The 133215-nt window shown below is 38.3% G+C and overlaps 1 protein-coding gene across 1 annotated transcript; it reads left to right on the top strand.

Annotated features, from left to right (window-relative positions):
- The first annotated feature begins 69525 nt into the window (after positions 1–69525).
- On the top strand, positions 69526–125848 carry SLC5A8 (solute carrier family 5 member 8). Its single transcript, XM_047743238.1, has 15 exons — positions 69526–70007; positions 75171–75236; positions 76700–76751; positions 83167–83234; positions 84291–84445; positions 86812–86952; positions 90103–90232; positions 93614–93702; positions 94585–94697; positions 99328–99395; positions 108564–108650; positions 111675–111880; positions 118525–118628; positions 121908–121987; positions 122238–125848. Exons 1-15 carry the CDS (start codon positions 69657–69659, stop codon positions 122361–122363), a joined length of 1836 nt encoding a protein of 611 aa, XP_047599194.1. The 5' UTR covers positions 69526–69656; the 3' UTR covers positions 122364–125848.
- Positions 125849–133215: the final 7367 nt, after the last annotated feature.

Genomic DNA, 133215 nt, shown 5'->3' with positions numbered 1-133215 from the left:
ATACAGTCTAATATTAGTTCCAAGTACACAATATAGTGATTCAACACTTCCCTACAACACTCTTTTTTTTTAAAAGATTTTATTTATTTATTTGTCAGAGAGAGAGAGGGAGAGAGAGCGAACACAGGCAGACAGAGTGGCAGGCAGAGGCAGAGGGAGAAGCAGGCCTCCTGCTGAGCAAGGAGCCGGATGTGGGACTCAATCCCAGGACGCTGGGATCATGTGGGACTCAATCCCAGGACGCTGGGATCATGACCTAAGCCAAAGGCAGCTGCTTAACCAACTGAGCCACCCAGGCGTCCCTCCCTACAACACTCTTAATCCCCATCACTTGTTTCATCTATCCCACCATCCACCTCCCCTCTGGTAACCATCAGTGTGTTCTCTAACGTTAAGAGTTTGTTTCTTGGTTGGTCTCTCTCTATCTTTTTCCCTTTGCTCATTTGTTTTGCTTCCTAAATTCTGCGTATGAGTGAAATCACACAGTATTTGTCTTTCTCTGACTTATTTCACTTAGCATCATACTTTCTAGTTCCACTCATATCATTGCAAATGGCAAGATTTTTTCTCATTCACCTGGATCACTTTATTGTGATCCTTGTATTATTGTGATGGTCTGGAACTGAACCTGCAATGTCTCTGAGGTATGCCTGTATTGATAACTTTGGTTGAACAACCTCTTTATATAACGTGATGGTTAAGAGCATGAATGCTGGGAACAGATTACCTGTGTTTATGTCCTAGCTCTGTCATTTGTTAGTGGTACGACCTTTGGGGAAGTTACTTACCCTATCTGAGCATGATTTCCTTAAATGTAAAATGGAGTTAACAAAAGCACCTATTTCACAGGGGGCTGTTGTGCAGAATAAATAAGCTAATGGATGAATGGCACTTAGGATGGTGTCAGTATACCATAACTGCAACCTTTGATTAATTACTTAATCTATCCGAGACATAGCTTTCTGATTTATTAAATGGAGATGATAGTAATACCAATCTTACAAGTCATTGTGTTGGCACATAGCAAATGGAATAAATTTTTGCTGAGTGGATAAATAAGTAAACATTTATTCTAGGTACCGAACAAGTTCTTTTAGGGCAGGAATCATGTACTTTTTCAACTCTGCACCACCAACATATCTCTTAAACTTAAGAATTGTTTAGTGAATGTCTGTTGAGTTACTAAAACATTTAATACTTTATTTAACCCTGAAAACTTAAAGTGTAGTGTAACTCCTGCATTGGATGTGGGTTATACCATGTGATTTTTAAGTCTCTCCCAAAGCTAAGTTTCTGAGGTTCTATGTTCTAAGTTTCTGAAGCAGCCATAGGAAACATCTCTGTTTACTTATGATTATCTCCTTGCCCCCAGCTTTATTTCCTCTGTGCCAAAGCCTGGAATACCCCCATGCCATCCTCTGTTTTCCCCCACTGTTGTTCTGCCTGATCCATTTATTCCAGTCAGGAAATTTACAGTTCCTGCCTTCCTTCCTTCTTAAGCTTGTTGGGGAATTCTTGGAAGTTTTACCTTTAAACTTTGTTTCCTTATTACCCAGTACACTATAACTTCAAGCCCATGGAACTATATGATTACATCAGTTTATGGAAGTGGAATCCAGAGAAGACTTCTGGGTTGAGGTGACATCTAAGCTCAGACCCAGGAGATAAATAGAAGTTAGCCAGGCAAAGGAGGAACACAGACATGAATGATGTTATCTAGGTAAAGGGAAAAGTATAAAAGGAAGGGAATAGTATATGAAAAGGTTCAAAATGGTTGGGTATACATTTGGTTATTTCTAATTCCTCATCCTAAGCCACACCCTGTCAAGTTAGCACTGGGCACTGGCATTATCCTTATCATCCTTGGGATAATGGAAGGAAAATATAAGGGACACAGTGAAACTGAGAGATGGGGAGAGCCTCAGTTTCCTGATCTATAAAGTGGGGACAACAGTCATACAAAGCTACTGAAAGATGAGCTAAGATATTATAGGTGATGGGTCTCTATAGGGGGTGAGTCTGTCTGGTAGCATGGTCTTGTCTAGAAAGGGGCTCAAGGGGTGGAATATGTCAAATCAGAGATGATCTCAACCCAACAAGGGACTAAGGAAGTGAAGTCTCAAATGAATAGAGACAAGTGAAGTGAAAGAGAAGAAAGAGTGGACCAAGGAGGATCTTTTAATTACTTGTAAGTAGCAGGGCAAGCTGATCCAGAAGTCATCCTGTTCTTGAGAGAACTATGTACTGTTCACAGCTGTGTGGAAATCAGAAGGCATCAAGAGCATGGAGGTTAGATCCAGAAGAACAGTTGGGATTTTCCATATTTAGCTGATAAGTGGACTAGTGACTTAACCACTCAGCCTTAGTTTCCTTATGTTTATTTTTCTTTTTTTTTTTAGATTTTATTTATTTATTTGACAGAGAGAGATCACAAGCAGGCAGAGAGGCAGGCAGAGAGAGAGGAGGAAGCAGGCTCCTCGCTGAGCAGAGAGCCCGACGAGGGGCTCGATCCCAGGACCCTGAGATCACGACCTGAGCCGAAGGCAGCGGCTTAACCCACTGAGCCACCCAGGCGCCCCTAGTTTCCTTATGTTTAAAAAAAGCGTAGGGGCGCCTGGGTGGCTCAGTGGGTTAAGCCTCTGCCTTTGGCTCAGGTCATGATCCCAGGATCCTGGGATCGAGCCCCGCGTTGGGCTCTCTGCTCCGCAGGGAGCCTGCTTCCTCCTCTCTCTCTCTCTCTGCCTGCCTCTCTGTCTACTTGTGATATCTCTCTGTCAAAAAAAAAAAAAAAAAAAAAAAAAAAAGCGTAATTACCCAACCTGCCTTTTTACTTCCTGGTTGGTAAGGAGATCCTTTGTTGTAAAGTAGGTCAAAGTCTCCTATAACTTAAGAGAGTTATTTAATCATTAGTTATTACTATTTTTATAGTTGTCTTTCTCAAATATGTGAACCACATTTTAGCATGGGACCGCTGAGCTTCTGTTTTCCTTTCCTTTGTTTAAAGTGCAGGCATCAGAGATATCAGATCAGAAATTACAGGTTGTTGGGTTTCGCAAGCCCAGTGGTATGTTTTGTTTACAATATTTTTAAAAAATATTTTACTTATTTATTTCAGAGAAAGAGAAAGCACAAGCAGGGGGGGGTGAGTGGGGTGGGCAGAGGGAGAGGGAGAAGTGGACTCTGCTGAGCAGGGAGCCCAATGTGGGGCTCAATCCCAGGACTCTGGGATCATGACCTGAGCTAAAGGCAGATGCTTAACCTACCAAGCCACCCAGGCGACTCTGTTTATAATATTCTTAAAATATTTTAATTTGTCAAAAATCTGGGAATTTCAGGTGAAAATCCAGAATTCCTGCTTCTCTTACAAAAATCTGTGAAACTCACCTATATTTGGAAAAGCAACAATCAAGGCACTTGAGTGGCTGTCAGTTAAGTGTATCCAACTCTTGATTTCACCTCAGGTCATGATCTCTGGGTCCTGAGAAGGAGCCCTGCATTGGGCTCCCCATTGAGCATGGAGCCTGCTTAAGATTCCCTTTCGCACTCTGCCCAACCTGCCCCCTACCTCATGCTGCACTTGCTCTCTCTCTCTCTCTAAAGAAAAAAAAAAAAAAGAAAGAAAAAAAAGGAAAAGCAGCAGTCAGCTGGAATTGAATAGTGGCAGCCCCCTTGTCCCTGTCCCCACGACTCCCTGAGGTCCTTCACTGGCCCATACATTGGTTTAAGGTATCCACCTAGCCCTGTAGGGTTTTCAGTTTGCAGCCTCTGCATTAGACTCTTCCAAGTGAAAGGCTGTTATCTTTGATTTTAAGCATACCTCTTGCAAATAGGTTGCTGCCGCTGCTTTTCTTGTTGAATACAGTGAGTGACTCAACTATTTACAGGGGAGTTGATGTGGTTCTCAGTCAGATGTTAAAATATTTGTAATCCCCTTCCCCATCCTCCAAAACACACACACACGTGCACCCACATGCACATGCATATACGTGCACATGTGCACTCATGTGTACACACCATTGTCTTCTATGTTCAACTTGTTTTCCTTCCTCATTTCTACTCACCATTTACATTTCTGTCATGAACGTTAAATTCCTTCTTTTCTTTTTTTTTTCTTTTTTATAAACATATATTTTTATCCCCAGGGGTACAGGTCTGTGAATCGCCAGGTTTACACACTTCACAGCATTCACCATAACACATGCCCTCCCCAATGTCCATAACCTCACCCCCCTTCTCCCAACCCCCCTCCCCCAGCAACCCTCAGTTTGTTTTGTGAAATTGAGTCACTTATGGTTTGTCTCCCTCCCAATCTCATCTTGTTTCATTTATTCTTCTCCTACCCCCTTAACCCCCCATGTGGCATCTCCACTTCCTCATATCAGGGAGATCATATGATAGTTGTCTTTCTCCAATTGACTTATTTCGCTAAGCATAATACCCTCTAGTTCCATCCACATCGTTGCAAATGGCAAGATTTCATTTCTTTTGATGGCTGCATAGTATTCCATTGTGTATATATACCACATCTTCTTTATCCATTCATCTGTTGATGGACATCTAGGTTCTTTCCATAGTTTGGCTATTGTAGACATTGCTGCTATAAACATTCGGGTGCATGTGCCCCTTCGGATCACTACGTTCGTATCTTTAGGGTAAATACCCAGTAGTGCAATTGCTGGGTCATAGGGTAGTTTTATTTTCAACATTTTGAGGAACCTCCATGCTGTTTTCCAGAGTGGTTGCACCAGCTTGCATTCCCACCAACAGTGTAGGAGGGTTCCCCTTTCTCCGCATCCTCGCCAGCATCTGTCATTTCCTGACTTGTTAATTTTAGCCATTCTGACTGGTGTGAGGTGATATCTCACTGTGGTTTTGATTTCTATTTCCCTGATGCCGAGTGACATGGAACACTTTTTCATGTGTCTGTTGGCCATCTGGATGTCTTCTTTCAGAAATGTCTGTTCATGTCCTCTGCCCATTTCTTGATTGGATTATTTGTTCTTTGGGTGTTGAGTTTGCTAAGTTCTTTATAGATTTTGGACACTAGCCCTCTATCTGATATGTCATTTGCAAATATCTTCTCCCATTCTGTCAGTTGTCTTTTGGTTTTGTTAACTTTCCTTTGCTGTCCAAAAGCTTTTGATCTTGATAAAATCCCAATAGTTCATTTTTGCCCTTGCTTCCCTTGCCTTTGGCAATGTTCCTAGGAAGATGTTGCTGCGGCTGACGTCGAAGAGGTTGCTGCCTGTGTTCTCCTCAAGGATTTTGATGGATTCCTTTCTCACATTGAGGTCTTTCATCCATTTTGAGTCTATTTTCGTGTGTGGTGTAAGGAAATGATCCAATTTCATTTTTCTGCATGTGGCTGTCCAATTTTCCCAACACCATTTATTGAAGAGGCCGTCTTTTTTCCATTGGACATTCTTTCCTGCTTTGTCGAAGATTAGTTGACCATAGAGTTGAGGGTCTATTTCTGGGCTCTCTATTCTGTTCCATTGATCTATGTGTCTGTTTTTGTGCCAGTACCATGCTATCTTGATGATGACAGCTTTGTAATAGAGCTTGAAGTCCGGAATTGTGATGCCACCAACTTTGGCTTTCTTTTTCAATATTCCTTTGGCTATTCGAGGTCTTTTCTGGTTCCATATAAATTTTAGGATTATTTGTTCCATTTCTTTGGAAAAAATGGATGGTATTTTGATACGAATTGCATTAAATGTGTAGATTGCTTTAGGTAGCATAGACATTTTCACAATATTTATTCTTCCAATCCAGGAGCATGGAACATTTTTCCATTTCTTTGTGTCTTCCTCAATTTCTTTCATGAGTACTTTATAGTTTTCTGAGTATAGATTCTTTGCCTCTTTGGTTAGGTTTATTCCTAGGTATCTTATAGTTTTGGGTGCAATTGTAAATGGGATTAACTCCTTAATTTCTCTTTCTTCTGTCTTGTTGTTGGTGTAGAGAAATGCAACTGATTTCTGTGCATTGATTTTATATCCTGACACTTTACTGAATTCCTGTACAAGTTCTAGCAGATTTGGAGTGGAGTCTTTTGGGTTTTCCACATATAGTATCATATCATCTGCGAAGAGTGATAGTTTGACTTCTTTGCCGATTTGGATGCCTTTAATTTCTTTTTGTTGTCTGATTGCTGAGGCTAGGACTTCTAGTACTATGTTGAACAGCAGTGGTGATAACGGACATCTTGCCGTGTTCCTGACCTTAGTGGAAAAGCTCTCAGTTTTTCTCCATTGTGACTCTTGATTTCAATTCAGGTCATGATCTCAGGATTGTGAGATCAAGCCCTGTGTTGGGCCACATCCTGAGCGTGGAGCCTGCTTAGGGTTCTCTCTTTCCCTCTATCCCTCCTCCCTCCCTAAAAATCAAAAGAAGACAAAAAGAAACAACAACAACAACAATACTGCTCTAAGAGAAAAGCCCATTAATTTTCTAAAAATCACACTTCCTCTTAACTTCTCCTTCTAAACCTGAAGTCCTCTGGAGAACAATATGGCTATCTGAGATGGGATCTAGAAGGACAACACCTGCTTTTAAATCCCAATCTCGTGTTTTAGCTGGTAATGTGGCCATACATTTCCTTCACTCCATTTTGCTCCTGGATATACTGTGACCAAGGTCAGTCCAGTGGATTATGAGGGGAGGCGTTTCATGTAACTTGCAGGTCATGTGCTGAAGGATAAAGGCACTTACCTTGGAAACTTTCTTTTTCCTTCCCACTGGCTGGTAAATGGCATTGACTAAACCATCCTTGGAAGCCAAGTGTGGAAGGTGGCAGAGCCTCCAGGTTTAGATTGTTCAACTCTTTACTGTTGCATGAGAAGGAAATAAACATATATTTAATATGAGCCACTTCATTTTTTGATCTCTTGGTTATTACAGCTTAGCTGGTACCTAATTCAGAGAGCACCAGAGAAAAGAGGGGAGAGTTTACTATGTTATATAAAGTGGTTAGGGAAGCAGAAAACTGAAGGAAGGGACTGGGGGAGGGAGCCATGGGTCTATTTGGTGATGATAATTTTAGGCAGAAGGACAGCAAGTACAAATGCCCTGAGGCAGGATTAAGCTCTGGTCTGGTCCTGGACTAGCCAGGAGCCCAACTTGTCTGGTATACTGTGAGTAAGGAGGAGAGGAAGTCAGGGTTGGTATTGGGGAGCAGATTGCATAGGGCCTATATGCTATAGTAGGGAATTGCTAAAACACTATCTGAGAAAGACCTGAGAGTCTCAAGGCAAGGAGAATGGAAGAGTCTCCATGGAAGAGGACATTGCCCAATGCCTTGTAGGTTAGAAGAAAGGAAGACTGCCATCCTCTATTGGAGCTTTTATAAGTTGATCTGTGCTTATATACATGTGGTCATTGTGGTGTCAACATATACTCTTAGATGTATTCTGTTAATCAAATATTATATTTATGGTAAAATGCCATCTGGAAAGATGTATTTTCCAGAGATTCAATGGTGATTTAGCTGAAATGATGGGTAATACTCTACCTGGAAGTGATCAGAACCCTCTGTCCAAAGAGCCATGCAGTCACAGTACTGCAAGCTTTCCTCATTTTATAGACTGGAGCAGCCCAGAGAAATGCAATGATTCACCCAAGATGACACATTAAGTTAAGCACAGAACTGGGAACGAGAATCCAGATGTCCTGACCCCTAATTTAATAGCTTCCATTACAATTAACTTCATGCTAGGTATCAATGTGGTGGTAGGTATTTTAGATCACAAAATAATCCTGATGACTTTTGACTTTAGTTTGGTTGGGGAATCCATTATTTTATTTCAGCAGCAGATTTTCTTTCCTAATGATTCCTTACTCAGAGCAGTGTGGAATGGAAAACTTACCTGCTAGTTCATGAATCAGATCATCTGGATGGCAGTGATGAATATTAATAAAGGACTTGAAGTTTTCAAAGCAGTCAGAACCCATAATCTCTGATCCTGTGGTAGGCCTGTGAGGTAAGCAGAGTAGATCTAATTTCTATCCTACTGTAAATGAAGAAACAAAATAATTTCAGAAACAAGTGACTCAGCCAAGGTGACACATCTTTGATTTATTGTGCCACACTTTCTTACCCCAGATTCAAAAGACTTGTTGCCACATGCATCCTCCAGATGATTAATAGCTGACACTTTATAGCTCTTATTACCACATACCAGATACTGTTCCAAGGGCTTTGCACATAATGATTCATTTTCTCTTCCTACAAGGTAATTCTATAATCTCCATATACTGATGGGAAAACAGGCCCACAAAGACTAAGGAATTTCCCCCCAGGTCACATAGTGTCATAAAGCAGGCAGAGATGGGACCCAAATATAACAGACTGTATTCAGAGTCTGTCCTCTTAGCCACTGCACTATGCTACCTCTCCATTTAGGACTTGGAAACAATTTTATTTTATTTAAAAAAAATTTTTTTTAATTTTTTATTTTTTTATTAATCTTTTTTTAAATTTATTTTCAGCATAACAGTATTCATTGTTTTTGTACCACACCTAGTGCTCCATGCAGTCTGTGCCCTCTAATACCCACCACCTGGTTCCCCCAACCTCCCACCCCCCCACCTCTTCAAACCCTTCAGATTGTTTTTCAGAGTCCGTAGTCTCTCATTGTTCACCTCCCCTTCCAATTTCCCCCAACTGCCTTCTCCTAACTCCCCATGTCCTCCATGCTATTTGTTATGCTCCACAAATAAGTGAAACCATATGATAATTGACTCTCTCTGCTTGACTTATTTCACTCAGCATAATCTCTTCCAGTCCTATCCATGTTGCTATAAAAGTTGGATATTCATCCTTTCTGATGGAGGCATAATACTCCATAGTGTATATGGACCACATCTTCCTTATCCATTCGTCTGTTGAAGGGCATCTTGGTTCTTTCCACAGTTTGGCGACCGTGGCCATTGCTGCTATAAACATTGGGGTACAGATGGCCCTTCTTTGCACTACATCTGTATCTTTGGGGTAAATACCCAGTAGTGCAATGGCAGGGTCATAGGGAAGCTCTATTTTTAATTTCTTGAGGAATCTCCACACTGTTCTCCAAAGTGACTGCACCAACTTGCATTCCCACCAACAGTGTAAGAGGGTTCCCCTTTCTCCACATCCCCTCCAACACATGTTGTTTCCAACACGTGTTGTTTCCTCCAACACACATTAACACATGCTAATTTTGGCCATTCTAACTGGGGTAAGGTGATATCTCAATGTGGTTTTAATTTGAATCTCCCTGATGGCTAGTGATGATGAACATTTTTTCATGTGTCTGATAGCCATTTGTATGTCTTCACTGGAGAAAGCATTTGACAAAATCCATTCCTGATTAAAACACTTCAAAGTATAGGGATAGAGGGAACATTCCTGAACTTCATCAAATCTATCTATGAAAAACCCACAGCAAATATCATCCTCAATGGGAAAAAGCTTAGCCTTCCCATTGAGATCAGGAACACGACAAGGATGCCCACTCTCACCACTCTTGTTCAACATAGTATTAGAAGTCCTAGCAACAGCATTCAGACAACAAAGAGAAATAAAAGGTATCCAAATTGGCAATGAAGAAGTCAAACTCTCTCTCTTCGCAGATGACATGATTCTTTATATGGAAAACCCAAAAGACTCCACCCCCAAACTACTAGAACTCATACAGCAATTCAGTAACGTGGCAGGATACGAAGTTAATGTACAGAAATCAGTGGCTTTCTTATACACTAACAATGAAAATACAGAAAGGGAAATTAGAGAATCGATTCCATTTACTATAGCACCAAGAACCATAAGATACCTGGGAATAAACCTAACCAAAGAGGTAAAGGATCTGTACTCGAGGAACTACAGAACACTCATGAAAGAAATTGAAGAAGACACAAAAAGATGGAAGACCATTCCATGCTCTTGGATCGGAAGAATAAACATTGTTAAAATGTCTACATTGCCTAGAGCAATCTATACTTTTTTTTTTTAAGATTTTATTTATTTATTTGACAGACAGAGATCACAAGCAGGCAGAGAGGCAGGCAGAGAGAGAGGGGGAAGCAGGCTCCCCTCTGAGCAGAGAGCCTGATGCGGGGCTTGATCCCAGGACTCTGGGACCATGACCTGAGCCGAAGGCAGAGGCTTTAACCCACTGAGCCACCCAGACGCCCCCAATCTATACTTTTAATGCCATTCCAATCAAAATTCCACAGGTATTCTTCAAAGAGCTGGAGCAAATAATCCAAGAATTTGTATGGAACCAGAAGAGACCCCGAATCGCTAAGGAAATATTGAAAAACAAACATAAAATAAAACAAAAATAAAACTGGGGCATCACGTTACCTGATCTCAAGCTTTACTACAAAGCTGTGATCACCAAGACAGCATGGTACTGGCATAAAAACAGACACGTAGACCAGTGGAACAGAGTAAAGAGCCCAGATATGGACCCTCAACTCTATGGTCAGTTAATCTTCGACAAAACGGGGAAAAACATAAAGTGGAAAAAAGACAGTCTCTTCAATAAATGGTGCTGGGAAAACTGGGTAGCTATATGTATAAGAATGAAACTCGACCATTCTCTTACACCGTACACAAAGATAAACTCAAAATGGATAAAAGACCTCAACGTGAGACAGGAATCCATCAGAATCCTAGAGGAGAACATAGGCAGTAATCTCTTCGATATCAGCCACAGCAACTTCTTTCAAGATATGTCTCCAAAGGCAAAGGAAACAAAAGCCAAATAAACTTTTGGGGACTTCATCAAAATCAAAAGCTTCTGCACAGCAAAGGAAACAATCAAGAAAACAAAGAGGCAACCCACGGAATGGGAGAAGATATTTGCAAATGACAGTACAGACAAAAGATTGATATCCAGGATCTATAAAGAACTCCTCAAACTCAACACACACAAAACAGATAATCATATCAAAAAATGGGCAGAAGATATGAACAGACACTTCTCCAATGGAAACAATTTTATGATTCAGGTGGCTTATGGGCACACTTCAAGAGTCTTTGATATCAAGTTCGGATACCTGATAGCTGCTATGGCTGTCACAAACACTTCCTTTGGTGTGATTGGCCACTTGATCTTATTATCTGCTTACATGATAGATGTGATCAAAATCTGATTTTTAGACAATTTGTCTGAGTGGGGTGGAAGAAGCATTGTACATGTAAGTAGCTACTTTGACATTAATGTTGAGAAGTTTTTATGGGTAGGAGTGAACCACTTACTGTTATGCAGAAGAATCAATGTTAAGAAGTCATCACTTCACTCTCATTTTCTTTATTTCATTAGTAATACTGAAGAGTAAAGAAGTCATATGTTGTTTTCATCTACTGTCCATTCTTTTTTTTTTAAAGATTTTATTATTTATTTATTTATTTGACAGAGAGAGAGATCACAAGTAGGCAGAGAGGCAGGCAGAGAGAGAGGAAGGGAAGCAGGCTCCCTGCTGAACAGAGAGCCCGATGCGGGGCTCCATCCCAGGACCCTGAGATCATGACCTGAGCCGAAGGCAGCGGCTTAACCCACTGAACCACCCAGGTGCCCCATCTACTGTCCATTCTTTTGGTAGCACTAATTCAATTTTCCTTTAGGGAACCCCCCTTTTGTTTATTCTTTTTTTTTTTTTTTTTTAGATTTTTTTATTTATTTCACATAGAGAGATCACTAGTAGACAGAGAGGTAGGCAGAGAGAGGGGGGGAAGCAGGCTCCCTGTTGAGCCAGAGAGCCTGATGTGGGGCTTGATCCTAGAATCCTGCGATCATGACCTGAGCCAAAGGCAGAGGCTTTAACCCACTGAGCCACTCCGTTGCCCCCCTTTTGTTTATTCTTAGTCTGTGTGGTTTCAATACCAATACATCCCCTTTCTCCTGGGTTGGATGCATGACCCAAGCCTAGACCCAGGATATATACCTCCTCCAAAAAACAGGAGTAGGTATGTGATCCTAGTTGGTCCAGTGAAACTTGTCCCTGGGACTTCTACTTGAATTATGGGGAAGCAGAAATCCTCTTTTTACTTAATGATGAATACAACAGAGTATAAGTTGAAAACTGTGGGTGGCCATCTTATCCAATGAGGGATAAGCATGCATGAGCATGAAACTAAGACAGACAAAGGTAGAACAAAGAGATGGAGGGAATCAAGTGCCCGGTGACAAATTTGGTGCATCTAGAGCTAGCTGTGTCTACCCTAGGACTTTTTAATAACATAATCCAATAAATTTCCTTGTGTGCTTAAGCAAGTCTGGGTCAGATTTCTGTCACTTGCAACCTAGATTAATTTTCCTGATGAATTATTCTGATTAACACAGGCATAGTTCATTTGCTATATTTTCTGCTTTGCCTGAAAGTTAACCATCTCAGTTGTCTATTGGCACAATAAACCTTCAGGAGCAACCCAGAACATACAACATTGTATTCTGCTGAGCAAAGCAAGTGACAAAAGCAGCCCATATTCAAGGGGTGGGGAATTAATTTCCATCTCTTAATGAGAAGAGCTACAAATTTCCATTGCAAACAGCATTAGCTACAGGGAAGAGTGGAGAGGTAGAGCTGTTTTTGTAATCAGTCTACGACACTCATCTTTGTTTCCTTTATACAAATGCAGTGGTAAGGAGGTAACATAAGCAGATGGACACTGCAACTTAACCAGATGCTCACCAAGGGAAACAGATTCCTTCAGTGTATCAAGCAGGGTATGATGCTACCCTATCCTTATTTCAGTCACTTAACATGAGTGATTTTTCTTTAACTTGGAAATACAGAAACCCTGTTCTGAAAGGCCATCTGGCCCACCTCTACATTTTTCAGAAGAAACCTGACCCCAAATTAGGGCCATCATTCCATTCTCTGTTTCTGTCATCACATTACCTTCCCAACTAGAGACACACAGAGGCAAGCCTGGACCTTTACACTAGGATTTCCAGCCGGCCCTCCATCATCTAGTACTGTTCTCTTCCCACACCAAGGCAGTACAGAGTGAAGACTACATATTCAAACTCTGGAGTCAGCCAACCTGGTTCTAATTCTTTCTTTATCACTTATGAGCTACAAGACCTTAGAGCAATTATTTATCTCCTCTGGGCATGATGATAGTAGTGGGTACCTCATAAGGCTGTTGCAGGGATTAAATGAAAGAAGTAAATAAAGCACATGGTAAATATTCAAATAATTTTACCTATCATTGTTTCTTAAAGTACAACTTTTCTATTTGACTTATTCCTGCCTACATTATGTCTGGCTTTAGGAGTTTAGGGGAACTGAAAATATCATAACTCCTAATATTTGGATGTCAGACAGTAAAAAAACTTTTAAAAAAATTATGCGGGAGTACAATTCCATGTTTCTTATGAGAAGAGATGCTTATAGCCTAGTTCACATGTTTCTTTCCTAATGAATATTTACTGAGGGTGTCCTCAGAGTCAGGCACTGCATGTTTGCTATTAATGCAGCATATTACCACAAACATGTACCAGTATATGTTCTGGAGTCCAGAAGTCTAAAATGGGTCAGCCAGGGGTGTCTGACTGGCTTAGTCAATTAAGTGTCCAACTCTTGATTCTGGCTCAGGTCTTGAGATCAAGCCCTGCATCAGGCTCTGCACTGAGCATCGAGCCTGCTTGAGATTCTCTCCCTCCCTTTCCCTCTGCACTTCCCCTGCCCACCTCCCCACTTGCCCACATACTCTCTTTCTAAAAATAAATAATAAAATAATCTATGATAAATAATTAAAAAAAAAAAAGAACAGTTAAAAAAATTAAATAGTCAGCCAGGCTGTGTTGGAGGCTCTAGTGAGACAGTCTACTTTTTTTTTTTTTTGCCACAGCTTTTTGAGGCTGCCAGCATTCCTTGGCTCACCCCAGCACGTCTCCTTTTCTTCCTCTGTTTCCATGGGCTCATTGCCTTCTATGACCTTCCTGCCTCCTCTTGTAAACCTCTCCCTGTGGCTTGTGCTTGCATACAGCATGGTGGCCTAGAGTAGTCAGACTTCTTACATGGCAGCTCAGGGCTCCTAGAATGATTATTCTTGGTAAGCAAGACAGGAGTCTTCAATGCCTTCTATGCACTAATCTTAGATAGCTTCATTTCCACCATATTAGGCTGGTTGAAGCAGTATTTTTTTTAAGATTTTATTTATTTATTTGACAGAGGTGGGGAGAGAGAGAGAGAGAGAGCACGTGTGCGCACACACATGAGCAGGGGCAGAGGAAGAGGAAGAGGAAGAGGAAGAAGCAGACTCTGTTGAGCAAGGAGCCTGATGTGGGACTGGATCCCAGGACCCTGAGATCATGACCTGGGCTGAACTGACTGAGTCATCCAGGTGCTGAGCAAGAAGCAAGGAGCCTGATGTGGGACTTGATCTCAGGACCTTGGGATCATGACCTGGGCTCAACTGACTGAGCCACCCAGGCGTCCCTGGTTGGAGCAGTCTTAAGCCTACTCTATTTGTAAGGGAATGGACATACATCACATGTATTGAGGGAAAAAGTTACAAAGAATTTGTAGTTAGATTTTAAAAACACCCAAATGGACTTCCCGAATGTGGTATTTTTTTTTTTTTTCAGTCACTACATTTCTCTGCCATTTCACCTGCTCTGGGACTGTGGAGGTATCTGAAGTTGTCAGTGGTTTCCTGAAGGCTTTTGAGTTGGGTGGCAACTCGGCTTTTCTTGGGTGGCTGTTCTCTGGCTCTGAGGCAACAGAGCAGAAAGCTAATGGGGATATCCCTGAATTTAGCTTTGGAAGTCTTTCTGCCAGTTCTAGCACCTATTTCCTTTATTAAGTACTCTTCTACTTGAAATACATACTTAGAGTGTTATCTGTTTTCTTTACAGCATGACTGATATAAGCTCCAAAGTCTGCTCTCTTTTCTTAATATAGATTCAATTAGCCAACATACACATTAGTACTATATAGTACTCATAGTGTCAGATGCAGAGTTCAGTAATTCATCAGTTGCATATAATACGCAGCACTCATCACATCACATGCCCTCCTTAATGCCCATCACCCAGTTACTCCATCCCCCTGTCCTCCTCCCTTCCAGCAACCCTCAGTTTGTTTTTTAGAGTTAAGAGTCTCTTGTGGCTTTTGTCCCTCTCTGATGACTTCCCATTCAGATTTCTCTCCCTTCCCCTATGATCCTCTGCACTGTTTCTTATATTCTACCTGTGAGTGAAACTATATGATAATTGTCTTTCTCTGATTGACTTATTTCACTTAGCATAATACCCTCCATTTCCATCCATGTTGATTTAAATGGTAAGTATTCATCCTTTCTGATAGTTGAGTAATATTCCATTGTACATACATACCACATCTTCTTTATCCATTCATCTGTTGATGGACATATCAGCTCTTTCCACAATTTGGCTATTGTGGACCTTGCTGCTATGAACACTGGGGTGCAGGTTCCCCTTCATATCACTACACTTGTATCCTTGAGGTAAATATCTAGTAGTGAAATTGCTGGGTCATAGGGTAGCTCTATTTTAACTTCTTGAGGAACCTCCATACTGTTTTCCAGAGTGGCTGCATCATCTTGCATTCCCACCAGTAGTGTAGGAGGGTTCCCCTTTCAAATTTTCATCCTTGCCAACATCTGTCATTTCCTGTGTTGTTAATTTTAGCCATTCTGACTGGTGTGAGGTGGTATCTCTTTGTGGTTTTGATTTGTATTTCTCTGATGCCGAGTGATGTTGAGCACTTTTTCTTATGTCTGTTGGCCATTTGTATGTCTTCTTTGGAAAAATGTCTGTTTATGTCTTCTGCCCATTTCTTGTCTGGATTATTTGTTTCTTGGGTGTTGAGTTTGATAAGTTCTTTATAGATCTTATATACTAGCTCTTTATCTGATATGTCATTTGCAAATACCTTCTCCCATTCTGTCAGTTGTCTTTGGTTTTTTCAACTGTTTCCTTTGCTGTGCAGAGCTTTTTATCTTGATGAAGTTCCAATAGTTTGTTTTTGCTTGTATTTCTCTTGCGTTTGGAGACGTGTCTATCAAGAAGTTGCTGTGGCTGAGGTCGAAGAGGTTGCAGCCAGAGTTCTCCTCTAGGATTTTGATGGATTCTTGTCTCACATTTAGGTCTTTGATCCCTTTTGAGTTTATCTTTGTGATGGTGTAAGAAAATGGTCTCTTTTCACTCTTCTGCATGTGGCTGTCCAATTTTCCCATCACCACTTGTTGAAGAGATTGTCCTTTTTCCATTGGATGTCTTTCCTCTTTGTCGAAGCTTAGTTGATTATAGAGTTGAGGGTCCATTTCTGGGTTCTCTATTATATTGATATATATGTGTGTGTGTTTGTGCCAGTACCATACTGTCTTGATGATTTCAGCTTTATTATAGAGGTTGAAGTCAGGCATTGTGAAGCCCCAAGGCTTGGTTTTCCTTTTCAACATTCCTCTGGCTACTCGGCATCTTTTCTCATTCCATACAAATTTTAGGATTATTTGTTCTAGCTCTGTGAAAAAAAGTTGATGTTATTTTGATGGGGATTGCATTGAATGTGTACATTGCTCTGGGTAGCATAGCCATTTTTACAGTATTTATTATTCTAATCTAAGAGCGTGAACTGTTTTTCCATCTCTTTTTGTCTTCCCCAATTTCTTTCATAAGTGTTCTATCATTTTGAGAGTACAGACCCTTTACTGCTTTGGTTAGATTTATTAGTATGTATCTTATGGTTTTTGGTACAATTGTAAATGGGATTGATTCCTTAATTTCTCTGTCTTCAGTCTCATTGTTAGTGTGTAGAAATGCACTTGCTTTCTGTGCATTGATTTTGCATCCTGCCACATTGCTGAATTCCTGTATGAGTTCTAGCAATTTTGGGGTAGAGTCTTTTGGGTTTCCACATAGAAGATCATGTCATCTGCGAAGAGTCAGAGTTTGACGACTTCTTTGCCAGATTGAATGCCTTTGATTTCTTTTTGTTGTCTGATTGCTGAGGCTAGGACTTCTAGTACTGTGTTGAACAATAGTGGTTAGAGTGGGCATCGCTGTCATGTTCCTGAGCTTAGGGAAAAAGCTTTCATTTATTCCCTATTGAGAATGATATTCACTGTGAGCTTTTCTTGGATGGCTTTTATGATTTTGAGGTATATTCCCTTTATTCCTACACTGTGGAGAGTTTTAATCAAGAAAGGATACTATATTTTTTATTAAATTTATTTATTTATTTTAATAAACATATAATGTATTTTTATCCCCAGGGGTACAGGTCTGTGAATCGCCAGGTTTACACATTTTACAGCACTCATCATAGCACATACCCTTCCCAATGTCCATATCCCCACCACCCTCTCCCGTCGCCCTCCCCCCAGCAACCCTCAGTCTGTTTTTTGAGATTGAGTCTTTTATGGTTTGTCTTCCTCCCAATCCCATCTTCTTTCATTTTTTCTTTTCCTACCCCCCAACTCCCCCACATTGCATCTCCACTTTTTCATATCAGGGAGATCATATGACAATTGTCTTTCTCCAATTGACTTATTTCGCTAAGCATGATACCCTCTAGTTCCATCAACGTCGTCGCAAATGACAAGATTTCATTTCTTTTGATGGCTGCATAGTATTCCATTGTGTATATATACCACATCTTCTTTATCCATTCATCTGTTGATGGACATCTAGGTTCTTTCCATAATTTGGCTATTGTGGACATTGCTGCTATAAACATTCGGGTGCACATGCCCCTTCGGAGCACCACGTTTGTATCTTTAGGATATATACCCAGTAGTGCAATCACGGGGTCATAGGGTAGCTCTATTTTCAGTTTTTGGAGGAACCTCCACACTGTTTTCCAGAGTGGTTGCACCAGCTTGCATTCCCACCAACAGTGTACGAGGGTTCCCCTTTCTCCACATCCTCGCCAGCATCTGTCATTTCCTGACTTGTTAATTTTAGCCATTCTGACTGGTGTGAGGTGGTATCTCATTGTGGTTTTGATTTGTATTTCCCTGATGCCGAGTGATATGGAGCAATTTTTCATGTGTCTGTTGGCCATCTGGATGTCTTCTTTGCAGAAATGTCTGTTCATGTCCTCTGCCCATTTCTTGATTGGATTATTTGTTCTTTGGGCGTTGAGTTTGCTAAGCTCTTTATAGATTTTGGATACTAGCCAAAAGGATACTATATTTTGTAAATTGTTTTTTTTCTTCATCAACTGAGAAGATCATAAGGTTCTTGTCCTTTCTTTTATAAATGTGATGTATCACATTGTTTGATTTGCAAGTGTTGAACTACTCTTGCGGCCTAGGAATTAAATTCCACTTGGTCATGGTGAATAATCCTTTAAATGTACTGTTGGATCCTATTGGCTAGTATCTTGGTGAGAATTTTGGTATCCATGTTTATCAGGGATATTGGCCTGTAATTCTCCTTTTTGGTGGGGTGTTTGTCTGGTTTTAGGATCAAGGTAATTTTGGCCTCATAGAACAAGTTTGGAAGTTTTCCTTCCCTTTCTGTTTTTTGAAACAGCTTCAGAAGAATAGGTATTAGTTCTTCTTTAAATGTTCGGTAGAATTCCCCTGGGAAGACATCCAGCCCTGGACTCTTGTTTGTTGGGAGATTTTTGATTACTGGCTCAATTTCCTTGGTGGTTATGGGTCTGTTCAGGTGTTCTTTTTCTTCCTGTTTTAGTTTTAGTATTTATAAGTTTCCAGGAATGCATCCATTTCTTCCAAATTCCCTAATTTGTTTGCTAATAGTGCTCATAATATGTTCTTTTTTTTTTTTTTCAAAAGATTTTATTTATTTATTTGACAGGGAGAGTGAGAGAGAGGGAGAGATAGGGAAAGAAAGAGAGAGTGCACACAAGTAGGGGGAGTGGCAGGCAGAAGGAGAGGGAGAAGCAGGGAGCCAGATGTGGAGCTCAATCCCAAAACATGGGATAATGACCTGAGCCAAAGGCAGATGCTTAAACGACTGAGCCACCCAGGTGCCCCGCCCATAATATGTTCTTAAAATTGTTTGTATTTCCTTGGTGTTGGTATGATCTCTCCTCTTTTATTCATGATTTTGTTAATTTGAGTCCTTTCTCTTTCCTTTTTGATAAGTCTGGCTAGGGGGTTATCGATCTTATTAGTTCTTTTGAAGAACCAGCTTCTAGTTTCCTTGATCTGTTCTACTGTTCTTTTGGTTTCTATATCATTAATTTCTGATCTAATCTTTATTATTTCTCTTCATTTGCTTGGCTTGAGCTTTATTTGCTGTTCTTTCTCCAGCCCTTTTCTTTAGGTGTAAGGTAGCTTCTGTATTCGAGGCTTTTCTAATTTTTTTAAAAAGATTTTATTTATTTATTTGACAGAGAGAGAGAGAGATCACAAATAGGCAGAGCAGCAGGCAGAGAGAGGGGGAAGCAGACTCCCTGCTGAGCAGAGAGTGCAATGTGGGGCTCCATCCCAGAACACTGGGATCATGATCTGAGCCAAAGGCAGAGGCTTGACCCACTGAGACACTCAGGCATCCCGTGGCCTTTCTAATTTTTTGAGAAAGGCTTGTATTGCTATGTAATTCACTGTTAGGACTGTCTTTGCTGTACCCCCAAAGGTTTTGAACAGTTATGTTTTCATTTTCATTTTCTGTTTGTTTCCATGAATTTTTAAAATTCTTCTTTAATTTCTGGTTGATCCATTCATTCTGTAGTAGGATCCTCATTAACTTCCAAGTGTTTCAGTCCCTTCCAGATTTCCTTTTGTGATTGAGTTCAAGTTTCAAAGCATAGTGGTCTGAAAATATCAGGAAATAATCCCTTCTTTTGGTACTGGGTAAGACCTGATTTGTGACCCAGTATGTGATCAATTCTGGAGAATGTTTCATGTGCACTTGAGAAGAATGTGTATTCTGTTGCTTTAGGATGGAACGTTCTGTCTGGTCCAGTGTGTCATTCAAAGCCCTTGTTTACTTGTTTATCTTCTGCTTAGATGATCCTTCCGTTGCTGTGAGTGGGGTGTTGAAGTCCCTACTATTATTGTATGATTATCAATGTGTTTCTGTAGTTTGATATTAATTGGCTTATACAATTGGCTGCTTTCCAGTTAGGAGCGTAAATATTTATAATTGTTAGATCTTCTTGTTGGATAGACCCTTTAAGTATATAGTGTCCCTCTTCATCCCTTACTACAGTCTCTGGTTTAAAATCTAATTTGTCTGATAAGAGGATTGCTACCCCAGCTTTCTTTTGATGTCCACTAGTGTGATAAATGATTCTTTACCAACTTTCAATCTGGAGGTGTCTTTAGGTCTAAAATGAGTCTGTTGTAGATAGCATATGGATGGGTCTTGCTTTTTTATCCAATCTGATACCCTGTCTTTTGATTGGAGCATTTAGCCCATTTACATTCAGAGTAACTATTGAAAGATAGGAATTTAGTGCCATTGTATTACCTGTAAGTCCCTGTTTCTGTAGATTGTCTCTGTTTCTTTCTGGTCTATGTTACTTTTGGGCTCTCTCTTCACGTAAAGGATCCCCCTTAATATTTCTTACAGGGCTATGGTTTAAATGGCCACATATTCTTTTAGTTTCTGTTTATCCTGGCAGCTCTTTATCTGTCCTTCCATTCTGAATGACAGCCTTGTGGATAAAGTATTCTTGGCTGCATGTTTTTCTCATTTAGTACCCTGAGTATATCATGCCAGCCCTTTCTGGCCTGCCGGGTCTCTGTGGATAGGTCTGTTTCCAGTCTAACGTTTCTACCATTGTAGGTTAAGGAGCTCTTGCCTCGAGCTACTCTCAGGACTTTTTTTTAATCTCTGAAATTTGCAAGCTTCACTATTATATTTTGGTCATTTTTATTGATTTTGAGTAGGGGTTCTCTACCTCTAGGACTTGAATACCTGTTTCCTTCCCCAGGTTATAGAAGTTCTCAGTTATGATTTGCTCAAATATACCTTCTGTCCCTCCTTCTCTTTTTTCTTCATCTGAGATCCCAATAATTCTAATATTGTTTCACTTTATGGTATTGCTGATTTCTTGAATCCTCCCTTGTCTATCTTGTCTTCTATGTCACTGGCTCTCTCTTCTTCCTCATTTACCCTAGATGTTAGAGCATCCAATTTAGATTGCATCCCAGTTAAAACATTTTTAATTTTGACCTGATTAGATTTATTTCTGCACTAAGAAATTCTCTAGTGTCTTTTAATGCTTTTTTTCAAGCTGATCTAGTAACTTTATAATCATCATCCTGAATTCCAGCTTGGATATTTTACTTATATCCATATCAGTTAGATCTGTGGCAGACAGTATTACCTCTGGTTTTTTCTTTTGTTGTGAATTCATCCTACTAGTCATTTTTCTCAGAGAAGAATGGATGAACAAGAGAGTAAAATAAAAAATAGCAACCATGACCCAAGTGAAATACACACTAGACAAATCTGAAGAGGTCAGGAACCAAAAAAGAAAAAAAAAAAAAAAAAGGAAAAAAAGAAGAGACTATACTATCCCAGGTGGACAAAACAGGGTGATACACTCAGTCCTGGGTATGTTTTAGTCTATTTGTCAAAAGACACTAAATCCCAAAATTGTAAAGAAAGCAAAACTTCTATATATACAAAAATAAATTTGAGTACAGTGAAATGAAGCCAAAATTGTGAAATATATCTATAGAATATAAAAGTAAAAATGAAAGCTTAAAAAAGACTTAAAAACAAAGAGTTGATAAAATAAGAAACTACTTGAAAAGGAAAAAAAGCAAACAGAAAAGGAAATTTTTAAACTGAAAGACAAAAGAATCATGAGGAAAAAAATAACCCTCAAATTCTATATACTATTTTCCTTGTAGCACTGGAGTTTTTTGCAGTTCTGTGTGCTTGGTAAACTTGGTGTTCACATGTTGTTCCAGCTGGCCTTCTGGAGGACGGGCCTGCTGTGCTGATTCTCAGGTGTCTTTGCCTGGGCGGATTGCATCACCCCTTGCCAGGGGGCCAGGCTCAGTGTAAACTGCTTCAGGTTCTTCTATGTGGCTTTTGTTCCCTGAAGTTCTGTGCCACCTTAGAGGATGAAAATAAAAATGGTCTTCCCTGATCTCCAGCCCCAGAGCTGATAGATTAAGGTCCCCCTCTCTTCAGTTAACCCTCAGGGAATAGCGTTCTTCACTTTTGTGTGCGCCCAACTCTGCAGACTCCTGTGGTGCAAACAGGCACCAGTCCTCTTGGGGGAGGGAAGAGGGTTGCTTGCCACAGGACTGCCACTAGCAGAGCCCCTGCATGGAGAATGGTGGTCAGGTCTTGCCCCAGGTCATGGTTTATGGCAAACCTAGCTGAGAGTCCACTCCACGGTTTGCTGACCATACAATGCTTGGGAACTCTGCTGGCTCAGGCACCCCCATTTTTTCTGTGACTCTAGGGATCCTGAGACTACATTCTCCCACTTAGCATTCTGCTCCATTTTGCCACCTGAGCACCTTTCAGGCAGGGATGTCCCTCATTGGAACAGACTTCTAAAAGTTCTGATTTTGCACTCTGGGGCTGTATCACTTTCCGGCAGCCGCCTTATGGAGACTCTCTACTCCCACTGTTTATCTTCCAATATATCCCCTCTGATTCACTTCTTCACACCTCCTACCTTGTAAGAAGTGGTCACTTTTCCATTTGTAGAATTCCAGCAATTCTTTTTTTTTTTTTAAGGATTAAAAAAAAAGATTTCATTTATTTATTTGACACAGAGAGAGAGATCACAAGTAGGCAGAGAGGCAGGCAGAAAGAGAGGAGGAAACAGGCTCCATGCTGAGCAGAGAGCCCGATGTGGGTCTCGATCCCAGGACCCTGAGATCATGACCTGAGCCGAAGGCAGAGGCTTAAACCACCGAGCCACCCAGGTGCTCCCCAGCAATTCTTTTCTTACATCTCAGGTTGAATTCATAGGTGTTCTGAATGATTTGATAGTAGTCTAGCCAAATTCAAAGGACCAGATGAAACAAGGTCCCCACTCTTCTATTATCTTGCTTCCCTCTCTCCAAAGTCTGTTTTCTTAACTGCTGCATATCGCCTTATTAGTCTTTGCCACCTTTCTCAGGCTCCCAGCCTGTTCTCTCACAACCCAACCCACAGCTGCACAACCAGCATGCTCTCTGGAAGATGACTCTGCTTCATATTACTCAGAAAAAAAGAGTACATTGTATATGACCTCTGTCAACTATCCTCTTTTCCCAACTGGATCTATATCTACCCTTTTATTTTCAACTATCCTCTTTTCCCAACTGGATCTATATCTACCCTTTTATTTTCAACTATGCTCTTTTCCCAACTGGATCTATATCTACCCTTTTATTTTCAACTATCCTCTTTTCCCAACTGGATCTATATCTACCCTTTTATTTTCTTCTGCTCCATCTTAAAATAATTATTCTATACTTCTGGGAGAAAAAAGGGTAAGACATTTTTATGTTATACAGGACACTATTTATCTTCTCAACCCTATTTTCTGCCACTTTCTCATATGTGCCAATGTTGCAGTAGACTAACTGCATTAATAAAGAGATTCATAAAATAGGTGGAATTGTTGCTGTTAACAAAAAGACCAAAAGATACATAATGCCTCAAACACCATGAAATTTATTTCTTGTTCAAGTAACAGTGCTGGACAGGTGAAGAGTCAGTGGGGCAAGAGCATCTCTATTTAGGGACATAGACTGATGGAGATTGGACCATTTTCCACATGTGCTTTCCAAGTTCACTCTTTCTAGACATCCAGAAGGGAGAAAGCATATGGAGGATATATATGGGAGGTTTTTATTGCTCAGGCCTGAAATGGTACATGTCTTTTAGTTAGAATTCAGTTATGTGGCTATACCTCACTGCAAAAGGAGGCTTGGCAATGTAATCTAGCTGAGTGCCCTTGAAGATGAGAAAATGGGTTTTGATGAATAGCTATCAGTGTGTGCTATTGTGCCTAAAATCTTGGAAATCTTACTTATCAATACTTCAGCTTTATCATTTTTTTTTAATTTTTAAAATTTCTAAAAAGATCTTATTTATTTGCTAGAAAGAGAGAGAGAGAGGAAGCACAAGTAGGCAGAGCAGCAGGCAGAGGGAGTGTGAGAAGCAGGCTCCCTGCTGAGCAGAGAGCCCAATGTGGTGTTCAGTCCCAGGACCCTGGGATCATGACTTGAGTTGAAGGCAGACACTAAACCAACTGAGCCACCCAGGCACCCCAGGTTCATCATTTCTAAATTGAGGATAATTGTTGTACCTCCTTCCTAGGGCAGTTGTAAGGATGAAATGTGTTGGTGCTGGAAAGACTTTAGAACATTTTCTGGCACAGAGTCAGCATCCTATTGAAGTTATCTGCCATTATTATAATCCTTAGATGTTACTTCCTGTGTTAAGCTTTTCTTCTCACTTTTTCCTCTTGCCCATTTCCTTTTTTTAAAAAAGATTTTATTTATTCATTTATTTTAGTGGGGGAAGGGGCCAAGGGGAGAGGAGAGGGACAAACAGATTTCACGGTGACCATGGAGCCGGACATGGGGCTCAATCCCACAACCCCAAAATCACGACCTGAGTCAAAACCAAGAGTCAGACACTCAACCAGTTGAGTCACCCAGGTGCCTCACCTCTTGCCCATTTTTCTACCAGAGTTGTATTGTATTGTAACTACCTGTTTTATGATTGGTGGTTCTTATTGAGGGTTCTTATTAAGGGCAAGGTTTGTGTTTAGTTATTTTTATATCTATAGTACCTGGTAGTCCCTGGGATATAGGTACTCACTAAATATTTATTGACAGAGGGAAAGAGAAAGTGAGAAAGGAAAGAAGGAGGGCAGCAGGAAGGAAGGAAGGAAGGAAGGATGGATTGGTGGAAAAGGAAAGGAAAGGAAAGGAAGGAAGACCATGTAAAGATCAATATCTTATCATGGGTAGGTTCATGAAAGGTCAGTCTAGTAAGCTGCAGAGCAACTGTAGTAGTCACTGTATCCCAGGGCCTGGAGGGTCACTTGATAACTTCTGCCAGCTCAGGACCAAGGCTGTTTGCATCACCTTCATGCCTTACATTGGATGCCCCTTGTACACTGCCTCCCATCCTCTCAGCTTAGCTTTACTCCAGCCAGTGGTGCAGCATCCAGCTACCAGAGGTGTGAACCTACAGTCCCTTACCTCAGATGCACTGCATCTCATTCTGCCCCAGGGTTGTTCTTACTCTCCTTTGGACACCTGCATAAATGTATTTTGGCTTCCACATATGCAAACATGCAAGTGCAAGGGAGTTGGCATCTATGTCACAGGGCAACTTAACCAGTGAAGAATGGGAGCTAGTGAATAAATGTTCCCATCTTCTGACTCTTGGGCAAACAATTCTAATAGGATGACAAACTCATCTTGGTTGTCCCAGGACTGACTTTGTTTTGTTTGTTTGTTTGTTTGTTTTTGTACTGAAAGTCCATGTTGCAAGAATCCCCTGACTCTGAAAGGCATTCTTTTTTTTTTTTAAGATTTTATTTATTTATTTGACAGACAGAGATCACAAGTAGGCAGAGAGGTGGCAGGCAGAGAGAGAGGAAGGGAAGCAGGCTCCTCGCTGAGCAGAGAGTCCGATGTGGGGCTCAATCCCAGGACTCTGGGATCATGACCTGAGCTGAAGGCAGAGGCTTTAATCCACTGAGCCACCAGGTACCCCTGAAAGACATTCTTTAAGGTTCCTTGTAGGGTCCCAGTGAGGTCAAGTCCACTGAGGTCAAATCCCAGTTGCCCAGATCTTAATAACACACCTTTATTGCTCTTCCCTGCTTTCCCAGATTACAGCCCCAAATAAACTATCTCCACGCAAGCCCCTTCTCAGGTTCCGGTTGCTGTTGGCCTGTGAATTGAATAGCCCTGAGCTTAACTATACAGTGAAGAGTGTTTTCAGCTCTAGAAAATTAAAAAATGCAGAGGCAGAGGAAATGAGTCAGGGCCCCAAACAGCCAAATTATCACTTTCCTGATGTTGCCACAAAATTAATCTAGAAGATATGGTGTGGTTCAAAGATACTATCATGAAATGTTTATTATAAGGTTTAATTGTTTCAACAGCAAGGTATTAGAAAGAACTGCAGACAGGCAGAACACTTAGTTTTAGTCTCCCTAAAAGTATTTAAAATTCTGTATGACTCCTACCACTTTTCTTCTCCTTGGGTCTCAGTTTCCTATCTGTAAAATAGGAGGTTGAGTTGGTCACTTTTACCTTTACCAGTGGTCCTATCCTTGGCTCTTTTAGTTATTCCTGGGGTGGAGGGAGGGCAGAGGCCTGAAGGGGGTCAATAGGCCTGGTGGCTAAGGTGGGACAGAGGCTGAGGGTTCATACCCATATCAATAGTTGAGTACATGTGGCAGAAAGATTTTTCTAAATGGGTCCCTGTGGACTGTGAAGAACTTCTAACTCATTTCTCTAACATTCTTGAGATTTAGATATCTCAAGTCCTCTGTCCACAGTGCCAAAGAGATAAGATTTCAGGGCCAATAATATTTGCCTCTTAGGGTTTTTTAAATTATTATTTTATTTATTCTGGGTGAGGGGGAGGAACAGAGGGAGAGGGACAAACAGACTCTGTGGTGAACATGGAGCCAGATGTGGGGTTCCATCTCAGGACCCTGATCATGACCTGAGCCAAAACCAAGATGCTTAACCAGAGGAGCTACCCAGGCATCCCTTGCCTCTAAGTTTTAAGAAAGGTCTTTATAATACCCAAAGGACTGGAGTCCATAACCATTACAGTGCTGGAATGGTTGTGCTGGACTGACTTATACCTGCCTGGAAGAGCTGATTGCTGAATATTCAAAACTTTTGTGAGCCAGTCAACCCCTAGTAGCTTGAGACCAATCGTGGTAGGAGTGTTGACACCATAGAAATTGGAAAACACTACAAATAGATTGGGGCTTCTTTGACCCCTTGAGATGGTTCACCAGCACATCATTAGATCCAGTTTTGAACACTAATAGCTTCTTATCCAGGACTGTGGATAAATTAAATATGTATGTCTTAAAAGGAACTTTTTCCCCCCATGCTGTTTGGTTTGTGGATATAATGAACAGAGTTATTAAAACCTGTCTTTCCCTCTCCCTCAGCAATGGCTTTACAGATTCTGTAAATCTAACAGATGCAAATCCCTGCAGAAACCAGGCAAGTTTCCACAACTCCAAGCCCTGCAGGTTCTGACAGGGGCTGGGCCCTGCCGGGAAACTCTCAGAGCCACATCAAGGTGTTGTGCTGCTGTTTCAGGGGAGTTTCATGAATTGTTGATTTGGTGGCTTTGAGTAATTCTTTCAGGATTTTGGAAGCCTGGTTAGAATACTTGCTCTGCCACTTGGGAGCTTATGATGGGGTTATGTTTAACCTCGTTGAGCTTCCTCATACACAGAATGGATAGTACATACTTGAGAGGGTTTATGGGTTTACCACGAAGCTAAGAAAGTTTGAGCATCAAAGAACCTCATTTGTATGGACCCCTCCTAGGGAGTCTTTAAGCATGTTGTATTTTGAATTTTATAATCGAAAAGACCCCCACCCCAAAGTGTGTGAGCTTCAGAGCCTCACACAACTTGGATCAGCTCCTGGTTATGGGAATGAATCACACAACACATGTAAAACACTTAGCCCAGGGTCCAGCCCATTATGAGAGCTTCATAAATAATCTTTGTTGTAACACGGGTATTTTCCCTCCATCATCACACATCCCACTCCCTAAGTGTCACCACTCAGTCACATTCTGTTCATAGTTTGCCTTTATTACATCTATAACGTTGGTTTTTGCCAATCACTTGCCACTTGGCTAAACATATTCCATGAAGTGCAACATTCAGCATGCTACTATGTTCATTTTAATGATGGGAAAACAATGATTAGCAATTATGCTCTTCACAGAAGTGATGTGACAGCAAGGAGAGATAATAAAAAAATTGCCCAAAGTTCCTTGTGTGATGGGAAACCAAAGTCATATTAATGCTTAACAAAACATCCAACAGGACAGGGAACAAAGGGCAGTTGAGGCAATACTGTGATGTTTTGCCAGTTGTTAAAGAGGCCAATTGTCCGTCAAGCATGATGTAGAGACGCTTCCCTTAAGAGCACGTGTATCTCGGAATTATCAAAGGGCTAAGTCACCCTAATAATGGGCTTTTACCACAAGCAGAGAGAATGAAAGCCATATTTAGTCTTAAAAGATGCAGCACTTTGCACTGCAGTTGTAATAAGATTCTCACAGCCATTTGTCTTTACTCAGGTGAGTAAAGGGGTGAGTGGATGCCTCTGAGCCTCACATGGTTCTTCTGCCCTGAGCTGTAAGAAAGGAACTCGACTCAGATGCCCCTTAGGTGCAGCCATTATCAACTGCCTGTTGTATACAAGGTGCCGTGAGTGGTGATGAGTAAAACTGGGTCTCTCTGGTGTTTTCTATCATGCAGTGCTGGAAGCTGTCAGGTCAAGTGGAGAGAGTGTGGCCGTTGGGATTAGATGAATCTGGTTTAATTCTGGTTTTGCTTTGTACCAGTATGTAATGTAAATTATTTATGTAACCTTGAACCTCATGTTTCCTCTTCTGTAAAATGGGAATAATACCACTCATCTTGCAGGATTGCTAAAACATAGCAAGTATTCAGTAAAAGTTTCCTTACCTCCTTCCAAAAGCCATAGAATATAAGTAGGTTTTCTGAATCTTGTATTATTTTAGTAGTTGAAACATTTTTTTCATATTACAAAAGGAGTACATTTTTGTGGCATAAGAATTTAGAATAAGTAAACAAAAAGGAAAAATTGAAAATTACACACAATTCCGTATGTAGCTAAAACTTCTATTAACGCCCTTGGGTATATCCTTCCAGAACACTTTTTATACCTATAAATATGCATGTTACTGAAGATATAACAATACAATACATGTAATTTCATAACCTGCTTTTCTCAATACAATAGGTCATGGGAAATCCTTGGGAAAATCCCTCTCATGACAAGGCCACGTAACAATTTTTCCTTATCAGGGGAAGCAGTTGAGATTAACACACTATGACAATTGTCTAGAAAAGTTATACCACAATTTTTGGCATCCCTTTCCCAGAGAAAGGCTGTATAGCTACTATAAGGAAAGAAAGCAAGTAACATCTACAAATCCCATCTTAAAGCCCCTTTACAGGGACACCTGGGTGGCTCAGTTGGTTAAGCCACTGCTTTTGGCTCAGGTCATGATCCCAGGGTCCTAGACTGGAGTCCCACATTGGGCTACTTGCTCAGCAGGGAGCCTGCTTCTCTCTCTGCCTCTGCCTGCCACTCTGCCCGCTTGTGCGCATGTGCGGATGTGCAGAGCACGTGCACTCTCTCTGACAAATAAATAAATAAATAAAATCTTTAAAGCCCCTTTACTTAGAAACCATGCTTGTTATCTTTTAACAGTTTTATAACTAGAAAGAAACTTATCTTGTATTTAAAACAAAGCAAAAGGAAACTTATGATTGGATATTGTTTTAGCTTGGGCTGCTGTAACAAAATACCATAGACTAGGCAGTGTAACAGTAGACACTTATTTTCTCACACTTCTGGACAACTGAAATTGAGACAGGAATGCCATCAGATTTGGTTCCTGGTAAGAATTCTGTTCCTGGTTTGCAGATGGCCACCTTCTAGTTGTGTCCTTACATGGTGGCAAGAGGGAGCTCTGGTTTCTTCTTCTTATAAGGACATTAATCCCACCATGAGGGCTCAACCCTCATGACCTCATCCTAATTACCTCCAGAGGCCCACCTTCTAATACTATTATATTGGGGATTAAGGCTTCAACATATAAATTTCAGGGGGATCCAACCATTCAGATCATAACAGATGTTGTTATAAACCCATAACTTCTGCCCTTGAGAAGATATTAAGAGGGGGCAAAATACCTTTATGATCCATCTTGTTAGGAAAAAATTACTGATTGATTCAAATAGGCAACCAGTCTACTGCTCAGATGGTTGGGGAATCTTACCTCTGACTAAGAGATGGAAGCAGTACTAACATCGGTATAAAACTTAGTAGAGCATTTTATATGGAACCAAGGTAGAATGACACTATTTGTCCCTCTGATATCTCTTGTGTCCATAATATCCTTCTCACTAAAAGGAAAAAAAGGAATCAAAATAAAGTCTTGTTATAAAAGGAGGTGTTTCCCTAGTATGGGCAAGTTTTAGACTAATCCTACCTTCCCATACAGTACATTAAAAGTTTGCACATTATGCAATTTTATAGATTTTTCCTCAGTTTCTCATGAAGAGAGGGATTAAGAGAATGATCCAACTATTTACAAAAAGACTACCCTCCAGGGATTGCCTCTTACTGTCATTCCAGCAAGTACTAGGAGCCCCTACTCCATGCCCTGCTTTCTGTGCTGGGACTACCATGGTAAACAAGACAGGCAATGTTTCTCTCCCCGTGCAAATTACATCCTGGTATTTGTTGAAATAAAGTATGATAAAATAAACTTATTGCTGAAGGTTTCCACTTAGTGATGCATTAGAAGCAAGGGAACCACAACATAAACAGAGATTTTTGTGAAATGTTGATTTCACTTGAGAATTTAAGAGGCAAGGACATAACTTCTTAAAATTAAAACAAAAATTTTATGGAGTTGAAGCCTAAATTTTTAATGAAATTATACAGGAAACGAGGCCACACCAATATTTCTTATTTGCAGCTTCTGCTCACAGCTATACCCCTAGATCACATGAGATGAGAGCTGGCTCTCCTCTGCATGTTGAGCGCATCTTGGTGGTATTGTTTGAGAAGAATCGCTCTTGAGTTTATATCCCATTCATAGTGTGAAAGATATTTTTGTGAGAATAGATGAGATGACCAGTGTAAAACCCCTCACACTGGACTGGCACATAGAAAATGCTCCATACATGTTAGATCCCTATCCTGCCCCTATTCCACAGAACACTGTGAAATATCCATGGGCTTTGGAGTCAAACAGACCAGGGTTTGAACCCTGGCTTATCACTTATTTGCTGGGGTATCTCTGAGTGTCATTTTATGTATCAGGATGTCCATTCCTGGGGTGAGGTGCCTGTGTATTCCTCATTGAGGGTTCTTTCCCATACCAAACTAAGATTTAGGAAAGGGAAGAGAGAAAGCATCTTTGTTACAAAGAGGAGGAAAAAATTCAGACTGTTTGCCTACCAAGCATTTGATTTATATTATGGGAGATGGCCAACATGAGCAGGTAATTGGATTGTCTTGTGAATGTTCACTCAGAGGCTGGGAATAAAAGGGCTGTTTTCTTCAACCCCTTCACCTAAGCACAGCACTTAAAGCCTCTTCTCTCCTGCATCCAAAGACCACTCTGGCTCCACCAAGGGAAATGTTGGTGACCCCAATTAACTAATCACCTGAGGCATAGTCTAGAAAAATAAGCAGGGCGTTAGGGTAGGACAGAGGGCCAAGAAGAATGATGAGGACTTGAAAGAAAGAAAGAAAGAAAGAAAGAGAGAGGAGAGAAGGCATCCAGAGGGAAGGGATTGCCCAGTAGCTGAGAATGTGGTATGGACTTAGAATGCTGCTCAAGGGAAAATCTCTATTCATACTTGATAGAAGAACATTCTTCCCTCCAGTGTTCAAATAGACACAGTGAGGAGGTCATGTATTGGATGGTAATACTACTACCCTCTTTCTCCACACTCTTCTCCTTTAAACTCTGAAATTTAAGATCTAAACACTGAGAATACTATGATGCCACTCTACCCACGCAGCCACCAACCACTTCTGTTGTAATTGTGGTTGGTTTACTGAATGAGTTAAATTTGGTGGTATAAAACTTAATCTGGCCAATTCCATGTTCTAGTAAATATAATAATAATTATGATTGCCCTGACCACACTGAAAATGCTTCCCTCTACCTAGAATGTTTTCTTATCTTCCTTCCCTTATCTTATCCTTCCAAAGTCAGATCAGGCATCATATCCAGGAGACATTCCTTGATCCTACCTGGAGCTTCCATAAGACATCTCTACCCTGTGACTATGTAATTATGTTAGAGTATCTGCTGGTAGACACATTCATCTTTTTATCCCTTTTTATCTAGTCTAGGCCCTGCCAAATAAATATTTGCTGCATGATGATTGTATTTATTGTCCTTCTTATCTTTGGTAAAAAATGACAGTGCAGGCATCTCCAGTTATGCATATTTGCGTATGCATATGCAATCAGATTCCCTGGCAAGCAGACTCTGAAATGGAGTTTTGTGTGCAGGAAATTAATTGGGGAGAGCTGTCAGGATCAATATCTCTGGAGTAATGAACAAAGCAAGAATGTGGCAGAGGAAGAAGTTGGGAGAATGAAGGTTGACACAGCAGAGGCCTAAGCTAATCCCTTTGGAGCAGAAATAGCCCAGCAGACTTGTCCTGAGTTGTCATGAATTGGAGCTAGAGACCAAGCCTTCTCACCAAGACTTTTCAGTCAAAATGTGCAGACTGCACTGAAAAGGGGCATAATCTTGAATGCAGAGGCTGTCTTTAGCTAAGGATTGTATCAACCATTAGCCATCATAGTTTTTGCAGTGAGGGAATGCCAAGGGGGAGGGAGATGGGAAGGTCTACACCTGTGTCTATCATAGCCCACATCTGGTGCTACTTGAGTCCACCTGCTTCCAATAAAGGGGCTTTTTAAAAAAATATTTTATTTATTTTTTGACAGAGAGAAAGAGAGAGAGAGATCACAAGTAGGCAGAGAGGCAGGCAGAGGGGGGGGGGAGCAGGATTCCTGCTGAGCAGAGAGCCCCACGCAGGGCTCAATCCCAGGACCCTGAGATTATGACCTGAGCCGAAAGCAGAGGCTTAACCCACTGAGCCACCCAGGCACCCCACGGGGCTTTTGTGAATAGCAGACATGAGTGCACTCTTCCATGAAAGGTCTATACCCAAACATGGGTGAATACCTTGACATTCTATTTTATACATTAGTCTTAGGACTGCTATAACAAACTACTACAAACTGGGTGGCTTAAAACAGCAGAAATTTACTTTCTTATAGTTCTAGAGGCTTGAAGTCCAAGATCAAGGTGTCATGCTCTCTTTGAAGGCCTTAAGGAAGAATTCTTCCTTACCTCTTCCTAGCTTCTGGTGGAAACTAACAATCCTTGGCATTCTTTGGTTTGTAGCTATATCACTCCAGTCTCTGCCTGCGTTTTTACATGGTGTTCTCCTCTCTGTCTCTGTGTTCAAACTTCCCTCTTTTTATAAGGATATCAGTCATTGTATTAGGACCCACCCTAATCCAGTATGATGTCATCTTAACTTATTATATTTGCAAAGACCCTAGTTGCAAATAAGACCCTAGTTGAAATACTAGACAGTTGTGCAAAGAGTAAAGAAGCGTCTATGTTCTGATATGGAGGAATCTCAAAGACATGCTTTTTTTGTTTGTTTGTTTTTAAAGATTTTATTTATTATTTGACAGAGAGCGAGATCACAAGTAGGCAGAGAGTCAGGCGGGGGGGGGGGGGGAAGCAGGCTCCCCGCTGAGCAGAGAGCCTGATTCAGGGCTCGATCCCAGGCCCCTGGGACCATGACCTGAGCTGAAGGCAGAGGCTCAACCCACTGAGCCACCCAGGCACCCAAACCATGCTGTTTTTAAGTGAAGAAAGAAAGGTACAGGGGACATCTGTCATATGCTGTGAGTATAAGAAGGGAGGGAAGAGGGGAGATAGATACTGATATTCACTTGTATATAAAGAAAAGCAATCTCTGGAATGAGACACAAGGAGCTAGTATGAGTGGCCATTTATTGGGGGGAAGGTAGGAACTAGTTAGATGAGAGGGCAGGGGTGCCTTACTTGGTTAAGCATCTGCTTTTGGCTCAGGTCTTGATCCCAGGGTCCCTGTGTCCAGCTCCCTGCTCAGTGGGGAGTCTGCTTCTCCCATTCCATCTGTGTGCTCTCTCTCTTTCAAATAAATAAATAAATAAATATTAAAAAAACTAAAAGATGGGGGGGTAGAGGTGGGACAGAAAATTTTGACTGTAATCATTTTTAGACTCTTAGAATCTTTGATTAGGTGAACATAAAATGATACATAATCTATTTGAAATGTTAAATAAATTGAAGGAAAGAAGGATGGACAAAAGAGGGAGGGAAAGATGAAAGGAAGGGACCTGTTTAGATTCCACCAAGGTCTACCATGGGGTACTAGGAAGGCCATTTGGCTCAAGACACTTAAGAAGGGTCTCAAAATCACATCTCCAAATGAAATTCTACCACATTCACCAAGATTCCATTTATCAGCAACTTTAAATTTGTATCCCATTATCAAGTATATTTTGAAGTAATGTTTTTATAAATACTTTAGTTGCCCTTTAAATAGCACAATTTGTACACCATATTATGTTTTGTTTAAAAATTAACTTGTTAGGGGTGCTTGGATAGTTTAGTCAGTTAAGCATCCAACTCTTGATTTTGGCACAGGTCATGATCTCTGGGTTGTGAGATCAAGCACTGCATTAGGCTCTGTGCTTGGAGTGGAACCTGCTTGAGATTCTCTCTCTCTCTCTTCCCCTCTACCCTTCCCCACTGCTCATGCTCTCTCTCTCTCCTAACCCCTCTCCCTCTAAAAAAAAAAAAAAAAAAAAAAGCTAAAAGAAAAAGTAATAAAAATTAACTTGTTATATTATTAACTTGTAAATATTTAAGAAAATTGCATATCGAGTAGCCATGTGTTTGCATTTCTTTATGTTATAGAGTTGGGAGTTTTCAGAATAATAATGGCCTGGACTTCTATGTCTTCCAGCATCAGACCTGACCTGTTTGAGTTAATGGCTGCACTCAGGAAAGCAGTCCTGGGTCTTCTGTAACTTAAATATGATTATTTTTCATAGTAGGATCTCAAACCAAACCTGGCTCATTAATTTTTAATGACTGGGTTGTTATGTAAAAGTGTGTATTTGCAAACTGTTGCTTAGTTCGAACTGTAAGGTTTTTCTTCCTAATCCAATTGAAAGGGACTGTATATATTTAAGTACTGGATCCTCACTAGATAGAAGAGAGTTCAGGATTTCAGATTGTGCTGCTTCCACAGGATATAGGTATATATTTATTAAAACACACATGACCATAGGTTCAAGCATCTCTTTGTAAGAAGGGTCCAGTATAAGTGGAAACTTTGCTTTTACTATTCTTATGAGGCAGTATTCCTTAGTAGTTAGGGCCACTGACTTCAGAACCAGACTGGGCTAAATTCAATCAGCTGCTTCAACTATAACCTGGCAATCTGAGACAAGTTATTTAATTGTTTTGAGTCTCTATATTCCCATCTGTAGAGTGGATATAATAATAGTTGTTCCTATTGTTTTACCTACCTCATAGGACTATTTCAAGGGTAAAAAAAAGGAAAAAAAATGTAACTTCAAGCATTTAGAACAGGGTCTGGCGGGTAACAGAAACTATGTAAGTGTTGGCATTATCATTCTTTTAGAGTCCTAACAGGACTGGCAGTTTGCTAAGTGACATGTTGGTTCGTTTATTATTCAAACAACATGTGTTATCCCGGATGCCTAGATGTATCAGGTACAATGCCAGCCTTTGGGCAATAACAAAACACAATACCCATTTTCCGTTTCCTAAGAAACAAAAACCCAACCTAACCATACAAACCTAAAAACCGTTATGGCTGGTGTTGTAGAGGTCCCTTTATTTAAAGCAGAAATCCTAGAAGTATGACCATGTCTATAACTTACCTGCAAAGAACACTGTCACTTTGTGGGATGCCTGGGTGGTTCAGTTGGTTGGACGACTGCCTTTGGCTCAGGTCATGATCCTGGAGTCCCAGGATCGAGTCCTGCATCGGGCTCCCAGCTCCACGGGGAGTCTGCTTCTCCCTCTGACCTTCTCCTCGCTCATGTTCTATCACACTGCCTCTCTCTCAATAAATAAATAAATATCTTAAAAAAAAAGAACACTGTCACTTTGTAAGAATGAACAATATGGGGTGTGTATTGAGGTCCTCGATGCCAGCTCTTGCTGAATATGCATTTGTGCAGCAGTCCACACTGCCAGCATTGGCAGTGTATGGTGACATCAGGGCTGGGCTTGGGGTGGGGACATACAGTTCCTGGAATTTGCCCTATTGGCCTTCCATGGGGTGGCCTCTGTCCTGCTTTCTAAAAATTTTCCTCCAGCTAGTTTAAAGGTGAGATAATGAGGCTACAAATTATTTACTTCAAAAATTTGGACTCTATTCTAGTTAAATCTTTTGTACATGTTGTTAAGTCACTCGTATTATTAGAAGGGCCAAGGGGATCCTACAGCACATTCCTTTTCTCTTTTATTTAAAAGGAATACATGGGGCTTTTTCACTTCGCATGAAGGATGAGAATGTGGAAGGAGGAAAGTGGGGTAAGAGAATTAACATTTATTTAGCATTTCAATTTAATGTGTCTGATAGAGATTTTCTTATTAAAAGCACACTGACCACAATGTCTTGTCCTTCCTTTACCTCTTAACCTTCTTGAGGTTCAGTGGGGATAAGGGACCAATGGCCTATCATAGTTATAACATCAATTATTGTTTTTGGAGGGTGTCTTTTTTCATAGAAGCATCTACCATCACTTGCGAGGAAGGCCATAATGATTAGATTGACCTGTCTCAAACATTGGCTCTAAAGCTGATGATGTTTTTGGACTTAAGAGTTCTTCCTAGAGGTCTTCCAGGCTATTATCTGTAGCTGTCAGTACAGTATCCAAATAGGTCCTAGTTCTCCTTGAAGCACTGCAGATCTCATTTCTCCTGCAGTTCATAGATACTTCAAGTCAAAGGCTGCAGAAATTTACTTGATAAAGGACTACAGATTAACAGCAACCACTTGCTAATAGTGGAGTGTATTAAATGCACATTTAACTTGCATGAGAGTACAAATTGGAAGCATGCCCAAATTGCCATGGTTGGTCTCTCTCATGGCTTCTTATGAGGCTGCCCTCAGTTCTGTTACCTCTGGACATCTTGGGGGCTTTAAAAAGTTACAATTATATCCTTTCTCCTCTTAAGTTTCATAGAGTGGTCAGTTTGTTAGGGGTGTGTGTGTGTGTCTGTCATGAATTATTCCCCAAGTGGGGTGAGTTGAACCTTATTCCAACTCCATTGTTTTACTATCATCAGAATCCTGATGGGAGGTCTCCATTCCTGAATGAAATAAAACTCTTCCAGTGCTGGCAATGCTGGCCACTCTACATATTATCCAGTTTATTACCATGAAAGAATATAAATGCACATTCTTATAAAATGTTATGTATCTATACCTGAGCTCATAAAAAATGACATCTAGGAATCAGAAATTTTGTTTTTCTTAAATGAGCTTATAAGTGCATTGGGAATGTATCATATTCTAAGCAAATGCTTTCTAGATGCGATTTTAGATATCAAGAATGGATTTCCTTTCATGTGCAAAAATTAAAGTATTGATTACACACTAGAAGAAATAATGAAAGCTCTTTATTTATCACTCAGAAAGCACTTATATGTCCTAGACACTGTTCTAAATTTTGTTATAGTAACTCATTTCAACTTTATCACAACCTAACGAGCACCTACTATGTGACTGTAAAGCACTATACTTTATTACATTATTTCTTATTCTCACAATAATCCTTGATGGTACTTGATATTATTCCCAATGTTGTGACCACTCCTCAGAAACAAGGGGAAACCCAACCCCAAATTGGGTTATGTGCATGTTAAGACTGATAATGGCACATATATACCAAGAGGGTATGAAAAAGTTTATTCCATAATGAGGCTTTCTGGGGAAAGCAGGGTGGCTCCCAAGGAGATGGCTTGAGAGAGAGCTTGGAAAGGGGACTGGCTTGGGTGTTTTGTTTTGGTAGTTAGGGAGTTGGGCCAGGGTGAGGGTTAGGGAATTTTGAACTTCCCATCAACATCAAAAGAGGGAGCATCTTGGCTCTCTTACCAGTTTTCCCAGATGTAGGGAAGAAGGGTGAGGCTTAAAAGCTCTTTGAAAAAATGGCATCAGATTATGTATTATTTCAGGTTTACTAATGAAGAAACTACAATTCTATGATACTATGTTTTGAATTAAGCATGACCTTATTTATTTATTTTTATTATGTTATGTTTGTCACCATAAAATACATCATTAGTTTTTGATGCAGTGTTCCAAGATTCATTGTTTATGCACAGCACCCAGTGCTCCGTGCAATATGTGCCCTCCTTAATACCCACCACCAGGCTCACCCATCCCTCCACTCCCCTCCCCTCTAAAACCCTCAGTTTGTTTCTTGGAGTCCACAGTCTCTTGTGGTTTGTCTCCACCTCTGAACACCCCTCCTGCTTCATTTTTCCTTTTCTTCTCCTAATGTCCTCCATATTATTCCTTAAGTTCCATGAATAAGTGAAACCATATGATAGTTGACTTTCTTTTCTTGACTTATTTCACTCAGCATAATCTCCTCCAGTCCCATCCATGTTGATGCAAAAATTGGGTATTCATCATTTCTGATGGGGGCATAATATTCCATTGTATATATGAATCACATCTTCTTTATCCATTCATCTCTCGAAGGGCATCTCAGCTCTTTCCACAGTTTGGCTATGAACATTGCTATGAACTTTGGCATACATATGGCCCTTCTTTTCACTACATCTTTATCTTTGGAGTAAATACTCAGTTGTGCAATTGCTGGGTCATAGGGTAGCTCTGTTTTAATTTTTTGGGAATCTCTGCATTGTTTTCCAAAGTGGCTGCACCAACTTGCATTCCCACCAAGAGTGTAGGAGGATTCCCCTTTCTCCACATCCTCTCCAAAATTTGTTCTTTCTTGCCTTGTTAATCTTTGCAATTCTAACTGCGTAAGGTGGTATCTCAGTATGGTTTTTTTTTTTAAAGATTTTATTTATTTATTTGACAGAGAGATCACAAGTAGATGGAGAGGCAGGCAGAGAGAGAGAGAGAGAGAGGGAAGCAGGCTCCCTGCTGAGCAGAGAGCCCGATGCGGGACTCGATCCCAGGACCCTGAGATCATGACCTGAGCCGAAGGCAGCAGCTTAACCCACTGAGCCACCCAGGCGCCCCTCAGTATGGTTTTGATTTGAATTTCCCTGATGGCTAATGATGATGAACATTTTTTCATGTGTCTGTTAGCCATTTGTATGTCTTCTTTGGAGAAGTGCCTGTTCATGTCTTCTGCCCATTTTTTGACATGACAATCTGTTTTTTGGGGTGTTGAGTTTGAGAAGTTCTTTATAGATCTTGGATATCAGTCCTTTGTAGTGTTATTTGTAAATATATTCTCCCATTCCGTGGGTGGCCTCTTTGTTTTGTTGACTCTTTCCTTTGCTGTGCAGAAGCTTTTGATCTTGATGAAGTCCCAAAAGTTCATTTTCGCTTTTGTTTCCTTTACCTTTGGAGACATGTCTTGAGAGAAGTTGCTGTGGCCAAGGTTGAAGAGGTTACTGCCTATGTTCTCCTCTAGGATTTTGATGGATTCCTATTTCACATTGAGGTCTTTCATCCATTTTGAGTTTATCTTTGTGTATGGTATAAGAGAATGGTAGAGTTTCATGACCTTAGATCAATCTTTATGTATAATTTAGTCCACACCATTCTGTGATCACATACTTGAAAACACACCCCTGATCATTGAAGGGGAGTGAGAGACATGGAAAAGCCAAACACCGTTGGAAATCTATCTATATCAGAGAGACTGGAAAATTTAGCTTGGCATGGTGGAAGGAGCATGGACTTTTCAATTAGATTATCGTTTGGCTTTGATTTGCTTTGCTTTGGATTTGTTTGCTTTGCTGAGTCCTAATGATACAGAATATCTCCGGTGACATGGAACTTTATGATGTATCCCATTCCATTTTGGGAGTTTTGCTGGAAATTTCTTTCTTATGTAATGGTATTTTGCTACATTAAGTTTGGCCTGTATATACATTCTTTGAACACTGGCATATCAAGACAGGTTGTCAGGAATTCTAAAGTGTGAACATAATTAGCCATCTGGAGAAAATATTAAAGAAGACTTCAGGTAGTAGAGAGTAAAGGTAGGGACAGTAAGATCAAGCTCAACACAGGTAACAGGAAGGCCATTCTCAGCCTTTCAGAAATCCAAAAGACATTGGAAACTACCCCAAGTGAGGAGAAAGTTGCAGTACCTAGGACATTCATTGATTACTAGCAATAGTTTTGGTACAACACATTTGCTATTCAAATGTTGCTTCAGCCCTATCCTGGGAGAGCTTAATTCTCAGACTGGCTCTATATCCTACAATTTTACAAGCCCAAAAATACATGTCCCTTTTATAATTGTTCTGGCAAAAGTCCCAAGACTGATTCTCATTGATCCAAATTGGGTCATGTGCCTACATACCTGTCCATGAACCAACCACTATTTTTTTTTTAAAGATTTTATTTATTTATTTGACAGACAGAGATCACAAGTAGGCAGAGAGGTAGGCAGAGAGAGAGGAGGAAGCAGGCTCCCCGCTGAGCAGAGAGCCCGATGTGGGACTCGATCCCAGGACCCTGGGATCATGACCTGAGCTGAAGGCAGAGGCTTAACCCACTGAGCCACCCAGGCGCCCCCCCAACCACTATTTTTAATCACAAAACACTTTTTTTTAAATTTTATTTTTTATAAACATATATTTTTATCCCCAGGGGTACAGGTCTGTGAATCGCCAGGTTTACACACTTCACAGCACTCACCATAGCACATACCCTCCCCAGTGTCCATAATCCCACCCCCCTCCCAACCCCCCTCCCCTCATCAACCCTCAGTTTGTTTTCACAAAACACTCCTATCTGTTAGGCCTGAGTGACTGATTTATACACTCCTGGTGTGTTGTGGTCAGCTTACCTGAATTGCATCAATTTAGAGCACGGGAAGTAGATACCCATGAAAACTGAACTGTTCCCCAAACAGTGAGAGAGTGATGCTGGGCAGGCACAACAGCAGATGCACATGACATGTCTGCAAAGAGTGACCTGACTCAGTTTTCATGTGTTTCTAACTGTGAGAACCCAGCATCTTCTTCAAAGGTACCATTCACTTGGGCTATGATGCGAATGGAGACCCTGGATTTTTTGCAGTGCTTTGCTCTTCTTCCTCTCTCCCTGCTACCACTATTTCTTTAGCTTCTGTTCTTAATAGATTTAAATATACAGAAGGGAGATAGCACTCAAAGCACAGGCTTCCATAGAGATACTGATCCTGGGAGTTCAGATAAGTCATACTATTAATGAGTCCCAATGCCTACAACCTAGTGCCAAGGTCTTCATGCTGTTGATTGAGACCTTCCAGCACATATACAAACTTTCTCTATGACAGAGAAAACTGCTGCTAACTATATCTTCAGAATTGTTTCATATTTATCATAGGTCTTGTATGCCTCTGATAATAATAGTAGTTGTCATTTAATGAATGCTTACAAATGAGTTTTTGGAACATTGCCACTTCATGAGCTGGAAATTTCCTGTGAATTTGGAAATGTGTGCCAGCATTAACCTGACTAGACATGCTATTTTGTTTTAAAGATTTTTATTTATTTGACACACAGAGAGAGAAATCACAAGTAAGCAGAGAGGCAGGCAGAGAGAGAGGAGGAAGCAGGCTCCCTGCTGAGCAGAGAGCCCAATGCGGGACTCGATCCCAGGACCCTGAGATCATGACCTGAGCCGAAGGCAGAGGCTTAACCCACTGAGCCACCCAGGCACCCTAGACATGCTATTTTGGTCATAAACCAAAAGGGTATTCTTTTCTTTTTAAAGATTTTATTAATTTATTTGACAGAGAAAGAGATTTTCAGAGAGGGAACACAAGCAGGAGGAGTCGGAGAGGGAGAAGCAGGCTTCTCACTGAGCAGAGAGCCCAATGTGGGGCTTGATCCCAGGACCCTGGGATTATGACCTGAGCTGAGCCACCCAGGTGCCCCCTGGGTTTTATTTTCTTATCCCTGTCTTTGACTGACATAAATTCCTTTGCTCTAAATCATTCAACTATAGATACAGAAGTCTTCTTTCTCTGTTCCTTCATATAACCTCAAAAGGGTAACATTTGAACTGGAGGAAAAATGGAGATAAAGGTAGAATTTATAAGCTAAGAGGAAAAATTCCATGTTTTGTTTATCATATGGTATATAATGTACTATATGTACTATATAATATATAAAACCTCACACACATTATGATATATAATTTTTCCTTTCTTTCCAAGTTTTAACTTTGTGGTGTATCTCTGATTTTAACCAATTTATCTTGCTTTCTCTGATATATGTCTTAAGAACTTATAGGGGAATCCAAACAGATGACAAGTTTAAAATCAGTTTAAAGTGCTTAATGGAAAAAAATAAAGTACTTGACTGTCAGCATTCTTATAGCAAAATTTTCATAAGGTTTATGATATTTCTTTGATTTCTCAAGGTTTCAGAAGTACAGAGGTATCATTACAGAGGTATAATTACAAGGTATTAAAACCAAGTTTTCCACTTTGGCTTAGAGATTTGTTTTAATTTACTATGCATCATTTCTAGGCTCCTTGACCTTGTAGACCCCCTACCTAGACCATTCTTTCTTTTTTTAATTTAAATTCAATTAGGCAACATATAGTATATCATTAGTTTCAGATATAGTGTTCTGTAATTTATCAGTTGGGTATAGCACCCAGTGCTCATCACATCACTTGCCCTCCTTAATGCCCATCACCCAGTTATCCCATTCCCACACCCACCTCCCCTTCAGGAATCCTCAGTTTGTTTCCCAGAGTCTCTCATGGTTTGTCTCCCTTTCTGATTTCTTCCTATTCAATTTTCTCTTCCTTCCCTTATGATCTTCTGCACTGTTTCTTATATTTCACATATGAGTGAAACTATTTGATAATTTTCTTTCTCTGATTGACTTATTTCACTAATACCCTCCAGTTCCACCCACATTGACGTAAATGATAGGTATTCATCCTTTCTGGTGGATGAGTAATATTCTATTGTGTATGTGTGTATGTGTGTGTGTGTGTGTGTGTGTGTATATCTCACATCTTCTTTATCCATTCATCTGTCAAAGGACATTTCGGCTTCTTCCACAGTTTGGCTATTGTGGACCTTGTTGGTATGAACATTGGGGTGCAGGTGCCCCTTCATTTCACTACATCTGTATTTGGGGGGTAAATGCCTAGTAGTGGAATTGCTTGATCATAGGGTTGCTCTATTTTAACTTCTTGAGGAATCTTCCTACTGTTTTCCAGAGTGATTATACCAGCTTGCATTCCCACCAACAGTGTAAGAAGAGGGTTCCTCTTTCTCCACATCCTTGCCAACATTTGTTGTTTCCTGTGTTGTTAATTTTAGCCATTCTGACCTGGTGTGAGGTGATATCTCATTGTGGTTTTGATCTGTATTTCCCTGATGCGGAATGATGTGGAGCATTTTTTCATGTGTCTGTTGCCATTTGTATGTCTTCTTTGGGGAAATATCTGTTCATGTCTTCTGCCCATTTCCTGACTGGATTATTTGTTTTTTGGGTGTTGACTTTGATAAGTTCTTTATAGATTTTGGATACCAGCCCTTTATCTGATACGTCATTTGCAAATACCTTCTCCCATTCTGTAAGTTGTCTTTGGTTTTGTCGACTGTTTCCTTTGCTGTGCAGAAGCTTTTTATCTTGATGAAGTCCCAATAGTTTGTTTTTGCTTGTATTTCCCTTGCCTTTGGAGACGTGTCTAGCAAGAAGTTGCTATGGCCAAGGTCAAAGAGGTTGCTGCCTGTGTTCTCCTCTAGGATTTTGATGGATTCCTGTCTCACTTTTAGGTCTTTCATCCCTTTTGAGTTTATCTTTGTGATGGTGTAAGAAAATGGTCTCAATTAATTCTTCTGCATGTGGCTGTCCAATTTTCCCATTGCCATTTGTTGAAGAGACTGTCCTTTTTCCATTGGATATCTTTCCTGCTTTGTTGAAGTTTAATTGACCATAGAGTTGAAGGTCCATTTTTGGGTTCTCTATTCTGTTCCATTGATTGATCTACATGTCTGTTTTTGTGCCAGTACCATACTGTCCTGATGGTTACAGCTTTGCAATAGAGCTTAAAGTCAGGCATTGTGATGTCCCCAGTCTTGGTTTTCCTTTTCAACATTCCTCTGGCTATTTGGGGTCCTTTCTGGTTCCATACAGATTTTAGGATTATTTGTTCCAGCTCTGTGAAAAAAGTGGATGGTATTTTGATAGGGATTGCATTGAATGTGTACATTGCTCTGGGTAACACAGACATTTTAACAATATTCATTCTTACAATCTATAAGCATGGAATATTTTTCAGTCTCTGTGTCTTCCTCAATTTCTTTCTTAAGCGTTCTACAGTTTTAAGAGTAAAAATCTTTTACCACCTTGGTTAGGCTTATGTAGGTATCTTATGGTTTTTGGTACAACTGTAAATGGGATCAATTCCTTAATTTCTCTTTCTTCAGTCTCATTGTTAGTGTGTAGAAATGCACTTGCTTTCTGTGCATTGATTTTGTATCATGCCACATTGCTGAATTCCTGTATGAATTCTAGCACTTTTGGGGTAGAGTCTTTTGAGTTTTCCACATAGAGGATCATGTCATCTGTGAAGAGTGAGAGTTTAACTTCTTCTTTGCCAGTTTGAATGCCTTTGATTTTTGTTGTTATTGTTGTCTGGTTGCTGAGGCTAGGACTTCTAGTACTGTGTTGAACAATAGTGGTGAGAGTGGGCATCCCTGTCATGTTCCTGAGCTTAGGGGAAAGGCTTTCAGTTTTTCTCCATTGAGAATGATATTCTCTGTGGGCTTTGTTTAGATGACTTTTATGATATTGAGTTATGTTCCCTCCATCCCTACACTGTGGAGAGTTTCAACCAAGAAAGGATGCTGTGTTTTGTCAAATGTTTTTTCTACATCAATTGAGAGGATTCTTTTTTTTTTTTTAAGATTTTATTTATTTATTTGACAGAGAGAGAGATCACAAGTAGGCAGAGAGGAAGGCAGAGAGAGGGGGGGAAGCAGGCTTCTTGCTGACCAGAGAGCCCAATGCAGGGCTTGATCCCAGGACCCCAGGATCATGACCTGGGCAGAAGGCAGAGGCTTTAACCCACTGAGCCACCCAGGCACCCCAATTGAGAGGATTCTTTTTTTTTAAAGATTTTATTTATTTATTTGACAGAGAGAGAGAGATCACAAGCAGGCAGAGAGGCAGGCAGAGAGAGAGGTGGAAGCAGGCTCCCCGCTGAGCAGAGAGCCTGACACAGGGCTTGATCCCAGGACCCTGAGACCATGAGACCATGACCCGAGCCGAAGGCAGAGGCTTAAACCCGCTGAGCCACCCAGGTGCCCCCAGTTGAGAGGATTCTTAATGAATACTTATCCTAGCCATGAATACATAACAGGGCAAACAGAGAGTGCAGGCAAGCTAATATTTCAGTGCCCCTTCAAACTGATATTATTTAAATATGTATTCAATTCCCCAGTCAAGCTTTCAGAGAATACCTCAACACTGGCTGATACTTGATTGCAGCCTTGTGGGAAATCATAAGGCAGAGTACCAAGTTAAGCCATGTCTGGATTCCTGACTCACAGAAACAGGGAGATAATAAACGTGCTATTTTAAGCCACTACTTTTGTGGCAATTTGTTGCACAGCAATAGATTAATAAAGTAGTGATCGGAAAGGATTGCCTATACCTAGCCAAAACCTCCAGTGTTAACTAGAACCACCCTCCTTAAAAGGTAGTTGAACAATCAACTGTGTGAACTGAACATATCCTTCAGAGACCTTACCTTTTACACTTGTCAGAACTCTTTGGGCTGCAAGCAACAGAAACCTATTCTAACTAGCTTATGTAAGAATGAGACTTATTAGCTTATATACCTGAATGTCAAAGGGTATACCAAGCACCCTCAACCTTAAATCTACAGAGGACTATAATTGACTCTTTTTGGGATATATGCCAATATTGGACCAATCCTGTGTCTAGATGGATAGGGTACTCTAAGTAGGTGGCTTGAGTTGCATGTGTATGCTTGTAGTGGGGAAGTGTTGGGAAGGGACATCGCATCTGAAGACCTCTTCATGTAATAATAGATAGTTATCCAAAGGAAAATTGAAATTTCATTTCTAGAAGAGCAAGAAGGTGTATAGGGGCAGGCAAAAGAGCACCTTTTTCTACCATACTACCTTCCACCCAGCATGTTATGAAAATACTGCTTCCAAATACATGCAAACATTTCTAAGAGAAATTATGGTAAATATGGAATATTAGAACTTTATAGTTTCAGTGATTTTTTAAAAAAAACTATTATTTTTTTAATTTTTTAAAATTTTTAGTTATTTTTTAAATTTCTTTTCAGTGTTCCAGCATTCATTGTTTATGCACCACACCTAGTGCTCCATGTAATACGTGCCCTCCATAATACCCACCACTAGGCTGAACTATTGTAATATGCACATATCATAAGAGGACAGATGGGTGAATTTTCATAACCTGAGTGTACCCTTATAACCAGCACCCTATCTAGAAATACTACCATCACCACAAAAGCCTTGCTGCATGTTTCTTTTTCAATCAGTATTCACATTCACCTTCCTCTGTCAAGAATAACCACTGTCCAGGGGTGCCGGGGGGCTCTGTTGGTTGAGCAACTGACTTTTGGTTTTGGCTCAGGTCATGATCTCATGGGTCACATGATAGAGCCCCACGTGGATCTCCATGTCAAACCTCACTCCACTTGAATTCTGCTTGGGATTCTTTCCCTCTTCTTCTCCCTCTCCTTCTGTCCTCCCAACCACCCTGCTCACATGTGTGTGCTCTTTCTCTCTCAAACAAATAAATAAATCTTTAAAAAAAGAACCACCGTCCACTTCTAACAGCATTGATTAGTTTTGCCCATTTTACTATTTTATGTAAAAGAAACAATAGTACGTGCTCTCTTTTGTGTTTGGCTTCTTTGCCCAACATTTTTTCCTAAGATTCATCCATATTGCTATTATAATTCAAAATTACTCATTCCTATTTAGATATAGAATTCCATTGTGTGACTAAATTACAGTTTATCCATTCTACTATTGATGGGCACTTGGAAAATTTCCATTTTGGGGCTACTATTTAGAGTGCTGCTATAGACATGCTAGTGTATGTCTTTTGGTGAACACATGTATGAATTTTGGTTAGGTATATAAATAGTACAATTGCATACATTAATATTAGTGCCAGACAGTTTTCTGAGAGGTTGTATCAATTTACATGCCCAGTACTGGTGTATGTGGATTCTGGTTGCTGCAAATCTTTGCCAAGTCTTGGTATTTTTCATCTTTTTCATTTTAGTCATTCTGGTGAGTTAGGTGTAATATCACATTATGGTTTTAATTTCCAATTCCCTGATGATTTGTGAAGATGAACGCTTTTTAATGCGCTTATTAGCTATTTGGATATCTTTTTTTTTTTTAAAAGTCTCTGGTTATTGTCCTATTGTCTTTTTCTTAATAATTTGTGGTTCTTTATATATTCTCCATATGTCATTTATCAAATATAATTATTGCAAATATCTTCTCCAACTTTATGGTTGCTTTTTCATTCTTAACCATGTCTTTTGATGAATAGAATACTCAATTTTAACATAATAATTTATCAAGTTTTTCCTTTTGTGTTTAGTGGGTATTATGTTCTATTTAAGAAATTTTTCCAAACTTAATCGCAGCAATGTTTTGTCATATCTCAGTGATATTTTAGGAACCACAAATTTAGTGACTTCTCATTAATGATAGCCATCAATTTAGGTTGAAATTTCAGTTACTTTGGAAAGACACTGAGCTTTTTGTTTCTGGGTAAAGCCTAATTTAGCCAACAAATGTATTTTCAGAATGTTACATTTCAGTAGAATATTATCTTCACCTTATATTTTAGAAGGTTCTCTTTTTTAGTTTTCAGATTAGAAAGAAAATGCAAAATGTTGTTTACTTAACTTTATGACAGCTTGGCCTAAAGAAAAAAGCACCCATTTACTACAATGAGCTTTTGTCAGATGCTTTATGGTAGCAGATCATTCACTGTCTCTGAGCCACAGTAACCTCTTCTGCAGATGTTGGGGAATAATTCCCACTATGTCAATATCATAGTGTTGTTATGAAAATAACAGCAGCAATGGTAACAATAAAATATATGATAAAATGCAATGTACCAATTTCTTATGAAGTAACGACCATGGGGAGACACACTGACAAGATGTTTGGCAAATAAGAGTAAGTATGACATAGAATCGGAGGTTTACTGCTCACCAGAAGTGACAGGAAAGTATCAAAACTGATTGCAATTATGGGGAAAAGATGGTCTCTTCCATAAATTGTGCTGGTAAAACTGGACAACTACATGCAAAGAAATGAAACTAGACCATTTTCTTATGCCCTACTCAAAAATAAAGTAAAAATGGATGAAAGACCTAAATGTGATACCTAAAACCATAAAATTTCTAGAAGAAAACTTAGGCAGTTTTTTTTTTGACATTGAGCAATGAAACATATTTATAGATATGCCTCCTCAGACAAGGGAAACAAAAGCAAAAATAAACTACTGGACTAAACCAAAATAAAAAAGCTTTTGCACAGTAAAGGAAACCATCAACAAAACAAAAAGGCAGCCTATTGAGTGAAAGAAGATATTTACAAGTGATATATCTAGTAAGAGGTTAAATCCAAAATATATAAAAAAATTATACAAGTCAATGACCCCCCCCTGCTAAAATAATCTGATTAAAAATGGTCAGAGGTTTTGATTTGTATTTCCCTGATGCCGAGTGATGTGGAGCACTTTTTCATGTGTCTGTTGGCCATCTGGATGTCTTCTTTGCAGAAATGTCTGTTCATGTCCTCTGCCCATTTCTTGATTGGATTATTTGTTCTTTGGGTGTTGAGTTTGCTAAGTTCTTTATAGATTTTGGACACTAGCCCTTTATCTGTTATGTCATTTGCAAATATCTTCTCCCACCCTGGGGATAAAAATATATTATATGTTTATAAAAAATAAAATTAATAAAAATTAAAAAAAAATGGTCAGAGGTGGCGATTCACAGACCTGTACCCCTGGGGCTAATAATACATTATATGTTTCCAAAAAAAAAAAAAATGGTCAGAGGACCTGAATACATTTTTCCAAAGAAGATGTACAGATGACCAATAGACACATAAAAAGATGCTCAACATCAGTATCATTATGGAAATACAAAAGTATCATATGGTTTCACTCATATGTAGAATAAAAGAAACAGCACAGAGGATCATAAGGGAAGGGAAGAATGAATGGTAAGTGATTAGAAAGAGAGAAAAACCATAAGAGACTCTTAACTATAGGAAACAAACTGAGGGTTATTGGAGGGGAGGTGAGAGTGGGGTTGGGGTGACTGGGTGACCTTTAAGGAAGGTACATGATAGGATGAGCACTGGGTGTTGTATGCAACTGATGAATTATTGAACTCTATACCTGAAACTAATGATGTACTATATGTTGGCTAATTGAATTTAAATTTTAAAAAAAGGTAAGAAATAACAAATGTTGGCAGAGGACAAAAAGGAACTGTCATGTACTTTTAGTAGGAATGCAAATTGGTACAACCACTGTGGAAAATAGTATGGAGGTTCCTCAAAAAATTCAAAATAGAATTACCATACAATCCAGTAATTCCACTACTGGATACTTACCCAAATATAACAAAAACACTAATTTGAAAAGATAAATGTAACATCATTTATAATAGACAAGATATGGAAGCATTCCAAGTGACCATCCATGGATGAATGAATAAAGAAGATGTAGTGTATTATATGGAATGGAGTTTTTTAAAAGATTTTATTTATTTATATGACAGAGATCACAAGTAGGCAGAGAGCCCAATGCGGGCTTGATCCCAGGACCCTGGGATCACAACCTGAGCCGAAGGCAGAGGCTTTAACCCACTGAGCCACCCAGGCACCCCTGAAATGGAAATTTTAAAAAGGCATATAAAAAGCCATTAAAAAAAGCATGAAATCTTGAAAAAAAAGGGGGGGAAGCATTTGCAACAAATGGCTGGATCTAGAGGGTAAAGTGCTAAGTGAAATATATCAGTCAGAGAAAGAGACATACCGTATGATTTCACTCATGTGGAATTGAAGAAACAAGACAAATGAACAAAGAAAAAGACAAACAAATATAAAACCAGGGTTTTAAATATGCAGAACAAACTGGTGGCTGCCAGAAGGGAGGTAGGTGGGGGTGGGTGGATGAAATAGATCAAGGGGATTAAACTTATTTCGATGAACACTGGGCAATATATAGAATTGTTGAATAATTATATTGCACACTTGAAACTAATATAAATTGTAAATTATGCTTCAATAATAAAAAAATATATTTTTAAGAAAAGGAAGTAGGGTCAATAATTTTGTTGTTTTGCTTGCCAGCAGCCTTCACTATTCTGTTGAGGTCTGTTCAGATATCTCCTTATTTCAATAAACCTGAGCTTTTTCAGGAAGAAAGATGATTGCGTTTTTTTCGTGTAGAAAGTTAATTTACCAGGGAGTAAACTCATTTGTGTAAGACTGATGATTCACAGACCTGTACCAAAAAATTTTTTTTGATTCCCAGTTAAATTTGAATTTAAGATAAATAACAAATACTTTTTAATATAAGTGTGTTCTGTGCTTATACTAAATTCATATCTAACTGGGCATCTTATAATTTATCTGTGATCCCTACCAAATTGTTGAAGATAATTCAAAGAAAAGGATTTTTTTTAATTTTTTAAATTTTATTTTATTATTTTTTAAATAAACATATAATATATTTTTATCCCCAGGGGTAAAGGTCTGTGAATCGCCAGGTTTGCACACTTCACAGCACTCACCATAGCACATACCCTCCCCAATGTCCATAACCCCACCCCCCTTCTCCCAACCCCCCTTTCCCCAGCAACCCTCAGTTTGTTTTGTGAGATTAAGAGTCACTTATGGTTTGTCACCCTCCCAATCCCATCTTGTTTCATTTAAAAGAAAAGGATTTTTAAAACTGTTTTGTATAATGGTGGCATTACAGAACTACAGTGCACATCTAAATTATAAGACTTTTTTAAAAAAAAAGGGCATCCCTTTATATTATCAGACTTTACAACATTATAGCAAAGAAAAGTGTGCATCAGGAGTAACAAATCACAAAAAGTATGTGGATTTCATTAGTGTATGTTGTTTATTACACCTTGAACATTCTCTCAAATTAATAAAGAGCTCCTTGTAACTTCTCTAAAGTCAACCTAAGCTTATTTAATGAGTCAGATTGACTGTTTTTATTTTTCAAACCACTTTATGGGGGTATGACTGACATGTAAAAACCATACATATTTAATGTATATAACTCAATGAGTTTGGGTAGGTCAACTGGTTTTATCCAAATATCATAGGGAATAATGAATAAAACAAATAGGAAAATTATAGTACCAAGACAACAGATGAAATGGGGAATTCCCCATTGAAGATTAGCCTTAACCTTGCCTGGTTCCTGGTTTCAACTTTGTTTCCTCTGACCTTAGTGGTGGAGAGGTACAAGAATCTGTAAGGGAGCGCCCTAGTGCCTCATGCCTTGTTTAACCATTATCTAGTAATAGCAACTTGTTATTGCGTAACCCAAGCAGTAACACACCATCAGCACACAGAGGACTTACAGACATGAGAGGGCTGGGGCTGTGATGTATGAGGCATGCCTTCAGGAATTTTTTTTTTATCCTTTTAAGTATTTTAATAATGCCTTTTATACAGTCAGTATTTTCCTGACACAGTATGCCTTCTGTACTCGACATGAATTTCCTTTGAGTTACATTTCTTTGTGCTCTCAGTAGTTACAGTTTAATTTTAAAAGTGAAAACTTACTTTTCTATGGATAGCAATCAATAGAAGAATTTTGCCAGAAAGCAGGAAAGGCAATAAGGAATCTTTTCTCATTCTGTAAATAGGAAGTATCTTTTAAGAACTTAGACTTTCTTTGATTAGCCAATTATTTTTCTCAAGAATTGTATCTCACTGAGTACAAAGTGAGACACCTAGAAGTTGGGATAAAAGCTGAAGATTGTTACTGCTTTTGCAAATCTGAGTCTTGCCTAAGGACAGAGAGTAATTGGGACATTAAAAGTAAAAGTTGTTAAGAGGTTCAAAGAAAATAAGCAAATAAAAAAGAAATGAGAGAGAAATAATTATTCTAGGAAAAGCAAAGGTTACATAAAATTTCTTTTTAATACACTATGTGACTTGGCTATGAATAATCATAGAGCCGTAATAAAATATATGGTGAACTTTTCTCTAACAGAAAATTATGATACATCTCTATTGGGGAAATTGGGAACAGAAAGTATGTGTGTGTGTATGTGAAGGTGAAGAAAGGAGAACCTGATTTCTCTGGTAGGGAGGTAATAGAAAATATCTAAGCCTTAAAACATTGAGAAATAGCTATAATACATAGCTACTTAGAAACCTGTAGGTCAAAACTAGAAGAAACAACTAAAAGAATATAAAATGGTTTTTCAGGAATGAGAACTTGTAGGAATGGGGTATTTTGGTTACAAGCCTTATTGTCCCATTTGACTTTTTATCATATACATGTCTTAGCTTAATTAAATTGAAAGTTTCATAAATCAGGGACCCTCCCCAACAAAACACATCAAATTTAAAAAATAATAGAACTGTTTCAGGGAAACAGTTAGTTAGTTCTAAACACATTTTGTAAATAAGTAAGACTTAGGTCCATCAATAGATTCTAGATAGATATAATATAGATATCCAGGTTGATTTCTGAATAGATAATATATTTAGAGAGATAATATAAATATACAGAGGGTAGAGAGCTAGATAGGAATATTCCTCAGCCATAAAAAAGATTAAATTTTTACAACTTGTGACAATGTAGATGGACCCAGAAGGTATTATGCCAAGTGAAATAAGTCAGAGAATAACAAATACCATATGATATCATTTATATGTAGAATCTAAAAAAATAAACAAAAAGCAGCAATAAGACCCATAAATACAGAGAACAAATTAATGGCTACCAGAGGGAAGGGTGGATGAGCAAAATGGGTAAGGGGGTGTGAGAGAGACAAGCTTCCAGTTATGGAATGAATAAGACATAGCAAGAAAAGGTGGATCATAGGAAATATAGCCAATTTTGTATTATAATAGGGTTGTATAATGACACATGGCAGCAACACTTATGAACATAGCATAATGTGTTGACTTGTTGAATCACTCTGTTGTACACCTGAAACTAATATAACATTGTGTGTCAACTATATTTCAATTTGAAAAACATACAGAAAATAGATTTTAGGAGCATAACCTGTTCATAAGGATGGGACTTCCTACCTTTCAAAGTCAATAATAGTATGAGATCTGCCTTAAGAGATTCTACATATAGCCTGGCTTCCCCCACCTTGCTCCCTGTTCAATCCTTTCCCGGTACACGTTGGGGATGAATAACATTGCCTTTTGGAGTATTGCAAAGTACTAGCCTAACAAAGCTAATGCTTCTAGGACCATTTAACTCAGTTTTCCTAAAAATAAGCATGGGAATGAAGTTTTGAGACCTACTGAGCCCTTTTCTGATCTGAGAATGTGTTGGGAAACTCAAACCTCCTTCCTTTCTTTGCTCTTTTCAAAGAGGTAAAGGGCCTTGTGATGGCACTTGAGGGGGGAGACTTTTGCCAGATTAAGCACAGAGGGTGCCATGGGAAATAAAACTGACAATAGATTCAGGTTAATGAGACTTCAACAACTTTCAGGATTCTTCAGTCAAGCTTCAAATTTGGGGGGGACAAGAGAAAGCTTTTTGTCTACTGGGTTTACACTTGGGTTTAGATTGAGGTGCAGGTGCTTTCCACTTGGTTGGAAAAGTTCCTCTAACTGCTAGATTTTGAAAAGCAGCCAGGGCTGGGCTGGGAGCATTTCTTACAACTGTACTAAGCCATGTTTCCCCCAGGAACCAATTATCCTTTGGCATAAAACAACCATTGGCCACCGAAAGTTTCAGCACACCACCTGGTCCAGGTGGCTGCCCTTTTGAAGAAGAAAGGGGCAGAGGGGATACTCATAGTGCCAGTGAGCTGAGCACTCACAATGTGGGGAAATACTCCTTCTCTTCCACCTTTACAAGAAAGGAAATTTCAAGTGTTTGTTCTCTGGTATTAGCTCTTCTCCTCATCCCTGATGCTCTGGGTTCATTTGCCATAGTAGATTGTTCTGTGCTAGTTCTGTTGGTGAGAGGACCACTATCCCTATAGGTGATTTTCTGCTATTACAGGTTTTTTTTTACTTTTTTTTTGAAGACTTTATTTATTTATTTTGAGAGAGAGAGAGAACAAGCAAGGGGGAAGGGTAAGAGAGAGGGAGAAGCAGGCTAGCAGTCTCTGTGCCAAGCAGGGAGCCTGATGGATATGGGGCTTAGTCCTAGGACCCCAGGATCATGACCCAAGCTGAAGGCAGACACTTACCCAGCTGGACCACCCAAGTGCCCCTTTACTTTCTTTTTAAGTCCTATCTCCACAATGAGAATATAAGATCCTTGAAGTAGAGGATTGTGTGATGCATTTCTTTTTTATCTGTTTCTACTCTAGAACTTTCACAGTGGTTGATACTCAACATATGCTATGTGTTGATAATGACATTTACAAATACTTACCTCTATTGTATTTGTACAAAATATTGAAGAATAGCCGTCATAAAAATGTGGATTAGATTATGAGTATAGTAGGTCTTCTTTTTGCTTATCTGCATATTCTAATTTTTCTATAACAGTTAGGGGTGGGGGAGATTTTTTGCCCTCAACAACCTTCTTCCCTCCTAAAAGGAAAAGGGGCCACAAATGTATTTGAACATAAAATTAACTAAGTACATACATATATACATTAAAAAAAAAAACAGCCAAAGCTAACTTTTATTGAGCACTTACTATATGCCAGGAACTGCTTTAAGTACTTTACACGTGTTAGCTTATTTAATCCTAAAAATGATTCTTCTAATCACAGATGTCTCACATTGTCTTAAGAAACATCCTGTACTAAAAAACTGGGTTATTTCCTGACTTTACGCAAGCAGACTGGCATACTTTATAATCCTAGTCATCGTGGTACAGTAATACCTGTACCTGTATTAATTTGAAAGACTTCAGGGAAATCATCAATATATTGGCATAAAGGTGTGCCTTCACTCCATTGTGAAATTGGGACTTGTACATGTCACAAGTATAAATGCAAACTAACTAAAGAAATTATTTCTAATCATTGGAGATTTTGAAACTGATAGTCTACTGTGTCCCTTATCACTGCCTCATGGCATAACAAGAACTTGCTCACTAGATGGCAGTTCTCCAAGTATCACTATGCTTAACTAATTCATCTTAAGGAGCATGGAGGGACCACATGTGCACTTAAAACTATTCTATTTAAAGTGAAGTATAGCCTGTAACATACAGTTTTTGAGGTTGGCCTTCTAGCTGAGGATTCCCCCATCTGATAGTCAGTGGATGCTCCCCGAGATAAGCTAATGTTTCCAGAGAAGCAAAAGTCATATGTAATGAAAGCAGAGAAGTTGGTGCTAACCCAAGGACAACCCATCACCCTGCCCAAACCAGAAAAGCAGGAGTTTGATGCCATGGAATGTGCTAATACCTCCTGCCAACCACCAGCTGGACTCAGAGCTTCCTGAGGTAGTTCCTGGAACTTTGGGCAAACAAGTCACACCACCACTGTCAGACACTGGAGTAGTCATGGCAAATATAACAGAATCTATCACTTTAAAGGAAATAATAATCATAAAGATTATTAGCAATGAAAACAATCCTGCCTGTTTAGATTGGCCTACTGACATTCTAAAACATTTCTCCACTTTGGCCCAGAGTCAAGAATAGATGCTACAGAGGGAAAAAGTAGGAGGAGCTATTGTTGGCAGAAAGGACAATCAGAATTTTGAAGCTGGGAAGTCCCAAGACCTTCCATTTCCCAAAGAGGAAACAAAGGCTAGAGAGATTCAGAGACTTACTAAATATCACATAGCACAATCAGTACTGGAATCCAGATTTCTGGACTTCCAGTTCAATGTGCTTTATTATTTATTACCTTTAAAAAAAATAAAACAATGGGGACGCCTGGGTGGCTCAGTTGGTTAAGCAGCTGCCTTCGGCTCAGGTCATGATCCCAGCATCCTGGGATCGAGTCCCGCATTGGGCTCCTTGCTCATCAGGGAGCCTGCTTCTCCCTCTGCCTCTGCCTGCCATTCTGTCTGCCTGTGCTTGCTCTCTCTCCCTCTCTCTCTGACAAATAAATAAATAAAAAAATCTTTAAAAAAAAAATAAAACAATGTAACATTTCAGAAAATGGAAAGTTTAGCAAAAAAAAAAAATACTCATAATCACAACTTTCCAGTAACTATTTCCAGTAACTATTGTCATTTTTATTTTCTTCTAACATGTCATTATTTTTATGTCTTTAACATAACTATAATCATTAATCATATTTCTCATTTTCAAAACCAAAAAATACTTTTCTCCCTTAAAATTTAAGTGAATCTTATATGTTCATTTCTGTTTATTTTTTGCTTACTTAAGTTTTTATTTAAATTCCAGTTACCATATAGTGTAATATTAATTTCGAGTGTAGGGTTTAGTAGTTCAACACTTATATACAACCCGCAGTGCTCATCACAAGTGCCGTCTTTAATCCCCATCACCCATTTAACAATCCCTGTCTCCCCAGTGGACCTCCCCTCCCGCAATCCTCAGTGTATTCTCTATAGTTAAGAGTCTGTTTTATGGTCTGCCTCTCTTTTTTTCCCTCTATGTTCATCTGTTTCGTTTCTTAAATTCCACATATGAGTGAAATCATGTATCTATTATTGAATGCTTACATGCACCAGTGTACTGTTGTTCTAAATAACACAATCCCTGTCCCACAGAACTAACATTCTAGTGTGGTAGACATAGAATACATAAAGAAAAAGTAATGAACAATATTCTCCAACCAATGAGGATAATTTGTTTCTGAATAAAGGCCCGTGTGGGGGAAAATATAACTCATTCTCCCATAGCTGAAATTGTTACTAGCATTAATTTCAATTGGAAAAAGATTTTTCTCTAAAACCCCTAAATTAACTCCCAGTTATGCTAAAAGCAGAGCCAATCCCATTAACACAGACCCAATTCTATCATAGGAAAATAATTGTCAGAAGACTGTGCTCACAAATCAACTATATGCTACCCAGTGTTTATGTAATTAAATGTTTAAGAAGAAAAGAGCAATAAAGAATAAAGACATGAATGAAGATGATGCACAGGAGGAATATTTCCATGAGTACTTTAAAGGGAGAAACTTAGAGCAATCCACATTATTTTCAAGACTGCAAGGATGACACATAGGTGCTTATGCCAATGGCTTCCTAGCTGAAGAAGTCCAAATCCATCTTCCTGAGGGTGAAAAATGACTCATAAGCTGAAATGAAGGTATTACTACTTGTAACACCCCCCACCCCACTGCAAACACAGTTCTATCCAGGACAGTAGGACTGAATAGAATAATGGCAGGTAGTGATAAATGGCAGGAAACAAAAATAAAAATATAGTTTAATACATTTATATATATATCATACATATAAAATATAAAAATATATACTCATATATATTTATATACATCTATCATATATATTTATATATATTTCAATTTATATGTACATTTTATATATATCTTATATATTTATATATATAAAATAGTTTAATACATTTTTATATATATCATTATATGCATAATGATATATAATGATTACATATAATCAATACATATATTTAATATGTATATACTATTTTATATATATCATTTATATATATTTTATGTCATATATATCATGTATATTTTAATATATATATTACATTTATATCTAAATATGTATATATTTAATACATTTATATATCATTATATATATTCATATATATCATAAATATATAATTTACGTATATTATATATACATTTATATATATATATATATATATATCAATATCAATATCATACATATGACTAAAGTGTCATTCAGGAATCTACTGAGTGGTGTATGCAGCCAAGACAAAGGAGTGTACCAAAGAAGACACATGAGATTCAGGTAAAGAGAGATCAACTGGAAAAAGACTGGGAAAATCCCTGGAGTATGATAAACTGAGATCTCAGGGCAACAACTACATATCAGTTCTAGAGAACAAACAGTTCAGTGAGGACCTGATGTAGTGAGTGGAGATTTACAGTCTTGGGGAAGAGTTTGGGAAAGAGATGACTGGGGGAGAGATGCCAGGGGTCTTCCTTTTTTTTTTTTTTTTTTTTTGCATATGTAGATATTCCTTAGTCCCCCAGTTTTCAGTATAACAGCTAGGCTACAGTTGTATCCACTGTGCTCTTTTCTCTGATTTAACCTCTTCTGGAAGTGAAATTAAGTCTTCTGCTGGGGTAGGGAAGGGGCTGTTGCCCAGCTGACCAGGGTAGGGATAAAATTTCCTCATATATAGATTTTCAACCAATTCTATTTTCAGCCACCCCTCCCCAGCACCCTGTCCCCTTCAAGATTTTTGTTATCTCCAATTCCTGATCTTATTGGGCTTCTGAGGCACAGCTAAGCTTGTTTCCAAGCTTCCTATTCTTTTGGCTTGAATTTCAGCTTCCTCTGGTTTTCTAAGGAAGCTTCTATGTATTCATCTGCTTTTTGGATTCCAAAGTTTTATTCCTCTTCTTTTGTCTTTCACTCTGTTTATCTTTTATAGTTTATGCTATTTTTGTTCCACTGCAGTCATGTCAGTGAGGTCAGAGAGGGAGCAAAAAGTGAATATGTGTTCAATCTGTCATGCTGTTTAAAACCTAGCTTTCTTTTAAATTGTAAAATATTTGCATACAGTTTAATGAATAATTATAAAGTGAACAATCATTGACCAATACTAAAATCAAGAGATAAAACATTGCCAGCACGCTGAAAGCTCTCTATGTATCCCTTCCTGATGGAAACTTGCTACCTCTCCCCAGAGATAACACTGTTCTGCCTTTTATGATTACAGCTTCCTTCTTTTTCCTTATGGTTTTACCACTGTTTACAGTCATTGTGAAACAACATAGTATAGTTTGGTCTGTTTTGGAATTTTATATAAGTAGAGTCATACAGTACATGTCCTTTTGTGTCTGACTTCTTTTAGTTAACTCTATAAAATTGTGCCATGTCGTTGCACACATCCATTTTGATTGTGTGAAGATACCACAGAGTATTAATCCATGTTTTTGTGGATGTACTTGTTTCCAGTTTGAACTAAGTCTTATAGCTACAGATATTCTTGTGCATACTCCTTGGTGCACAGACACATAAATTTCATTTGTTACACAACAGGATGTGAAAATTTGGTGTCACAGTCCATGAATAACTTCATCCCTAGATTACCGAAAGCATTTATATCAACATTATATGCATGTTCCCACTGTTCCACATTCCCAACAACACTTGGTATTAGCTGACTTTAGTTTTTACCAATTTGGTAGCTGTACAACCTAACATACTTAGCAGGAAATACAGTTGACCCTTGAACAACATGGCTTTGAACTGTGCATGTCCACTTACATACATATTTTTTCAATGAATACAGAACAGTGCTGTAAATGTATTTTCTCTTCCTCATGATTTTCTTTTTAAAATTTATTTATTATTATTATTTTTTAGATTTTATTTATTTGACAGACAGAGACCACTAGTAGGCAGAGAGGAAGGCAGACAGAGAGAGAGGAGAAAGCAGGCTCCTCGCGGAGCAGAGAGCCCGATGTGGGACTCGATCCCAGGACTCTGGGATCATGACCTGAGCCAAAGGCAGGGACTTTAACCCACTGAACCACCCAGGCAACCCCCTCATGATTTTCTTAATAACATTTTTTCTCTAGTTTATTGTACAAATACAGTATATAATACATACACCATACAAAATATGTGTTAATCGACTGTTTTTTTAAATGTTATGTTAGTCACCATATAGTACATCATTATTTTTTGATGTAGTGTTCCATGATTAACTGTTTGCATATAACACTCAGTGCTCCATGCGATTCGTGCCTTCCTTAATACCCATCACCAGGCTACAGACAAAGGGTTGATATCTAAGATCTATAAAGAACCTCTCAAACTCAACACCCAAAAAACAAATAATCAAGTCAAAAAATGGGCAGAAGACAAGGGCATACACTTCTCCAAAGAAGGCATACAAATGGCTAACAGACACATGAAAAAGTGTTCATCATCATTAGCCATCAGGGAAATTCAAATCAAAACCACATTGAGATACCACCTTATACCAGTTAGGATGGCAAAAATTGACAAGGCAAGAAACAACAAATGTTGGAGAATTGTGGAGAAAGGAGAACCCTCTTACACTATTAGTAGGAATGTAAGTTGGTGCAGCCACTTTGGAAAACAGTGTGGAGATTCCTCAAAAAATTAAAAATAGAGCTACCCTATGACCCAGCAATTGCACTACTGGGTATTTACCCCAAGGATACAGATGTAGTGAAAAGAAGGGCCATTATTGCACCCCAATGTTCATAGCAGCAATGTCCACAATAGCCAAACTCTGGAAAGAACCAAGATGCCCTCACAGATGAATGGATAATTGACTGTTTATATTATTGGTAAGGCTTCATGTCAACAGTAGGCTACTATTCAGGGAGTCAAAAGTTATCTGTGGATTTCTACCCTGCAGTGCCCCTAACTCCTATATTATTCAAAAGTCAACTGTATTTTGCTTGGTTTTCCATGTACCTTCCATCACTATATCACCCCACTTTTTGAAAGAATTTTTATTTTTATTTTTATTAAGATTTTATTTATTTGACACACAGAGAGAGAAATCACAAGTAGGCAGAGAGGCATGTAGATAGAGAGGGGGAAGCAGGCTCTCCACTGAGGAGAGAGCCCAACGTGGGACTCATTCCCAGGATCCTGAGATCATGACCTGAGCTGAAGGCAGAGGCTTAACCCACTGAGCCACCCAGGCGCCCCCTGAAAGAATTTTTAAAATTCCTCTCTCATAAAGGTCAAACTGTAAGGCAATCCATATATCTCATTGTTTTTTGTTTGTTTTGGGGGAGTATGTTCCACATGGAGATTCCTAGTTTCCCCAGATCTCCTGTTTCCCTACTCCCTTGTCTTTCCCTTTCTGTATTTTCTCCCAGTTTTTATGGAGCACTTCTCCAGAAGCTTTATAAGAAATGGTTTGTAGAGTACAATTTGGGAGATCTTGCAAATTTGAAAACATCTTTATTTATTCTCCTCTCACATATGCTTGATAGCTTGATTGGGTTAGAATTTTAGGTTGGAAATAATTTTCTAAGATTTTATTTATTTATGTGACAGAGAGACACACAGTGAGAGAGGGAACACAACAGGGGGAGTGGGAGAGGGAGAGGCAGGCTTCCCGTGGAGCAGGGAGCCCAATGCGGGGTTCGGTCCCAGGACCCTGGGATCATGACCTGAGCCAAAGGCAGACACTTAATGATTGAGCCACCCAGGCACCCCTGGAAATAATTTTCTAAGGAATTTTGAAGGTACTTTATTATCTTCTAGCTTTCAATGTTGCTGTTGGAAAGTCTGATGCCATTCTGATTTCTGATCTTTGTATGTAACGACTTTTTACAAATTAATTAATTAATTTATTTATTTATTTTTATTTTTTATAAACATATAATGTATTTTTATCCCCAGGGGTACAGGTTTACACACTTCACAGCACTCACCATAGCACACACCCTCCCCAATGTCCATAACCCCAACACCCTCTTCCAACCCCCCTTCCCCCAGCAGCAGGACTTTTTTTTTTTTTTTTTTTTAATCTCTGGAAGCATTTAGAATTGTTTATATATGGGGTTCTGACATTTCAGAATGTTGGGTTTTGATGTGGGTCTTTTCTTTTAAAAGATTGTATTTTTTCATTTGAGAGACAGAGAGCAAGCATGCATGTGTCAGCAGGGAGAGGAAGAGGAAGAGAGAGAATCCCAAGCAAAGTTTGCATTGAGCATGGAGCCCAATGTGGGGCTCAATCCCAGGAGCCTGAGATCATGACCTGAGCTGAAATCAGGAGTCAGTCACTTAATCCACTTAGCCACCCAGGAACTCCTTAATGTGGGTCTTTTAAAATTCACTGTCTATACACTTGGTGAACACTTTCAATCTGAAGAATTTACCATAGAACATGCATGAAAGAAATTGAGGAAGACAGAGAAATGGAAAAACCTGTCCATGCTCATGGATTGGAAAAAACATTGTTAAAACATCTATGCTACCTAGAGCAATCTATATGTTCAGTGCAATCCCTATTAGAATACCATCAGCTTTTGTCACAGAGCTGGAACAAATAATCCTGAAATTTGTATGGAACCAGAAAAGACCTGAATAGCCAGAGGAATGTTGAAAAAGAAAAGCAAATCTGGTGGCATCACAATTCCGGACTTGAAGCTCTCTTACAAAGCTGTGATCATCAAGACAGTATGGTACTGGCACAAAAACACACATAGATCAGTGGAACAGAACAGAGAGAACACAGAAATGGATCCTCGACTCTATGGCCAACTAAGCTTTGACAAAGCGGGAAAGCATATCCAGTGGAAAACACAGCATCTTCAACAAATGGTGTTGGGAAAATTGGACAACCACATGCAGAAGAATGAAACTAGACCTTTTCTTACACTATACAGAAAGATAAACTAAAAATGGATGAAAGACCTAAATATGAGATGGGAATCCATCAAAATCCTAGAGGAGAACACAGGCAGCAACCTCTGTGCCTCAGTCACAGAGGGCACATCTTCCTGGACACATCTCCCAAAGCAAGGGAAACAAAGGCAAAAATGAACTATTGGGACTTCATCAAGATAAAAAGCTTTAGCAGGGCAAAGGAAACAGTTGACAAAACCAAAGATAATTGACAGACTGGGAGGAGATATTTGCAAATGAAATACCAGATCAAAGGCTAGTATCCAAAATCTATAAAGAACTTAACAAACTCAATGCCCAAAGAACAAATAATCCAATTAAGAAAACACTGGTTAGAATGGCCAAAATTAACAAGACAGGAAACAACAAGTTCTGGAGAGGATGTGGAGAAAGGGAAACCTCTTACACTGTTGGTGGGAATGCAAGTTGGTGCAGCCACTTTGGAAAACAGTGTGGAGATTCCTCAAAAAATTAAAAACAAAAAATTAAAAACTGCCCTATGACCCTGCATTTGCACTGCTGGGTATTTACCCAAAAGATACAGATGTAGGGAAAAGAAGGGCCAGCTGTACCCCACTGTTCATAGCAGCAATGGCCACAATCGCCAAACTGAGGAAAGAGCCAAGATGCTCTCCAACAGACAAATGAATAAAGAAGATATGGCACATATATACAATGGAATATTACACAGCCATCATAAAGGATGAATACCCAACTTTTGTATCAACATGGATGGGACTGGAGGAGATTATGCTGAGTGAAATAAGTCAAGCAGAGAAAGTCAGTTATCGTATGGTTTCACTTACTTGTGGAGCATAGGGAATAACATGGAGGACATTAGAAGAAGAAAAGGAAAAGTAAATTGGGAGAAATTGGGAGAAAAGTGAATTGGGAGGAGATGAAGCATGAGAGACTGTGGACTCTGAGAAGCAAACTGAGCATTTTGGAGGGGAGGGGAGTTGGGGGATAGGTGAGCCTGGTGGTGGGTATTAAGGAGGACATGTATTTCATGGAGCACTGAGTGTGGTACATAAACAATGAATCTTGCAACACTGGAAAAATTAAAAAATAAAAAAAATGAGCAGAAGATACAAACATTGCTCTAAAGAAGATATACAAATGGCCAACAGACACATGAAAAAATGTTCCACATCACTCAGTATCAAGGAAATACAAGTCAAAACCACAATGAGATACAACCTCATACCAGTCAGAATGGCTAAAATTAACAAGTCAGGAAATGGCAGATGTTGGCAAGGATGCAGAGAAAGGGGAACCCTCCTACACTGTTGGTGGGAATGCAGGCTGGTGCAGCCACTCTGGAAAACAGTATGGAGGTTCCTCAAGAAGTTGTAAACAGAGCTACCCTATGACCCAGCAATTGCACCACTAGATACTTACCCCAAAGAAACAAATGTAATGATCCAAAAGAACACCTGTACCCCAATGTTCATAGCAGCCATGTCCACAATAGCCAAACTATGGAAAGAGCCCAGATGTCCTTTGGCAGAGGAATGGATAAAGAATATGTGGTATATATACATAATGGAATGCTACTCAGCCATCAAAAAAATGAAATCTTGCCATTTACAACAACGTGGATGGAAGTAGAGGGTATTATGGTAAGTGAAATAATTCGATCAGAGAAAGACAATTACCATATGATCTCCACTCATGTGTGGAATTTAAGAAACAAAACAGGGGATCATAGGGGAAGAGAGGAAAAAATAAAACAAGACAAAATCAGAGAGGGAGACAAACCATAAGACACTCTTAATTACAGAAAACAAACTGAGGGTTACTGGAGGGGTAGGAGGTGGAGGGGGATGGGGTAACTGGGTGATGGACATTAAGGAGGGCATGTGATATAATGAGCACTGGATATTATACAAGAATGATGAATCACTGACCTCTGCCTCGGAAACTAATAATACATTATATGTTAATTAATTGAATTTAAATTTTAAAAAAAGAATCATGTTCTTAAGATGTGGGGAAATTTTCTTGAATTTTCCTTTGATAATTTCCTTTCCTCCATTCTCTCTCTAGAATTCCTTTAGTCATGTTATAGACTCCCAACATTGAAATTCTAAATTTTTCTTTTAGCTCCCATTTTTCATCTCTTTATACTTTTGTTCTGCTTTATAGAGTGTTTCTTCAACTTTATCTTCTGACTTTCTACTAATTCTCAATTCCTGCTTCTATATATTTTGATTTCCAAAAGCACATTCTTATCCTCCGTGAAATTAATAACAAACTCTTTGCATTTCACAGCATGAAGAATTTTCCTTGTTTCTCAGAAAAACTGGATTTTTCTTTGTATTCTCAGAGTAACTCTGGATTTTTAGGGTTTCCCTTTGCTTCCTTCATTGACTCTTTTTTTTAATGTTTCTTTTTTATTTAGAAGATTTTATTTATTTGGGAGAGAGAGAACAATGGAGAGGAGCAGAAGGAGAGGGAGAAGCAGACTTACTGCTGAGCAGGGAGCCTGATTCGGGGCTCCATCCCCAGACTCTGGGATCATGACATAAGGCGAAGGCAGACACTTAACTGACTGGACCACCCAGTTTTTGTTTTTTTTTTCTAATGGTTTGTTTTTGTCTCTTTCTTTCCTGCAAAAAGTTATTCCGTGGGGGCACCTGGGTGTCTCAGTCATTAAGCGTCTGCCTTCATCTCAGGTCATGATCCCAGTGTCCTGGGATCAAGCCCTACATCAGGCTCCCTGCTCAGTGGGAAGGCTGCTTCTCCCTCTTCCTCTCCCCTTGCTTGTGTTCCCTCTCTCTGTCAAATAAATAAATAAAATCTCTAAAAAATTTAAAAAAAAAGTTTTCCTGTAAGGGATAGTGATCCCTGACTATCCATTCATATTAAGGAGAGAGACAGTAGAAGCCAGCAGGAAAGTGTGTGTGGAGGTTGAACTCATAGATGGGAGGGCCTCACTTTAGGATGGTCAGGTGGGGGCCCTGCTTTTTTATAAAACCCTTAAATGCCAACATTCTCTTGGGCTGCTTGGTTTCTTCAGAAAGAAATCCTCTCCAGTCCTGCTTGAGAACATATACAAAGTCCTCATGCTGGGAGCCTAGTAGGAAAAGGATGGGGAGGGTGTCTTGCCATTCAGTAGACACTTTCTCTAATCCCTGTCTTCTAGGAAAATGCCTCACTCTAGTGGTTAGCTGTGACAGGTGTCCTGAGCCAGAGTTTTTTTGCTTTAACCTCTTCAGAAGGTATCTGTAGTTTTCCACCAAGGAAGAAGGAGAGGTACTTACTTGACTGCCAGTCCCAAAGCACTCCTTATATGAGTCTTCTGGTTTTCATTTTACCTCATACTTCACCTTTAGAAGTATATGGCCCCTCTGATTTCTGACTTTTCCCAGGAGTATTATTGTACAAATTGCTTTGTCAGCTTCCTCTCCTTAAGGTATTTCACAAGGGGGGAAAACTGAAACCTGTGTCACTTTCCACTTGTCTCTCTGCATTCATTCTTCCCAAATTGTGGCAAACTTTTTATTGGCAATCATCTCATATTGCTTTCTCTCTGTCCTTATGGGCTGACACCTTTTTTACTCCTTTGATGCCATGTTAGTGGTGATTTAGGAGGTACTGCGGTATGCACAAGGAATATATTTTGGTACCTGGTTTTCCTTCTTTGTGTATAACTTTCCATATCCAAAAGAATATTTGAGATTACGTGCAATAAAAGATACATATGCAGGGAATGTTGAGACTTGGTGAAGACAACAAAAATTAAGTAACAAAAGGAGGGAAATATCTGTGCCAGAAAACCAGGGTAAGGGTCTGGGCTATGATAGTAGAAAAGTTGGCCTTACTGAGCTGCTATGGCAGTTTTGCTAGAAGGAGAAATATGATGCGTTTCACAGCCCTTATTATTTAGCTGGAAGCATACCAGGACATTAGATAAAACTTCTCCTACTAAATCTATTAGGTTGCTTGTTCCCATTACTTAATAAAAGTACCTAGTACTACAACTCAGCATTGATGACACTGAGTTGGTTAGAGTGGGACCCAGATAAGAAAGAAACAAAAGAAGATATGTGTGTGGGGGTATAGATGCTAGGTACTGATTCGTAGACATCTTTCCCAACTTAAGCCAGGTGATGACATTTGCCATTGTACTAACCTGAAATTTCCAACTTAACGCAATGTTCCTAGGTGGAAGGATGTTAAGAAAGTACTCTGTAGAGGAAGGCTCGCTGTGCTCTTATCTTCCTTTGCCAATTCAGAAGGATATTCTCTAGTAACTGTGGTTGTGATTTCAAGGTAAAGAATAGGCAGACAGCAGAGAATTATGTTGGTAGTACATTCCTTGACTTTTCCTCTCAAAAACATAGGTAAGCATATGAGTAATCTAGATTCAGGATTCAATAGGATCACTATCAGATTTCCAAATTTCACTTTTAGAAGTTTAGGGGGAAATTCTAGATGCCAATAAGCATTGTAAAGTAGGATCAATACAGTAGGTTTAGCATATTTTTTTAGGCAACAAACTAGGTTCTGGGGGTTTACACAGATAGGCAAGCTCAGTCCTTTTCCCAAGGAGCTTATCTTCTACCCACAGAAGATAATAAAATGACACGGACATTTAATAGAGGAGACACTTTGCAGACATTACCACCCTCCTATGTGGAGAACTATTCCCCTTTTCCTACTGTCAGGGTGAATCTGTGCAGCCCGCAATGAGAACCCTGCCCTTCTGGCCAGGGATGATTGGATTAGAGGTCTGGGGATGTGTGACCAAAGCTACCCCAGAAGGATTTCTTCTCCCAGGGATTTAGAATTAGAATTCAAAGACGCTAATTGGTCTCTGCATTCCACTGAATTAAGGGCATTTTTGACCATGCGCCTGTGGCAATGCAGAGAACATATCTGGAGAAACAGGGAAAAAAATGAAGCAGTATGTAGAATGGCTTTCCAGTTCCTGCTTTTGGACTCATGGAATCCATAAAATACTCCTACATTAAGAGCCTTGATCAAAACAACTGCACTACTATACCACCAGGAAGGCCAACAAATGAGTATAAACATACTAAGAGGACTGAGGTAGGTGAAAGAGCACAGCTGGTTGTGAAGCAGGTGGGATTAGGAGATGATGTTTCCTGGTGAGTTTGAGTGCCAGGCAGTAAGAACAGGAGAAAATGCTGTCTTTGTCCAAGAGAGTCGTAAGTGCGAAGATAGCAAATTTTACACAGTTGGGACATAATTCCACACCACATATTTGTTTAAATGATTGCATTGCTTGGATTTAGCTTCTATTTCCTTCGTTAGTTCCCTTTGAAAATGTTACACAAATAATGCCAGCTCACAAAACACAAAATCTGAAATAGCTTTCTTCCTTCACATAGTGGGTTGGGCTAAACGCATTCTGTGGATTGTTTACCAAGAATCACCTGGTACATTATGCAGATGTATGACAATGAACAAGGTGGCCTGAAATAGACCTATGCCAGGGTACTTTTGACTGGAGGGTCTATTTTACGGGAAAAACCTGGAGTCACATTGCTTTACAAGTCTGACTCATGTATTGTTTGTAATATTTCTAGGCAAGCCAGTTAAAATATGACCCAAGGACTGATACTGGAAATGATCTTGTTTTCCATATGCTTTCAAGTGTCCTCACTTAAATGTACATATTTATATTTACATTTAACATCTACATGAACTGTACAAAATGTAGTATTGCGATTTGAAGAACAAATTCTGAGATCAAAACCTTAACTGCGGGATGCCTGAGTGGCTCAGTGGATTAAGTCACTGCCTTCGACTCAGGTCATGATCCTAGGGTCCTGGGATCGAGTCCCGCATTGGGCTCCTTGCTCAATGGGGAGCCTGCTTCTCTCTCTGCCTCTGCCTGCTTCTGTGTACTCTGTCTCTCTGACAAATAAATAAATACAATCTTTAAAAAAAAAGAAAAAAGAAAAAAAAAAAACTTAACTGCCACCATTTCCTTGGGCAAGTGTTTTCATCTTCCTATGCCAGTTCCCTCATTTGAAAAATAGAGATTATTCCTACCTCAAGGGTAATTGAAAGAATTACACTAGTTAATGTATAAGGTGCCAAGCATGTTCTGTGTCACATAGAACTTCTTAAATAGTAGGTATTATTTTTAAGGTATTATTATTAAAGAGTAAGTCTCCTTAAATAGTAGGTATTATTAATATTATAGAAACTGTCATGTTTAGGAGAGACTACCGGGGATCAGAAATGTTTATTGAATGAAAAGGCAGGCACCAATAGCACAGATTTCTTCCTGTCCTTTGTAAATGCTTACCTGTCTAGGAACTGGACGCTCAACTCACTGCGCACTGTCACCAGAATCGCCCATTAATTTATCAAGTAAGGCAATCTAGTAACTCTAGGTGTATCTTCTCCTAAGGACCCGGACTGTTGAACTGGAAAGCTGAAAGTGCGGGCGTGACAAATACCTTTCGACCCACACCCCCCCATAGGTCGCCAGCTTATTTAAAAGGTGCGTTCCCGCAGGTGCCAGTTGGTAACCTTTAGGCGGTCTCTAGAGACCCCCTGTCAGTTCGCGGCGGAAGGCAGCTGAACACTCCGGTTCTCCCAGTGTCCGCGGCCACCCCGAGCCCTGCACCAGGTGAGGGTTTAGCGTGGCGGAGGTGCCCCCGCCCCCGCCCCGAAGTCCCACTTAGAGGAGCTGCGCTGGCTCCCCTGGGCGTAGAGGCCACTGACGGCGCCTTCCCACCTTCTCCGGGCCGCTCGCGGCCAGCTGGGGGACGGATACCTGGAGGACGCCTCCAATCCCCGAGGGCGCCACGCCCGCCGCGCCGGCGGCGGCGCGGGGAATAAGTAGAGAGCGCCGGGCCGCAGAGGTAAAGCGCGGGCCCGGGCAGCGCGTCTCAGGGCCACAGTTTGTACGCAGGGCCTGGGCAGCCGCACGACCGAGCGACCATGGACCCGCCGCGGGGCATCGGCACCTTCGTGGTGTGGGACTACGTGGTGTTCGCCGGGATGCTGCTCATCTCGGCTGCCATTGGCATCTACTACGCCTTCGCCGGGGGTGGCCAGCAGACCTCCAAGGACTTCTTGATGGGCGGCCGCAGAATGACTGCCGTGCCGGTGGCGCTGTCCCTCACCGCCAGCTTCATGTCGGCAGTCACCGTCCTGGGCACCCCCACGGAGGTGTACCGTTTTGGGGCCATATTCAGCATCTTTGCCATCACTTACTTCTTTGTGGTGGCCATCAGCGCGGAGGTTTTCCTGCCGGTGTTCTACAAACTGGGAATTACCAGCACCTACGAGGTAAAAAGGGGGAAGGGGACGCTGGGGAGAAAAAGGGGCAGGGCTTTTCAGGGTCTTGGAGGGATTTTCCTGATGGCCGACTCTGCACCATGTCGAAATCCCTCCCTCCCTGTCCAGGTCCGTGACCTCCCCTGAGGTCCCCTTTTGGGGAGAGTTGTCCAGTGAAGGCGACAGAATCTTTGGGGTTACTTGCATGAGCTCAGTGAAAAAGAGAAATTTCCAAAGTAAACGGGATGATTTGGACTAGGGCTCACAAAGGCCCTTTCTGCTTTTAGTATCTTTCATTCGGAGTCAAGAGGAAAGATTTTAATACTTTTTATCCTGGGGAGGGCAAGTGTTCAAGTCTCAGCCCCTCCTCCTTGAAAGGAATGGCCTTGTCCCAGGTTCCCAGACACCATTCACTTTTCCAGGAAAGTTGGAGAATTTGCGCTCTCCCCTCCTTGCTTCCACACAGGCATGTTCCCTGGAGAGACAGATTCCCCAGTGGTTAAGGTGCTGTAACTAGTCTCAGTACCTGCATTTGAGACCAGATTCTACATTTACTAGCTGGGTAAACTTGGGTGATTTATTTAACCTTTGTGCCCTATTTTATTTTATTTTTTCATCTTAAAATGAAAACGATACCAACTATCTTATCCAGTTGTTGGGAGGATTAAATGAGATGATTCAAATATAGCATTCAGAATAGTGTCTGGAGCAGGGTGAGTGCTGGACGAACACTGACCATAAGTATTTGTGGTGGTAGGGGCAGAGGTGGTTGTTTTGGGGTCACTAGGAAGACTTGGCTGCAAGGTTATCAAACAGGCCTACCTTCTCTGTATCTGGAAAGATGATTAAGGAAAACGATCTTTCCTGGCGCACAGCTCCGCTGGTTATAGGTGTTCTTCAGTTGTCTGCAGGAAAGGGCTTTGCAAAGATGGGGAATGTTTGGTTTAGTTTAAAGAGCTGTTGAATGGGAGTGTGGGATTGGGGGTGGGGCATAAAAGCTCTGGGGTGTGGAGGGGACTGTTCAGTGCCCTCACTGGTCTCCTTTTCCCAGGTACTATCCCATGAGCAACATGGATAAACAGGGCAGAGTTTCCTCTTTCACAGGTCATGATCCAAAGGGTGATTACATTCATTCCTCAGTGCTTGAGTTTAGGTACAGAGTGCTCTAATCCAGAGCTACTGGAAAGGTGGTTTCCTAGTGAGGCTGGTTCAACTGGTGCTGGCTAAAGGGCCTCAATGGCACAAGTGTTGGTGACAAACGCCTGGGCTATAGTGACGCCATCCAGGGCGAGGCACCCCTGGGGCAGTATGCCTTCCACTCACTGGCCATTGTGTTTGGGAGAGTTCAGTCATCATCCCAGAAGTGAGCAGGATAGAATTTCTCTGTTTTGCTCAAAGGTAATAAAGCTGGCTTTCCCAGACCAAACTGTTTTCTTTTTCTTTCTTTCTTTTTTGACCCTTATGGTGTTTTGAAAGAAAATTAATTTAGCATTTCTGATGTTGAGAAGTCAAATAAAATTCCAGATTCTAGTTTCTTTTGAAAATTTAGAAGCCTGGGAGTGCCTGGGTGGCTCAGTTGGCTAAGCAGTTAAGTGTCTGCCTTTGGCTTAGGTCATGAACCAAGGGTCCTGGGATTGAGCCCCACATCAGGTTCCCTGCTCAGCAGGGAGCCTGTTTCTCCCTCTCCCTCTGATGTTCCCTCTGCTTATGTGCTCTCACTCTCTCTCTGTCAAAAAAATAAATAAAATCTTTAAAAAAATTTAGAAGAGTGGTGACACTGGGCTCACATTCCCTGTGATGCAGGAACTCGTTTTAAGGCCATTGCTTTCACCTCCTGTCAGTTTCTGTATTGAGGCCTCATCATTGTAGGTGCATGGTTACTTTCTTATGATAGAGAAATCTTTATCTGCATTTTTGTCTTCCTCAAAAATGTGAAAGAGAAAAGGGACAGGGGTGAAGGGAGTACTTGGTTTTGAGAGAGAGATGAGATGACATATTTCTTAGTGGATATGAGGACTATTTCAACATTTTAATATATGAACACCTGGCTGATCCACTGGTGTATATTACCTGATGAGCCCTTAGGCAGTTTGCATCCATGAGCTCTGATGTGTAGTTAACCAACTCTAGAACTCAGAAGGGGTTTCAAGAACCTTGCAAGAGGACTTCAGTCCCCAGAGAGGAATGCTCCTCTAATAAGCACTGACCCATGCCTCCTCAGGGGCAGCAACATTAACTCAACCAGAAACAGATTTCCAGCACATTTCCGGTGGTGGATGCTGTTAGCAGGGTTCCAGCCAAAAATGGCAAAAAGTTAACGTTTACCAAATGTTTAATACATGTGTGGCACTGGGCTGCATGTTTTATACACATACATTATCTGAATCAATACTCTAAACAATCCTTATGGGGGGGGTACTATGAGAGCCCCATGTTGGCAGACAAAATTAAGCTACATAAGAGAGTGTGAGGCAAAGTAAACACATGCCTGGGACTATGCAGTGGTGCCTACTGTCTGCTTTTGAAAGCTCTGGTAAGTCTGCTTCTGAAAGCACTGGTAACCCAGGCAGGGCTTAAAAGAGTGCATAGAGAACAAGAGAAGTAGAACCAAACACCAAGGGTTTGGGCATGCTGGGGGTGTTCATGACTCACGGGTGCCCAGCAGTAGGGGTCAGGGAGGTTAGATAACATGCTTTGTCCCTGACAGTTGGCTATAGCAAACACTTTCTTGTATTTTTTGCATGTTTTGTGCTGAGAGGTGGAACCACCTATACAGAATAAGAAGTCCAGCATCGAGGGATACCTTGGCATTCTAGCTCAAATGTGAAATCTCTTCCTGCTTACATTTCTCTACTAGAAAGCATTTTTGTTATCTATTTATCCCTGCCTTCAAAGTATAGGCCTGATAGGTGTTTCACCAATTCCAAACCCACAGACAAGAAGTAAAATGCAGGAATCCAGTTTCATTCCCCACTTTTTCAGGATCTTTCTAGATCCATGTAATCTGTGTGTTGGATCTGAGTTATCCAGAATATGTGTGTGTGTGTGTGTGTATCTGTGTGTGTACATGTGTGTGTGTGTAAAATATGTATTTTTGGATTATATTTGTATTTATTATTCATATATATTTATTTGTGAATAGGTATGTATGCTTATAATTGTGAATTATATTAATCTATGGATTTAGATCCAACTTCTTAATGTCTTAGTTTTGAATTACAGTTTATAATATTTCCCCATCCATTTATATCATTCAATAGTCTCCAAACTCCTGCAAAGTAAGAGGGAAAAGAATTAATACTGTGATCCTCAATTTCAAGAAGAGGAGCCTAAGATCTCCAGTGACTGCCCCAAGCTCGTGCAGTCACAAGTAGAACTGGGTTGAGGGCTCGAACTCCTCCCTAAAACTATAATGTGCTGCATATTTTTTTTACCTTCAGTTGTTTTGGAAGGTTCTACTATGTGTCAGTGCCACCTACTCAAAGCTATGGTCGGTTTCCTTACTTACTTATTTGGAATAATATAGTTGTTCCCTGTCCAGATTTAGGCATTAAATAGTCCTAGACTTGCACTGAGGCTTTGAGAGCTATAAGGTTGCAACTCTGGTATCTCTTAGCACCAGTGCCCTCCCCTCTAATAGGTAGTTCTGGCCTCAGGGAGTTGTTGGGAGGACAGTGTACATAGCAAGTACTCTATAACTGTTACGTGTGATTATGGAGCAAAAATATATGGTGTCATTTCTCCAGACTATTACTTAATGTCAGTTTTTCCTTCCTCCTTTTTTTCTGGTATGAAGACTGTTTTCAGCTTTAAAATTCCCTCTACGTGAGTAATAGTATTCAAGTTAAAGAATGTTTGAGACCCCAGCTTCTTTCCAGCTTTAAAATTCTATGATTCTATCTCTATATTATGACATATAATATAGGAGATGAGCTGACTATATTTCAAGATATAGCAGATACCAAGGAGAGTATGAAAAATTGGCAGGGTTGTTGGCTCTGAACAGAAACTGACTTAGGCCAATTTAAGTAAAAAATAATTTATTTGAGAGGATATAGGGGTAGCCCATAGAACAGAGTGAAAAGCTGGATGAATAAGCTGTGAAAAGGACAGAAGCCAGTGAAGCATCTTCAGGCCACTGTTAGATCAGTCTGCTTCTGCTTCAGTCATTTTCTGTCTTTATATTATACGTCCAAGAGCCAAATACCCATTGGAGAGAGGAGCTGATTGGCTGAGCTTGGGTCATGTGACCATCCCTTAGTCAAAAGAGGCAGGACACCTTGATGGACAAGTCCATCACAATTGCCTGCAGTGGGAAAGGGCTGATTCCCAAGTGAATCAGGGAAATATCTGAAGTAGATAGCAAGAGAAAGGGGAGAAGAGCACTTCACTCATTTTGAAGTTGCAGAATATAATCCACTTAGGTGAGATTCTGGGAAAGCCAAAACTAGGGATGGAGAACAGATCAGTGATTGCCAAGGTTTGGGGTTTAGGGAACAGTTTGACCGTAAAGAAACAACATAACAAAGTTCTCTGAGGGTGATGGAACTATGCTGTATATGTGAAAATCCAATGAACTGTACTTTAAAGCAAGAGCCAATTTTGGTATATGTAAAGAAAAATAGTAGTAATATAGGAATACAGAATACAAATCACTTATGAAGTTGCTTTAAATTTTTTAAAATTTCAATTTAGTTAACATATAGTGAGTGTATTATTAATCGCAGAGGTAGAATTTGGTGATTCATCAGCTGCATATAACACCCAGTGCCCATTACTTCACGTCCCCTCCTTAATGCCCATCATCCAGTTAGCCCATCTCCCCATCAACCTCCCTTCTAGCAACCCTCAGTTTGTTTCCTATAGTTAAAAGTCTCTTACGGTTTGCCTCCCTTTATGTTTTTATCTTATTTTATTTTTTCTCCCTTCCCCTATGTTCATCTGTTTTGTTAAATTCCACATATGAGTGAAATCATGTATTTGTCTTTCTCTGACTGACTTCTTTCACTTTACCCTCTAGTTCCATCCACATTGTTGCAAATGGCAAGATTTCACTCTTTTTGATGACTGAAGTTGTTTTGAATTTCTAACCCCTTTACTTCTTAAGCAGATCATTTTTTTTAAAGGAATATAAAGTTTTCACACATTAACCATTTCTTCCTTTTTTGGAAACAGTATTTAGAGCTCCGGTTTAACAAATGTGTCCGTCTCTGTGGAACAGTCCTCTTCATTGTTCAAACAGTAAGTCACTCTCCCTTAGTTTGCTTTACCTTCTGTTGTCTAAAATATTTTCAACCAAGACACCTGGGCTAAACTTACTTGGTGAGCACATGAAAGATAAAAAAGGTGTTGAAAAGAGGAGTAAACTAAAAAGGGAAAATGTTTGTCATTACTTTCCATTCTTCATCCAAGTTGCTGGAGGCTTGTCATGATTATAGTCTCTTCATTTATACCCATCTTCCTCTTGGCAGCTGAGTGCTGTAGGGATGGGTTTGATCATGGAAGTCCAGGAAGGACTTTTCATTTTCATCCTTATTTGTAATTCACTTCTCCAATCACAAGCTACCAAAGCATTTGCAACAGCGTCACAGAGTGCCTTTGTAAATTGTTTAACTTGACTCCATTTTATGTTTCTGTAAATTGCATAACTTAGATTGGTCATTGGTAAAAGAAAGGAGCCCTTTGGCGTCTGGCAGAGATCCTGACAAAGAAAGAGCTGAAGCTGGTAGCTTGCATTTGCCAACTGTTCAGATCCTCTTTGTATAATTTTTAGAAATGCCTACAGAAATGAAAAGTGGGGAACAGGTGTTAGGAAGATGGTCCATGGCCTTGTTCTCAAATATTTAACTTGGTCAGGATAATGACTGTGGAAGTCTGGTTCCTTCTTGCAAAAAAGAGGAAAACTTTAGCATCTCCCACTTGAAGGACTTATTTCCGTTGATCTACCCATGTAATATAATCAATCATTCAAATACTGTAATATGGCTTTTTTCATAATATGTTTTTATAGAGTAAACATGGACTCATAGAGAATCCTAGAACCATAATACATTTTTATAGAAAAAAATCACATAGAATATATAATCACATATGATATATTTGAAAGATCAAATGCAATGGAAATGATGTTCTGAGAAAAAAGACCATATTTATCATACCCTGGATTAATAAATATTTGTTAGGTGTATGAGTGAAAAATAATATATAGAAAAGATGGAATATGATTTTTGTTGGCTTTCAAGATTTTTTTAGTGTAAATATATACTTTTGCTTAATTAGTGAGCATGAAAACTTTTTAAAACCAGTTTACAAAATTTTCACTGTTTTCCCAGTTAATTATGCAGTGATTAATAATAGTTTGAAATCATGTGAATGGGGAACCATCTCCTTTTAAACTTGAGTTTTTTCTTCCTAATTGTTTAGATTGAGGAGAGTTGATTTCAAGCTTGAGGGGATGGATCAGTGACTATCTGCACTAAGCACCATGTGAAAAGTCCATAATTTTAACAAAATGGGTCATATAAGATTTTTATAAACTATGACCACACCACAAACAGGAGAATCAACTCCACTTAAATAACATTTTCAAGTTACAAACATATTTTATTAATTATATTGAAACTACTGTTTTAATTCATTGTTGAGGTTATAGAAAAAATTGACTATTTATTTTATAATTCATACAGTTTCTTTTTTTCTTGTAGATTTTGTATACTGGAATTGTTATTTATGCCCCTGCCCTGGCTTTGAATCAAGGTATATTTTAGAGTTACCAGTTATGTCACTCACATTTTGGGGGTCATTTTTAATAGAACTTATTCTCTCTTTGAGGAGTTGTGGAGTTGGAGGGATGTTTCCAGTAACCTGCATCAGCTTGAGGGGAGCAAGATGGGCATAGTGTTTAGCAGCTTCTTTGCATTTCTGGATCGATAGCTCCAAAAGATCTATGATTAATAGAAGGGCCGACTTCCCTGAGGAGTGAATCTCTGAAGTGCCAACCCACCATGCTCCACTCCCTCAGAATGAACGCCCCCTATGGTCTAAATCATGAATGGCTGCACTTTCTTCCTTGGTGGAAGCCCATAGTCAAGAGGCTTCTGTGTTACTCAGCTCAGCTCCATCACAAAATGTGGCAGGAGAGAGCTTTCCTTATTTCCATTTCTATTGTTGTCCAAAATGCAAGAGAAGGAGATCTGTGTGATTTGAAATGTCAGCTCACTCCTAGTGACAAAATGAAAGTGGCTATGGTGTCCTTTTAAACAAATATATGAAGATGGTGCTGATTGACATACTCCTGTACTCTCTGGTTTTGGGCGGATAAAAGCCATGGAACTGGAACAGTTTCCTGAGGCAAAGATGCCTGTTAGTCATATCCTTAAAAGGCTTTGGGAAAACCCCATATCCTTTGGATTCTTATCAATCAGATGTTAGTTTATCTTTTAGGCTTCCTTATGAAATGTACAGGTGTACTCTGATGGGGAAAATGTGATGCAAGTCCTGGAGTTAATATAAAATGGAAAGCCTTGCTAAACCCACACTCTAATTTCTACTTTCATGGCAGGTAGATAATAATTATTACCTAAGTTTATAAAGTACAACAGTATCATTATAAATTATTCCATTATATAACATGCTCTTGAATTCTGAATGTCAGGCATGTTCCAAGTCAATATTACCAACATCATGATCAAGTGATTTCATGTGTAAAGAGCTAACTTATAAACTTCATAAGTTACCTATTGGCAGTGAGTATAATTAAAGATGTGGTTGGGGCACCGGGGTGGCTCAGTGGGTTAAAGCCTCTGCCTTCGGCTCAGGTCATGGTCCCAGTGTCCTGGGATCAAGCCCCACATCGGGCTCTGTGCTCTGCAGGGAGCCTGCTTCCCCCCCTCTCTCTATCTGTCTGCCTCTCTGCCTACTTGTGATCTCTGTCTGTCAAATAAATAAAAAATCTTAAAAAAAAAAAAAGAAAAAAAAAGATGTGGTCTTAGGGTTTTAAAGTGCAGTTCTGGCAGTAAGAGAGTACTGTCTTCCATCTATGAAGAAATCAAGGACTCTGATCTTATCAGTTTATTGGGCTATTCCATAGGAGTTAGGGCCCAGGAAGCTGCTGAATTTTGACCACTTGAATATCAATTGCATATATTACTGTGACCAAAGATAAATATAGAACTTGGTATGCAACAGATGTGCCATAGAAACTTGTTTAACTGAAATGAATCTTAACACTCTCTATGTCCAATCGTTTTCATTTTACCTTTTAAAAAATATATATAGAAAACTTTAAATAAGTATATGCTAGAAAAAAGAAAATAGTATATTGAACTCTAATGTATACTTTACACTAAAAATTATCAACTCTTGTTTCAGTTCACTCTGTTTCCCTCACTAGAGTATTTTGCTGTACATCTGAAGTATTTCATCATTTCATCTGAATTCAGTATCTTTTAAAAATAATGATGTGCTAATTTTTTCACTGGGGTATAATTATAACATTGTATTATATTATAATGATTTAAGATTTGTATATATTGCAAAATGACTACCAAATGTCTAGTTAACATCTGTCTCCATACAAAATTACAAAAGCTCTTTTTCTTGTGATGAGAGCTTTTAATATTTACTCTGTTGGCAACTTTTAAATATGTAATAGAGGATTATTAATTATAGTCATGTACCTTACATCTCTGTGACTTAGGTATTTTATAACTGGAAGTTCATACCAGGATGTGTTTTGTACATACAATTATACCATATTCATATCTAAAATATTAACATTATTTTTGGGATGCCTGTGTGGTTCAGTTGATTAAGTGTCTGCCTTTGTCTCAGGTCATGATCCCAATAGTCCTGGGATTGAATCCCGTATTGGGCTCCCAGCTTAGCGGGGAGCCTGCTTCCCCATCTGCCTGCCGTTCCCACTGATTATACTCTCTCTCTCTGACAAATAAATAATCTTGAAAAAATAAATAAATAAAATATTAACATTATTTAAAAAATCAATATGAAGTCAATGTTCAGCTTTCCTTGATTTTTTTTTTCAGTGTTTGTTAGAATCAGGACTCAAATAAGTTTATGCAGTTGCAATTAGTTGATTCGATAAATTTCTCTTTCTCGCTTTTAAAATCTTTTTCTTTATAAATAGGCTCCACACCTAGCATGGAACCCAGTGCAGGGCTTAAAATCACAACCCTGAGATCGAGACCTGAGCTGAGGTCAAGAGTCAGATGCTTAACTAACTGAGCCATCCAGACGCCCTTCTTGCTTCTTATTTTCTTATTATTTATTTATTTATTTACTTATTTATTTGACAGACAAAGATCACAAGTAGGCAGAGACGCAAGCAGAGAGGGGGTGGGAAACAGGCTCCCCGCTGAGCAGAGAGCAGGATGTGGGACTCAATCCCAGGACCCTGGTATCATGACCTGAGCCGAAGGCAGAGGCTTTAACCCACTGAACCACCTAGGTGCCCCCTAAATTTTTGCCCCCTAAATTAAAAACCATTTTTTGTTGAAATACAACTTATACACAATAAATGTACAGAAATTAAATGTACAGTTGAACTAGTTTTAACAATTGTACATAGTTATGTGACCACCACGCAACTGGATACAGACTATTTTCACCATTTAATCCTAGGAGATTTTCTTGTGCTTCTTTCTAATAAATTCCCCTGCCAACCCAAGCTGCCACTTTCTGATTTTTTTGTCAACCATGAATTAGTTTTCCCTTTTCTTAGATTTTATATAAATGGAATCATGTAGTACCTCTTTTGTAATGGTTTATTTTGCTCAACAAAATATTTCTGAGATTCATTCATGTTGCTACATGTTTCAGGAGTTCATTCCTGTTTATTGCTAATATTTTATCATCTGTATCTCTACAGTCTGTTTATCCATCAACAACGTTGGGCACTTTTAGGCCATTATGAATTAAGACTACTAAGATCATTCTTGTACAGGTTTTGTTTTGTCTCGCTTTGCTTTTTTTAAGTTCATTTGCATTTGTTACAGACTTTTAAAGCAGAATGTGTTGAACACTGCATTTCCACTCACAGAACTTGCTGAGTTACTTTTTTGAGCAGCTTTACAACACACCTAAATAGGCTTATAATTTTGCTAAACAACGCTCTTCTTTGAAAAACATGCCATATACATAGGTATTCCCATCAAGTTGGTTCAGTTTAACATATGAGTTTCTAGGTGCCTGGTACATGCAGTTGATAACTATAGGGGATAGAAGATTTAAAAAATAGATCCTAGAAGGTGAAAGTTGTTTTAACCAATATTTTTCTTTTAAACATCAAGGTATAGCTCAGAATACTTTAGTGACAAAAAATTTGGTCCTTACTAAGGAATCTGCTTGATTGCTAAACACTTTATTTTTTTTTTACGATTTTATTTATTTATTTGACAGACAGAGATCACAAGTAGGCAGAGAGACAGGCAGAGAAAGAAGAGGAAGCAGGCTCCCTGCTGAGCAGGGAGCCTGATAAGGGGCTTGATCCCAGGACCTGGGATTTTGACCTGAGCTGAGGACAGAGGCTTTAAGCCACTGAGCCACCCAGGGGACCCGATTGCTAAACACTTTAGACCACACAGTCAACATTAGTTTGCATACATCTTACAACAAATGTTACCTTGTTTCATTAAAATAAGCCAGTGTGGAACGAGGAATGATAAAGGAGCTGGGCTTTAGTTCCTAAATATCACAGCATCTCACTCACAAAGAAATCTTATCTTCCCCTTAAATAGTTCTTGCCATGTCATAGAAATTTTTAAAATATTAACAAAAATAAAGAAAAACATCCTTGAAATATATTATCCCCCCCCCAAAAAGAAAATATATTACTGGAGGGAATAAAGATAAAGTATTGAATACATGTACAAATAATTCTTGGGGCAGCACTTAGTCTGTTTCTTCCATACGTGATATGTTGTCATCTCCTTTGAGGGGCAACATCTCTTTGGTTATGGCAACATTGCCAGCATCAGTAGTAGCATCATCTTCATCAATACCAAGACCAGATTTGGTCATCCTGTAGATCCTGGTAGCATGTGTCTGAGGAGTTGCTTTTGACACATAGTTTTATCTCTATTGGTTGAATGCCTGGAAGCAGTGTAGTTAAACATAAACCCATGATAACCTAGTACAGGGCAGGTGCATGTACAAAATTTAAGAGAAACTGGAAAACAATTTTTCTGAATGGTTGTATCATTTTACATGCCCACTCCACAATGTGTGCATGTCCAAGTTACTCCAGTTGTGCTTCTGCCCTGGCTTTGAATCAAGGTACATCTTGTCTTTTTTTTTTTTTTTTTTGAAATTAACATATAATGTATTATTTGTTTCAGGGGTACAGGTCTGTGATTCATTAGTCTTACATAATTCACAGCATTCACTATAGCACATACCCTCCCCAATGTCCATCACCCAGTCACCCCATCCCTCTCCAGCAACCCTCAGTTTGTTTCCTGAAATTAAGAGTCTCTTATGGTTTGTCTCCCTCTCTGATTTCATCTTGTTTCACTTTTCCCTTCCCTTCCCCGATGATCCTCTGTCTCATTTCTCAAATTCCTCATATCAATGAGATCATATGATAATTATCTTTCTCTGAGTGACTTATTTCACTTATCACAATACCCTTTAGTTCCATCCATGTCATTGCAAATGAATCAAGGTACATCTTAACGCTGTCAATTATGTCACTCACATTTGAGGCTAATTTATTATATAGGAAAACAATTGACTTTTGTATATTACAACTTTGCTGTAATCACTTACTAGTTTCAGTTTTTGTTACATCAATGATCATGTCATCTGTGAAAAAAGAAGAGTTTTATTTCTTCTTTCCCAATATGTATACCTTTTATTGCCTTTCTTGCCTTATTGCACTAGCAAGGACTTCCAGTAACTTCCAGTTAAAAAGGAGCAATGAGAGGGAACATCCTTGTCTTGGACCTGATCTTAGTGGGAAAGCTTTGACTCTCACAGTCTTAAGTAGGATGTTAGCTGTAGGATTTTTGTACACAGTCTATCAAGTTGAGAAATTTCCCCTCTATTCCTAGTTTACTGAGTTTTTATAATAAATGGATGTTGCATTTTGTCAGATGTTTTTTCTGCATCTTTTGATATGATCATGTGATATTTCTTTTTTAGTGTGTTAAGATGATAGATTCCATTAATTGATTTTTAAATTTTGAACCAGCCTTGCATACCTGGAATAAATCCCTCTCAGTCATGGTATATAATTCTTTTTATACTCTTTTGGATTCCACTTGTTAATTTTCAATTTGCTGAAGATTTTTGCTTCTGTGTTCATGAGAAATATTGCTTTGTAGTTTTCTTGTAATGTCTTTATCTGGTTTTGGTATTAGAGCAATCCTGGCTTCTTAGAATGAGTTAGGAAGTATTCCTTCTTCTTCTATTCTGTGAAAGATATAGCAGAAAATTGGTATAATTTCTTCCTTAAATTGGTAGAAATTACCAGTTAACCCATCTGGGCCTAGAGCTTTTTGTTTTTAATTATTGATTCAATTTCTTTAATAGCTATTGGCCTATTTAGATAATGTACTTCTTCTTGCATGAGTGTTTTAGCCTATTGTGTCTTTCAAGGAATTGGCCCATTTTATATAGGTTATCACAGATATGGGCAGAGTTGTTATTCTTCCATTTAGAAAGAATATGCCCCTCCACTTAGATAAATGGTAGCAAATTATATGACTTTTCTCTTTCTTGGTCTCATCTTAGTAACATGCACAACTTGTCTTTCAAGGACTGGTAGAATAGTGTGTTTATTTGAACTATGAAGACACATACTATCTGACCCCATTCAGTCTGGGTAACTACCTCACAGAATCAAGTTGTTTCTTAGCTTCATTACAATATAAATGCTTTTTCATGTGTTTAATTTAGGCAGTGGTGGATCCAGGTATGCTCTCTAAGGGCAGAAACTAGTTCCATTTAATTTACCAAGTAAAATTTTAATTCATTTGTTTAGCGGCATTTTATGAGATTTGGATCTAGTTTTAGGCAGGAGTAGAGAAGTAGGTAAAAAGATAGGTGCACCATAAATAATATCACTACCTATTGATGATTTTTTGAGAAATATTTTTATTATACATGTTTCACAGTTATACATGCATTTTCTTTTCTTTTTTTCTTTTTACAGTCACGGGATTTGATCTGTGGGGTGCAGTAGTGGCAACAGGGGTGGTCTGTACATTCTACTGCACACTGGTATGTCAAGAACCTTCTTTCTTCTTTCACTCTACCAACTGTTTTGCAAAGTTGAAAATTCCAATAGTTGTGTTCTGCAGACTAGATTGTTTGTATGTCCTCTCCTACTCCTACCACCCACAGTGTAACTTTTTTATAAGAAAGAGTCCAGCTGGGGAAAAATTTGATTCTTTATAGAGCATTGATTATAACTAAAACTTTTTTCTTTTACCTGATCCATTGCAGTGGTCCTGAGTCTTGTCTCCTACTTCACCCTTACTATTGCTAAATTATTATATTTGTGTTCATACTATCTCAGCTTAGAAACCTAAGATTATTGCATGGAGCACTGGGTATGGTGCATAAACAATGAATCTTGGAACACTGAAAAAATAAATTTAGATTAAAAAAAAAAAAAGAAAAGAAACGTAAGATAGTTTCCCATTGCCTAAAGGCAGGAATTGCAGTCAAAATATGTAACAACCAGATAGTATGGACACTGGTATTATAATGGATGCTAGTTTCTAGAAGTGGTGCAACTCTTGTGGTATATCTGACATAATAGGTCTTAAGACTTTAGTGGATTTTTTTAGAAGATGGGGATCTCAGGGAGGGGATAGTTCAGCCAAGGACACAGGGACTGGAGAGAGACACTGGGAAGTTTGTGTCAGTGGCTAGTACAAAACAATTTTAGTATGTCAACAACTGGCATGACATTCTGTGTGCATACTTGATTGAATATCAGCCCTGCTTATAGGATAAAATCTATGACATTGCCTTTTGCAGTTTCACTCTGGCCGCATTCACCATGTCATGTACTTTGAATTCTTTGTGCTTTTGTCCATGCTGTTTTCTCTTCTGGGATGACCTTCCATCTTCACCTCTGCTTCTGTCTGAAAGGTTGGCTTAAATCACACCCTCTTTTGAAGGTTCTCCCAACCTTACTGTCTATTACCTTAAGTGTATTCCTTGGCCAAGATCTATGTTTTCATTATTCTTGTCCAGCATGATATATAAGCATGTAGATGATAATAATGTCTGATAAGAGCATTAATCCTAATATTTTTTTCCTCAAAGGGTGGTCTTAAAGCAGTTATCTGGACAGATGTTTTTCAAATTGGGATCATGGTGGCTGGATTTGCATCTGTGATTATACAAGCTGTAGTGATTCAAGGTGGAATCAGCACTATTCTAAGTGATAGCTATAATGGTGGAAGATTAAACTTCTGGAAGTAAGTTGCTATTTATCTCCTGGTCAATAGAACACTCCTTTTGTTTTTTTCTTTCCTATAAAAATAATTTCATCATTGAAGTAGTAGATTTACATCAGAAAACGAATAGATGGCTAAGAATGTGGTATAAAAAATTGAAGCTGGTATGTTAATGTGTGAGGGGTTTCTACCAGGTCTTTAAGGGGTTAAAGCAGTCAGATGGTTGCTTAGTTACATAGAATGTAACTTCTTTCTGAGAAAGGATTGATAGCAAAAGAGCATTTTTCCTCCAGATATTAAAATCTGGAATTGGTCAAAGGGTGGGGTAGTGTAATTAGGGAAGAGGGAGTGGAGAAATAGGAAAAGGAAACCTCTTAAGAGAAAAACACTAAAGGATCATGCTGTCATTCTGACAGTTCTTTGTTTCAAGCAGCCTAGAGAATTTTTCTATTGATATTGCCCTGGCAATATATATTATTATTATATTTCGTAATTATATATGTACAAATATTTTATAATATTATATATTATTTCTAGAGTATTGACTAGAAAATTATTACTAATGCCTCAAGTGTCAGTATATTGTACAATATAGCATATCCTCAACAGCTATTTAGTTTTCCTAGAGAAAGACCAGTGGAGAAACTAGATATTTCATCACAAATATACCACACAGCTTAGAGGAATATTTAAAACACCTTTTGGTGTGGATCAGTAATGTCATTCTTGTTATGTTCAATGTGGGGAGGGGCTTATTTTCATATGGACTGGCTTATTTCCTCTTCAAGCAGCCCTACTTTGAGAGAGGCAAGCTGAAATCACTGGCAAGAAGAAAGAAAAAACATTTCTTACTTGGTGACTCTTTTCTAGTTTTCTGAAAATGGTGCTAATGTTTGAGAAGAGCCTTTTCAGAAACTGGTCAAGGACAATGTGTTAATTGCAGAGATAAGTTGAATTATGATGAGTCAACTTCCACTATTTTCAGTAATTGCTTTTTAACCTCAAGACTGAGATTCCAAGGAAGAGCACCTCCAGTTGTCCTAGCCTGGGCATTATTCCATCCCTTAGCTGTGGCAGAACAGGACATATTATTGACAACCATTTAGACTACTTTATGGTGAAATGGTCATTTCCCCAAAGCAGATTGGGTTGCCGTTACTAGAGGACAAGAGAATAGATACAGAGAAGCAGAAACAACTAATGGACACTCAGAAGATCTTGCTTACTCCTAAATTTCCTAGTAGGCAAGGCTGAGGGGAGAGGATGTAGAATCATTAATTTTTCTGCAAGATAACTCTCACTTTGTACAAAGGCAGCCCATATTGCTTCATTGAAGTGACAACTTATACACCAATAAGAGATTATTAAAAGTAAAAAACAAAAAAGAGATTATTAAAAGTAAAAGATTAGACACTTTTATGACCTTTGCTGTTTTCTCTATGGGTTAAAGGGTCAACACCCTTGAAACACAACTTTGATATGAAGTGTTAGAAAATGGAGTAGAGGCTCTTATATTTCCATAGGAATGCTGGGATATACATGAAATCTGAAAACTCATCTTAAATATAAGATTGAAATGGATTTGCAGAATTTCATAATTTTTAGAAATTTTCTTTGAAAGCCAATTTTGCAGAAATTTGTCAAACTTATATTGTGTTTCATGGATGAACAGAATCATTCCTTCCAAGATAATGCATTAAGAAGAATTAAAACACATATTCATTACAGAAGTTGAGCTTTCTTTGTGACAATATTTTGGACTTAAGTACATGTCATTTAGTGACTTTTCACTATTAGCATTTAGCTTGTGCACACAGCATTTAAGAAAGTATGATTATAATGACATGGTAATTTTAGAAGATGAAAGCCTTTAAACTGCATTAATTGAGTTCTTGAGCTTGAATATAAATTAGAAATATGACTATACATGTGCTGGGAGAGAAATTATATATGCAAAATGTGTCAATTTTGTGTTCATTTCAGTACCCTATCTATTGCTATGGTGCACTTAGGAACCTTACTCTCTTTATTGCTCTCTCTCTTTTTAGTTTCATGCTCTTCTCTGATTATAGCACAGCAGACTTATTTAAATAACAATTTCCTAAGGCCACTGGAGAACAATTTTTATGAAAGCTCAGAATAATTAGAACATTTGTTTTCCTTCAGTCCCATCCAGAATTTCCAATTCTCTGAATGTATCCATTTTTATTTCATTGAACTTAAGTTAGGAATTTTTTGCCTTTTTTATTATTTAATAAATTTGTATGTGTTTATATCTGTGTGCATATTTATATAGATACACATTGCTTGCTTCCAAAAAATATTCTAGGATTTTCTGTAGTTTTTTGCTTATGGTTAAAATTTGTTTTCTGTTTCTTTTCATTTAGTTTTGATCCCAATCCTTTGCAAAGACATACATTCTGGACAATTATTATAGGAGGGACCTTCACATGGACCAGCATCTATGGTGTCAACCAATCCCAAGTACAGAGATATATTTCCTGTAAAAGCAGGTTCCAGGCAAAAATGTAAGCCAAACTCTGGTATGGAAATCATTAATAACCACCAGTGTCTTTATTGAAACTTGTTAATTAGTCAAGCTTTGCTCAGGTTTAAGCCTTTTGTATCATGAAATTCCAAGAAATAAATTATATACTTAGTTATAAAAGAATCAAGTGTATTTTAAATCAGATACTTGAAATATTTATATGAATTATTAAGTAAAATAAATCCTATTAACTAAGTAGGCATTTATTGTGTATCTATTTGTATAAGGAGTTATGGAGGATAAAAATTAGAATTATATGGCTCTTCTAATGAAGGAACTTAACATCTAGTTATGAAAACATATACAAGTATGCAAAAAGCGAAATAACCCTAGAAAGGTATCACAGTTCTTTGGAACAATATAATGATAGAAGAAATGGTAAAGGGCATTATATTGCCAGATATGCTGGTATATTTTATTTTCAGACATAGTCATGGGTTTATAACTCTGCTCTAATACTTGCTATTTGAGTGGCCAGTTACTTAGTCTCCCTGAGTCTCAGTTTCCAAATTTACAAAATGAGCATAAGAAATATTATACATCTCAGGAGAGGTATTGTAAAATGTGCCTGGCACACACTTGGTAGTCGTCCAGTAAATGTGACCTTAAATCATAGGATATGAAGGCAGAGATTGGGTGAGAGATTCCTGTCAACCAAGCAGATCCTGAATAATGACCATATATGGGCAGGTAGAGAATAGCATTCCATATAGACATTTATTTGGACACAGCCCAGAGGTCAGAAGGATGACGTGATCAGGGAATTCTCAGTCCAGTCTTGGTGAGCAAAGAATATAAATGGTGGCTGGTTCTTTCTCAGGAGGCCTCGGATCAGTATGGTGACCCCTGCTCCCCATGCTGATAGATAAAGCTGACTGGCCCACATGCATTTAAGACCTTAAAAGTTATAAATAGATTAAGAGTAACTGGGTGGTTGGAGTAGGACAAGGAATGGCAATTAAATTTCTATTCAAAGAACATGAAAATATTGTGATGTCGCATGTCATAACCCAATATATTGAGAGTAAATAGGTTTAGACATTATCTGTGTTTGGAAAATTCAACAGTAAAAGATCTACACAAATATCAGCACAATAACTGGATATAGAATCCCCCAAAAGTGAGCTTAAGTGTTCTGGTATTTTAAGGAACTTTGAAGGAATGTAATTTATACATCCAGTGATCCACTGGACATTAAATCTACACTAGAGCTAATGTGTCTCCAAAATTAATTATGCATATGCTCTTCTGTTTCTTTGGGAACATGAATCTCAAAGGCCCAATTTTATAACTAAGAGACCAGCATTAGAGCTTAGAGCTTTCTTTCTTTTTTTTTTTTAAGATTTTATTTATTTATTTGACAGACAGAGATCACAAGTAGGCAGAGAGGCAGGCAGAGAGAGAGGTGGAGGCAGGCTCCCTGCGGAGCAGAGAGCCCGATGTGGGGCTCAATCCCAGGACCCTGGGATCATGACCTGAGCTGAAGGCAGAGGCTCAACCCACTGAGCCACCCACGCGCCCCGAGCTTAGAGCTTTCTTAATAAGAAAGAAATTCCTTTGGAATGGCCCTCAGCCGACTCCCTGAGCTGAGAGGAACCATTTTCTCCTACTTTTTAACTGTGGCTCCATGAGAAGAATGAATCCCAGTCAAAAAGTTAAGTAAGACCTATTGACATTGATCAACTGCGGAGAGTATCAGATATTATTGATAAGTGATCTATTTGAGTGGTATTAAAGTCAAATAAAACTATATAGTAAAGTATTAGACTCCTTTGTGAACAAGGGTATGTGAGCAGGAAAGTGTCTGGATATATTTTCTGGTGATTTGGAGATGAGCTGTAGTTACTTAGGCTATTTTTAGCCAATAGCAAAACATAGAGTAAATTTAGTCAATCAAGGGAAAAGGTTAGCAATCTGTTGTTTGGTACCTGTTGAAGGTGCATTCTCCTGAAACAGACTCTGAAATGGAGGTTGGCATGCCAGAGACTGTGGGGGAATCACCACCTGTAGAAGAAAGAGAAGAGAAGGAAGCAGAATTGGCCAAAGTGAGAAGTTGGATTGTAATGCTGTTTCTCAGCCAAGCCTTAGGGGAAGCCCTAATGCTGGACTGACTCCAGATTTGTCCTAGGTTAGGATAAGGAGACTGATCCTTTAAAATTCTGAATCTAGTAGTCACTGGACACAGGTACCCCAAGGAGGAGGCATGACTATGAGGACGGTACCTCTCTTCCACCTAGGGCAACATTTTGCAGTATTTACTACAGCACTACTGGGGAAAAGAGATGAGGACACCATAGTGAGAACAATGTTTACTATTCACTTGATTATTAAGGCATAGAATTTGGTGCCATTAGCACTCATAATGTCAATAATTACTATTTAACAAATGTTGTTCCATGCCAAGCACTGTGCTATGGAATACGTACTATTTCATCTAATGTTAAAACTCTGCAAGGTAGGCATCATTATCTGTAGGTATAAAGGAAGAAGCTGAAGATCAGAGAAGCTAAATGACTTGCCCAGGGTCATATATGGTAGATGGAACCAAGGTTTATGTTCAGGTCTGACTCCAGTACTGTTCTCCTGGAGCACGCACCATGTATTATGATGCTGAATGTTGTTGGAGAAGATACCTGTTCAAGGAATGCAGGTTTGCCTCTCATACTTACTAGGTGATATTACAAACCACATTTAAACAAGTTCAATGAGTTTCTATGTAGATGCTAACAGTGGTTAGCAGTTTTAAACTCCATTACTTTAAAAAGGAAAAATGAGTAATAGTTACTGCTCTGTTGACCATTAAAAATCTTTACTTCATGACAGGAAGCCCTGAAATAGTATAACTGGATATCATTATAAAGCTGATAATGCCCGTGGAACTCTGACCAGGATATACACATCTATTCAGTAGAGAAGCCCCCATCTATTCCAAGTATTTTGAAATACATTGTTGATTGACAGCACAAGCAGAAGGTTAGGCTAGAATAAAATAGAGAGCATTTTTGATAACCGAAAGATTCCGTGCATTTATTGAGTAATCATGAAGGTCTCTTCTGTTTATGTAACAAGTTTCCTATCTTTGGGATGGAAATTACAAATATCATTTGCTGGTTTGTTTTCATTTCCTTAGGTCTCTCTACATCAATCTTCTGGGACTCTGGGCAATCCTTGTCTGCTCAGTGTTATGTGGGCTTGCCCTATATTCCAGGTACCATGACTGTGATCCTTGGACAGCCAAGAAAGTATCTGCACCAGACCAGGTTTAGTACCATGTCTTTCTTACATGTGTATTAATGTTATCCAGAAAGCTTATTAGTTTGGGAGGAAGGAGTATTCATGTTTTTATAGCGAAAGAGCAAATGAGTACAATATAATCATCTTTAATTTCTAGAAAGCATTTGGCAAAAATTTATTTTAGCATATATAGCAAGAAGGAAGAATGCTGTATCCAAGATTAAAATATTGAAATACCTAGAAAATTCCAAGCCAAGTGTTAAAGAGAACTAGGTCAACACTGGGAATAGAAATGTAAATACAGTTAAAGAAGAAAAACTATATACAAACCATGGTGGTGTAAAACATTTTGTGAATATTCTTAGATCACTTTTATATCAACAGCTTACCTTCCAGTTCTTAAATGATAGAGAAACAGATCTAATGAGTGAACATTTATAGAGTACCAACCAAGCAGTGAGAGAATGTGCCTAGAGCTTTGCGTGCTTTATCTCTTTTAATTCTCATAACCCAGTAATTCTAAATCTAGAGATGAGGAAATGAGTGACTCACAGAGAGGTTATATTGCTTGCTCAAGGTCATAGGGCTGTTAAATAAGTATAGCCTCAAGAATTCATCATCCTGTCATAAGTGCTTTCTATAAACTTCAACTTTGAATCCTTAAAGCTACACACTGAGATAGGTGCTCTCATTATATCCCTTTCAAAGATGAGGAAACTGAGGCACAGACAAGCTATGTAATAGCTAGTAAACCTGGAACCAGAATTCAAGTGCAGGCAGGCTGCCACCAGAGTCCTAACTTTGAACCCCGATGCTGTATACCACCTTTCAGAAAGTGTAGCTAGAATTCAAACCCAGGACCGCTAGACTCTGAAGCTTGGGTTCTTGCCAAAATTATGTTCTAAGACTTGCTTGTAAATCAAGTGCCCAGAAGACTCATTAGATTGAAGATAGACTGAATTTTGTCTTGACATAAATGCATCACATACTCCTAGAAAAATAATGCAGTTTTGTGGGACTAGAAAATGAGAACCTCCTTGAGCTGTGCGTCTCAACCCTATGTTCACATGTGTCCTCCTGTGAATAAATAGATCTTTCCTATTTGCTCAGAGAATCTAAGAATCATGTTTACTTTGAAGGTAGATGCACTCTTCCCTCATATGCTCTCTAGTGAAGAATGTTTTGTCTGTAGTTTATATCATGACGATAATAGGGATGTTAAAAATGTTTCTCATCTATCTTCCCCTAACCCTAGATGACAACAATAAAAAGTATCTATACCTTTCTACCCTTGAGACTTCTTGCCTTAGAATGCATTCAGGGGTGTCTTGCATGCATCCACTTTTAAAGAGCCTGTACTGAATTTTTTTTTTAAAGATTTTATTTATTTACTTGACAGAGATCACAAGTAGGCAGAGAGGCAGGCAGAGAGAGAGGAGGAAGCAGGCTCCCTGATGAGCAGAGAGCCCGATGCAATGCGGGGCTCAATCCCAGGACCCTGGGATCATGACCTGAGCTGAAGGCAGAGGCTTTAACCTACTGAGCCATCCAGGTGCCCCTGTACTGAATTTTTTAAAAAGAAAGTGGTTTCGGGGCACGTGAGTGGCTCAGTTGTCAAGCTTCTGCCTTTGACTCAGGTCATGATCCCAGCGTCCTGGGATCAAGCCCGCATAGGCAGGGTTCCCTGCTCAGCTGGAAACCTACTTCTTCTCCACCCCTTGCTTGTGTTTCCTCTCTAGCTGTCTCTGTCAAATAAATAAATAAAATATTAAAAGAAAAAAAAAAGAAAAAGAAAGTTTCCTCCTGATTGGATGATTCCGGTATTGTATTGATTATTGAGGAGTTAATGCAATTAACATTTCCCTAGGGATACAATGCACATAAGTCCCAGTAGTAGAAAGGTCAAAAAATTAACCCAAGGAGAGCAAAGATGTATTTCTGTGACACTCTGCTGGAGCTTACCCTGAGGAAGAAAGATTAGTGTCTAGATAGAGTTTTACTATTTTTCTATCTATCAGTCTTATCTTGTTGGACCTATACCTGAGGGGGCCAGTCGGAATATGAAATATCACCCCCAAGGACTTTTGAGAAAATTGATATTAGGTCTTGTTATCCCAGTAACAATGGAAATTTCATGTTTAAGTATGGAATACTGCTTGAAGTTACACTTTTAAGATATCTTGGGAACACTGGGTCTTGATTTCATATAGAGATAAATTCTGTTCTCTCTGAGACTAAAAAATTAGTAAGCTTTGGATGAAGTGGAAACATTCTTAAAATGACTGAACACTGACCCTTGTAACATTGGAGCTTGTTTGTCCACATACTGTAACAAACTTTGTCAAATGAAATCAGAAAAGGCTGATGAGATAGGACATGACATCTACTCTTTACTATTGGAGAAGGACTTGAGAATGATTCAGTGCAAGTGAGGGGAATTTTCCTAGAATTTTATCCTCCTAGGATCCTTTTAATTTAAAAATCAGTTTTGCCAGAAGACTATCATGTGACATAGTACTGAACTAATAAACCTTCCCATCCTTATTTAATATTATCTTTTAAAAAGTAACTTATCAGAAAGTAAGTTGGTATCAGGAACTTTTTTTTATTGAAATAGGGCTAATAGTTTTGTTTTATTGTATTGTACTGTATTGTATTGTATTCTTTCAGTGTTCCAAGATTCATTGTTTATGCACCACACACAGTGCTCCATGCAATACGTGCCCTCCTTAAAACCCACCACCAAGTTCACCTAACCTCCCACCCCCCTCCCCTTTCAAACCCTCACCATGAGAGACTGTGGTATCAGGACCTTTATAAAAAGAAGCACATTTCAGGAACTTCCCGAGGTTACTCTCTACTTGTCACTATGTCTCATACTATATGCAGCTATAATTACACTTTCAGTCCTGGGCAGTGATTAAAGTTCACAAAGATCTTTGAGTCATCTGTAAAGTTAAGTGAATGCTGCTTATTACTTAAGCATAGAGGTATGTAAAATATTTCCTTTAAATTGATTTATTATTCCAAAGAATGAGAACAGCTACCTTTTATCAAGCATTTACTGTATTCCATGTACTATACTAAGAGCTTTACATAGATGATATAATTTAACTTTTATAACAAGTCTGTGAGGTTAGTTTTAGTACCCCTGCTTTACAGATGAAGAAACTAAGTCTTAGAGAAGTAACAAAGACCACTTCTGTCTGAATCCAGACCCTGTGTTCTTAACTACTCTGCTATTATTTTAAGTATTAGCAATAAACGAGTTTAATTTTTCATATTTAGAAATTTCAACTATATGGAATAGGTTCCTTTAGTTCTTGAAGAACACAAGATAAATGAGGCATTAATTAATTTTATTTGATAGCAAATAACACTCAGAAGTAAATTTTGGAATTTTTCAGCTCATGCCTTATTTGGTACTGGACATTCTGCAAGATTTTCCGGGACTTCCTGGACTTTTTGTGGCCTGTGCTTATAGTGGAACATTAAGGTATAAACTATGACTCTAATAATAAATGGTTTTCCTGTTGGGATCTTTCTTTCGTTATTAGATATTTTGGGGGATAAAGCTGAATTTTGTATATGAGCACCAGTGTCCCAAAGTGGGTAATTTACTCCATGTATCTTCTCTGTTGGTCTCACTCTTATCCATGTGAACTATCAGTCTATTAACCTCAGTCTCCACTTTTAACTTGGGCTCTACTGTAATACATCATCACATACTATGTAAGGTCATCATAAAAATGATCAATTGATGGTAGTTTTCACTGATTATCAAAAAGGGATGCCTACAGTCTTAGTTTAAACTGTATGTATATCTAAACATGGTCAAATGGAAAATTAGAATTAAATCTCCTATTACATGCTGAATAATATACGCTGTCCAAAGAATCTTGTTCTGCCTTTCAACTTACTCATTGTACTTTTTTCCAGTGTTTGTGCCAGGGAATGAATTCTTATTATTAACATGTACAGTGTTTGTTAGTGAGGATCCAGGAAATTAATAGTATTGATATTTATGGCATATGTTTCTAAGGATTTATGACAGTCCTTTCTATGCACAAAAAGGAATATATTTTAAAGTCATTACATAGTAGTACTATGTAGTCTGTGTAAATTCTCTCCATAGACACTAAGGATTTATTGCAAAGTGGAAGCAACATAAAATTCTTCTCCTCACTATCAACCCTTTGGATGTTGCCTGAATCATTCTTGGATGATAGCAGCTTCCAGAAAGAGGGTGTTGTAATCATTAAAAATATAGTAGAAATCTGGTTATATTGACAGTTTTGGTTCCCCCTTTCTTATTCCTACTTAAAGTACTATCAAAGTTAAAATATTATAAATCAAAAGATTGATTTTTCTCTTACAGCACAGTGTCCTCCAGTATTAATGCTTTAGCAGCAGTAACTGTGGAAGATCTAATTAAACCTCACTTCAGATCGCTCTCAGAAAGGTCTCTCTCTTGGATTTCCCAAGGAATGAGTGAGTTTCCATTTTCACGATCCCATTTTACCTTGAAGAGATGATTTTTAGAAATACCAGAAATCTTGGGTACCTGGGCAGCTCAGTTGGTTAAGCAACTGCCTTCTGCTTGGGTTGTGATCCTGGAGTTCTGGGATTGAGTTCTGCATCAGGCTCCCAACTCCCTGGGGAGTCTGCTTCTCCCTCTGATCTTCTCCCCTCTCATGCTAGTTCTCTCTCTCTCAAATAAATAAATAAATAAATAAATAAAATATTTAGAAAGAAAAAAAAGAAATACCAGAAATCTTTTCCATGGAAGATATAGAGTAAGAACCTATGAGTGTTAATGTATATATACATATGCATGCCTATGGCTAAATGTAGTCATGCTGTATTTGCAATCAAGATTTGAGAGACACTTCAAGCAATTAATTGTCAGGGGACCACGAAGAACAATATCCGGGGGTCCTTATTTTTTTCTTAAGTTTTTACTTAAATTCCAGTTAATTAACATACACTGTAATATTAGTTTCAGTGATTCAACACTTCCATACAACACCCAGTGCTCATCATGACAAGCGCAGTTCTTAATCCCCATCACCTATTTCATGCATCCCTCTACCCACCTCCCTCCTGGTAACCGTCAGCTTGTTCTCTGTGTTAAGAGTCTGTTTCTTGATTTGCCTCCCTCTTCTTCCCCCTCCGTGCTTGTTTGTTGTGTTGTTAAATTCCACATATGAGTGAAGTCATACGGTATTTGTCTTTCTCTGACTGACTTATTTCACCTATCATTATATACTCTAGCTCCATCTATGTCATTATAAATGGCAAGATTTCATTCTTTATGGCTAATATTGAGTATGTATACCACATTGTCGTTATCCATTCATCAGCTGATGACACGTAAGCTGTTTCCATAATTTAGCTATTATAGACAATGGTGCTATAAACATTGGGGTGCATGTATCCCTTCAAATCAGCATTTTTCTATTTTTCAGGTAAAAACCTAGTACTACAATTGCTGGATCATAGGGTAGTTCTATCTTTAACCTTTTGAGGAATCTCCATACTCTTTTCCACAGCGACTGCACCAGTTTGCTTTCCCACTACAAGTGCAGGAGGGTTTGCCTTTCTCCATATCTTTGCCAACACCTGTTGTTTCTTTTGTGGTTGATTTTAGCCATTCTGACAGGTGTGAGGTAGTATCTCATTGTGGTTTTGATTTGTTTACCTGATGATGAGTGATGTTGAGCATCTTTTCAGGGTACTTATTTGGATATCCTTCTTTTTTCACTTCTTCCTATCCCAAATCTATGTTAAAATTCTTAGCCACAGAAAAAATTCAACCCTCTTCCTTTCCAAACTTTAGTCAACAGTTTTAAGAAATACCCTTAGTTTGGAGCCAAGAACCACATTTTTCTTCTTTATTACATAAGAGGGCACTGTCAGCTTAAAGTACAGAACACTGGTGTACGCAACTGATAAATTATTGAACACTACATCTGAAATTAATGAGGTGCTATATGTTAGCTAATGGATTTTAAATAAAAAAAGAAAACCTAACCCCCCCAAAATAGAGTAAATAGTCTGTGTGTATGAATTGAAGATAAAGAAACAAACTATTAGGATTTTTGACCCATCTTGGTTGTCTATCCTATCTGTACATGCAGACTGCCCTGGAGATAGTCAATTATATTGTACAAGGAATGTTCAACTTCTATTGATAGATTATAGGACCTTATTAGGGGTTAAATATCAGTTGCATGAAAAGGTTTAAAGACCCCAGTTCCCAGATGTCCCAAATGGACCAATTGGACTCAAAGGAATCTGGTTACTGTACTTCATTCTTTGTGTTTGACATCTTAGTTATATGTATTCTAGGATGAATGAGTAACAAACTTGTTTTTAAAAAGAATATTTAACTTCAACTGAGTAACACTAATAGGCTGTCAAAGAAATAGTAAATAATATTCTATTTTGAACCATAATTCTATATGTAATCATTTTGACTATAGCCTGGAATAAATACTTAATTTATATTCTTTGGTGTCCCTTAAATTTAAATAACATTGCATCATCTTATTATGTGCCTAATTTTCATCCTGGAGCATAATTTCAGAATGATACAATGCTTCCTAAAGAGTATTTAGATTGGTTCATTATAGGATTATTGAAGCTAGATGCTTTTAAATAGAAACTTTTGAAGCCAGACAGACCCAGTCTTGCTTTACCAATTTGTTAGCCTCAAGCAAACCCAATAACTCAATACAGCTTGAATTTTTTTGTATGAAAAATGTTGCAAAAGTATTAATCTTGCAGGTTCTATGAGGCTTAGAGATAATGGGTATAAAATAAGAAGCACTAGCTGGTGCTCAAGGAAGGATGTTGATGGTAATTAATAACAAATCAACTCTGCTAGTGTAGATGAGGTTTTCATTGACTTTGAAGAATTATATAAAGTCATTATCTTGAGGTATGAACAGTAAGAACATCATAGAGAAGAACATGGAAAGTAATTTGTATGTGTTTCCATTAACTTTGAATACCAAAACTCCATAGTGGTGACCATTCATGAGCTATCAGATATAGAAAAATCATACTAAATATATTGGAAATACTATTTACACTAGGATTTGGAGGCTTAAAAGATCACTGTGACATGAACTCTATGTAAAAAATTAATATAAGTTTTCCATTCAGGTGCAATAAGGTTATTTGCCCAATATACTTAACAAAGATGTGACTTCTAGTGTAAATTAGATGTAATGAATGCACTGATTTTATAATGAGCAAAGTTATTCCTCTTTTTGTGTTTTGATTTTTTATGTGGGAAATTATATTGACTGATTCCAGGTGATTTGTGCTAAATGAAAATATTCAAAAATAAAAATCTGGGGGGCATGTGTGTAAATTTTCCTATAATTTAAAAAGTAGGGGCGCCTGGGTGGCTCAGTGGGTTAAAGCCTCTGCCTTCGGCTCAGGTCATGATCCCAGAGTCCTGGGACTGGGCCCCACATCAGGCTCTCTGTTCTGCGGGGAGCCTACTTCCTCCTCTCTCTCTCTGCTTGCCTCTCTGCCTACTTGTGATCTCTGTCTGATAAATAAAATCTTTTTAAAAATTTTTTAAATTGGGGCGCCTGGGTGGCTCAGTGGGTTAAGCCGCTGCCTTCGGCTCAGGTCATGATCTCAGGGTCCTGGGATCGAGTCCCACATCGGGCTCTCTGCTCAGCAGGAAGCCTGCTTCCCTCTCTCTCTCTGCCTGCCTCTCCGTCTACTTGTGATCTCTCTCTGTCAAATAAATAAATAAAATCTTTAAAAAAATTTTTTTAAATTAATTAAATTTAATTAAATTAAATTTTAATTTATTTAAAAAAATTTTAATAAACATATAATGTATTATTAGCCCCAGGGGTACAGGTCTGTGAATCGCCAGGTTTACACACTTCACAGCACTCATAAATAAAATCTTAAAAAAAAAAACCAGTAAAACATGTATTTGGAGAAAATCTGGAATGTATAAAAACCAAAGGAAAAAAAAACCCTATAATTATAATCTGACCAACAGTGGTGGCTTGAGAATTCCTATAAAGTTTGGGAAAACAAGTTGGTAGAATGGGTAACATCAGACTTGATACTATCTTTCTTTGCTAGTTTAACAGGAAAGGCTTAGTGATGTTGTTGGAGATTACAAGAGGGCTAAATGTCCTAAACCATCCCTTGGTGTAGATTGTCACTTCCCAGAAGAAATGAACACTTCAGATCAGATAACTCTAATTTCTCATGTTTATTACTCCCCTCCCCCATCATGTCATACAGATTGTGTCCTGTTTCTGGCAAACTGGAAACAGAGACCTGAGCCTTCCTTTATAAAACAAATGTTTATGGAGGATTAGATTAATAACACAATAGTTCTTAGCTTAAAAGTCTCTATGGTTAATGCTAGGGATTTTTTTACTTATATAACCTAATGTTGTCACTAATGCTGGTACACGATATCAGAGTTTTCTTTCCCCTTTGCACACTGCTGATCCTGTAGGAAAACACCCCTTCCCTTTTTTTGGCTTGCTCTGATGTATGTGGCCAATTTTCACCACAATCATATCAATTACTTTGAATCAAAGACAAGGTAGCTTGTTCTATTGAGAATTCTAATCCTCTTGGTCTGAATTTTACCCTGGCTTTTTTTTTTTTTTTGAATTTTTTTTTAATTTTTAATTTTTTAAATAAACATATAATGTACTTTTATCCCCAGGAGTACAGGTCTGTGAATCGCCAGGTTTACACACTTCACAGCACTCACCATAGCACATACCTTCCCCAATGTCCGTAACCCCACCACCCTCTCCCTCCCCACGGCCCCCAGCAACCCTCAGTTTGTTTTGTGAGATTAAGACTCACTTATGGTTTGTCTCCCTCCCAATCCCATCTTGTTTCATTTATTCTTCTCCTACCCCCTTAGCCCCCCATGTTGCATCTCCACTTCCTCATATCAGGGAGATCATATGATAGTTGTCTTTCTCTGATTGACTTATTTCGCTAAGCATGATACCCTCTAGTTCCATCCATGTCGTCGCAAATGGCAAGATTTCATTTCTTTTGATGGCTGCATAGTATTCCATTGTTTACACTGGCTTTTATGTCATCCATCTAGGTGTGCTGTTTGGAGTTCTCTGCATCGGAATGGCTGCATTAGCATCACTAATGGGAGCTTTGCTGCAGGTAAGAGCTGATTCTGCAAGGGTTGAATCATAAACACTGAATTCTTCCTTTTTTTAAATGTTGATGTGACTATCCTTCCAGACTTCTCTAGTCATCTATACAAAGCAATCGCAAGGAACTGAATTGCCTAAATCCTTTAAAATTTTTTTAAATTAAACTTTCTATTATGATATAGTTGTAGATTTATGTGCAATTTTAAGAAATAAGAGAGAAAGATCCCATAAATCCTTTACCTAGTTTTCCTCAATGGTGTGAGACTTAGATTGATGTTCCTTCCCCACTTCTCTATAGATGTACAGTTGTAAAGGCTGTGTTTCTTCCACTGAATTGCACCTATATCAAAAATCAGTTAGGGAGGGTGCCTGAGTGGCTCAGTCAGTTGGGTGTGTGACTATTTCAGCTCAGGTCTTGATCTTGGGGTCATGGGACTGAGCCCCTTGTCAGACTCTTCACTGAGTGCAGAGTCCGCTTGCCCCTCTCTCTGCACCTTTCCCAGCTTGCATACACATGCTCCCTCTCTCTCTCAAATAAATAAAATATTTTAAAAAATCAGTTAGGCATATTTGTGTGGGCTTATTTCTGGTTTCTCTTTTCTGTCCTATTAATCTGGTGTGTCTGTCCCTCTGCCAGTAGTATACAGTCTTGATTTTTGTAGCTTTATAATAAGTCTAGAATCAGGTAAACTAATTCCTTCCACTTTATTCTTTTTTTTATTTTTTTTAAGATTTATTTTTATTTGACAGACAGAAATCACAAGTAGGCAGAGGCAGGCAGAGAGAGAGGGGGGAAGCAGGCTCCCCGCTGAGCAGAGAGCCCGATGTGGGGCTCGATCTCAGGACCCTGAGATCATGACCTGAGCTGAAGGCAGAGGCATCAACCCACTGAGCCGCACAGGCGCCTCCTTCCACTTTATTCTTATCTTTCAAAAATGTGTTAACTATTCTCATTCCTTTGCCTTTCCATATAAAGTTTAGAATAATCTTCTGTATACCTAAAAAAAATGTCGCTTAGATTTTGATAAAATTGCACTAAACCTATATATCAATTTGGGGAAACTTGACATCTTTACTATATTGAATCTTTGAATCCATGAATATAGTATATCTCTTCATTTATTTAGATCTCTGATTTTTCTTATAACCATTGTTTAATTTTCAGTATATAAGTCCTGTGTATATTTAGTGATATTTACACCTTACAATTAATAAATTGTTTTAAGTTTTTTAAAAAGACATTTATTTGAGAGCGAGTGTGGGCATGAGTGGGGAGAGGGGCAGAGGGAGAGAATCTCAAGCAGATTCCCCACTGACCACAGGTCCCAAAGTGGAACTCAGTCCCACTATTCATCAGATCATGACCTGAGCCAAAATCATGAATTGGATACTTAACCAACTGGATATCTGTTTCAAACCTTCCCCAGATTAGGAGTTTTCAGCTATTATTTCTTCAAATAAATTCTCTGCCCTCTTTTCTTTCTCTTCTTCTGGGATTCCTATAATATGAATGTAACTCTGTCTGATGGAGTCACTGAGTTCTCTAAGTCTATTGTCATTTTTCCTCATTCTTTTTTCTCTCTTTTGTTCAGCTTTATTACTTTCCATTACTCTGTCGTCTAGGTATTGATTTATTTCTGTGTTTCTTCCAGTCTGCTGTTCATTCCATAGAGCATGTTCTTGATTTTGTTTATTGGGCCCTTTATTTCTCCTGTGTTATTCCTTATCTCCATGTTAATGGTCTCGCTGAGGACTTCCACTCTTTTCTCAAGTCTAGCAAGTATTTTTATGATCATTACTTTAAATTCTTTATCAGGTGTGTTACTTGTATCTGTTTCATTTAAATCTCTAACTGTGGGCTTGTCTTGTTCTTTCATTTGGGACAAATTCCTCTATCCTCTCTTTTATCTAAGTCTCTGGGCTAGCTTCTCTGTGTTAGAAAAGTCAGCTACATTTCCTCCTCCTGAAGGTAATGGCCTTATGAAGAAGAGGTTATATACTGCCCAGCAGTATAAGGTCACCTGCTCTCCAGGGCCTGGCACTCCAGAGAGTGTTTCCACGGTGTGATGCATGTACTTTACTTACTTTGCTGTTGGGCCCTGGCCACTTTATCCTTCAGATCAATTGTCTACAGATACTTTCTTTGCCTATTTTGAGTAGTATTTGTTCCCTGACCTGAATATAGGGAATTTTAACTACTGGTACTCTACTCTGCTTATGAAATGAGTCCTGTTGTCACAGCTGAGGGGCAGTGGAGGCCAGTTATCTTTGTTCCTGGAGGGATCTCTCCATGAATGCTGCCAAGAAGAATAAATAACCTCCCTATTATGTGCCCCAGGCACTCTTCAGATTGCTGTTTCCATGCTGTATGTTTGTACGCTATTTTCCCTGCCTTCTCTCCAAGAGTAGCCCCGATTCCCCTGGGTTCACCTCAAGCCAAACACACTAGTCTTTAAAACTCTAGGTTTTAAGCCCTGCTGGTTGCAAGAACTCATGAAACTCGGCCCCTTCACTTTCCAAACCAATCGCTGTAGGGAATCATCTTCCCTGTGCACTCCGCTGTGTGCTTGTCTGTCTCTTGCCCTTCTCTGGGACCACAGCTCTCTCTCTACCACAGTGGCCAAGATCTATCTCTCCCAAACCATGTCTCCACACTTCCTACTTTCTGCCATGTGGCCTCATCTCTACCTTTAGCTATGGAATTTGTTGTTCTTCCAGTCTTCAAGTCAATTTCTGGGGTATGTATGATGATTTGATAGTTATCTAGTTGTATTTGTGGAACAAGGGGAGCCTGGAGTCCTCCTACTCAGCTACCGTCTCCCTCCTTATCCCAATATTTAATTTTTAAAAAGCGATTATAAATGATATTGTACTTTTAATGTTGGTGTCCATGTGTTTGTTAATATGTAGAAATACAATTGATATTTGTATATTTGTGCTGTATCCTGAGACCCTGCTGAATTTATTTATTAGTTCTTGGGATTTTCTACACAGATAGTCATGTCATCTTCAAAAAGCGACAGCTTTATTTCTTCCTTTATAATCTGTATGTATAGCTTTTGTTTCTTTATTGCACTGGCTTTAACTTCCACATCAGGTTGAATAAGAGTAGTAAGAGTAGACACCCGTTCCTTGTTTCCCACTCTGGATGAGGAAAATATTTAGTCTTTCACTCCTAGATATAATGCTAGCTGTAAGATTTTAGTAGATGCCCTTTACAAAGTTGAGGAAATTCCCTATTTCAGTCTTTCTGAGAGTTTTTAATTATGGATGAATGTTGAATTTTGTCAAGTGCTTTTTCTGCCTTGATTGATGTGGTAATACGATAGTCTTCTTTAGTCCTTTGACATGATGAGTTACATTGATTGATTTTCAAATGCTTAACCAGCCTTGCATTCCTGGAATGGTGTATAGTTATTTTTATATATTTCTGATTCTATTTGTTAATATTTTGTTAAGGATTTTTGCATCATGAGAAATGTTGATCTGTAATTCTTTTTTTGTAATGGCTTTGTCTGGTTTTGGTATCATAGACATTCTAGCTTCATAAAATAAAGTGAGAATAATTAATCTCTATTTTCTTAGAAGATTGTATAAAATTGGTGTTAATGATTTAAATGTCTGGTAGTATACTCTAGTGAAACCATCTGGGCCTGGGTATTCCTTTTTTGGATGTTTTAAAATTATGAATTAAATATCCATAAGTTATAGGTCTATTCAAATTATATGTTTCATATTGGGTGAATTATGGTAGCTGTATTTTTAAAAAATTGGTCCATTTCATCTAAGTTGTAAAGTTTGTGTATGGGGAGTTGTTCATAGTATTCCCTTATTCTATGTTTGGTGTCTGCAGGGTCTGCAGTGTTATTGCCGGTTTTATTCCTAATGGTAATTTTGTCTTTTTTTTTTTTTCAGTGTTGCTAGAGGCTTGTCAACTTCATAAAAATTTCAAAAATCTACCTTCTTATTTATTTATTTATTAAGATTTTATTTATTTATTTGACACAGAGAAAGAGACCACGAGAGAGGGAACAGAAGTGGGGGCAGTTGGGGAGGGAGAAGCAGGCTTCCCTCTGAGCAGGGAGCTCCATGCGGAGCTTGATCCTGGGACTCCAGGATCATGATCCAAGCCAAAGGCAGATGCCCAACGACTGAGCCGCCCAGGCACCCCCTACCTTTTTATTTCACTGATTTACTCTATTGTTTTTCTATTTACAATTATTGCCTTTTGTTCTTTTCTTTAGTTTTTTCTTCTGTTTGCTTTGGGTTTATTTTGCTGTTCTTGAGATAGGACCTTAGATTATTGATTTGAGACTTTTCCTCTTCTATAGTGTTTGCACTAATTGCAAAAATTTTCCTGTCAGTATTAATTTAGTTGTGTCCCATGACTTTTCATATTTTGTATTTTTAAGTTTCCTTTGAGATGTCCTTTTGACCTATGAATTATTTAGAAGTATGTTACTTAGTTTCCAAGTATTTAGAGATTTTCCTATTATTTTTCTGCGATTGATTTCTAGTTTCATTCCAATGTGATAAAGAGTACATTCTGTATGATTTTAATTATTTTAAATCTGTTGAGGTCTATGTTATAGCCCAGGATATGGCATTTTGGTATATGTTCCATTGGCACTTAAAAAGAATGTGTACTCTGCTGTTAGGTGCAGTGTTCTATGAGTATCAATTAGATCCTGCTCATTGATGGTGTCATTGAGTTCTTCAACATCTTCTGATTTTCTGTTTAACTAAAACAACTTTTTTATCAATTGGTGACAGTGGAATGGTGAATTCTAAACTATAATTGTGTATTTGTCTATTTTCCTTTTAGTTCTATCAGTTTTTAAAAAAATTTTTTTTAAATTTCTTTTCCATGTTTGTTTCATGTATTTTGAAGTTCTCAGTTGGTGCATGTATATTTAAGATTTCTGTGTCTTGGTGAACTAATTATTTTATTATTTATGATGTTTCTCTCTGATAATTTTATTTTATTTTATTTTAAATCATTTTTTAAATTTATTTTCAGCATAACAGTATTCATTGTTTTTGTAACACACCCAGAGCTCCATGCAATCTGTGCCCTCTCTAATATCCACACCTGGTTCCCCCAACCTCCCACCTGCCCCCACCTCTTCAAACCCTTCAGATTGTTTTTCAGAGTCCATAGTCTCTCATTGTTCACCTCCCCTTCCAATTTCCCCCAAATCCCTTCTCCTAACTCCCGAGTCCTCCATACGGCCATACCATCCTGAACGTGCCTGATCTCGTCTAATAATTTTATTTATCTAAAGTGTAATTTATATGATATTAATGTAGTTACTCCTACTTGCTTTTGATTAATGGTTGCATGATACACCTTTTTTTCATCCTTTTACTTTGAGCTTGCTTATATTAAATTTTAAGTAAGTTTTTTGGAATCAGCATATAATTGGGCCATGTTTTTAAATATATCCTGCCAATTTCTGACTTTTAATTGGTATATTAGACCATCTTCTACACTTAATGTAATTATTGGTATGTTAGGGTGTATGTATGCCATTTTTTGTTTTATGTTTGTTCTTTCTCTTTTCTTTCCTTCCTATCTTTCTATAAGATACTTGAACATTTTTTAGAATCCATTTTTATTTTTTTTCAATTTTTTATTTTTTCAGTGTAACAGTATTCATTGTTTTTGCACACACCCAGTGCTCCATGCAATCCGTGCCCTCTCCAATACCCACCACCTGGATCCCCCAACCTCCTACCCCCTGCCTCTTCAAAACCCTCAGATTGTTTTTCAGAGTCCATAGTCTCTCATGGTTCACCTCCCCTTCCAATTTCCCTCAACTCCCTTCTCCTCTCCATCTCCCCTTGTCCTCCATTCTATTTGTTATGCTCCACAAATAAGTGAAACCATATGATAATTGACTCTCTCTGCTTGATTTATTTCACTCAGCGTAATCTCTTCCAGTCCTGTCCATGTTGCTACAAAAGTTGGGTATTCATCCTTTCTGATGGAGGCATAATACTCCATAGTGTATATGGACCACATCTTCCTTATCCATTTGTCTGTTGAGGGGCATCTTAGTTCTTTCCACAGTTTGGCGACCGTGGCCATTGCTGCTATAAACATTGGGGTACAGATGGCCCTTCTTTTTACCAGATCTGTATCTTTGGGGTAAATACTCAGTAGTGCAATTGCAGGGTCATAGGGAAGCTCTATTTTTAATTTCTTGAGGAATCTCCACACTGTTTTCCAAAGTGGCTGCACCAACTTGCATTCCCACCAACAGTGGAAGAGGGCTCCCCTTTCTCCACATCCCCTCCAACACATGTTGTTTCCTGTCTTACTAATTTTGGCCATTCTAACTGGTGTAAGGTGGTATCTCAATGTGGTTTTAATTTGAATCTCCCTGATGGCTAGTGATGATGAACATTTTTTCATGTGTCTGATAGCCATTTATATGTCTTCATTGGAGAATTGTCTGTTCATATCTTCTGCCCATTTAGAATGCTAGAATCCATTTTTATTTATCTGTATTGTTTTGAGTTTGCCTCTTAGAATAGCATTTTCAATTGTTGCTTTAGGTATTACATAAACATAATACAATCTACTTGTTTTGTCATTTTACCAATTTGAGGAGAGTGTAGAACCTTTAACTCCCTTTATGTCTGTTTACCCAGTTTTTAATACAGTTATCAAATATTTACTCTACATGCATTTTGAATAACGTTAAAGTATTATAATTTTTTTTAAACAATCAAATATAGCTCAGGAAACTCAAGAGGAGAAGGAATGCCTATTATATTTAGCCATATCTTTGCTTATTGTATTCTTTCTTCCTTCCCGATGTTCCAAGGTTCCTTCTTTTAATAATTTCTGTTCTGTTTAGAAAACTTTCATTAGCCATTCTTTTAGGATATGTCTGCTGGCAAAAATTTGTTTCCTTTCATCTGAGAATGTATTGATTTCCCTGTATTCCCAGAAGATGTTTTTGCTGGATATAGGATTCTGTGCCAGCAGTTCTTTTTATCCAGCACTTGAAAAACATGTGCCACTTTCTTCTGGTCCAGTATTTCTGATGAAATATTTCTGCCACTCTAATTGTTTCCCCCTACAGGAAAGGTATCATTTTTCTCTGATCACTTTTAGAACTTTCTCTTTGTTGTTTTCAGAAATTTATTTCAGTGTGTCTTGGCATCTATTTCTTTGTGTTTGTCCTGTTTGGAGTTTTTGCAGCTTTTGAATCTGTAGATTTATATCTCTTGTAAAATTTGGGAAATTCATACATTATTTCTTTGAATGCTTTTTAGCCTCACTCTTTTCTCCTCTAGGACCCTCATTACCTGTGTTAGATTTTTTGGTATACTTGCACAGATCCTGGAAACTCATTTCATTTTTTTAAAGTCCATATTCTCTCTGTTGTTCTGATTAGGTAATTTCTATTGGCCTATCTTCCAGCTCACTAATTCTTTCTTCTGTCTCCTCCATTCTGCTGTTGAACCCATCTACTAAGATTTCACCTAGTATTTTTTGATTCTAATAATTTCCATTTAGTCCTTTATATCTGCTGTGTTTTTGTTGAGACATTTTATTTATTTTTTCTCTAAGACTTTCTATTTTTTAATTTATTTCAAGCATGTGTTAATTACTGAAGCAGTTTTATCATGGCTCTCTGACACACCTGGCCCTCCCCATGATCCAGAAAGTTGAAGGTCACTGTTGAGCAAAGCATGTCCTCCAAACTCCTGCTTTAGACCTAAGGCTTGGGTCCATTCTGTTTGTTTGCTTGTGGCATACCAGTTGTTAAAATAGTTTGATCTCATCCTGAGTATATGGATGAATGAATGAATGAATGAATGATAGATATCCAGAAGCTCCAAGCTTATCTAACATATCTAAGCCATAACCAATAAAACTCCTCTGAATATGCTTTTCTCCATAGTCTGCATTATTGCTTCTTCCTCCATAGTCTACTTTATTGCTTATAACTCTTATCGTGATTGATTCCCTTCTTGTATATCAGTTCTGGCTGAGTATCTGTAGTGAGGTGTCCTAATAGTGTCATCATAACTCCAAGCCAGTTCTTCCTTGCTTCATCTCTAACCAAGGTATTATTTCCTGAAACAGGCTTTTTTTTTTTTTTTTTTTTTTTTGGTATATTCCTTATACCTCTAAAACTAGCTCACAGGTCATACTGTCACAGCCTGCCTCATGGGCCATATGACTTATTTCACATTTTTCATTGAAGGCTGTCTTCCTTCCTACTGGGCTTTGGTCAAGAGAACTTGTGAAATCACTCCCTAGGATTATATTCTGAGCCCATATCCTCCTCAAACACTAGTTCTTTGTCAACTCTATCCACACCACTACCACAAGGTAGACTTCTTAATTGTTTTTAACCTATAACTGCCATCTATATTCTATAAAATTTTCTTGACTTGATATTTTTTCTTTGATTTACTGATTCTGTTATCAAGCCCCTTTACTCTGTAGACAATGTGTCCTCTAATCCTTCTTTTATGCTTCTGTCCACTCTTAAAAATTAACCATTGGCTTACTGGGAACTCACATCTTTTGGAATTTTCAGGTTTTGCATTTCTCCATTATTCACATTGTAACTTTTTTTTCACTAGCATGATTTTGGCATCTATACATCAAAGCAAAGGTTTCAGTTAGCCAATTAGATTTTAAATCAACATGATTTGAGCAATCTTTTTTTTAAATAATCATATTTTTCATTCTAGTTCCATTCCTAGGGAATCAAGGATGGCATTGTGTTTCATTGCCATCTCTGCTCACTTAGCAGTACTTATCCACAGTTTTGTTTTACAGAAGATTTTGAGACTGTCAAAGCACAAAGGAGTGGCGTGATTGATTATTATCACTTGCAGAAACAGTTGGGAGAAGGAGTGTCCCTCTGGGCTTATGAATTCATATAGGTGTTCCTGCTCTCTTGTCGTGACTCTACCTTCTTTATATTCTGCTTCCTTTATTGAGGATACCTGAATGAACAAATGAATAGTTGAGACTGAGAAGCAGAAGCCTTCAAGTTCTGATTACCTATTTGTCAATAACAAGGCTGCCATGATTTTTGGGAGGATATTGATAACTTTAAATCCTCATTCTGACGAAATTACTTTGAAACACTTTAACTTGGTATTTGAGATTGCTAGTTACTGATTTTTATTATTTTTGTAGGCAGCACTCAGCATATTTGGCATGGTTGGTGGACCACTTCTGGGCTTGTTTGCTTTGGGCATTTTGGTTCCCTTTGCCAACTCAATTGTAAGTATAAAGAGTGAATATGTGTAAAGCTTACTTTCCCAACTATAGTAGCAGCTCTTTAATTTTTTCTTAATTTGAAAGATATAGTTCCTTTGATATCTGTCATTAGTGACTTGATGGCTTAAATTACTCATATTGACTTTGCTGGAATATAAAATAAAGTGCTATGCACTGGGATCCTGCATATGTGAAACTAAATGGAAACTGCCAAAATAATATATATTATGAATATTATATAGCTAAATCATATAATATTACAATATAACTATATAACTAAGCATATAATATTATAGAATATATAATGTAAATAAAGGATATATATTATGAAATAATACATATTATGTTGTACATTATATGTAATATATATTATGAATATTACATAACTAAAGGAACATTTTTTGTGGATTTTTCTCTTTTGCCCTTCTTGGAAGTCACTAGGGTTTCTATAAATATTTTTAAAATTTAAAATAAGTTAATTAACATATAGCATATTATTAGCCTCAGAGGTCACTAAACTCTACCTCTAAAAATCACTAGGATTTAAAGAAAGGAGATCAACAGGCTCAGATGTGAAAGAGTTAAGAGCAGTAGAACTGAGGATACCTGTGAATAGTCAGAGTACAGCAAAGGGAAGTAATAAGATAAGCTCCTCACCATCTTGACCAGAGAGTTTATATTCCTGATATTTAAAGCAATAGTTCCAATATCATGGTTCTGGCCCCAAAGGGGTGATCATAATTGGAATAGTATCCAGAATGAGGTAATACCTCTCTTCTACACAGACATTTTTGTGCTTTAAAGTGCTAAATTTTGTTTGGAATAAATGAAATTGAAATTGTTTCTCTGAAAGCCAGGAGAAACTCCACTGAGTAGTCCTGCTATAAGCTGAAGTTCAGGAAAAACTGATAATGTATGTATGGTTGTTTCATACAGTCATAGAATAACTGCAGAACTATGACTTTGAATTTAGAATTCCATTTTCTTCATCATTATGGATTGGTAAGATGGCTACTCATAAAGGCCATTACCATTATTATTAATAAGCACTGGATGTTATACACAAGCAATGAATCATGGAACAAAAACTGATGATATACTGTATGGTAACTAACATAACAAACATAAAATAAATAAAAAAATAAAAAATAATTCTTAAGGAAAAGAATTCTTAACAGATGGTAACTACACTTGTGGTAAACATAGCATAGTGTATAGAGGTGTTGACTCACTGTGTTGTATCCTGAAACTAATGTAACATTGTGTATCAACTGTACTCAAATAAAAATTTTTTTAAAATAATTATTCTCAAATAATTGTCAATGAAGTATCATATGAAAAGCTAGTTTGGTAGAAATTAATCACAATGAAAGAATAGTTTGTATCTACCTCAGAATGTTGAAGCTTTGATTAGACTCTGCATTATTAAATGCACAGTGGTTTACTGAGTGTCTGAAACATTAAGAAAAAAACTGATTTGGTTTTTGACATTTACTGCCACCATGGGTTGCCTCCAGAATAGCTATAGCAGACTTGGTTCCATATAACATTTTCTGGGAAGTATGATATTATTATTCCTGTCATAGGAGGTACCTCTTTTTACTATACTCACATTGTTCATCAGCAGAGTATCTACCCTTGCTTTGGAATGGACTTCCTGCCTTCCTCTCTCCCTCCATCCTTCCCTCCCTTCCTCTCCTTCCCTTTTTCTCCTTCCCTTCCTTTGCTTTTCTTCCTCCTTTCTTTTCCCCCCTCCTTCCCTCCCTTCCTTTCATTCATTCATTGAATATTTATGAGCTAAGCACTGTCCTGGGAATAGAGAACACTGAATATTTTTGTACTCGTGGGCTTTATAATTTTGTGGATCTTTGATCAAGTCATGTACAATGCTGAGAAGCAAGTCTGGCTTGTCAACGGCTGGCCACACTACTATTCCAATCTCACATTATTGAAAACATATTTATTGCATGCTTGCTATATGTCCAGCACTCTAGTAAGTGCTGGGATACCAAAACCAAAAAAATCTAATTCTGCTTTCAAGGTTCACTACTTAATGAAAGAGCTCATAGTGTTTGTCCCCAACATAAATCTTCTGATCTTGTCATCAGCCTTCATCTTATCCCATCAATACACCATTCTTTTTTCCTACCCTATGATTTTGCTCGTGTTCTTTCCCTTACTTCAAATCTCCCCTGTCTTCTCTATGGGGAGCCCAAGGCACAGGCTGCCCTGTCTGGTCAGTATTCTTGAAAGAAGGGGGAAATTTTCACCACAGAGGAAGAGGCCCACCAGCTCAAGGTTTGCTTTTGTCCCCATCATTTGGAACTAGGGTTTAAATCATTCAAGGTCCAGCAGAACATCTGGACTGCTGGTGAAAAGCAGAAGTGGGGAACCCATTTTCCAAAGTTGAGAAACCAAATGTCTTCAGAGGGGATATCTCTTTTTGTCTTTAGAAATACTTGGTGTGGTTGTATGCACCATTGCAGTCATTTGTGAAAACTGCTTCCTATTTTCCTCCTAGCTACCCTGAAGCACAATTACAATCATGCATGTTGTTAAATATGAGAATAAACTCTGTGTCTGCTTTCCCCTTCATAGTCTTTTGTGCATTTGGCATACTGTTTGTTCACAGGTTAAGCAAAAATAAAGGGGACAGTTGGCCTGGGGTCAACCATGTGATTGTTGTAGTTCTTTGGGTGTGAAGAGAGGAGGACGCCAGAAAAGACTGCTAGCCATGGAAACAGAGTAGAAGGAATAGAATTATGAGATTAGCAAAAAGAAAAATGAGCAGGTTGAGATAAGAATATGGAAAAGGAATGGAGTTACTGGATCCCCAGGGCTCTGAGATGAGGGACCACTGGCTCATGCTGCCCTTGACAAGAAGCAAGGATCTTGGGGGAGAAAATGATTTTAGGAGAGAAGCTGGTAAATCTGGCTTGGACCATGCTAAGTTTAATCTTCTGACATTAATTTCTGTCTCAAAGAAAACTACATTATTTTTCTTTTAAAAACATTCTTGTTTTACAGGGAGCAATCGTTGGTTTGATGGCTGGATTTGCTGTTTCTCTGTGGGTTGGGATTGGAGCTCAACTTTATCCTCCACTGCCTGAGAGAACTATGCCACTAATCCTTGAAACCTATGGCTGTAACAGCACACACAATGTGACAAATTGGGTGACAACCACAGAAATGCCATTTTCTACTAGCGCTTTTCAAGTACACAGTGTGGAAAGGTATTGAATTAAGCTTTATAATGTGATATTTTAAAGAAATGCATGTGACAGGTAGAGAACCCCAGTTGCCCAGTTGCTGCAATTTTCCCTAATTCTGAAATGGGTAGAGCCCTTGTGGCTTTCTGGCTATAGTATTTTGTTTGGTAACAGCAAAAATTGATGTATGTTCTTAATTTTAATAAAAACCTCTGCCTCACTTACAGATCTGAAGAAAAATTGAATAATAACCAAAAAATTCTGTTATGGTTAAGTGCTACCAAATATCAGCTCTAGTTGAATGAAAAATCATCTTGGTGAACTAAAGTGTTTTAAAATGAAAAGCAAAATTATAAAAGAAACACTGCTTATATAGGCTTTAAGTATAGCCTTTATAGTCTAAAGCTACAATCATCTAAATATGTTAGATCATTGCTGTTTGTTTAGATTTAAAGATTCCTGATCTTTAGAGCACTGGCAATGAGTTGCAGCTGTGATCAACTAACTCACTTGCTGGAGTTTTCTGTATGCGGTATACTTTTGGGCTCTGGGTCCTTATTTCATCTGATTTAATGAAATGATGTAGATCTATAGGTAGGTTAGTGTTTTATAATACAGTAGATATAAGAGCAAGATTTCTTTAATGGACAATTAGACGTCTAGCCTTAAAACCTAAATCCTTTGGAGATATGCAAGGAATACAAAAATGAGGCTGCTGCCCCCAAATTATTGCCCCCAGTTTCAGCTTTCCTGGAATGAAATCATTAAAGACTCATTCCCTTTGGGTCAAGATGTGCTGTCTCCCTTTTAAACTGGAAGCACTCCTGAGAGAAGGAATGTGATTTATTATTAGTGATTCATGTTCAAATCATGAGTTCCTAACTACGAGAATGCTTGCCAATGGAAGTTCAAGGCTGATAAATGCTGCATGGGTAGAGAGAAAAGGTAGTTCCAGAACCTGAGACATTTTGGAGGGAGTTTTGACTAGGTGGAGTGCCATGGGGTGAGGGGCAGTGAAATGCCAAAAGCAGTTTGGACAAGCATGAAAACACTAATGTTTGTGTGTGAAGGGGGTAGTTGTTAGAGTCAGAAAGGGAGAAAAAAAATAATTGAAGGGTACGTGGGAGGACATTCAGGATATACTTCTTGTTTCACAATTTTGCTTAGCATTTGTCCTGATTATGTAAATATCTCTCTTAATTTAACAGTCTGAGACAAAATAGTTATTTGGATTCTGAAACAAATAAATTAGCTGAAGTTTAGTATGTACCTGGTACCATAATGATTACTTTTATATGTTAGCTTGTTTATAAAATAACAGGTAATAAATAAGAATTTCTAAGAATAAATGATATACTTAGGTCTGGGCTGGCCGTTTATGTAGTATCACAAGAAAGTAGTCCCCTCTTATTCACTGTGATTCCTGCCCTCCAGGAAGTTATAGTCTAGCTGGAGAGAGTGTGCTAATATACACAAAACAATTAATTCAGTAAGCACAGTAAGTATAAAACTAGCACATGGTAAATAGTAATAAATACTTGATGAAGATCTGTTAAAAGAATGAATATAAACAAAGTTGGAGTGATTAGCATCAAGACTTTAGAGAGGTAGTACTACTTGAAGGATACAGAGGTTGGCTGGAAGGAGAGGGTCTGGAAAGTCACAGAAAATGACCAAAAGGGAAGTTGGACAAGAAAATAAACACTTAAACAATACCTTCTGGTAAGTGGTATTCATAGGTGATCAAGAGAGGCACCCTTCCTGGTAGAGTCAAAGAAACCTTCTTAGAGGAAGATTAATCAGGTGACCAGGGTTGGACAGAAGGGACAGACAGAAGTGGTGCATATTGCACCAGTGGGGAAACAGTATATCCAAAAGCATGAAGGTCTGAAGCCACATGGTATTTTAGGAAATCATACATAGTTCAGTGTCCCTAGAGTACAAGGGGAATAAACTACACAGCTAAAGATGAAACAAAATACTCTTTGGTTGCCTAGATAACATGTTTCCATTACCTAGATACAGTTTTTATTCTTTAAATTCCTTAATGCTTGATGGGTATATATTGGTAGCCCATCATAGTTTAAAAAAATTTTTTTTAATTTGACAGAGATCACAAGTAGGCAGAGAGGCAGGCAGAGAGAGAGGAGGAAGCAGGCTCCCCGCAGAGCAGAGAGCCCGATGCAGGGCTTGATCCCAGGACCCTGGGATCATGACCTGAGCTGAAGGCAGAGGCTTTAACCTACTGAGCCACCCAGGCGCCCCCCATCATAGTTTTAATTTGCGTTTTCTTTATGATCAACTACATTCAATACCTTTTTTTTTTTTTTAAGATTTTATTTATTTGACAGAGAGAGATCACAAGTAGGTAAAGAGGCAGGCAGAGAGTAGGGGTTGGGGGAAGCAGGCTCCTTGCTGAGCAGAGAGCCTGATGCAGGGCTGGATCCCAGGACCCTGAGATCATGCCACCCAGGCGCCTCCATTCAATACCTTTTTATTACATGGGGTTGTTTGTTTGTTTGTTTGCCATTTCCATTTGGATATGTACTTTTGTGACTTGGTTGTTGAATTTTTTAATCCAGCTTTAAATGGATTCTCATTTATTTTCTTATTTATTTGAGAATTTGTGATATATTCTAGATAAAATACATATTTTGAAATATTTTTCTCCTGCTTTGTGGGTTGCCTTTTTACTCTTGTAATGATACTATTTTGGTGGTCAGAATTTCTCCATTTTAAGTCTTTTTTTTCCCCTTTCAAGTTTTTATTTAAATTCCAGTTAGTTAACACATTATGTAATGTTAGTTTCAGGAGTAGAATTTATTGATTCATCACTTACATAGAACACCCATTGCTCATCACAAGTACCCTCCTTGATGCAATCACCCATTAAACCCATCCCTCCACCCACCTACCTTCTAGTTCTGTATAGTTAAGAGTCTGTTTTATGGTTTGCTTCTATCTTTTCCCCCTCCATGTTCATCTGTTTTCTTTCTTAAATTCCACATATGACTGAATACAGTATTTGCCTTTCTCTGGCTGACTTATTTTGCTTCACATAATGTACTCTAGCTCCATCTCTATTATTGCAAATGACAAGATTTCGTTCTTTTTTTGTGGCTAATATTCCATTGTGTATATGTACCACATCTTCTTTAACTATTCATCAGTCAATTGACTTTTGAGCTCTTTCCATAATTTGGCTATTTAGTTGAAAATGCTGCTATAGGGGCACCTGGGTGGCTCAGTGGGTTAAGCCTCTACCTTTAGCTCAAGTCATGATCTCCAGGTCCTGGGATGAAGCCCCATGTCGGGCTCTCTGCTCAGTGGGGAGCCTGTTTTTTCCCTTATCTCTCTGCCTGCTACTCTGCCTACTACTTCTGATCTCTCTTGGTCAAATAAATAAATAAAATGAAAAAAAAAAAAAGAAAATTCTGCTATAAACAGTGAGGGGGACATGTATCTCTTTACATCCGTATTTTTGTATCCTTTGGGTAAATACCTACTAGTGCAATTGCTAGATCATAGCTTTATTTTTAAGTTTTTGAGGAATCTCCATTCTGTTTTCCAGAGTGCCTACACCAGTTTGCTTTCCCACCAACAGTGTAAGAAGGTTCTCCTTTCTCTGCATCCTCACCAATATTTGTTGTTTGATGTGTTAATTTTAGCCATTCTGACAGGTGTGAGGTGATATCTCATTGTAGTTTTGATTTGTATTCCTCTGATGATGAGTGATGTTGAACATCTTTTCATGTCTGTTAGTTATCTGTATGTCTTCTTTGGAGAAATATCTATTCATGTCTTCTGCCCATTTCTTAATTGGATTGTTTTTTGGGGGTGTTGAGTTTGATAAATTTTGTATAGCTTTTGGATACCAATCCTTTATCAGATATGTCATTTGCAAATATCTTCACCCATTCTGAAGGCTGCTTTTTAGTTTTGTCAATTGTTTCTTCATTGTGCAGAAGCTTTTTTATCTTGATGAAGTCCCAGTAGTTAATTTTGCTTTTGTTTCCCTTGTCTCTAGTAAGAAGTTGCTACGGCTGATGTCAAAGAGGTTGCTCCTGTGTTCTCCTCTAGGATTTTGATGGTTTCCTGTCTCACATTTATGTCTTTCATACATTTTGAATTTATTTTTGTGCGTGGTGTAAGAAAGTGGTCCAGTTTCATTCTTTTGCAAGTTGCTATCCAGTTTTCCCAACACAATTTGTTGAAGAGACAGTCTTTTTTCCATTGGATTCTTTCCTGCTTTGTCAAAGATTAGTTGGCCATATAGTTGTGGGTCCATTTCTGGGTTTTCTACTCTTTTCCACTGATCTATATGTCATTTTATATCAGTACCATACTGTCTTAGTCACTACAGCTTTGTAATATAACTTGAAGTCCAGAATTGTGATACCTCCAGCTTTGCTTTTCTTTTTGAAGTTTGTTTTGGCTATTTGGGGTCTTTTGTGGTTCCATACAAATTTTAGGATTGTTTGTTCTAGCTCTGTAAGAAAAATGCTGGTGATAATTTGATAGGAATTGTATTAAATGTGAGATTACTTTGGGAAGTATAGACATTTTAAGAATATTTGTTCTTCTTATCCATGAGCATGGAATATTTTTCCATTTATTTGTGTCATCTTCAGTTTCTTTCAAAAGTGTTTTGTAGTTTTCAGAGCGTACCTCTTTCACTTCCTTGTTTAGGTTTATTCCTAGATAGCTTATGGTTTTTGGTGCAATTTAAATGGAATCAGGTCCTTGATTTCCCTTTCTGCTGCTTCATTATTGGTATATAGGAATGCAACTGATTTCTGTACATTGATTTTGTATCCTGTTACTTTACTGAATATATGTATTAGCTCTATCAATTTCTGGTGGAGTATTTCAGGTTTTCTACATAGAGTATCATGTCATTTGAGAATTAAACCAAAAACTGTAACAAGAGATAAAGAAGGACAGTATATCATAATAAAGGGGTCTATCCAGAAAGAAGATCTAACAATTATAAGTACTTATGCTCTCAACTCAGGAGTACCCAAATATATAAAACAACTGATAACAAATTAAAGGAGATTATTGGTAATAATACAATAACAGGAGGGGATTTAACACCCCACTTATACCAATGACAGATCATCTAAACAGAAAATCAACAAAGAAACAATGGCTTTGAATGACACACTGGATTAGATGGACTTAACAGATATATTCAGAACATTTCATCCTAAAGTAGTAGCATACACATTCTTTTTGGGTGTATATGGGACATTTTCCAGAACACATCACATACTAGGTCACAAATCAAGCCTCAATAAGTATAGAAAGATTGAGATCATACCATGCATATTTTCTGATCACAATGCTATGAAACTTAAAGTCAACCATAAGAAAAATTTGAAAAGACCACAAATACATAGAGGTTAAAGAATATCCTACTAAAGAATAAATTATCAGACTATATTGTTAGTCCTTTGTGTGTTCCAATTAAGAAATCCTTGCCTATCCTAAGGTCATAAAGAGATTTCTCTAATTTTTCATTTAAAAGCTTTATTGTTAACTATTTCCATTAATGAAATGTAATCTGCTTTGGAATTGATTTCTGTAGGTGCTGTAATCAAGACTCATTTTTTTCCCATATGGATATTCAGTTAACTAAATACCACTTATTGGAAAGACCTTCCCTTTGCCCCATTGCAAATGAGTATCAAATTTAACTAAACCAGATACTATCTTCTTGGTCTGTTTCTTGATTCTCTATTCTGTTCTATTTTGTCTGTTTTTCCACCAGTAATAGTGCATGATCTTAATTTCAATAGCTTACCTCAGTGTGTTTCCCTTCTTTCTGGGATCTTGGCCTCTCAATTTCTAATTGCCTGCCTGCCCTATTCCTCCACTTTTTAATCCATTGTTCTTAGCCAGATGTGTTCTAAATCAAGCTACTCTATTAAAGCTAAAAGTGGGATTCTAGAACAATCATTTTAGAAACATCAGGTCATGTTACTCCTCCATTTAAAATACTGCCACAAGTGCCATTGCCCAGAGTAAAACCCAAACTTCATACAAATCTAACTACAACAACAAAAAAGACCTCTGCCTTCCTCTCGTCTTGTATTTCTCTTATGTTGCTAATTATGATATAGTCAGCTGGTGTTTACCTCTGTCTAGGATGCTTTCCTCAAAAACTTCTTGTTATTCATATCTCAGTTCAAATGTCGCTTCACAAATGCTTTCTCTGACATTAGGGTATAGTTCGTTCTTTCCACTCTGTTTCACATTACCTTGTTTTATTTTCCTTATAGTGCTTTTCACCAGTAGAAATGATTGTATTTATTAGCTTACTTATTTACTGTATTTCTCTCCCCATTAGAATGCAAATTTTATGGGGGCAGAAGCCTTATTAACTTTTTTTATGGTAGACTTTCCAATGACAAGAACAGTGCCTGGGACATAAAGCAGAGTTGAATGAATACAGATGGACATTTAGTATTATAGCGTATGGTCAAGATTAAGTCAGGCTTTTAATTCTTGATCCAATAAGACAAAGATGGAACAGTAGTTTATGACATTAAAAACATTGTTAAAAATTTTATTTTGACTTTGCCATTCATGAAAATTATCGACACTGCTGTAGTTGCTAGGAGCATTACATAAAATCTTACAGTTATGCTTTTGTTCTTTCTTAGGACTCCGCTGATGGATAACTGGTATTCTTTATCATATCTATACTTCAGCACTCTGGGAACTTTGGTAACGATATTCATGGGAATGCTAATCAGTTTACCAACAGGTAGGTATCTAAACATTAGTATTGCTGTATTTACCTAGATATCAGTTTTTACTATATCTCTTTTATAGCTATTTATGTTATTTTTCTATAGTCCTGTTAACAACTAGGTTAATTACTTGTTCCATTTTCCTCATGGGAAATTTGAATGCCTGTACTTGAAAGCAGAAGACCCTATTAGAACCTTTGTTCTGCCACTCACTAGCTGCATAAACTTAGGGAAGTCCGTATAGCTACTCTGAGGCTTAGCTATCTTATGTGTAAATGAGGATAATGGCAATTGACTTGCCTTTCTCACAGGTTGCTATAAGAAAAAATAAAGTGCTTGACAAAATTGTATGTAGCTACTGCAATGCTAGGATTCTACATGTATTATTACAACAGTCCTGTGTCATAATATTTTCATTGTCCTATGCTGGCTTTTTGTAAACTGTAAAGAAGTATACAATAGGAATGATCATTACAATCTTTACCTCTGAACATAGTGTGAGGCTTTTTTCACATGTCCATAAATTTTAAAATGTTGTTTAAAAAAACATATTGATAATACACATCTTATACACTGCTTTCTGGGATTGCTATAGAGCTGTTACCCTGGGACTTCATTTTGTCTTCATTTTGTGAATTCCCTTGGTCTCCCTGCTGTGTTGGATTCCCTATTGCCAGTATTCCATTATTTATAATTCTTGTTTATCCCCTTAATTGAAGAGAGCACATCCGTTAGCATGTTCTTGAGAAAGGGTAGACAAGAGATTTAGAGATGTGGTGTCTTTTGAAAAAATGTCTTTAATTCTCCCTTATACTTGATTGATTGTTTGAGTAGAGAATCCTAAAAAAATAGCTTTCTTATTTCTGAAAGGATATCTTAATTTTCTCCTAGATGATTATATTTTTACTGAGAATGCCAGTGCCATGCTACCTGTTGGCACTTTGCATGTCGCTCATTTCACAATGATTGCTTTGCCCTAAGCCCTTGTTATGGTGTTTTCAATCTGGAGACCTATGTCCTTCAGTTTGTGGACATTTTCCTTTATTATTATTTTTGTAATTTCCTGTGATTTTCTGTTTTCACTTTCTGGAAACTCTTGTTAGTAAAATGTTTTAGTCTCAGACAGTTATTCTAATTTTCTTCTCTTTTCTCTTGTATTTTCCATCACTGTGTCTTTTAGGTCTACTACATGGGATACTTTTCCAATTACTTTTCCAATAATTCTCAAAGGAGCACTCTGATCCAGTTTTGAGAATAGTCTATAAGGGAAGGAGGGCAGGTAGGAGGCTATTGCAGTAATCCAGGTGAGCGACTGTGGTAGCTCAAAGCCGGGTAGCCGTATAGAGCTAGTGAGAAGTGCCAGACTTCCTGATTTCCTGCATTCCCTCACCAATGCACATCCGTAGTAACCAGAGGAGGGGAAGGCAGCCCCACTGCCCTCTTCATCAAAGGTGCAGTCACTAGTCAAAAATCCTATACTTTGTCCTAGTATGTCCGATGTCTTTGTTTGCTTTATGCTAAGTGGCACTATGCCACTTGAAGGAATTCTGTCAGTCATTGTTTTGTGGCTCCTGAATAGCACTGCCTTTCACACTTCTGTGATACTTGTATTTACAATTAACAAATTATATTAATAATTAGTAGTGATATTAATATGACATCAATTATATAAATTATAATTATTATATATTCAATGCATAATTACACATTTATAATAAAGTTTGTAGTTATTTATTACCTCTTAAACACATTTTAAACTATTCTCTTTTGTTTCAAAAATGACTGTGCCTTTCTTCATAAATAAAATTACCAACACAGTAGATTTATTCTTCTGTCTGTTTTGATATATTTTAAGATGGATTTTAAAGTTTCTTACCAGTAACCCAATTATTCAGGTCAGGAATACACCTAAACAGTCTCCTTGTGCTATTTGACCTCAGATCCTTATTCAACACATTCCTTTTTCTTTAAGAAAATGGAGTATCGGAGCATTCCCTTTGAGAACTCCCCTTTTTTTCCCTTAAAATTTTTATTCTGATAACCATATATGCCTGCTTCTTTTGTTTTATAAAGTCATGCTTTACCTAGGTGAGCAGGCATCCAGTGATAAAAAAACAATTCAACTTCATTAATTTCATAAATGACTTATTTCCACTTCACAGCAGCAATGAGCATCTCGAGAAAATAATCTAGAAACATGAAATCCTAACACTATTTGAGAAATAGATAGGAAGATTCAGTAGGAATTCCGGCCATACAGACTGGGTTGGCATTTCAGTTTCACCCTACCATGTACTGTGTACTGTGAGTGGGTCTGTCTCCTCATCAGTAAAATGGGGTAAATAAGGCCCTAAATAAACCATAAGCTATGAGTACAGTAATTGTTTTACTCATGTCTGTCTCTCCAGCACCTAGTAGAATCTCTAGCAGATGGTAGGCACTCAACAATGTCAAATGAATTAATTTTAAACTGATTTCATCTCCAGAAGAGCAGAGGCTCCCATAATTAAAAGCCTAATATTTGTACTGAAGTAGTGGTTCCCAAATATTAGAGAGATGAAGATCACTTTGGAAATTTGGTTAAAATCAGGATTCAGTGGCCCCGCTCCAGGGTTTCGAACTGGGTTGGTCCAGGTTGAAGTCTAGGAATCTGCATTTGATGTATGTCTGCTAGATGGTTTGTATAAAAGTAGTTTGAGAACCACACAATTTTAAAAAGCTTTGTCTTTGATCTACAAATAAAATACCAAAACAAAGAATAATTTTTTATGAAACAGAATGTTAGGGAAGAAGAGTTGAATCAAATACCAATCATTATATTGATTTTAACTTAACTAATGTATTCAGCATTTCATAATTTCCTGCATTTCCTCATGCACCTCTACATTCATAGCCATTAAACTGGGGAAAGGCAACTCCTCTGTCTGCAGCAGAGGCAGATGGCTTGATATTTTATTGGTAGATCACAGAGGTTGCTTTTAAATCCATTTCCTTATGAGTCTTGGGCTCTTAGGTTAAGTACCATACGAGGTAGGTGGCTTGCATTTAAGAACCATCTCATTCATCTTCAAACACTAGACTCATTTGTCACAGTTAGAGACTTGCAGAATCTAAGACCAAGAGAAAGGAAATGGTGAGCCAAGTCTTCAGCACTATGTAAAAGATTCTCTTTCTCTGCGTGTTTTATGAGTGTGTAGAGTTGAATGTGCACAAGGTAAATGCTTGTATGATGGGCCGTCACTGGGTAGTTACAGATACCTTTTAACATTGTAAATGATGTAAATGTTTTTCAGGAGGAAGGAAACAAAACTTAGACCGCAGATTCCTATTAACCAAAGAGGACTTTTTATCCAATTTTGACATTTTTAAGAAAGTAAGTTGCTTTCTTTCTCCTTACATTAGTAAGACCATGCTTTTATTACCAGGATAGCATACTAGATAGTCCTTGGACTCTCTTTTGAACTCTGATGGGCAAGGAAAATATTTGCCCTATTCTTTGATTTCTATTGTATATCTTGTCTTCAGTAGACAGCAAAGCTGATGTAGAGGGAAAAAAGCAGTAACAATTATTTAGAATTGAATAGTTCCCTTTTTTGCTAATCACTGTTAACATTTTCTTTTAGAAGGAGCATATTTTAAGCTATAAATCTCACCCAGTAGAAGACGGTGGAACTGATAATCCTGCCTTCAACCATATTGAATTGAACTTCCCAGATCAAAGTGGCAAGATGAGTGGGACTCATTTGTGAAGCATCTGTGATACTAGATGATCTTAAACAGTGACTCAGTTACATATGTTTCCTAAGATAATTGGACCAGATTTGGATTTCTCTTTGGGGGCAGGGTTCGATAATGAGTGAAGTTTTGGGGGAGCTTTTTGGGGGTAAAATTTTGTTGAAACAAAGTGCTGACTCTTCACTTACTATATTCATTAACTGATGCTACTCTGGAGTTAAGAATTTCAGCATCAGCATTTTCCTTTATTTCTCTTTTATTTTCATGAAGATGTCATTGTGAAAGTTATGACCACATATTGCTAAAGGATTAATATACACATATACACACCTACTTGATGGTCAAAAAAGAGTATTGTAAATTTGGGCATTATTAAAAATATTTTCCATGCATTTGTTGCTAGCATATGTTTTGGGGTTTCCCAAAATCAGATATAATACTGAAAAGACCTTTTGTCTTTCTACAACATATTGTATTTTTAGGAAACAGTGAGGTGAAAAATCCATGTTGTCTAGATCTTTGCTTCTCACTGATCCATATCAGCCCTATCAGGGAGCTTATTAACTCTGGAACCAATTCTGGCTCAGGAAGGTGGTAATCAAGAAGCATCCTGTTTGGGAGAGAACATGGGCCCAGTGATCAAGGTCTTTTTGGTTCTACTTATCTATTCTTGTGCCTTTTTGCTAATTATCTACAACTCCTGGCCATTGGCTGTTTATATTGCCTTACACCCCAGTTCTTATATGCAATCCCAATTTCTGACCCATCAGCTCAGATTTTGTTGTACACTTTACTTTTCTTGTCTTCCTAGTTTTCTATTTACTATGTTACCTTGGACTTGTATATGTCTCGAAATACCCAATGTGAATCATGCTACCCCTGATCCTGGTTTACGAAGTCACAGACTATAAATTAGAAATCCTATGAACCTGATACTGACTGAAGTATTTACAACATAAGTACTTACGGATTTGGTCACCCAAGAACATTTACATGATTAAAATGGTTAAGTTCCATGGAATTGCATGATTATGTTGAATGATACTAATTTGAATGTCAACTAATTTGCAGTCAGTTGAATTTAAGGGTACATACATATGCTTAGAAGTCTTGAATTCTAGTGTATTCACCCATTTAAAGACCTACATTACATAGGTAAACACACTACTTTTTTTTAATGTTCTGAATTACCAACTATCTGCTTTGTTTCATGCTTTAAAATTTCAAGTAGAAATCTCAAAGTTTATTTTGTTTATCTTGCTACATTTCCAGCTAAGGGTTTGGTCACAGGCTTTTATCAATAACATTTTTTTTCTACAGTTCTTGCATTAGATACTGTTTAGAAATGTGTTTGTTTGTTTGCCTTACAATATTTTAAAATAATATGAGGAACATTTAGGTACATTAAATAGGTTTTAGAATTAAATACTTTTTTGCTTATTTTCTGATATTTAGGTAAGTATGCTCTGTACTTTTAAAGGTTGCCAACTGAAAACATGAAGCAATAAAAAAAATAGGAAGTAGCATTTATCTAAAGAAAGATTTATGTAACATTTAAATTAATGATGTGTTAATATATTTCATATGTGTATAGATGTTATTTTTTTAATCAATATGTTTATAAGCATATATCAAACTTTGTAAATCTTTCTACAATTTTTAATAAGTAGGGAGATATCACTTATTTGTTTAATGCAAGTGTGATTTGAACTATTGTTATTTATTTAGTAAGTGTAAATGCACATGTGTGTAGAATGCTTCAGTTTTGGAAATCAAAGTCCAGTTATATAAATTTTTCCTTATCTACAAAGATTATGCCACATATTCTTAATGATATGATACTTCTATTCTTGTGCACTTTATTTAACCAAATACATCTTTGTGACTTTGGGAACTGTTTGGTATTTTACCTTTATGAACACATAAGAGTGCCAGACCACATTCTTATGAAATCAAATTACTGTTATTAATTATGAAAAAAATCATTTATCTTATCTGAATCTTTGGATAAAACCACAAAGAAGTAAAACATTAATATATCATAGTGTGAATGAAATAATCTAATGTTCTTAATTACTTCTGAATCACAACAGTCCCAACAGGAGGGAAAAGCCACATAAGTAGTCTATTTTCATTTTGTCATTGACAGATTACATGACCTTGAATTTATCCTTAATCTCCTCTAATAATGGAACTCTAAACACTTAACTACCTCACAGAAATAATGTGAGTATAAAAGATTAGATAGCACTTTATTAGCTCAAATAGTATTACTTAAAATTTTAATATGCTTGGAAATAAAAATTTGAGAAAAAGTTACTTGTTTAAAAAAAAAGACAAATTGTTAAGAATTTGCAATGTAATGATGTGGATATAGTTCCATCTCTAAAAAATATGTGCTGTAGAAAAACTGAACTATATTTAGGAATCAGCAGGATTATTCAGAGAGAATGGAAACTTTACTTTAAAAAAAAGCAACCAATCATATTCACTCCATAGAGAAATGACCAATCATATTCACTCCATAGAGAAATGAAACTTTTATATGTAGGATATAAATGGTATAAATGTATATTCATCTATTTGATTGATTATGTATTAATTTTTTCTCTAGACCAGTGGTTCTAATGGGGCAGTTTTACACCTGCATTTGGACATTTGGAAATATCTGGATACATTTTTGGTGGTCACAGTGGTGATGAGGTGCTACTGGCATCTAGTGGATAGAATTTAGGGTTACTACTAAATATCCTGTGATACATAGGACAACCCCTCTTCACAACAAAAAATGATCCTACCCCAAGTATCAATAGTGTTGAGTTTAAGAAATCCTGCCCTAGAGGTTAGGGTTGCAATCTTGATTTTCCTGAAGTCACACATGCTGGTTTTATTTCTTTAGGGAAATTGCCTTGACTCTTCTCTCTGATCATTCTCATCTACAGGGGAGGATTAAAGTGTCACTGGAATACACAATGTTAGGATACAGGATAATAACCATATATTTTCTTAGTATTTTGAAAATATTAAGGAATATAAAATGTGAATAATTATGAAAACAACTTTTATGAAGGTTTCATTTTGCAACATGATTTCCAACATTAACATATATTAGGATGAAGGAAATATTAAATACATGAATATGAAGATTTCATAATTTTGCTTTACCTATGAATATCCCAGAAAGTAGTTTATTTGTTAACAACTTATCCATGATATACACACAAGGGACAGGGATAGGGTTAAGATCAGGAGAATGACTCACTGTGTCAATTCTTATAGGAAATTCTTAGTTTTTCCCAATAATAGTTGTTGATACAGAGTCAACTGAGTGCATGCAGTTACTGAAAATTCACCACATAATTTAGTTACTGTAAAATTTACTTTTATATTTAAGTTATGTGCCCATTGTGAAAAATCTTGAGGGAATTGAACATTATAATGTAAGACAAGTTTGCATTTCTGATTTTTCAGCTTGCTGATTAAACTCTCCACAAGTGTCTTTGCAGTTGTCTGTTCTTGGAGAAGAAAATGTCAAAATGAATATAATTAAGTTCATCAGCTTTTACAGAGAATTATTTCCACTCTACCACAAAAGGACTCTTTCTGTATACTACATTCAGATTATAAAAGAATAAGCAAATAAACATGCAGAACTTTTGTTGCTGAAGAATATTTTATGCGTTGAGTGATTAACATTGTATTTGAAAATAATAAATCACATCTTCAGTCGTGAAAATTTCTTAGCCATTATTTCTTTGAATATTCTTCCCCCCCTCATTTTCTCTGTCCTGTAACTCTTTAACTCCTATTAGAGGAACAGCATACCTCTTTTATCCTATCCTCCATGTCTCCTAATCTGGTTCATATTTTCTATATAAAATTTAAAAATTTCAGGATACATCACATACATATATATGAAAGGTCACTTTCTTTCTGGCTTTCCCTACTCTCCTACTTAATTTGTCCATTGAATTTTCCATTTTAATGACTTTATTTTCTTCATTTTCAAAATTTTCAGTTTCCTATTCTTTCCTAACTGGATTCTTTCACTGTGATTCCAAACTATTCTTTTTTTTTTTTTTTTAAAGATTTTATTTATTTATTTGACAGAGAGAGAGGGAGATCACAAGAAGGCGGGGGGCGGGCGGAGGGGTGGGAAGCAGGCTCCCTGCTGAGCAGAGAGCCCAATGCAGGGCTCCATCCCAGGACCCTGAGATCACGACCTGAGCTGAAGGCAGAGGCTTAACCCACTGAGCCACTCAGGTGCCCCCCAAACTATTCTTTTATCTCTAATAATTTTAACCATATTTATTTCTCTTATGCTATTTGAAATTCTTGATGTGCTAATTCTTCTACTTGTTCATTTGCTTACTCTCCACCATGGTGGTTTCTTTCCTTATATAGTTGAACATTTAACTGAAAGTTTATCTTCAGTAGGGATTGTACTTTTTCTAGTGAGCGTTCCTTGGGCTCCAGTTAGTGAAAGTCTTTACAGAGAAGTTTTAGATCAGCTTTGGCTGTGCCCATGTTTTAATTGCCTTCTACCAATCTTACTTCATTATCTCAGGTTAGGACTTCTGTCTTAGGTTCACAGTATCAGTTTTCATCCTCTATCCATAGATGGCACAGGGTTTAGGGTTGGAGCCTCAAGTAATTTGTTCTCCATCAAAGACTTGGAGAGAGGCAAACTTTCTTTAAAATTCCCTTTTATTTTTTTTTAAGATTTTATTTATTTATTTGACAGAGATCACAAGTAGATGGAGAGGCAGGCAGAGAGAGAGAGAGAGGGAAGCAGGCTTCTTGCTGAGCAGAGAGCCCAATGTGGGACTCGATCCCAGGACCCTGAAATCATGACCTGAGCCGAAGGCAGCGGCTTAACCCACTGAGCCATCCAGGCGCCCCTAAAATTCCCTTTTAAATAATGGGGCAGTTCTTCAAGGCTTCAGGCTTTTGGTGATATTTGCAATAGAGTTCTCACTCTCACATTCTGGAAGCAGAAACCTCATCTTAGTCCACACGAGGGCCCATAAACTCATTAGGAACTATACCTTCATAGGTTATTCGACACCTGTTTGACTTTTTTTTAAATTGAGGTAAAACTGATTTATAATTAGTTTTAGGTGTACCACATAATTTAGCATTTGCCTATACTGCAAAGCGATCACCAGAATTACTCTCCGTCACCATACAGTTGCCCCGACACCCTTTTTGCCCACCTCCCAACCCCCTTCCTCTCTAACAACCATCAATCATTTTTCTTTTCAATATTGGGACCTGGTGTTTCCCTTTTCATCCTTTTAAAAAAAAAATATGTATTTGTTTATTTGACAGAGAGAGAGATAACAAGTAGGCAGAGAGGCAGGCAGAGAGAGAGGGAGAAGCAGGTTCCCCGCTGAGCAGAAAGCCTGATGTGGGGCTCGATCCCAGGACCCTGAGATCATGATCTGAGCTGAAGGCAGAGGCTTAACCCACGGAGCCACCCAGGCGCCCCTCCTTTTCCATTCTTACAAGTTTGATTATGTATTAAAATTTTTATTTTGTGACATTTTATCCAGAATTTCTGTATGTTTCTAGCAGGAAGGGGCCCCATCTGTATGAGTACAGACCACAATTTTTTGAAGGTTCTGTTATTATTATTATTTTCATTTGCTTAATCTTGGGCTGTGGAGGGTTGAGGAGATGTTCATCACGCATAGCAGTGCCAAAACAATCTGAAAAATGTGATAATCTGTTATAAACTGAACATGTGAATCCTGAAGTATGTGGAGAGTCTTTTGTTTTTATATAAAAGCTTTATGGAGATATAATTCACACATCATACCATTTGATGGTGTGGTATTCAATCCATTTGAAACATACAATTTAGAGACCACTATATTCCCAGAATTATACAGCCATTGTCACAATCATAGAACATTTTCATCACCCACAAAAGAAACCCCATATCCATTGTAATCACTCCCAATTTTCTCCCAGTCCCCTTAGCCCAAGTGGCCACTAATCTAATTTCTGCCTCTACAGATTTGTCTATTCTGGACATTTCATATATATGAAATCACAGAATATGTGGTCTTGTGTGACTGGCTTCTTCCACATAGAATGTTTTCAATGCTTACCCATGTAGCATATATCAATACTTCATTCATTTTTGTGGCCTTATAATATACCATTGTATGGCTATACCACATTTTATTTATCCATTTCTCAGTTGAAATACATGTTGTTTCAATATGTTCTATTATCAATGGTGCTGCTCTGAACACTGTGTGCAAGTTTTTGTGTGGACATATGTTTTCACTTCTCTTGAGAATGTATCTAGTGTGGAATTGCTGGGTCATATAGTAACTGCTGGGTCATATAGTAACTCTACGCTTGACCATTTGAGAAACTGACAGAATGTTTTCCAAAATGGTTGCACCATTTTACATTTTTTTTAAATTTTTTATTTTTTCAGCATAACAGTATTCATTATTTTTGCACCACACCCAGTGCTCCATGCAATCCGTGCCCTCTACAATACCCACCACCTGGTGCCCCCAACCTCCCACCCCCCACCCCTTCAAAATTCTCAGATCATTTTTCAGAGTCCATAGTCTCTCATGGTTCACCTCCCCTTCCAATTTCCCTCAACTCCCTTCTCCTCTCCATCTCCCCTTGTCCTCCATGCTATTTGTTATGCTCCACAAATAAGTGAAACCATATGATAATTGACTCTCTCTGCTTGACTTATTTCACTCAGCATAATCTCTTCCAGTCCCGTCCATGTTGCTAAAAAACTTGGGTATTCATCCTTTCTTTTCTCTTTTCTTTTTTTTTTTTTTTTACAGCTTTATAAACATGTATTTTTATCCCCAGGGGTACAGGTCTGCGAATCGCCAGGTTTACACACTTCACAGCACTCACCATAGTACATACCCTCCCCAATATCCATAACCCCACCCCCCTCTCCCAACCCCATCCCCCCATCAACCCTCAGTTTGTTTTGTGAGATTAAGAGTCACTTATGGTTTGTCTCCCTCCCAATCCCATCTTGTTTCATTTACTCTTCTCCTACCCCCTCAACCCCCCATGTTGCATCTCCTCTCCCTCATATCAGGGAGATCATATGATAGTTGTCTTTCTCTGATTGACTTATTTCGCTAAGCATGGTACCCTCTAGTTCCATCCACGTCGTCGCAAATGGCAAGATTTCATTTCCTTTGATGGCTGCATAGTATTCCATTGTGTATATATACCACATCTTCTTTATCCATTCGTCTGTAGATGGACATCTAGGTTCTTTCCATAGTTTGGCTATTGTAGACATTGCTGCTATAAACATTCAGGTGCACGTGCCCCTTCGGATCACTACATTTGTATCTTTAGGGTAAATACCCAGCAGTGCAATTGCAGGGTCATAGGGTAGTTCTATTTTCAACATTTTGAGGAACCTCCATGCTGTTTTCCAGAGTGGTTGCACCAGCTTGCATTCCCACCAACAGTGTAGGAGGGTTCCCCTTTCTCCGCATCCTCGCCAGCATCTGTCATTTCCTGACTTGTTAATTTTAGCCATTCTGACTAGTGTGAGGTGATATCTCATGGTGGTTTTGATTTGTATTTCCCTGATGCCGAGTGATATGGAGCACTTTTTCATGTGTCTGTTGGCCATCTACCATTTTACATTTTTATCAGCACTATCTGAGGGTTCCAACTTCTCCACATCTTGACGAGTGCTTATTATTAACTATATTTTTTATTATAGACATTCTGGTGGGTGTGGAGTGGTATCTCATTGTGGTTTTGATTTACATTTCCTTGATAGTGATGTTGAACATCTTTTTATGTTTATTGGTCATCTGTACGTCTTCTTTGGAGACATGTCTATTTAGACCATTTGACCACTTTTTTAGTGGCTTGTCTTTCTATGATTGAGTTGTAAGAGTTTTTTGCATATTCAAGATTTGTCTCTTATCAGATAAATTATTTGCAAACATTTCTTCCGTTCCAAGGGTTGGAGAAATTAAAAAAAATTTTTTTTTAATTATAAGCATATAATGTATTATTAGCCCCAGGGGTACAGGTCTGTGAATCACCAGGTTTACACACTTCACAGCACTCACCATAGCACATACCCTCCCCAATGTCCATAACCCCACCACCCTCTCCCCCCAGCAACCCTCAGTTTGTTTTGTGAGATTAAGAGTCTCTTATGGTTTGTCTCCCTCCCGATTCCATCTTGTTTCATTTAGGAGAATTTTATTTTAATTGAAAGTGAGTTACAGAGAAAAGTAATTTGCAAGCTAAAAAGAAGTAAATATAATATGATTTTAGAAAAAATAAAGCCTCCTATTCATATACTTAAGGCAGAGTAGGAAAACATGATGTTTCAATAAGTAAGGCATGTAGAGTACAATGCAATTTATTGTCACGGCCAGCACGACAAATCAACCAGGAACGTGAGGGTAAGAGGATGGTGAAAAGAAATTAAGAGACAAAGAGATGGTGGCAGGAGGAGCACTGAGGAGGATGTCCAACAGTGCTGATTTTATTCCACATCTTATAATCATTTATAAGGCAGACCACAATAGGAGGAGTAATACATCGGTATCTAGTCAGATAACCACAAGTTCCTATAACAAGTTTACATTAACTACAAACAAATCTCGTGATGCCAGGTAGTCACGGCTAATGCCATTAGCTACTATTGATGCAAGACAATCGACCAGGGAGTGGGTTATGGGAAGTACAGGAACAACAAGGACCAACTAAGAATATATGACCCTGACCACATTGTTCCCTTCTGTAGGGAGAATGGGTGGGAAGTCACGTAGGCGAGTGCACGACACGTAGCACAGACCCTTTCTCAGTGTTACTCAACTTTCCTGTCCTTAACTTTAAAGGCGTCCGGACTTTAAAGGAGACATAAGTCAGGGCCTGGTTTGAGCCACGACTCCAACCATGCTGTAGCCTCCAACAATTTATAATAGAACCAGTAGTGAAGACAGATGGCGGGGGCGAAGGAGAAAAGAGGTAGAGAGACATGGCATCACTGTGTAACATTGGGTAGAAGCTGGGATACCTAGGCAAAGGCAAGACTGCAAAAAAGTGGTAAGAATCAAGGAGTTCCTTGGTTTCAATGTTGGAGAGTTGGGATGCCTGGGTGTTTCAGTTAAGTGTCTACCTTCAGCTCAGGTTATGATCTCTGGGTCCTGGGATTCAGCCCCCCATCAGGCTCCCTGCTCAGTGGGGAGTCTGCTTTTCCCTCTGCCCCTCACCCTGCTCATGCTCTCTTTCTCTTTTTCTTCATCTCTCTCTTTAAATAAATAAATAAATAAACATCTTAAAAACAAAACAAAACAATGTTGGAGAGGCAAGGGTCTGGCTCAAGGAGGCCATCTACAGGGGAAGTAATCAAAGAAGAAAGGCATGTGAGGAGGTTCTGAGGGAAGTATAGTGGTGAGTTATTCAGAAAATTAACCAATGACCTCCCCTACTCCCTGGAGCATTCTGTTGCCTCCTTGGCTCTTCTTCCCATTCAAATAATCAGGTCTTTGCTATTTATAACTCAGGGAAGGGAGGCTTCAGGAAATACCAGAGAAAAGAGGTATTTCTTTTGAGTGTCAGAAGTCTAGCCTCTTAGGTTGATAAGGATAAAATATCTTAGAAGGTAAGAGCTTGATTCTGGAACTCCTAGAGTACAAATTGACCCCCTAAGCTGCAACAGTCAGAAGGAAGCAGTGAGAATTAATATATTGATGAGCCAGGGAGGAAGGGTTTCTCTGTTCTACTCTCTGTGCTGAGCCAGGGATGGCAGCCGCAAACCACCATAGGCTTATGTAGTTTGAAAACCAATACAACCCATGCTCCAGCTCCTGGTTAGAGCTTAAAGCCATAAGACCCCACTACATACTTAGCTAAGTGGTATGTCTGGGCAGGCATGAGGCCTTGGAGTGTTAAAAAAAACTTTACCATGTTTCTTAAGCACTGAAGCAGGAATTACTGTATGAGGTGTCCAGATGAATAGGACTTTAAATAGTGTCCCAATTTCCTACAATCTAGTGTAGTAGAAAAGCAACATAATGATTTCTAAGCTCCCAAGGGCAACAAGGAGGTAAGGAAGGAAACCCTTTTGGGAATTAGGCTCAAATAGGCTAAGACCTACTTAGACTAGCAATAAAGGATTTTATGGTTTCTGAACAGAACACGAATATTATAAGCTTAGACAATTAAAAAAAACAACTAAGCAGGTGAAGAAGTGGTGACGGTAGGCAGAAATACCTTTCTCTTTTTATAGCAAGTAGTCAACACTGTTGTTAAAAATTGATTTCAGTCTCTTAATGCTTTTCATGATCTCTTTTCTTAAATTTAGTCATTTGTGTTCACAGCTGTATCTTAGCATCCAGAACAGTCTGACCCAATAAATTCTTATTGAATGAATGAATCTATACAATTTCTACTTCTTATAACTTTCATCCACCTTTTGGTTTGTTTTTAAGTGAACATCACTTATTTCATTCCTTGAGAAGTAGAGTCTGAGATCGAGTTTACTGTGTTTAATGTTTATTAAGGAGAGCCTCTAGGATTAATACCTATGTAAGGAAGACTGAAAATGCAGATTTGGACAGAGGTGGAGTTTAAACTGCAGCATTGATCCAAAGACAGTTCCCCCAAGAGATTCTGAAGTGAGGAGAAGTTACCCCACATTGGGCCAAGACAGCCAGCAGCCAGACTTTCATATTCACTCAGTTAGTCACTGAGTGGGGCTGTCACGGGAAGGAGTGTGGTCATGAAGCAGGTGATCCTCTGCAATGAGGCAATTATGAAGGGGCCAAGGTATAAAGGTTGTCTGGCTTTACCACTCCCAATGCAATGGCAAGAAGTCCTTCC

Source organism: Lutra lutra, chromosome 8 (assembly GCF_902655055.1).
Source record: "Lutra lutra chromosome 8, mLutLut1.2, whole genome shotgun sequence".
Lineage (NCBI taxonomy): Eukaryota > Metazoa > Chordata > Mammalia > Carnivora > Mustelidae > Lutra > Lutra lutra.
Note: the sequence above shows the minus strand (reverse complement) of the source record. Positions and strands in the feature narration are given on the sequence as shown.

Coding starts and splice junctions, on each gene's coding strand:
- SLC5A8 (XM_047743238.1), top strand. CDS start 69,657: ATGGACCCGCCGCGGGGCATCGGCACCTTCGTGGTGTGGGACTACGTG. Junction 75,237..76,699: donor TCCTCTTCATTGTTCAAACA/GTAAGTCACTCT, acceptor TTTTTCTTGTAG/ATTTTGTATACTGGAATTGT. Junction 93,703..94,584: donor GCTTATAGTGGAACATTAAG/GTATAAACTATG, acceptor TTTCTCTTACAG/CACAGTGTCCTCCAGTATTA.